Source organism: Protopterus annectens, chromosome 8.part0 (genome assembly GCF_019279795.1).
Source record: "Protopterus annectens isolate FY-2018-M chromosome 8.part0, PAN1.0, whole genome shotgun sequence".
NCBI classification, from domain to species: domain Eukaryota; kingdom Metazoa; phylum Chordata; order Ceratodontiformes; family Protopteridae; genus Protopterus; species Protopterus annectens.
This window is the reverse complement of record NC_056741.1, coordinates 508,696,412-508,817,248: the sequence shown is the minus strand read 5'-3', so window position 1 is coordinate 508,817,248 and position 120,837 is coordinate 508,696,412. Positions and strand designations below refer to the sequence as shown.

General features: G+C 36.8%; 1 protein-coding gene across 1 annotated transcript; it reads right to left on the bottom strand.

The window, feature by feature from the left end:
- Positions 1–706: 706 nt before the first annotated feature.
- On the bottom strand, positions 707–85,758 carry LOC122808297 (melatonin receptor type 1C-like). Its single transcript, XM_044079262.1, has 3 exons — positions 85,484–85,758; positions 76,971–77,080; positions 707–1,479 (listed from the first exon to the last, which is right to left on the bottom strand). Exons 1-3 carry the CDS (start codon positions 85,756–85,758, stop codon positions 707–709), a joined length of 1,158 nt encoding a protein of 385 aa, XP_043935197.1.
- Positions 85,759–120,837: the final 35,079 nt, after the last annotated feature.

Sequence of the window (120,837 nt, the reverse complement as noted above, 5' to 3'; positions counted from 1 at the left end):
ACACACACACACACACACACACACACTTCTTTAATGATGCAATTTTCTTTTTATTAAATTGACATTTATAGCAGGATATGAATTCCGACTCCAGAAGAAAAATAAAGGAATGCATATTAGCAAAGTGGCATAGTGAAACTCAAGAAGTGTCTTTGCTTTAGTTTACATTTTATATGCAATGTACCACAGTGAACATATCTTACACAGCTTACTTTGGCATACTTGCTTCTCATGACACAAGACAAACTAATTACAATGCAGATCTTTTAGGGCTGATATAGACTTTTCAGATATAGCAGGAAAGGAATTTCAGAAATTATATTTTTTCATTATACATAGTACACATTCTGAAAAAAATACAAACATTTCTGAAGTAACACATTTTTCTTCATGCAACCAAGATTTTGATCTCTGCACAATCCAGTTAAGGCAGAGACACAACCACTTAAGTCTGTTTCAGTACTGTTGCTTATATTATTTCTGCACTCTTTTATCTTTTATGATGTATTTGCAGAATTATTTATCTTTGATTTTGTCTGTATTGTATTAAGATAATTTAATTTTATTGGTTTCTAGACCTACACCCAATGTTAGCAAAAAAATGCAGAAATTTGATATTGATTACTTTGCATCATGTAGCTTGTAATGCCTAAAGAAGAAAATACATTTTCCTTAATCCTAAATATTATATCATCAATTTTCTTCATCATGGTAACATAATTGTGCACAACAATAGAATTCGTTTGTACTCTTGTCGGAAATTTTTGTTAAGAACACCATAAACTATGCCATTAAGACAATTATTAAAGGAAGCAGTAAAGTACCCTAAAACATACAACCAAACTGGAAATTCTGATGCCTTTCCCCTGGGATTTAATGCTTCCACTAAAGAAGGAATGCTAAATGGACACCAACAAATTGCAAAAAGAACAAACACAGCAAACATTGTTAAGAAGTTACGAACTTCATTAGACTTTAACTTTTGTCTTTTCCTTTCTCTGACTCTATATTTAACTTGGATAACCAAGATCCATATCCTTGAATAACAAAAGATCACAATGGTTGTAGGTATTAAGAAGTGTATCACTCCCAATGTGCTTGTTAAAGAAGGATTTGCTGCAAATATAAATGCACAGAAATGTACTCTTTCATCATACTGCAAAACATCAAAAAACATAATTGGCAAAAGCAAAATGATGCTGAAAATCCAAATTAAGAGAACGTAGCAGCAGGTATTTTTCATACTGTAGACTCTGTCATATATGAGGCTGTGACAGATACAGCAGTAACGATTGATTGCAATAGCCATGATGTTATAGACAGATACTATGAAACTTAGAGTATGGATAACTCCTGATATTTTGCACTGAAGATCTCCCAAGATCCATTTGTTGCAGAATGTGGCAATGGAAATTAAAGGATATGAATATAGACCTACCATCAGGTCTGCTGATGACAAGCTAATAACAAAGACATTACCTGAAAAGGAATCACGAAGATATTATCTGAAGAAAGAAGGCAACCAGATATAGTTACAAAATGATATGAGTGTACTTTCCATTTAAAATCTGGTTACTTTAACCAGAACAATAGCTAGATCTTCTGGCTTCCTATGCAATTCTACAAACAGGCACGCCTCCCTGCAAGCAAAAAAAAAAAAAAAAAATATTCTCCAAAGAAACTATTACAAGTTGCTTTTTATAGATGTAGCAAGCTAACAAGCAACTTGCTACAGTTGAATTTCCACATACTAGGTGTTTCAGTGCTTCAGTTGTGACTGCAAATGCAATACTGGCATTCATGTACATAGACATGATGACTTTGTGACCTCATAAAGCAATACCGGTGCTGCACTGTCACACTACTGGCACCTGCTGGTCATGTCTCCTAACAAACTTGTGCATGGGGCAACTGCCTCATTTTCCCAATCTTGTTATGCCTCTACTTTTTGCAGTGTCAGGGATCATATACATAAGTGTTATTTTCAAAGCAAAATAATTTTAGTCATTCATTTATTTATGGATTTATATGAACAGGATAAATTAAAACAAAAACAAGACTTTGGTTTAGAATTGTTAGTTACTTACCTACTGTTGTCAACTCACATAAATTTGTAGTTCTATGGAAGTACCTGATTGTTTCAGGTAGCAGTTTCTTTCCATTTCCCTGCCTTCATTTTGAGATAGAAAAAGTCTGAGAACAGAAAACATTGCCCTGCTATATCCCAAGAGGTAAGGGGTTGGTATATCTACCATGGAACAGCTGGGTGCCCATCATATTCTGCAGAGGGCTGGACCAGAGCAGGAAAGGGAGGACCAGATCTCGGGTAGATACAATCTGGGGACAGTTATCATCTCCTCACACCTCTGTTGTAGTTTTTGTACTTGTTTGTCCTGTGACTCACTTTTTATGCTACTCAATGCTCTGGATATGAAGTAGATTTACCAGAGCCATTGGTAATCTTAGTCATTTGCTTGGGTAGATACAATCAGAGACCCAGCATTGTCAAGATTCATTGCAGTTTGTTGAAATGATCAGTCACAGACGTGCCCACTTTGCACACAACCACAAAAACACTCATTTGGCAGGATTTGTCCTACTCAGGGGGAATCATGGACTGTATAGGGAGGTAATGGTTTGAAAGGTGAGATTAATATCTGATACCCTACAAATATAAATAAAAAAAAACAGAGGAGGAGGTAAAGTTTAAAGCATTACTATAAAACTGAAAAATATGATATGGATATTGAGGAGTGGTAGCTGTGGAATACTGAGACAAAAGGAGTTGATCATATTAAATACATTTGTCCTGTAAAATTTGGGGTATACGGTTGAGTCCTGTAGTTAGAAAAAAGATTATAAAAAAATTAAATTAAATCAATAATACAACAGAAATGCTTATGGTTAACAGCTACATAAATATATGGTTATTTGATTAGAGTTATACTTACAAGTGGCTTCAAGTTTCTTATTAAGTGGATCAGAGCAGCTGGATTATTTCTGGGGCAAGATAGGTGGAGATGAGCAACATGGGTCTGACTGTGTTTTAAAATATTTTCATTGCTGACAGAAGGCTTAAAATGGTTCCCCATGACTGTCAGGATGAGCTGTATCGATGCATTTTCATAAATAATTTACAGAATAATAGTAAGTATATATTGAATCTGTAATATATTTACTGAACAGTGTCAGCACCACTACTGTAACTACAGGAGGTACCATCCTGACCTGCTTAGAAGAAAAGAGCAAGGACATCTGAGATGTAAGTACTTGTACTTCTGTGTCTTTTTTTTTCTGATGTTTGTTGTAGCTCAGGAAGCCATCTTGAAGAACAGCCTTCTGTATTAGATGAAACTGGAGAGGTTTTCCATGTAAACTGGTGCTTATGAATTTTTCTTAACATAAATTTGAGTATACTCGGTATATGGCTTTTAGTATGTCTGCACACTGTCACAGTACGTCCATGTACAAGTGTTACTATTTATCTACAAGATTACCTGTTAGATATTTCAAATTCACATAATTCTGCATATTGTCACTTAGATATGCATTTCAATAACATAAAAAGTGACCTGTACAGTGACAATTTCAATAAGACATGCTACATATCACAGCTTAATGAGGTTACATGTGTTAGGATGGAACTACAAAGCATTGCACTAGTATGCAATCTTCTTCAGACACCCACAAGTAGGATACAGGTCATAGCAATTCTGATGGCTGCCTATTTTTCAATTTGATCTGTAACTATCTGCAAAGTTTTGCATAAAAATAGATCAGTAGCCTGACAAAATACAGCTGCATGTAGAAGCTCAATTGTTGGCATAACACAGGGGTGTAGTTATCTTTCTTGGGTTGGGAGAACTTATCTCTGTTGTAACAAAGAGGAGAAAAAGTTGCATGTGTTTATTTGGATGGATATTTCCTGTGGTTTATATGTATATAATCTTATGTATGTAGTGGGCTTACAGGATACTTCATTGTTATGCAGTGGGTCACGTTTATTTGTTTGTTTATGTGTAGTGAGCCCATAGTCATCAACCTTCACATAACAGTTAACCAGAAGCAGCTGCTGTTACCATTTCCCAATATATATGTACAGTTTAGTATTCATACGAGTAATTTTCAGGTACATTGCTACATAATTCTGTTGCACAGGATACTTGCAGGAGGCCACAGATATAGCACTCAACATAGAGTATGCCTTTGCGTACATAACACTGCACATCTGCCAACATGTCTAGCAACACAACTAAGCATACACACCAGGTAATAGTAGTCCTGACCTGCATATTATAGCATAGGGCCATACTGTACTGCATGTAGGTCAATACCTCACAATGTATCATTAGTTTCATATCTATTACTTGTATAAATGTGTATGTTTATATATATATATATATATATATATATATATATATATATATATATATGTGTGTGTGTGTGTGTGTGTGTGTGTGTGTGTGTGTGTGTGTGTGTATATGTGTGTGTATGCATGTGTGAGGGTGTAAATGCAATGCTCTGGTGAGTCATATTGACCTTATTTAAAAGTAATGATTGTTTTTATTTTATCTCTCCCCTCCTTTCTTTCCTTTGTCACAATCCTATTTTAAACCTTTTTTTATTCTTTTCTTTGTTATTTTATTTCTCTCTATTTGTGTTGGGATTTTCTATACCATCTTCAATGACTGTGCCAGGGGCACAGCCCAGGTCACTGGCCTTCCACCAGTACCAATTGTCCCTATTTCCACTGCACGTGGCTACAGACCTGCCTCATCACTGGGTATGGTGGAGGGGGTAGAAAGGATCTCATACAGTCTCTCATTCTAGTTCATAGTAGAAGAGTTCCATTTTCTATCCAGTAACACTAAAGGGGTGCACAATGAATTCCCCACAGGGGTCGGTGGAGATGGTGGGGTTCCTGATTGACCTGTGGCTAAGAACCTGCATCACCCACCTGATGAAGCATTCATGCAGCTTACAAAGTCACATGGCTGCTTGTCTCTACCTTCACCAACTCCTTTGTGGCCATTTGAGGAGGGTGGTCAAGGTGCTGAGTGACTTGTCTCTGGATCTTGCACAATACAGAAGGCTATTCCTACTTTATCCACCATCCTGCTGTTCCCCTTTCTTGTATATCATATCCTTTCCTTTTTTTATTTTCCAGTCCTTTCCATCACTACTGTCCTGCCTTTGTCTGATCTATATTTCTTTTTTTTTTCCATAATAAATCTTTATTGTTATATTATTTTCAAACACAAATAAGAACAAAAATAACATATATTCACAAATCAAGCATTAACTAATATCACTAATAACCACACTCTATATACAATATTTACAAGAATGCTTCCATGTAATACAGTTAAATATAAAAAAGCATAAGAATAAATGCAAGTAATAGACAGTTGATTACTAAATTCTCTCCACACACATAAATAATTATTAATATTTCCAAGTTGAAAATACTATGCTAGTATAATATTAAAAATATGTTCCCAAATTTTTGGATTATTAACATTTTTATTTTGTGGGTTTAATAGTAATTTATATATATGTTTTGTCGCTAGAACTCTAAAGTTCTGCCATGAAGTTTTAGATGGGTCTAACCAATTTGAAGCTATATAAAGCTTCATTAATAGAAAAATATTAATATATATAATAATTTGTGATTTAGGGATTACTCTCGGGGGGATATGCAGAATCATAAATTTCCATGATAACGTTGTACTCTGGTAACCCACCTTCTGAAGTTGGATCTTAAGGGAATTCCAAAGTTTGAAAATGCATTTACAACTCCAGAACATATGAAGAAGATCAGCTGGTTGATTCTTACAGTATGGACAAGTTGGTGAATTCTTGGGATTAAGTTTATGCAGGGTAAGACGTGTATAATATGCATTGTTCCAAATCATCAACTGGGTATATATTAATTTTTGAAGAGAAGTAGATTTGATGGTCAAGTCAATTGCTTTTAACATATTATTTCTATCTGTCAGTAAGATTTTCTCTTCCCAGTAGTTTGATAACAAAATTTTATCATGAAATTGAAACTCTTTAATTAATTGATTTGCTGCCGTGATATATTTAAGATCCTGTTGGGGAGCTTGCCACAACAAAGAGCATCTATTAATAGCCTCTTCTTCCAGTTTAAAACTTTTAAAATAGCTTATAGTGAGTTCTCTAATTTGTCTCAGAATAACCAGATAATTTTTAGGTAAGTTAAGTTCTTGTCTTATTTGGTTGGCCGAACTGCCAAGATGTTTATATATATCAATCAAAGTTAGATTAACTATCAATGGAAACTTGTTGAGATCAATTAGTTGATTATTCAATTTTAAATTAGGATTCTTATGAATGGGTTGAAAAACCATCATATGTTGAACCAAATCTAATAAATGAAATAAATTATGTAAAGAGAGTATGTTCGCTTTGATGTGTTCAATAATCCCATAGAATTTCAATGTATCCTTACCTAAAAAAAGTATTGCTTTAGGATTGATATTTAACTTTAGAATATATTTATAATTCAGAACTACCCAAGGTGGTGTCCACTTAGTATTATTTATATCATAATTGGCAATTCTTAAAATTCTATTAGAATTTACAATTAAATAATACATTTCAAAATTAGGTAATTCCAGTCCTCCTCTATTTTTTGGGGTCATTAATTTATCATAAGATATCCTGGTTTTCTTTGGTTCCCAAATAAATTTAGCCAATTCTTTATGAATCCGTTTAAAAAACGATTTCGAAAGTAATAAATTGGCTGACCTAAAAATATATAGTAATCGTGGTAATATGTTCATTTTGATAATTGAAACTTTTGCTAATATTGGCAGTCGTAAATTTTTCCATCTCCCAAAATCAGAAATTATTTGTTCCCAGATTGTTTTAATATTATTATTATAAAAGTCTTTATTATCAGTAGAGAACTCAATACCTAGATATTTAATATTTTCTTTAAATGATACCTGTCCCACTAAGGGCAATAACAAAAAGGGTTTAGGTGTCTTTAAAGGGAAGATATTGTTTTTTTTCAAGTTAATTTTATAATTAGACACTTTTGAGAACTCATTAACAGCCCTCAATAATTTTTCAGTATCTGATAATGGAGATGCACAATAAATGCTAAGATCGTCAGCAAAAGCTGCCATTAATATTTTAGTTCTATAAATTATTGGGACATTATGATAAACATTTTGTTTAATATATAAAAACAATGGTTCAAGATAGATATTAAATAATAAAGGGGACAAAGGGCAACCCTGGTGTGTTCCAGTCTTAATCTGTATTCTTTTAGAGAAGTTTTTATTAATATACAATGTAGTATAGGGATTACTATATAATATTTGTAACATTTGGACAAACTCATGTGATATATTAAAATACGGTAAAAGATCAAACAAGAAATTTGCATCAACCCTATCAAAGGCTTTCTGGGCATCAATTATAAGGGCATAAATATTTAAATTATTTTGCTTAGCATGCTCTAACATAGTATGTAGTGTGAGTGTATTATCACTGGTTTGTCTACCTGCCATAAAACCAGTCTGTTCTTTAGAAATGATATGAGTCATGATTCTCTTCAGTCTAGATGCTATAATAGAGGTTAGAATTTTCAAGTCTACATTTATTAATGATATTGGTCTATAATTATCCGGATTTTGAGGATCTGAATTGGCTTTATGTACAAAAATAGTTTTTGAGGCGTTAAGGTGTGGATCTTTAATTTTATTCCTAATTATGTAGTTAAACACAACTGAAAGTATCTTACCAAAAATATCTGCAATTTATTTATAAAATTCCACTGTCAAGCCATCAGGACCTGGTGATTTATGTGATTTCATATGCTGAATTACATATACTATTTCTTCTTCAGATATCAGTTTAACCAAGTCATTTTGAATGTCCTCTCCTATTGTTGGAAAGTTAATTGACTGTAGAAATTGTTCATAATTCCTGTTAGGGGTCATATCCTTTTGCCCAGCATAAATATTAGTGTATATTTTCTCAAAGATATTAAGAACCTCCTCAGTTTTAGAATATATTTTATTATTAAATTGTATTTCCAAAATCTGCACAATTGGTTTTGTTTGATTAATGATCCTAGCTAACGCTCTCGATGGTGTTTGAACATGACTGGCATACCTCACTAACGTGTTAATGTTAATCTACTATTCTGAAGTAAAAAGAGATCCTTTTGACATTTAATCAGTTCCTTCTCTGTTTGCTCATTAAAATCCCTAATCAGTTCTTGATCAAGTAATTTAATTTTTATTTCTAAAGTTTGAATATCTTTGTTTAATATCTTTTTATAATAAGATGTTTTTTGCAAAAGTGTCCCTCTTATTTGAGCTTTAACTGTTGCCCATTAAATATCTGGGGCAAATTGTTGTTTCCCTAAACCAATCAATAAGTCTTTCAGGTACTTTGTAACTTCCAGTATTATAGCCTCCTTACTCAATAGATTTGGATTAAGAGACCAATTATAACCTCTTTGTCTCAAAGTATCTTTTACCCCCTTAGTAAAACTCAACAAAATTTTAGAATGGTCTGATATATAACGGGCATGTACCATAACTGTAAGTTCTAGATTGATCAATACTCTTGAAATCAGGAAGAAATCAATTCTGGACCACATTTTATGACATGGGGAATAAAAGGTAAAATTGCTTGTACTATTATCGTTATTCAGTGAAATGGATCATATAATTGAAAGTCTTCTTTAAGATCATTCAGTGCTAATAGAGCATGCTTGTTAAATGCTCTTTGTGGACAAGATCTATCCAACTTCGGATTCTGGTAGGTATTCCAATCACCTCCAACAATTACATAATATCTATCAAATTGTGTTAAAATTGAATATAGTGATGCTATAAATAGTTGTTGGTCATTACAGGGAGCATATATATTTAAAAGTAAAATAGGTTTATCAAATAAGGTAGACAAAAGACTAACATAGCACCACCGTCCATTTTTATCTGTATTAGAATCTAATATCTTTTCCTTGTATTGAGCTTTAATAATTATGGCTACCCCAGCACTACTTGACTTACCTTAAGATACTACTACTTCTCTAATACATTTCTTTTTTTTAACATCACCCCATTGATCATTCATTAAATGCATTTCTTGGAGTAGGATAAACCACGCCTTAGCCTGCAACAATACATGTAACACCAGTTTCCTCTTCTTCAACTTCTGGAGCCCTTTAACGTTCCATGAATCTACTTCCCACATTTCAAAGATTCACTCTAAGATGAAAGTTTTGGAGAGAGAGCATGGAAAAAACAAAAAACAGTAAATTCAAAACCATACATAATCTGGAAGCAATCCTTATATCCCGTCCTCAACCAGTGCATACCCACTCTAACCCCGGACCAGGAGATGAATAGGTCCTGTATAATATAAAATGACAAAGGGTTTAAAAGAAACAACAGATATAAAAACACCACAATGTAAAATTTCACACATGTATCACAATTAAGACCTATAAAACCTAACTTCACTATGACAAAGCCTAAACTAAACATTCCCTAACAAACACTGCCATAAACTACATCTCTTTGGTTAATTACTATTTAAACAAATCAAATTAAAAATGTAACAGTAGTACATTTAAAAAGAATAAAGTAAAAAAAATAATGCATTTTCAGTAGGTTATAATAATGCACTTTCACTATAATAATGCACTTTCAGTTGGATTAGCTATTTATACATAAACCACATGCATTAAAAGAGAGAAGAGAAAGAGAAAAAAAAATACATACTAATATATAACCCTATATTAAAGCAAATAGACAGCAAATTTATTAATATCATTTGTTATACATTCACCTTATACTAGTTTCATAATAAAGCAAGCTTCTAACTAAATAAAATAATGAAAATAACACAAAACATTAAAAACTATGCTGACAGGTTAAATAAACATTGCTAAATCCCCGCACCCTCTCTAAATAATATAACTACAAAATGTTGACTGAAAGGTAATAAATGTAGTTCCTAACAAGTTCCTATGTGCTTAAATTACTATAGAACAGTGTTATTTAATGTTAAATAAGCAAGAGAGTGTTTAAAACAGTTCTCTTCGGTTTTCCAAACCAGGAAGTCCTGTAAAATGCTTGCGACGGGGGACCACTTTTGCAGACGGACTCCCGGAAGTGCCACAACGAAATCTACATCCTCAACAGCATTTTAAGCACTTCCTGTCTTCCTCCTCATCAAAAACAGTTCATAGAAGCCATAAAATGTCAGGAAACAAGTGCAGGAGATCAAGATAAGGAAAAGCAAACAGTTTTATTGCTCAGGAATAGGCATAAGCTTCACAAATGCAAACAAAAGATTACCCAGTCCTCAAAGCACAGTAAACATAGCAGCATACCAGTCCCAGCAAAAGTTCAATTCAAGTCTCTGATGCAGGTAAAGCCTTGAAAGTTTTAAGAAACAGATTTCTTGCCTCATTTTTGGTGGAAACAGAATGTTTAGCCCCATCCACTGTGAATATAAGCATATTAGGATATTTCATTTGAAACTTCATTTGTTTGTCAATAAGAAATTTGCAGTAAGGAGACAGAGACTGTCTAGCCTGTCTGATCTGTATAGGTAAATTTTATGTCAGAGATATTTTATTGTTTTTCCACATAATATAGCCTCCACCTTGTTTTGCAGTAATAAGTATTCTATTTACATCTTGATAATTAAGCAGTTTAACATACACAGGTCTAGGAAAATTAGATGCTTGTACCTCTCTCAAAGCTCTGTGTGCTCTTTCCACGATGATTTGTTTCACAGTATCAGAATCATTTAAAAGCACTGCAAATATTTGTAGTATGGATGGAATCAGTTCATTATACTGAATGGATTCAGGAATCCCTCTGACAATTATATTGTTTCTCCTGGATCTTAAGATTAAATCCTTTATTAAGTACGAAAAAACACCCTTATGGACAAGCGCTTTTGCTCGGTATAATACCGAGCTTTATCAAGTTACATGAATAACTGAATACTCTGAATTATATAGTGATCTTAAAAACACGTGATCAAATAGTTCAATTAAATAATTAATTTGTTAAAAGTAACTTATGTTAATAACTCATCCATGCCTGGTCAAAATGCAGAATAGATGTAAATGTCATAAATAAAACCATAGTTAAAAACAACGTTCTTTAAAAATGTTCATGTGCTAAAAAATCTGTTTGTGTGATATACTAGAACATGTATTATTGAGTAATATAAAAATGAAGAATAAATATTATTACATTCGCGAGGGCAGTAAACAGTATTAAACCATGTATACAAATGTAACTACACCTTTATAATAATGAAATAAATATAAAATAAATAAATGAATAAATGCTCTTAATTAATACAAATAGCCCAATCTAAAATGGATATGTGTAAATTTCAGTCTAAAATAATCACTACAATCAGGCCATCCTAAGCTTGAGCACACTGCTAATATTTATATTGTCATTTAGCCCGGGTGCCATTGAAGATTGTACTATTGTGAAGAATGACTGTTTTACCATTTACAACTACACAGATTTAGAGGTGAATTACTGTACCTTTGGGCTATTTACTCTGGGTTTTCATTTTGTTCCCCTACGCCCATTTAATTTAACCCAAGCCCTTGTTGATTTAAAACTTTTTGCAAGGCAGTTAAATTTAAATATGTACTTTAAAGGGCAGACACAAACTAAAAAGGAACTGGCTCGAAAGAGCACATTTAACCCCCCTACCCATCCATCTATTAAGGTATTTGAGGAGTTAGTTGAGAGAGATTTTAGGGTTCTATACCATCAGAAAGCCCACACTTCTCACAGTAATTTGAAAGAGAATGAAATTTTGCTGATTCACGAACTCAAGAACAAAAATATGAGATTTATGAAACCTGACAAGGGTGGTGGGATAGTCCTTATGTTTAGCACAGACTATGATGCTCATCTTTTTGGAATGCTACAAGATTCTGAACAATACGAAGTGGTCTCAAGAAACAAAGTTAATTTTGCTTCATCTAAAATAAACTTTTTGCTTACGGACCACCTACTGCAGGGAGTGATTAATGAAAAATTATTTAACTACTTGCATGTAGTTAAACCTAGAATTCCGGTGATTTTCAGAATTCCGAAAACCCATAAAGGAGTACACCCCTTAAAGTTTAGGCCTATAGTTTCTGGTGTGGGGAGTGTTACTGAACCACTCGACAAGTTTATTGACTTTATCACAAAGAATTTTCTTTTCTCACTGACAAAGATTTGTAAAGATTCATGGGACTTCCTTAGAGGCATCCAACCTGAATTTTATGAAACTAATCTACTTATGATCACAATAGATATAGTGGACCTATTCCCTAGCATTCCCCACAGTATTGGGGTAGAATGGTTTAATGAGGTGCTAAGTTCTGAGGCTCACCTGGGAAGTAAGGTTATGAATCTAGTAACAGAATTGATGGAAATTGCGCTAGAAAACAACTTTATTTACTTCAACGGTGAGTTCTACAGACAAAAGAAAGGGGTTGCCATGGGTGCCTCATGTGCCTCACTTTATGCCAACCTGGTTTTACATAGATGGGAACAGAATTTTATTTTTGTAACTGAGTGAGTCAAATTTATTACCCACTATAAGAGATACTTGGATGATATTTGTATCTTATGGAACGGTTCGCTTGAGCAGTTCCAGGAGTTTTTTAAATATCTAAATTCTACTACTTCTTTTCTAACTTTTACATACAACATTAGTCTTAGTGAATCGCATTATCTTGATGTGACCTTATACAAAGACACTACTAAAAACAGGTTCCAATCTAAACTTTTTAGAAAACCAAGTTTTTCTAATTCCTATCTTCATTTTGAAAGCGGGTACCCCTTCTTTCAAAAGAGGGGCATTGTCAAAGGTCAGTTCATACGGGCCTCTAGAATGTGTAGTACTGTTACAGACTACATTGATGAAATAAAAATTTTGAAGAAGTTTTTTATAGAAAGAGGTTACCCAGTTTCCTTATTAACTACCCTTGTTGAAGAAGTGACACTTAATAGGGATACTAAATATCCACCGTTACTGGGTAGAGGATTTCCTCAAACTATTGAGCAAGAGAAAGAACCCAACCCAAGTTCAAATAATTGTTTTACACACACTTATTCCTTGGGTTCATCCGAAATTGAGAACGTGATAAGGAAGCATTGGACCCTACTTACTCTGCATGATGAACTGAACAATTATGTTGACCCACATCCAAGCTTTGTAAGAAAAAGAGACGGTAATCTTAAACAATGGTTTGAAAAAAAGACTTTAGTTAAGTTTGGCTTAGATAAGCACAAACCAGGCACTTTCAAATGTGGGGCCTGTAAACAATGTCTGGCCATTCACAATGATTCGACCCTATTTATTCCATCTAGAAAGTACCTATACAAAGCTACCAGCTATTTCAATTGTTCATCTAAGGGTGTTGTCTACCTAGGTTTATGCACAGCATGTTTAAGCTTTTATATAGGAAAGACTGAGAGACCTCTTAGGAGAAGGATTTCTGAACATTTTTATGATGTTTCTAAAGCTAAGGAATCCAATGCATTTTTTAAACACTCTCTGGTTTGTCCCAACATGCAAATCAAATTTATGGTGCTAGAACAGGTAAAACCAGATGCCCAGGGGGGTGACTGGGAGACAACACTGGAATACCGTGAGTTAATGTGGCAATTGAGATTAGATGCTGGTAAGGCACCCGGGCTAAATGACAATATAAATATTAGCAGTGTGCTCAAGCTTAGGATGGCCCGATTGTAGTGATTATTTTAGACCGAAATTTACACATATCCATTTTAGATTGGGCTATTTGTATTATTTGTATTAACTAAGAGCATTTATTCATTTATTTATTTTATATTTATTTCATTATTATAAAGGTGTAGTTACATTTGTATACATGGTTTAATACTGTTTACTGCCCTTGCTATAATACAATTGGTCACTCATCTTTTGGAATTGATGAATGTAATAATATTTATTCTTCATTTTTATATTACTCAATAATACATGTTTTAGTATATCACACAAACAGATTTTTTAGCACACGAACATTTTTAAAGAACGTTGTTTTTAACTATGGTTTTATTTATGACATTTACATCTATTCTGCATTTTGACCAGGCATGGATGAGTTATTAACATAAGTTACTTTTAACAAATTAATTATTTAATTGAACTATTTGATCATGTGTTTTTAAGATCACTATATAATTCAGAGTATTCAGTTATTCATGTAACTTGATAAAGCTCGGTATTATACCGAGCGAAAGCGCTTGTCCATAAGGGTGTTTTTTCGTACTTAATAAAGGATTTAATCTTGAGCTACTGGTTCCGTTGGTGTCACTTCTTGGCTATGCTCCTTGTTGTCAAGTTTTGGTTTGTTCTGCATTTATTCTCCTGGATCTTGCTTCTAGGTCTGTAAGCTTACTTTGTATAGCCTGTATATCCAAATCATGCAGATTAGTTTTTTTTCCAGTAAAACTAATTTGTCCTCAGTATCAGAAATTTGAGCCTCCGTCTTATCCATTCTTTCCAGCAACTGAGTACATGAAATTCCAAATGATTGTATTTGACAAGTCAGTTCTTTTAAAGCTTCTTGTATAGGCAGAAGTGCAGTTTTGATATCCTCCATATTTAAAGCTTGATCAGCTTTAGTTTTAGTCCCTAGTTTCTGTTGTTCCTGTGCTTTAGTAATTTTTTGTCGTTTAGTAGTCACATCTTTTTCTTGTGATTGCAATTCCGATAATTTTGTTTTAGTCGTAGTTATATCCATGCTTTTGTCTTCTTTTGACATCTTATTGGAGCGGTGTGGAGCGGTGCTGGTTTAGGGTATTTATTCCCCTCTCAACTCCAGGAAGAGCTCTGTTTGGACTCCTAAGACTGCAATTTCCCACCCACCTCTACCTGCCTGGGTTTCCGTAATACCTTGGAAAACATTAATCTGGACAACACCCAACTAAAGCTATATTCTGGTTTAGGGTATTTATTCCCCTCTCAACTCCAGGAAGAGCTCTGTTTGGACTCCTAAGACTGCAATTTCCCACCCACCTCTACCTGCCTGGGTTTCCGTAATACCTTGGAAAACATTAATCTGGACAACACCCAACTAAAGCTATAGTCTGGTTTAGGGTATTTATTCCCCTCTCAACTCCAGGAAGAGCTCTGTTTGGACTCCTAAGACTGCAATTTCCCACCCACCTCTACCTGCCTGGGTTTCCGTAATACCTTGGAAAACATTAATCTGGACAACACCCAACTAAAGCTATATTCTGTTTTAGGGTATTTATTCCCCTCTCAACTCCAGGAAGAGCTCTGTTTGGACTCCTAAGACTGCAATTTCCCACCCACCTCTACCTGCCTGGGTTTCCGTAATACCTTGGAAAACATTAATCTGGACAACACCCAACTAAAGCTATATTCTGGTTTAGGGTATTTATTCCCCTCTCAACTCCAGGAAGAGCTCTGTTTGGACTCCTAAGACTGCAATTTCCCACCCACCTCTACCTGCCTGGGTTTCCGTAATACCTTGGAAAACATTAATCTGGACAACACCCAACTAAAGCTATATTGTTTGTTTTTATTATATAATTCTCTCTTACGAGCTGGTTTTGTTATTTTCTGGTTAGCCTTTTCTGATACGTTTACCAGACGTCTACCAGTCTCCGCCAGCAGCCATACCTCCCACCTGCCTGCTACGCTGCCTACCCCCTACTCTGACTCCTCTTTTTTATTGATCACCAGCTGAACTGTATTACCCTTATATTATTTACTACTCTAGTACTTACTTCCATTTCCCCTTCTCCTATCCTACGAACTTTCTCTCTCTCCTGACAATAGCCTAGGTCCCCCTCCTTCCTTACCTGCTGTATGGTTTTTACTTTCTGGCCTAACTGTCTCTTCTACTCTTGTAGTATTGCCTGCCTATAAACATCCCCTGGTGATAGATCACTTTGCCCCAGTCTTCTCTCTTTCCTTTCTCACCCCTCCTTTTAGTTCCAGCCTCCCTTGTAACTAGACTGAAACTGCTTTCTCCAAACTTCTTTTCTCCTTGCTTCTAGTTTAACTAACCAACGTCTTGCTGCCAGCCTTTCCCCCTTGGTATCTCCTTGCTGATTGTTCTCCTCTCCTCTCCTCTGCTCTCACACTAGGTGTTTGTTTGTGGAGCATTTCTGCTCAATTTCTTTTTCCTACTAACTTTTTTCGACTAACCTTCTAGTCGTTTTGTAGCAGCCCATCTATTATCCTCCTGTTTTTTTTTTCCCCTTAGCCATTCCTAGATATCCTGGGTCTCTATATCGTAGGACTCCACCCATCTGCTTTTCGCACAACAGCTGTTAACCCTTATGCGAAAGAACTTTCTGCCCGCCCCCTGACTTACCACTTCCGCCCTAGGAACTGTGTTAAGGCGTAGTTTCCTTAGGGCGCCATCTTGTTTCTCCCCCATTTGTCCGTGGCTGCTGTGTGGAGCGGTGGTGAGTAGGCTGAGTCTGTTGTGCCTCACATATTCCTGGAAATTGTTTTTTTTTACTGTCGTGATATCCACTATGGTACTGCGAGTAAGAGTTTGTTTCTAGATCAGTTTCCTTTGTGATTTACAATAGCGCGACAATGTATTTATGATGCCACAAACTAATGTAAGGGTAGTTTTTGTTTTTAACCCGCTACATTGGTGCATATGCAATGTTGCTCAGATCAAACTGTTTTTAATCTTGGGAATGTGCTTGTGTGTCTATTAGACTAATTTCATCATCCAGTGTTTGCTGATTATTGCCGAACTGTTGATCTTGGATAGCCGTTGTTGTCTAAATTTAGCTTAGACACTTGAATATTTGTTGATCTATTTTACTTGTATCCTTGTTGATGGAGGTTAGTGTCAGAGTTTGGAACTTATTTCTTGAGCCATCTCGGCACCTTATGCTGTTGTTATAGTGTGTAGTATCTTGCCACGAGTATTTAAAGTTAACAAGTATCCTATCGTTGCTGTTACTACTGCTTGGGGACGGGTGTAGCTAGTTTATTATATTCTTACTCATTTTGTTTCAGTTAATCTCTCTGTTAATAATACCCTGAAGGACTTGTTTTAATTGCCTTTCTTCTGTGCTTTCTGGGATTTTTTGGTTGGTTCTTGGCCTGGTACCACGTGCTAGAGGGATCTGCAAACTTAGTATTGTGTAGCCTCAGAATTCCCCGCGCATTTTATGTAAGGCTAATTACTTGGGCTTCCTGGTATCCTATATTTGGTTTTAATATGAGTATTGTTTCCTTTACCTAACTCAGTGGGTAGGGATATAGTTTGTTACTCTTTGCTGCTATTTCTGACATGGCCTTGCTTTTGTTTTTTTTTTTGCGAGTTTAATGTACGCTTGATTTTGTAATATTGGCAACGTCGTTTGTTCCTCTGGACTTTTGTAGACAGAATTTTTCTGGCCCTATTAGACTGTGCTATATTCTTAGTGTATTCTTTACTCTTTGCTTGTTGTTGAAGTATTGGCAACGTCGTTTGTTCCCCTGGACTGTTACAGACAGTATTTTCTGGCCTTATTAGACTTGTGGTATACTTTGAGGGAATACTATACTTGCCAACCATATTCTGACTTGATTTTGATAGTTTTTCTGCCTGGATGATATTGAATATTGCAGTTTTAAGTGTATGTAATATTGTGCTGGGTATCCTGTTTTACCCTCAGAATGACTCCTGTTATGTTGACTTAACGCTTGCTGCTCACTTATGTTTAAAGATAGAGGCTTTAACTTGCTTCTAAACTGCTTATTTGTGCAATTGTAGGTATATTTCTCATTCTGTATTTTTAGTGGCTTTTACTGTGCCTTTTCTCTACCTAGATGTCTTGTCATGCAAGGAAATATTCTGTTTAGATTAGTGTAACTGTGTTATCTGTAACCTATAATTAAATTGTTCTTGTGTCTTTTATTTATCCTTTTTTTAGCTGGTTTAGGGTATTTATTCCCCTCTCAACTCCAGGAAGAGCTCTGTTTGGACTCCTAAGACTGCAATTTCCCACCCACCTCTACCTGCCTGGGTTTCCGTAATACCTTGGAAAACATTAATCTGGACAACACCCAACTAAAGCTATATTGTATGTTTTTATTATATAATTCTCTCTTACGAGCTGGTTTTGTTATTTTCTGGTTAGCCTTTTCTGATACGTTTACCAGACGTCTACCAGTCTCCGCCAGCAGCCATACCTCCCACCTGCCTGCTACGCTGCCTACCCCCTACTCTGACTCCTCTTTTTTATTGATCACCAGCTGAACTGTATTACCCTTATATTATTTACTACTCTAGTACTTACTTCCGTTTCCCCTTCTCCTATCCTACGAACTTTCTCTCTCTCCTGACAATAGCCTAGGTCCCCCTCCTTCCTTACCTGCTGTATGGTTTTTACTTTCTGGCCTAACTGTCTCTTCTACTCTTGTAGTATTGCCTGCCTATAAACATCCCCTGGTGATAGATCACTTTGCCCCAGTCTTCTCTCTTTCCTTTCTCACCCCTCCTTTTAGTTCCAGCCTCCCTTGTAACTAGACTGAAACTGCTTTCTCCAAACTTCTTTTCTCCTTGCTTCTAGTTTAACTAACCAACTTCTTGCTGCCAGCCTTTCCCCCTTGGTATCTCCTTGCTGATTGTTCTCCTCTCCTCTCCTCTGCTCTCACACTAGGTGTTTGTTTGTGCCCCGCTTCGCTCCCCTCCCTACCCCCATATCCCACCCACCCCTAGGGGTCCTTAACTTATACCGCACTAGTCACACCCCTTATCGCTCTGAACCTATCCCATCCTTGAAACTAGACCACTCCCCTATCCTGTACATCTCCACACTTCAGTTTACTCTTTTATCAACTATAGAACTATCACTACTTTCTTATCTGTCTCTTTTCATCTCCTACCTCACTTCCTTATATTGTATTGTCTGTTTAGCCATTCCTTTCATTCTGTTATTAATCCTACTTGTCCTTAATTTCTGAGTCTTGATTCTCTGTTTAACTCATCACAACCATGTCTTCAACTGTCATAGCTTTTCTCACTTATGCCCTTCTCTCTACTACTGCTATAGCTTCTCTATCCTTATCATACCATATCACCTCTCTACAAATTTACACTTTATATGAGGAAAACCCTCATCTAAAGCAAACTTTACCTTCCTCTTTCCTAAGTACCCTTAAACACAGCAACATTACCTATTCTTCTAACTATATACTGCCAAAATATCATAGGGCTTCTCACACAACCTTCCATTTTAACAAAAAAATCCTAATATTTGCCTCAAACTTCTTAAAATACTATCTCAATACCATCTTCAACTCCTCTCACATGGCGACATTCATCCTAATCCTGGACCCTCTACCCTAAGCAACTTAACCCATAATATTAATTCTTCTCCCCCTACTGTACAAGGTACTAGACCAACCAATTCCCTTTTTATAGCTCATATTAACATCAGAAGTATTAATAACAAAATTCACCATCTTCATGCTCTCCTTGACTTGCATTCATTTGATATATTATGTATAACAGAAACATGGCTAAAACCCTCTACTCCTGACCAGGAAATCACCCCTCCTGGCTACAACATACTTAGAAATGACCGAACTAAGAAAAAAGGTGGTGGGATAGCCATTCTCTATAAATCTCACCTACAAATTACTCAGTTCAAGGAACTGCCTGAAACTGGCCCCAAATCTGAAATTTTATCAGTCAAACTACAGATTAATGATAACAAAGCTATCTACCTAATTTGTGTGTATCTCCCCCCTGGTAATAATACCCTAATCCTAGAAAACTTACTTAGTTCTCTTACTAACCTACTACCCCAAGAAACCATTATACTTGGTGATTTTAACATTGATTGGAATACCTGTATAGCCCAAAAACCTACTAACCATATTAATCTCCATGGTTACTCACAATTGATTACAACTACAACTAGAATCCATAAACCTAACATGAAAGAAACAATTCTAGATTGGATTTTAATAAATAATACCCCTAACAACTATACTCCTGGGACACTTCCTGATAGTATTAGTGATCATATTCTTACCTATGTTATCAGACAAAAATTAAACATTCCTAATAAGCATAAACTAAAAACAAGCCGCTCAAAAAGATTTTTCAACCCTGATAACTTCCTTAATGAATTACAAGCTTGTGACTGGTCACCTTTATCAAACCTTGAGCTTAATAAAGCAGTTTCCTATTTTAACACTAAATTTCTACAGATCCTTGACTATCACGCTCCTATTCAAACCACCAGGATAAGAGCCAAAACTGCCCCGTGGCTATCTAAACAAACAAAAGAAAGAATGACCCTGAGAAACAAAATCTGGGCTAAATGGAGAGCTACAAAATCACCAGCTGATCATCTCCTATATAAACAGTTAAGAAATACTACCAAGAAATACACTATTAGTGATAAAAAGGAATTTTATCTTCATCTTCAAAATACTACTCAAAATACCCCACAAAAGTTTTGGTCAGGCATTAATAAACTTCTAAAACCTGGGCATTCTCCTACTCCTGCTCCGACAGGACTAAACCCTAACTCTTCTATACAAATCCCAGATGCCTTTAATAACTACTTTACAGAAGCTATTCTAACTCTAGGCAACTCTCTACCAACACCCATTACCTCCCCACAGAATAATCCACCAGCCTCTACTAATGCCTTTCAAATCCAACCTGTCGCGTCATCAATCATTTATAAGCTTTTACTAAAACTAAAGCCTTGCACTCCATCTGCAGACAAACTCCCATCCAAATTCTTACAAATAGCTGCTAAAGCTATTTATCTCCCAATATCTATACTGATAAACAGAACCATCTCTGAAAGGAAAATCCCTACCATTTGGAAAATTTCTCATATAATTCCCCTTCATAAAGGTGGCCCTTCCTCTGAAATATCCAACTATAAGCCCTATTGCCTTACTCTCCCGTTAGCAAAGATAATGGAAAGGTGCATACACAAACAATTTCTGGACTACCTGCTTCAAAACAAACTGCTAGCTGACTGTCAACATGGCTTCAGGCCCCACCACAGTACTACAACTGCCCTACTTTCCTTTGCTGACTCCATCAATAAAAATCGTAATAATAACCATTTCTCTGCTGCACTATTTATAGACCTATCAAAAGCCTTTGATATGGTTAACCATAACATACTTCTTGAAAAACTTAACAACCTCCCTCTAAGCTCACATTCCTTACAGTGGTTTAGAAGCTATCTCGAAAACAGGCAACAAGCAGTACTTTGGGAAAACAACCTATCATCCTTACTCCATGTAAATATTGGGGTTCCACAAGGCTCTATCCTTGGACCCCTTCTTTTCTCATTATTTATCAATGATCTTTATCTGAATGTGCCACAAGCGACCTGCATCCAATATGCAGATGACTCCACTCTGATCTGCTCAGATACAGACATTCCCTCTCTTCAGTCCATCACCCAAACAACCTTCCATAATGTTGAAATATGATTTATGCAGCACTGCCTCCTCCTTAACCCCAAAAAAACAAAGCTACTGCTCTTTACTCCTACAAATAAATCTCCTACACCTTTCTTTACTATCTCCTCTAATAATGCCACCTGTATAAACCCTGAAAAAACCACTCGACTATTAGGTGTAACCATTGATAACCAACTGAACTTTGAGGAACAAATAAACACTTCTATTAAAGCTGTTAATAAAAAACTTGGGTCACTCTATAGAATTAAAGTCTTCCTGAACCCAGTAGCCAGGAAAACTATTGCACAAACCCACCTTCTCTCCACCCTTTTTTATGCTTCAGCTATATTTACCAAACTTTCTAAAAATAACATTAACAAACTCTCTACCTGTTATAACAGTATAGCTAGATTCATTAATGCTACACCCCTTAGAACTCACCATTGTCACAACCTTAAACAACTAAACTGGCTAGAACTAAATAACCACCTATTGTATCAACAATTACTCATCATTCATAAGGCTCTCTATTTCCCCGAAAATACTCCCAGCCTTGCATACCTCATTTCTCCATATAAGAACCTAACCACACTTCGTTCTGCAAATAAGTTCCTAGTATCCATAACTAAATCATACAATAAAGCTGGGGATGCTTTATTTGCTAATTCCATTGGAAAAATATGGAATCAACTCCCCCAGAATATAACTAGTCTGGGGTCTACCTCTTTATTCAAAAAACAAATCAAAGAACATCTTATTTCACATTGGCTATGTCCCTGTACCAATCCCGACTGAAACATATTCTAAATAAAACTAATTTTTTGTCCTCTCTCTAAGCCCCTACCTGATGCCTTCTGGAGATGAGATATAATCATAAGTAATGCCTTAAATTACTCTATCCTTAGTGTTTTACAGCCTACTATGTTACTAGTGGAACTAGACTTGTACATTTGAAATTTGTTTGTTGTCCCCTCTTGTAATGTAAGAATGATAAGTTACTGAAATGTTATTGCCTTGCCTCTCTTGTACCTTTTAGAAATCTATGTAGAAAAATGTTTGCTTTAGTCATATTTATCACAGTAATTTTTTTTTGCTTTATTCATATTCATCACTGTAATTTTTAACTGTACTGAAGCTTTTCTCCCCGGGCCTCTACTGTAAACGGATATATATCCAGCTAGACTAGCCCGGTCAACAACTGTAAAATAAAATAAATAAATAAAATAAACATAAAAAGTTGCAATATAAAAAGCACACAGTTCCTTTGTGTATTCCTCTCTGCTGAGCTAGCTAATCTGTTGTAATCCAATGAAATATATTCCTTTTTTCTGGTTTTTCTTCTCAATCCAGGATAAATAAGTGTAGTTAGAGTAAGTTTATTGAAGTTTTGATGTTGAAAACTTTGTAGTATCCACTCAGGGTTTTGATTTCCTCAGGTTAAATGGAGAGCTGCAGTTCAGCAGTGTTCACAGAATGGCAGCCATCTTTGAATCCCTGATCTATATTTCTACTGACTCCCTCCCACAAGTTTATCAGTACCTCCTCTGTCAATCTTTGCGTCTCTTCTATATATTTTTTTTTACTTTGCTTCTAAATCTAACTTTCTTCCCATCCCCCATCTTACCATTAAATCTTTCCTCATCTTTTGTTCTTAAAGAAAGGTTGCTTTCATTTCTAAAAAATATATATACCCATCTTCCCTCTTTCCACTTCTTTTCTTGCCTTCCCTGTTTCCATTATGCATATCCCTCTGCTTGCCGCATCCCTCTTTTCCTAATTTCTTGTACACCCATTCTATCCATTTAAATGGTCAAACAACCTCTTTTTTCACATCAGTCCTAATCACTTCTGTCTGTCTTTCTACATGAGTGTTGCTATTTTTGCAGATGAGTTTTCTGTTCAGCAGTGGTATGGGCCATGCAGTTTTACCTAGATAATTGATCAATGCTTTTGGTCTGCATCATGCTATGAACCATACCCTCTGGTGGCTTATAATACCTGTACTTAGCATATTTCTCAACCCTAGTTAGTGTCATAAATATGTAACTAAATCTTTAGTTTATTATTTAATAGTATAAATCTTTATTATTTAATAGTATGAGGGCTATAGGTTAAAAAAAAAAGAATATATATATATATATATATATATATATATATATATATATATATATATATATATATTGTTTTGTTTTTCATCTACAGTTGTTGAGTACTTAAAGGCAAAAGATAATGTACTGATGTTATGATGCTAGTTAGGTGCCTGGAGATGTTCCAAGTTTATTTTTCTTTTTTTCTTAACAGATTGCAGTGGGGATATATGACAATGTAGCCTGTGGAATAGCTCTGTAATCATTCATCTTTGTTTCCATGATTTCATTATTTCCTGTAAAAACTAGGCATGTACGCTTAAGTAGTGGTGGTCATTTTCAGATCATGTATGACATCACTAGGGGTAAGAGGGCAGCAACTATACTATGTGCATGGCTACTGAAGTACGGGCAGCATCATGTTGACACCCAGTGTTTAGGTCAGGTAATTAAATTGCATTAGGTATTTCTGACATGACAATTAGATTAAAGGTCACCATCTGAGGTGTTCACATCGGGGGATATGGTGAGAGGTATATGAAAGCAAAAGGTGTTCAGAGGTTATGGAATTTGAATGAAAAAGCATGAGGGGTTGCACAGCTTAGAAGGTATGTTTTTTTTTTTTTTAATCAGGATAGCATGGTTTAAAAACAGCCGAAGTGTCAAAAAGAAAAACAAAACTATAGCAAAGTAAAAGATGCCTTTATGACCCAGGGAAAAAGACTTCCAATGTAAATGTTTTATGGAAAAGTTAATTATATGTAAAAGGTCTGTAGGTAATGAAAATTCTTTATTCATCATCTCCCAGTGAATCACTGCCATGATGGCCTTTTTGTATTTCTTTGTCATAGTCTAAATAACTTCTGGCTAATGTCTGATCTGATTTAATCTGGCTTCACTGAAGAACATCTTGTTGATATAAAATTTTCAAAGCCATTTCTCTATCTATTAGTTTTTTTCAACTTTGAAGAAACACTGCAAAAATTACATCACTGCATTCATGTATGCCTCAAAGTGGCAATTGTTTACTTGATGAAACACACCAAATTTGTTTTCTCTAATTTTTGGTAAGGATATGACCAGATCTGTATTATTAGTAAAAGAGATCAGCAGACATGAGACATCAGGAGCAAAGTAAATATAATCATGTGAGAGTAAGGCAGAAATTAAGATAGAAAGACAAACACAAACAGAAAGAGAAAAAAAGCAGAGGTAATGCACAAAGTAACCTTCTACAGGATCTTGCTTGCTATTTCATGTCCAACTGTGTCTTTTTACTTAAAGATATTTTTCTCAGGGCAAAAAAGAAATCTTTCCTTTCCATTTTAATAATAAACTAATCATATTCATAGTTTAATCAGTAACCATGTGCTACAACCACCAACTTGAGCTGCATCCATAAAGCAAAACCAAAGTCATTACCACATTCTACATACATGTAATCCTAATACGGTACAACATCCTTTCTCTTAGCTCAGTATATGGGATTTTGTAGCATATGATTCAGCAGGAGTTTTAAGGCATCAAAAAATTAGAATCTTTACTGATTACTTTTCCATGTATGGGGAAATGACAAAGAACTTGATGAGATAATGCAAAGTTTACTGAACAGTTTTGAAAAAAATGGTGTAATATTAGAGAAAGGTTTGACTTCAATAAGAATTTGTTGCAATTGTATAGATTTGTCTTTTTTCAGATAATTAAATAATTGTAGATGTGGTAAAAGTAAAACCAGCTTATTATAGCATCTCAATCATTAATGAGGTACAAAGTCTGTTGAGCATGTCTGGCTATAGTTTCACATACATAAAGAATTTTAGTTTTATCAGAACACCACACTTATGAAGAAACGTGCCTATTGTATAATTATATCACTATCAGAAAAACATTGACCTGTTAAATAATGACCAAAGATTAGATCCTGCTATTGCCTACATTAATATCCAAAAATGAAATATATTAGTAGCAGATAATAGCATGGTAGGCATTAGTGATAGTAACATGCACGAAGTTACAACAATTTGCAGTGCCAATATGTGGCATATGAAAAATACAACAGGCAGTGATGCTGAACTGACAGAAAGTTATTAAAGGTACAAAGAAAAATAATGTTTTCTGCTAATGGGTATATTTGTTAAAATGAACTCAGCTGATTGTACCTGAAGAATCATAGAAAATATGTACTGGGATAAGACATGAATAATGGTTTTGTAAAGTAAAGATATGAAAAAATTGTTTGCACGTAAGCAATTGCACGGCTCAAAGCAGGCATGATACAGAGAACAAAAAGGAAGAGCCAGCAAAACCAAACCCAATAAAAATCATTTAATGCAAATACTAAGGACAGCAAAGAAGTGCACAAACCGGTTTCGGCTGGTATTAACAAACACTGAAGAAGGCTGTGTTTGTTAATACCAGCCGAAACCGGTTTGTGCACTTCTTTGCTGTCCTTAGTATTTGCATTAAATTTTTATTTTATTTTATTTATTTTACATTTGTTAACCGGGCTAGTCCAACTGGATACAAGTCCATTTTCAGTGGAGGCCCGAGGAGAAAAGCTCCACTATCTACATACATGATAACAAAACATTAAATACAAAATACATGATGGTTTTAAGTAAAAAAAAAGTAGATATAAAAAACAAAGTAAAAGACAGTAACAACAATTTAAAGAATTTACAAAAAAGGGGGATAGAGAGACAAGGAAGTAATTTAAGTACAGATATGTAAGAAAATGGGAGAGAAGAATTAAATTCCCAAAACAGTTGTCAGGAGTGTTACAAGAGAAGTAAAGTTATTTATTTAAGGTAGTCATATAACAGGTTGAAAGGGGAAAAAAGAATAAATCGAAGAATTAGATAAGGGAGTAAGTATAAGGGATATGGGAGAAGGATAGGAGGTCAAATAGGAGGTAGTTTAACTGGGATTGATGCAAGAGCAAAGCCAGTGGTTAGAAAGGAAGAGTCTCAGTTTGGTCTTAAATTGTGTAGTGGAAGTCTGATCTGTAAGGTCTGAAGGAAGTTGGTTCCAGATTTTACCAACTGAGTTGGAAAATATAGAGTCTCCTGCTGTATTCTTTGATAGAGATGTTTTAATCATAATTTTATTGGAAGAGCGTAGGACTTTTAAGTTGTTGTATGGTTTTATAAGGGTGGAGAGCATGGGTATGTTTTCAGGGTAGTAAAGGGCTTTGTGGGCAATTGTAAGTTGATAGTACCGAATTAGGTGGGGTAATTCCAGCCATCCTAGGTTGGAGAGGTTCAGACAGTGATGTGTTTTATATGGAGAGGCAGTGGCAAATCTAGCAATGTTGTTGTAGGTTGTTGTGAGCTTATTAATGTTATGCTTAGATAGATTAGTATAAATAGGGGAAGCATACAGTAAAGTAGAGATAAGATGTGTTCTTGCTATGGTAGATCTAGCTTCAGGGGTTAGGAAAGATCTGATTCTATATAGTGAGCCTAGCTTTCTATTAGTTGCTTTAATGCTGGAGTTGATGTGAAAATCAAATTTTAGTAGGTTGTCAATGGTAACACCCAATAGTTTGGTTGTTTGGTCAGGAGATATAAGGGTGCCATTGTTAGATGTAATTGTGAGATTAATAGAGGGAGACAGGTGTGTTGGTAAGAAAAGGAGAAGTTTAGTTTTCTTGGGGTTTAAGAGAAGACAGTGATTGGAGAACCATTGTTCAATAGTAGTAAATGTCTTTTGGGTAAGGTAGTGAAGGTCAGCTTGGTTTGTGGCAGAGCAAATGATGGTGGTGTCGTCAGCATACTGAATACAGGTAGTTAAGGGTGTGGCAAGATGCAAGTCATTGATAAAGACTGAAAATAAAAGAGGACCTAGGATGGAGCCTTGAGGGACCCCTAAAGTGGTGGGGAGGAGTTCAGAGAGATTGTAGTTCCATAGAACAGCTTGTCTCCTGTTTTGAAGATAGGAAGTGAACCAAGTAAGGGCAGGTTTATCAAGAGAAAGCAATTTTAATTGATGTAGAAGGAGTTGGTGATTCACCATATCAAAGGCTTTAGACAGGTCTACAAAGAATGCTGATGATAGAAGATTGTTATTACGGTTATTATTAATGGAGTCAGTAAATGATAATAAGGCTGTAGTGGTACTATGGTAAGGACGAAAGCCGTGTTGACAGTTAGCTAGGAGATTGTTAGAAAGGAGGTGATTTAGTAACTGTTTGTGGATGCATTTCTCCATTATTTTTGCAATTGGAGATAGCAGTGCTATAGGGCGGTAGTTAGAGTATTCAAATGAATCGCCTCCTTTGAAGAGAGGGATGATGTGTGAGATTTTCCAGAGGGAAAGTATAGTACTTTCTGTTATGGTTCTGTTTATTAGTATTGAGATTGGGTAGGCAATTGCTTTGGCACCTAGCTGGAGATATTCAGCTGGGAGTTTGTCAGCTGAGGGGGTGGAAGCTTTAAGTTTTAGAAGTAAATTTAGAATATAGGAGGTTGGTATGGGTTTAAGCTGCATAAGTGGGTGGGTGAAGCTTGGGCTACCTAATAAAGAGGGGTTGGGGGTTTGTTGGTTGGCTAGGTTAAGTATAGTAGATGTAAAGAAGTTATTAAAAGCATTAGCTGTTTGTAAGGGAGAGTCAGGGCAGGAACCAATAGGACTGGGAGTTTCAATTTTTCCAGGGGAAAGAAGAGTGTTAATGGATCTCCAAAATTTGTGGGGATGTTGGTGGGAGGACTGCTGTAGGTGGGTGTAATAGTTCTTTTTGTCTTTTATGATAGCTAATTTTGTCATGTTTCTTTTTTGTTTGTAGCTAAGGTGATCATTTTATTGGGTTTGGTTTTGCTGGCTCTTCCTTTTTGTTCTTTGTAAAGTAAAACCACGGGCATGGAATTTTTTTTTCTCAACAAATGATCAAATTAAGTTTAGAATAGAAGGCAGTTTTATACTGTAAAAGCAATATATATATTATAACTTATCACACCCTTTTAAGTGGTGCTGGTGTTGATGAGTTAAAAGACTAGACAGGGCACAGTCTTTTAAAAAGGTCAGATTGTTTTAGCCAAATGGGCAAGCAAGGCAAGCACACTTCTCAGCTTAACCCAGATCACTGCCCTGCATAAGACATCAAAGGCACCATCACACCAGTTAGTAATGAGACATGTTCATAGGGTTACAGGTTAATAGTTGTGTACTAGGCTAATAGCCCTGGAGCCTTTACAAGCCTAGCCCATAGGATTATCCTGGCATCATGCCACCTGACCTTAGTTCCCAATGCCTCTATTGAATAGAGCCACTGGACTGATCCCCGAGGTGAATTTTCTGTTCCCCATCCACTCCTCAAGGTTTCTCTTGAAGAGGGCCTTTGAGGTGCTCTGTTTGACATGTACGTGAAGTCTATTCCATAGCATGGGCAGTCTCTGGGTTATGAACTTGTCCCTCCAGCATGTTCTGTTGATTGTGTTAATGAGGTTGAGGTTTCTGTAACAAGGGATTGGGATTTCTTTAGATGTAGCATTTCTAACAAAGCTGGGTCTTACATGACTTTGTAAATCAAGCAGAAATTGCCTCTAAGTAGGCAATATGAGACAGGGAGTAGTTGGAGTTTTTTCAGTCTGTTCATATAGGACAAGTGTTTAAGTTCTAGGATCATCTTTGTGAGGTACTTTTATGGCCTCTCCAGTTGTTACAGGTGTCTAGTGAGGTACATGCTAAATGGGACATTGTACTCAATGATTGGCCTAATGAGGGAAGAGTAGAGGGAGACAATGACCTCTTTCTTCCTGGATGCAAAACCCTTTGTAATGAGAAGTGCCACATAGAAGACTTTCTGACCACAGTGGCAATGTGGTGGTCAAAAGAGAGATTACAGTCAACCTGTCTAGCCAGATCTCTTATAATGCCTTCTGTGTTCAGTGGACTACCATCAATGTGGTAATTCATGGGAACTAAGTTTTTCCCAAAGGGAATGATGACACATTTTTTGGCATTGAGCTTAAAGCCATGGTTCTGACACCAGTCGTTGGTCTCAGTGAGGCCTTTCTGCAGGATGTCAACATCACTTGGGGAGTTAATATTAGCTCCTGGCTTGCAATCATCTGCAAATTTTGTCAGCCAGAGTCTCTTCGTGTTGGCCTGGACATCAGAGAAGGAGACACCAAACAGGAGAGGGCCCAGGATCTAACCCTGTGGGACTCCACTCATGACTGGTCAGCAGTCTGACTTGGAGTCAGGCACTTTCACACTGTGGGTTCTATCTGTGAACCAGTTTGCAACCCAGCTAGTGGTACAGGGGTTAATTCCTAGCTTAGTGAGTGTTTCTATGATTCTTGAGTGGAATGGTATCAAAGGCCTTGGCCAGATAAAGGTAGGCTGTATGAACCAGCTTACTTTCATCCACAGCTCTGGGGACTGATTCAAAGAAGTCAACCAGGTTGAGCAGGCATGATCTACCATTCATAAAACCAAACCATGTGGGATCCAGAGTTTGCAGATTCCCTATATCCTTGTTTATTAAGTCCACGATGATGCATTACATAGCTTTGCATTTCAGATTCGTCAGGCTAATGGGGCAATAGTTCCCAGAGTTTGTAATCTCTCCTCCTTTTTGGAGAGGGTTGACTGTAGCAGTGCACCATTCAGTAAGGACAAAGCCTGAGGTGAGGCTGTGATTGAACAGGGCACACAAGTGTGGTACCAGTTCACTCTGTAGTTCATATAGAACACAGCCAGGGATATTGTCAGGTCCCATAGAAGCTGTATTCTTGGCCTTGGACAGTGCTGTTTTAACCTGTGCAGCAGTAATACTGGGTGCTTGGCAATCTACTGGTATTGTGATTGGTCCTTTGGTGGGGACAGTAAAGTTGGCACTGAATCTGTCGGCCAGTATATTGGCAATATAAATTAGCTTGTTATAGGAGGCACCTTTGTGTAGTAGCTCAGAGTATATCTGGGTATTGCCGTGGAGATTCTTTACATAGCCATAGAATGCTTGTGGTTGTCTTGACTATCTGCTGCAATTCTGTTTTCACAGCTAGTTTTGTAAGATTTGATGAGGGAGCTCAACTTTTTATTGAGCCTGATAAGGAAGGTTTTCTAGTCTTGGGACTTCGCCTTATTCCGCATCAGTTTCTTCCTTCTGTTGTAGAGTTTGTTTATGGCAGGGGACCACCAGATTGGCTTCCTTTTTTTTTGAGGACAGCATCTTGGTTCTATTGGGTAGCATTTGTGTACGTGTTTGCACAGTGCATTGGTGTATAATTCGTCAGTCATGCAACATTCTCTATTTGCATGGGTGCCGTGAAGTTAGACACCTCTATTTTTAGGAGCCCAAAGTAGCTTTAGAGAAGTTTTTTATGGTGGTTACCTTTACAGGGGATGGAGTGATGGGAGTGATGTGGATTTACAAGGTGATTAGTTTGTGCTCAGATCTAACTAGGGAGGAGTTGACTATTGGTGTAGAGCAATATTCATCCATGTTAGTAATGATCAGGTCAAGGATGTTGCTACCTCTAATGGGGGTAGTGTATTGGTACATGACTACTTTTCCCAATTAATGGAGGGGTAGTTGAAGTTGCCCAGTATGAGAGTGTTAGGTTGGACCCTAATATTTGCCAGGGTTTAAATTGGCATTGATTTTTTCTGAAACTATTCAGTGAAGAATTGTAGACCATAACTGAAATCCAACTAAATAAATCAGTTGCATCTAGTCATACTAATGGATACTGTTAAGTGCCATAAAGTGTTCAGAAGGCAGTCAAATCCTGCATGTCTCAAATATTAACTGTGCACTAGCAATTTCCTTAGCAGGTCAGTTCTTTTTCAGAACAGGGAAAATGCACTGAACACTTGTTAAATGTACACGTGCTGTAAACATAATTTTAAAATTTCTTAACAAATTGCTGCTGAATGTAATACTGTTTGTACATCAGTAAATTTAACCATAGAAATGCATGTACAAAAAAGAATTACACAGTTCACAGTATAATAGTTAGAAATTAAGGACCTTTTTTTTACTTCACCTCCCCTTTTCCTACTGTCATTCTACTAACCTACATCTCAGATGTTTTTCTAATAACTTATATACTGTAATGAATACTTCTTTTTTCACTTAATATTTTATACTCTTCATTGTCTTCCCTTGCAACTTAGGATATTATAGCTCTGTCATCTCAGATATCACAAAATAATATCATATTGCATAATTGTTTTTTAAACTGTATTATACAGCATTATGTACTTATAAAATAAGTGTTTCATTCTTTCACATTTTCTATTGTTTATCTTTCATGTCTCTGCATTGTTTTACATCTCTTAACAAGGGCAATCATTAATTGTTCATAGGTTCATAGGTTCATACTAGGCTATCTGCCCTGGGGCATTTATAAGCCTAGCCCGATTGTGTTTGGCTTATGCCACCCTTTGATTTGAGTATACTGTGCCCTTTTTAAAGTTTAGTTTACTGTGCCTCTGTCTAATAGTGACACGGAAGTAATCCCCGGGACAAACCTATGATCCCCCATCCACTCATCAAGATTCTTCTTGAAAAGAGTCAGTGAGGTGCTCTGCCTAACATGAATTGGAATTCTATTCCAGAGCGAAGGGAGCGTCTGGGTTATGAATCTGTCCCTCCAGCATGTTCTATTTATTTCTGTGCTGAGGTTCAAGTCCCTCGAGCGCATGGCTCTAAGGGATTTAGATTTACTGAGGTGGAGCATGTACATTAATTCTGGGTTGGACATAGCTTTATATGAAAGGCATATATCACCTCAAAGTAGGCAGTATGCAACTGAGTAGAGCTGGAGTTTTTTTTAACCGAGCAGCATATGGCATCTGTTTGAGTCCCTTGATCCTCCTGGTGAGGTACTTTTGGGGTCTTTCTAATTGCTGCAGGAGGTGTCGGGTAAGGTACATCCCAAAGGGGGCATTGTATTCTATGATGGGCCTGATGAGGGATGAATAAAGGGGCACAATTACCTCTCTTGATCTAGATGTGAATCCTTTCATGATGAGGTGGGCTATGTAGAAGGTCTTTCTAACCACTTTGGCAGTGTGGTTGTCAAAGGAGAGATTGCTATCAACTTGGGTCCCCAGATCCCTAATTACTTTCCCTGTACTTAATGGGTTACCGCCTATGTGGTAATTTGTGGACACATTGTTTTTGCCAAAGGGTATGACTATACACTTTTTGGCATTTAGCTTTAGACCATGGCTCTGGCACCAGTTATCCATCTCTGCGAGACCTTTTTGAAGGATGTTTGTGTCAGCTGGAGAGTCAATTATGGTGCCCAGTTTGCAGTCATCTGCGAACTTGGTGAGCCATAGTCCTCCCACGTTGGCCTGTACCTCAGAAAAGTAAATACCAAACAAGAGAGGTCCCAGGACAGAACCTTGTGGGACGCCACATATTTTTGTACTAAAGTATTTCTCTCTGGCTCTCCCCTGTAAAATGGTCTTTTTAGGCTCAGTTAGACTAACCTGGTAAATAAATGCCAATAAAGAAAGAAAGAAGAGACCCACAAAATTTAAAATGCTAGTCTACAAAAACTGTAATCAGAAAAAAACATGATAATATACTGTATTGAGGCTAAAATTAAAAATAACTTGCTTGCATAAATTAATATACATATAATAGACTCCTACATCTGCATGTAAGTTTCATTGTGTGTGTGTGTGTGTGTGTGTGTGTGTGTGTGTGTGTGTGTGTGTGTGTGTGTGTGTGTGTGTGTGTGTGTGTGTGTGTGTGTGTGCGCGCGCCCTGGATGGGAGAGGTGGGATTAGTCTTTGTGTTGTCTTCTTGGTACCTGGTATACAAAGGAGGTGATAAATGCTTCCTTGTGTAGGTTTTTCCAAATATGAAGAGCAGCAATTCATAATCACTCAAACTCTGGGATAATCAGATATAGACATTTATGGAATTTGAATGACGATAAATTGATCCTTAACACTATATCACAAACCAGCTTAATCCCAAAACAGTTTGTGAGTGCTTCCAGACTCATAACCAAAAATAAAGTTTCCTTTAGGCAAAGGCAGAATATTACTGTTTTTTTTTTTTTTTTAATAGTACCAATGAACTTACTGAATCAACAGGTTATGGTGTGATAGAACGCAGGGAAAACAATTATCCAGTGCTTTATTAGATAAAAATAATACTTCAACACTGATTTTTTTCTACCTTAAGTATTTGTTCTTCAGTATAAGAACCATGACATTAAGAAAATCATCACAATATTAATTAAAGAGCAGTATCAGTAAGTTAACAAATATATACACATACTGTAATCTCTAATAGACAGCTGATGATTAAATGTCTTTTGGTTTGAACATTTTGGAAATGCAAGCTGTATAATATAAGAATAGCAGTGGACAAATATATGTGTGTGTGTGTGTGTGTGTGTGTGTGTGTGTGTGTGTGTGTGTGTGTGTGTGTGTGTGTGCGCGTAAATATATATATATATATATATATATATATATATATATATATATATATATATATATATATATATATAGATATATATATATAAACAATTAGCACTAAGATTCCCACCAAGGACCAAGGTGCTGTGTTGAAGTATGATACAAATGCAGAACAAAGACAACACAGTGGTTATAGCTAGAATAGCAGTGAGGAACCGATGTCTTGTATCCTTCAAGTTAAAAATATTTAATGTTGCTTGGACACTCCATAAAAATATATTTAAGATAAATAAAATCAAGCTCTCAAACTGATAAGTACTTTCAGATCTATTGCTGAGCCTTCTTCAAATCATATATTTGAGCCATATTACACTAAATTATGTAACCCTGTATCCACCAATCACAATCTAGCTCTTGGCCAGCTCCTCCTTTAATCATGATTCCTCATAGACATCTTTTTAGTATCCGCCCCTTAAGGGCTGGTTTCATTGGATAATTCATGTTTAGTCCTGGGGATTTATGCGGTCTTAATTCTGCTATCCAATGTATTTCTTTGATTTCTATGGCATTATCCATATCTCCTCCTCTAGAAGTCTTAAATATTAACCGGAGGGCTCTAAAACTAAATCGATGCCCAGTGTTGTCTTTAACATATCTTGCTAGGGGATTCTTGAGATCTTGCAGCCTGATATCCATTAGGTGTTTAGAGACCCTTTCTTTTAGCTGTCTTGTGGTCTTTCCCACATAAAAATTATTACACAGTTCACATGTAGCTAGATACATTAAGTTCTTGGTGGTGTACTCTGCATAAAAATGAATGTAATATGTCCTTCCAGTTACTGGTTGTTTAAACGTTTCCTCTGTATTAATATGTTTATAACATGGAAATGCCCCTTTCCTTTCTGAATTTGTTCGTTGCCCATTATGTCTGTCTTTACATAAGCTTTGTTTTTGATTTTTCTCATTCTTGAAAGAAAATGTCGGTACTTCTCCTACTATTTTTTTCAAGCCTTCATTTGATGCCAAAATCTTCCAATTATTTCTTATGATGTTACAGATCTCCTTTGTATCTTTTGTGTGCTTTAAAATCACTCTGATGTCTCTCTTTCTATTCATCCTTCTTCTTCCTTCGGCTTTTCCTGGTTAGGGGTCGCCACAGCAGATCACGTGTCCGCTCATGATTGGCAATGGAGTTTTACGGCGTCGAGTTGCCAGCCCGGCACCCAACCTTCCACAGAAGGCACACAGATGCACTCACACCTAGGGCCAATTTAGAGTGTCCAATCTACCTACAGCATGTCTTTGGGATGTGGAAGGAAACTGGAGCACCCGGAGGAAACCCACGCAACCACAGGGAGGACATGCAGACTCCGCACAGAAGACACCCCAGCCAAGGATTGAACCAGGGAACCTCTTGCTGTGAGGTGACAATGCTAACCACTGCACTACCGTGGCTGCCCTTTCTATTCATCCTTCTGTCTTCACAAATATCATCTTTTACTTCTTCCATTATTAGGGTAGTCCTTCTTCTCTTCTTTTATTCTCTATAATACCTTGTATTCTAGATACTTCATTCTCCTTATAGCCTCTTGTTTTATATATATTCAAAAATATCCCAAAAGCTGAAATTTGAAACTTGATCTTATGAACTTTGCTGCTTTTTGCATATTGTATGCTAATAAATCACTGAGACTACCTGAAATAACTCATTCCATAAGTCAGAGCAGAAATGTGAGTGTTATATTGTTGATTCAGTGTAGCCATTCTGATAGAAAGTAAAGTAAAGAGAATGTGGTTTGAATTAACCAGATTGTAACTTTTGAATACAATAAAGACTGCAAAGTTTTTTGACTGCATAAAAATAACAAGCCATTCTCTTTACTTTAGCAATGTATACATTTGTATGATTAACTTAATAAGCTAAAGCATTTTTAAATATTTTGATATTTACCATATTAAAAGTGTTGCTTGGCTTTAAGCTATAGACAACTGCACATTTAAAACTAATTTAATTAGAGCTCTAAAATATGTATATATCTTTTAGCATGACAAATGTATATACAAATTGATTTTTCTTTTGTATACTAGTTTAGTAAGATAAGATTATCTTTACCTGTAAGTTTACAGATATCTTCATCTCTTCCGGTCCCGCTCTGTTCTATTTATTTATTTAGAAATTTAGTTATAATAATATTAAATGAGTAAATAATATAGGATTATTTAATAGATAATTATACTACTATTACAAAAATACAAATATAGTACACTATTTGTCAGATTATTTAATATGTGTGATTAATAGAAGTAGATTATTAAACTTTTATGTAATAATGGGGTAGTTTTAAATGACAAAATGTATTACTAAATTATAGTCTGTTGTTATTTTTAACTTTATATAATAAGATATTAAATATTTGCAAGTCACAGTAGCTTTTGGCTAGTTTTTTATGAAATGTAAGGTACTGGTGGGTAATGAAATAGAATAGTAGTTTGTCTATTCAATTGACAAACTAGGAACTTTGGTATCCATGATAGGTTGCATTTTTACTAGTAATATATATATATGTGTATATATATATATATATATATATATATATATATATATATATATATATATATATATATATATACATAGAGAGAGAGAGTTGCTGTTGTAGACTTGTTTCTATTTTGTCATTTACAGGTTTTAGTAGTTTAGTTTGTAGAAAGGAAGAATTCAAAAAATGTGGAATGTTAAGATAGTGTTAGAAGAATGCATTAAGAATGCATTAGAGTTTTATGTACAGCTACATTAATATGGTGGATAAATGCATCATATATTTCTAGAGAAAATACATCTTTTCAAATATGCAGTATGGATAGTTTTAATCTATTATATATTAATGTTAATAGATTAAATAATAACAAAAGGAAATCATTAATGAGATATCTAAAATTAAATAGAGTTGACATTACATTCTTGCAAGAAACTCACTAGATAGATAAAGATATACAATATTTCAATAGCTTAGGTTATGCAACATTATAATCTGCTTCTTTTTCACAAAAAGACTATAGGAATCACTTATTTTGGAGAAAATCATTTGTAATGCTTAGTGTGTTGGATTCCATTATTACGGGATTCATTAAAACTGCATATTAATGATAGAATGGACAAATGGTCCAGTAATCAAATGAAAAAGTAGGATCAAGACTTGCTTGAAATACAAGATGAAATACATAAAGTGAGATTTGAATAACTAACAAAGAAATTAGAAAATACTGAATTCATTAATAAATAATGACAAAACATCAAACAATTATAATGCATAAATGGAGATAGCTTCAGAAAAAATAAAATTGCACAGTTATGGGATGACTCAAAAATCTTCATAGATTATCTAGAAGAAATAAGATGTTAAGCAAAAAGGTACAAATCAATAATATCCCAAATCCTCACACTAATAAGCGCATTTCAAACATGGAAAAAATGTTTAATATTTTAAACAATTCCATGAGGATCTTAATAAATATAAAAGCAATAATCCTCATATTTACAAAACTGATAAGTATTTAAAGAAAAATTTTACTAATAAACATAATGACCAAAAAATAATTGACAATATAATTTTGCTCCTCCTCTAAAATAGGCTTCATATTCATGTGAAGCAGAGCCCTTCCCTGACCATCCTCAAGTGCAATCAAGACCAATAGATGGGAAATTATAAACTCACTCCTGGAGTGGCAGCCATGTCCTTTATGGACAGAGGCAGTGTTTAAAAATAGTCAAAACCTTGCTTGTTGATCCTAGTTAACTTTTCCGTATGGATAGAAAATTGGGTAAAATGTAGTTAAACTGGCTACACTTGTAAGGGATCTTAAGCCATTAGCTTTGTGATTGCCTATGTACCTATGTTGAATAAGACTATTACTATTATAGAAGTTAAAGAAGCCTTAAAAAAAGAGAAACATGGTAACCTTCAAGAATAGATGGTTTAAGTATGTAATTATATAGTTGACTTCCATTAAATATTTTAGAATTATGAGTGACATTTTCAGGATACTTCAGAATGGCAGAATAATTCCTCCCTCATGTACATTTTCTGTAATATCACCTATACTTAAGCAAGGAAAGGATAAGTTAATGTCCTCATATTGACCTGTTTCATTATTAAATGTAGACTATAAAACATTTACTTCCATCTTTGCTACAAGATTAAGAGAAATATTAGATTAGTTAATAATATAGTCAATAGTATGATAATATGAAAAAGGTAGTAACTATCTTAGATTTAACAAAAGGGATGAATAAAAAATTCCTTCATTAGCTTAAATATTGAGAGAGCTTTTGATTTCATAGTTTGGAACAACTTGTTTAGATACTCCAAAGCATATATTAAAATTGGATCTTACATTTCTCAAGGCTTCACTTTAAACAAATGCACAAAGCAAAGGCATACCTTTCCCCATCTTCTATTTGCCTTAGTTATTGAACCCTTAGCTGATAGCACAAAAATAAATGACAAATCAACAGATTTTCAATTAATAAGGCTTGTCAATCCAAAATGCAGCTTTCTGCAGATAGATTACTAATTATAGGATATCTAAATTATTTAGTCAAATAAGCAGATGAAGAAATAGATGAGGAAATTGGAAATATTCAAGAGCTATAGCTGCTGAAATTTAACAATAATAAGACTGAAACTTTAGTGTTAAATCAATTACCAAATAGTAAATTCAATGATAAATATACATATAATTGGGAAGGAAAAGAACTAAAATGTTTAGGAAATGTACTAAAACATTTAGGAATAAAAACTATAAAGATGTAAATAAGATTATTAATAATAATTTGGAAAAAAAATGAAGTGTTACTTCTTATTAAAAAATTGCTGATTTTTTTTTTTTTTTTTACTTTTGGGGATAGTTTAATACTTATTAAAATAATTATATTACCTAAGATTATATATACATTGTATTCAATAACCTTAATACATGACAAAAAATTAAGAAAATGGAAAGAAATGTTAACTTCATTCTTATAGTACCCCAAAAATCTGGGGATGATTTATTTGTATGGTGGTATTAGCTTCCCAGCTGTAGAAGCATATTCCATGGCTGATAATTTTAACTTTAATTTTAATGGCACAGTGGTGCAGCGGTAGCACTGTTGCCTCATAGCAAGAGGTTGTCCAGTTTGATTTTTGGCTGGTGTGCCTTCTCTGCAGAGTTTGCATGTCCTACCTGAGTTCATATGGATTTCCTCTGGGTGCTCTGGTTTCCTCCCACATTACAAAGACATGCATCTGGAGCATTTCTCCCTGTGCTTCCACTGACAATTGGTTTTGTTCTAAGTCAAACTTTCCTGGTAAACAAATGTTAAATAAATAAATGTTATTATATTCCGGATAGACTCAGCTTATAATAGTCAATGGAAAAACATTCAGGAACAGATTATACTAAATTCCTATAAGTTTATCAAATATGACAAATTAAAAATATGTAACAATCTTTTCATCTGGTTAATAGAATTTACCTTAGAAGACATTTATTTCAATATTTAGACTTTGTATACTTGAAATCAATTTATAAAACAGTTATGAAATATGTTTTAAAACCTTTTAATATCAATATTAAAATCTTTGTGCTTTCCCATTGCACCCACCTGTAGATGTAAGGAAACTTAGAACAATGTTAGTTACAATGAATTTACTAAAAAGGAATGGATTATTATTATGCCTGATTGCTTTGAAAAAGAAAAGCTAAGTCACTAGAATATTTAAAAAAAAAAACATTTTATGTTGGATGAATCTATTAACCAGTTAATATTATCCATCAGTAAGTAATTCAATGACTTTAGAGGTAATACAAGTGAAGAGGAACAGAACATTATTCCCCCATTATATGAATATACAAATGCTATTGTTGAAGGTAAATTGACCTACAAAGGGGGCTTGTCCAATATATATAAGTTATTCATAAATAATAATAATTGTCACGTTCTACTTTAATAAAGAGACCAAAACACCAAAGTCCCTTGATGACCATTATTGCTTAAACACAAGCAAATGTTTCACACTTTATTAAACATAACTTTCTTTCATTGCATATTGACAAACATTAAATGACCATTAATAATGGCTGCATAACACCACTTACAATTGATGAATAAGCAGCTTACTCCATCAGCTCACTTATTCTCATCCTTCAGGCAGCATTCAAACACTCACCTTCATTTTCCATCCAAACCAACTGGTCCACACACTCACTTCCACAACTCCAAACTTCCTTCCTCCAATTATACATCAGAGGGAGAACAGAAGAGGTGCAAGCCTGTCCCTCTTCTCCACCCCTAAACATCCCCACAATGAAATACCCCAACCTTCCAGTACCAACAACTTCCAAATAAAAGAAAAGAAAAGAAAGGGAAGGATGGATGGGACACATAAACATGCCAAAATATGAATCCCAGCAAGCAACTCCCCACTTCAAAGCCCTAAAGACCCTCCCATTTCCATACCTCACTTCCTCCCTTCTCCCACTGGTTAACCCATTGTCACCCACTCTGCCTGTAAAGCCTGCCTTTTCTTACCCATTCTTCTTAACCGTACTATTCCTTACCTACTCATTACCCCTTCCTTCCCCTTAAAGATGTCCTGAGACCAATTAGTCTGTTCCAAACATAAGTTTTCATTATTTCCTGTAAAGACTAGGCATGCATGCTTAAATAGTGGTGGCCACTTTCAGATCATGTAAGACATCACTAGGGGTATGAGGGCAGCAACTATATCATTTGCATGGCAACTGAAGTACAGGCAGCATCATGTTGACACACAGGGTGTCTGTCAACATGACAACCAGTGTCAACCAGTTAATATTATCCATCAGTAAGTAATTAAATGACTTTGTAGGTAATGTGAGTAAAGAGGAGCAGAACATTATTCCCCCATTATAAAGACAGCTTGTCCAGGTTGTATAAGTTAATCATAAATAATAATAATTTTGATGCAAAAGTCTGGAACTTTTTAAATAGTAGTGGGTTAAGTGTCTCAATTTATGTTAAAAATAAAACATCACTACTTAAGTCAGTTAGTCAAACTTCTTCATGTTTATACTGGAAAGTTTTTGTGTGGAAATATATACATAGAATGCTTGTTACTCCATATAAGAACTGTAAGTTTAGTAAAATGACTTTTACAGTTTGTTGGAGATGTAGTAAAAATGTAAAAGCTGATTGGGAACATACGTTTTTAGATTGTGAAAAATTAAATGTATATTGGGAAGAGAAGCATGTTTTTAACGGTATGGTCTGATAATTGTTCTTTGACTAGATCAGTAATACTAATGAATGCTGCACTTCCTTTACCTGGAAAAGCTAAACAACAAAAATTGTTTTATGTCTTCTGGCAGTAGCTAGAAAAGTTAGTACAAAAAATTGGAAATCGAATACAGTTCCTACTTTCAAAGAATTTTTAAATTTGACAACAATGCTATGTAAAACTGAAAAAGAAGTAATAAGATCTATAAATCTTATTAAGACCTTTAGTTTTTGGAATAGCCTTGAAATGCCGCTATTGAAATATTAAGACTCTTAATGTGTTAATTGTATAACATTACCTTGATAATTCAATGTATTCATAACATTGTATAACAGTATGTGATATGGAATTTCTTCCATTTTGTGTGTATATTGTATATACCTTAAATCAATAAAAAGTTTCTTAAAAAATAAAAGAAGATCTTTACAAAAGTTGGTGTGTTCTGACACATGATACTGAATTAGCTGTTATTTTCAGTAATGGACCCAATTTTGAAAACAAAAGGTTCCAGAATCTGAAAAACATTTTACAGATTGGTAACACCTATGTTATCTAGTCTAAAGCTAGAAAGCATGGGGGTTTTGAAAATATTATAAACACATTGAAGTTGGACCTTGACAGAATCTTCGGTACTAAGGGTCATTTAGCTGCAGAGCTACAGCTATAGCTTATGTTGTAAGATGCACCAGCTGTGACAGATTCTGTACAGGAAAGATGGTGTGGAAACTGCCACAGAGTAAGAGTAATAATGGCCTTTTACAAGTAAACAAAAAAACTAACAAAGCCTAAGAGATTTCTTCTTTTTGTTACTGATATTTTAAGATATACTACAGAATTTAGAGACAGGTTTGACTATGAGCGGTAAAGTTGTGGCAAAAAAGCCCTGTTAGCACTGCAATAGACACCAGCAAATCAGAAACCTAGTATCCATAGTAAGGAAAAAATATATTATCAGTTAATTTGCATGTTTCTAAATTGCTTGGTGATTACTACAAGTCCTTTTTTGTTGCTCTAGTAGTCATCGTTAATGATGGTTGATGCATTGTGTTAGCAGAGCTAGTGAAAATAAAGAACACTGTACCACACTAGTGTTTTGCATAGCTATCAGAATGTTACTGCAGTTGCATGTCTAGGAACTGCTGCATATCACCTTGTCCACAGCTCTCAACATTTTTTGCTCAACAAACAGAAGCAAAGCTAAAAATAATAGTTAAAAAACTCATTATTGTTACTCATACCTCTAGAGTGACCTCATTATGAGGAATGTTCCTCATTATGAGTCTTAACAATTCTCTGTTCCTCCCTGTCCCACATTTGAAGGGCATGATATGCATTCTTTGCTAAGAATGTTTCTAATTAATGTCACAGACAGCTGAGAGATATGCTCAGCAATAATGAAAAGCTTTTTACTTGTACTGTATTTAGTGACAGTAACAGTTTCAGGTGAAAATGGACTTTCTGTAACTATGTCACTCAGTAATCTGGATTTGCAAATACGGAAGGTCCAGTGTTCTCCATTACCAGCCACACACACACCCATACACACACACACACACACACACGCATACACACTGCCAAACCTCTTAACAGTCCATGATTTATAAGAATATCCCTAATGTCGCCTCTTATTTTTCTCCCTCCCTCATAAATCTTGAATGATTACAGTCAGTTAATAATGCCTGACATTAGAGTTTCATTTTTCTGAATGTTCGGAACATGCATGAGAATGCAAGACCTGTTGTTCTTTTAACTTTTTATATAAATTAGAGTAATATTTGGAATGATTCCTTGGTTCATGTAGTGTCTCCTCCTGGCTTTGTGCGTAAGTCTCAAAATGACCTTTGTACCTCACAGAGCAATACAACAACTCAATAATGTCATTCACTAGAGTTTCGTATTTCTTAATAAGCACTTCATGTGCCATTTTTGTTGAATTAACTTTGTAAGTGGGTTAGGATTTAACAGTGTTCTTAGTGTCTAGGGTCTCCCTACTGATGCATTTCATGCTGCAAAACCTGTTGTCTCATTAACTGTTTCAGGAATTAGAAATAATAAAACATTTCCCTGTTGTCTGAAGAGATGAGAAGTGTGAGTGCTCCCCCACCCACAAACACATTCAGACATCATCGCAAGCATACAGGTGCACGCGCGCAAACACACACACACACACACACACACACACACACACACACATGCGAGCGCGCGTGCGCACATTCTCTAAACAACACTTCTATCCAATGACAATCATGAATACACTCACCCATTCACCCCTCACACACACACACACACACACACACACACACACACACACACACACACACACACACACACACACACACACACACACACACACACACACACACACACACACACACACACACACACACACACACATGCACCTACCCTACGTACACCTTAACTAACCCACTTACTGCAACCAACTAGGCCGTCAGACTCTCATACACAGCCAAACACATGCTTACACACACACACACACACACACACACACACACACACACACACACATGCACCTACCCTACCTACACTTTAACTAACCCCCTTACTGCAACCACCTAGTCTGTCAGACTCGCACACACAACCACACACACATGCTTACTCTATCTACAGCCTAACTTACCCCCTTACTGCAATGATCTAACCAGACACTCACACACAGCCACACACATATATACATGCGCACATCCAAACACTAATTATCATCTGAACTCACTAGTGCTTACCTCTAATGCAATCTCGTCTATTAAACTTATTTTTTTTACTGAATTAATTACTGCAGCTGGCAGAAAGGATTTATGCAGCCAAGTGGTTTTATGAATCACTTGACAGTATAGAGCATTTCTGCAGGCATTTTCTTGGGGCGAACACATGACTAATCACTATATGCTGCTCCCCCAGCATGCTTCATTAGCATTTCTATTAGGTAAAATAGCCTACCACAGTGTTGCACCTCCTCAAGTTAAGCATCATGGTAGGGCTATCTAAGAATAAGGAATTGTCATTGTCAGTGAAAAAAGGGCTTACTGCTGGTGGTAACCTTTGTGTGTCCCAGCCTTTGTTTGAAAGAGTGAAATTTAGGCACTTTATTACAAAATAAAGAATTGTATTCACAGACTAAAATGCATACTTAAAAACGACTGCTTTTAAAGAAGTTAAAATATAAGTAAAGGGAATTATGTGATTAGTTATTTCAGCTATAATATCATGAATGTTTATCTATATATATATATATATATATATATATATATATATATATATATATATATATATATATATATATATACACACAATCTGGACAGATTTATTTTATGCTGATGAAGTCTCATATATGCTCATGAGACAAAAAACGTGTTTAACTTTTGCAAACATATAGGCATATAGTTTACCTATGGTTTCCTCCATTTTGAGTGTTTGCTGATGCTCTTAGAATTTACTTTTACTGTTATTTCTATGGATTACTCTTGCTTTTTTGGATATGCATGAGGGGAAAAACAGAGCTGACTAACACCTGATCTTCACTCTGTTCCCTACAATCCTGACCTCATCATGGTTAGTAATCAATACTGAAATTTAATTATCTGCTTATACTGAAGTTGAGCTCCAGAGTAGTTGGACTACAGTAATGTGACTTGTAGAAAGACCAAGCTGAGTTAAAGAAATATCGCTATCCAGATAACTTATAAAATCTTGTATAACTTACTGCAAAATAGTTTAGTTACACGGTTCGATTCTACATATGGTGACTGATGAATGGAAGCTTATAACAGTACTTGTCTGAGCATATGTTAAACATGTCATGGTGAAGTGAAATAGACACAATTGATATTTATCCTAAAATCAAAAAATTTTGAACTACTACAAGATACGGTACACAACTAGTTATTAGCATAAATAAGCTTGATTTGGTACCACCAGCATGGCTTTATCCTTATGGGTATTATTATCTGTAAACCACAGATAATAGGATATTGAAACTTCTAGCACAAAACAATGGGATCTTACTGTTAGTTGTAGACAGCAAGTATTGATTTATTTTCTAAGGAACAGCCTTACTGGAACAATATAGATATTAAATGTACACGGTATGTATACCTTGAAAAAGTTACATTTCTAGTATGCTACCAGCAGTACCAGATCCATAAGAAAACCAAAGCTCACATCCTAATTGCATATAGAGATGTGCAGTATCCAAACAACAGATAAGCAAACCAAAACAGAAGTTCTGCCACCACTGTATTAGTGAAAACAGTTGTAGTGATAACTTCATAAGTTTATAGGTACCCATGTTCAGGCTTGAAAGCCAGTGAAGAACGCTGATGTCTGTAAACTTGGACCATAACCCCACTGGCCTGTTTAGGTATTCAGATTATTCATAAACTGATTCTGATTATCAGAAGATCACATATAAGGTTCGTATTAGTTGCGTGCAGCAGGGATAAATTGTTTTATGTAGGCACCTCTTTTCTTTGTTTCATTTAAATTATCTTGGAAAGTAAAATGTTTATGTCTGTATAGTACTAGGTTAGTGCAATACTGTTAATAATTCATCTGTGAAGGCTTTGTATGCCAAAACTAGCTGCCTATATTAACCAGAACAAAGTTTTTTTTTTTTTGGGGGGGGGGTACTTTGGGTAGATTCCAAAGTTAATAAACGTACAATCTTATTTCTACAAAATATGGGGTTATATTCAATAGTGGGTCTGATATATGTTATATGTTATGAGGTCCAAATTTCCTTATGTTTTGTAGTGATCTTTTTTGTAAGTGACCCGGTTGTCTCATGGTCTTACTGTGGGTAGTATTCACACATATTTGCATGTAATAAAAGTACGTAAGTGACAGGAATCTTCTGCTTTCTCAAAGACTGAATCTCATAAACTGATTGATTTGTAAAATGAAGCTATACTGAAAAATAGTAACTTGCATTTGTTGGCACTAAAATGAAGCCTAACATGATTTGCTAAATCTATGATTTTTTTAATATAACTATTGATTACAGCTAAATCATGTTAATTATTTAATGTAAAACTTGTTTTGTAGTTGACAACATATTTGCTGACCAAACATTTATTATTGTTAGGCAAGTGAGCAAAACTTTGGTTAAATAAGACTGAGCCCCAGGGGGACACCAGAAAGTACAGTTGAGATATAATGTTTGGTGCCCTGTATAACAACAGATTGAGTAGTCCTATTAAGCCAACTATCAATTCCTCTGACCAGGTAAGCCTTATTATTGTTAGAAATTAAAACATTAATGACAACACCATATGGAAGTGTATTGAAAGCCTTTGTTAAATCCAAGTATAACATACAAGTAGACAACCTTGAGTCTATAGACACAGTGACAATATCATAAAACTCAATTAGATTAATTAGTGTGGACCTATCTTTAGTAAACCCATGTTATTACAAATCAAAGATAGCTGATGATGATTTTGTTAGACCAATGACACACATTTTATAAGTGTACACCAAACAGTGCCACACTCAATTCTTAATAAGCCTATACATAAAAGGAAAGCAGACACATTTTCTTGCAGGCATATTTATACCAGGGAGTCCCTTCCAGTATGAAATAATCAGCAATTTGGCAGTCAAAATACCACTCAGTCACCACACATATGGCCCTTACCCAATAACTAAGGTTGCATTACTCATCAACACTGATTTGTACAGTTGCTTGTGATAAACATGTTTTTATGAATTTGCTTGTGTTCAAAATTTATCAAAAGTGAGTCCCGCTGGACAGAAAAGAAATATATAAATGTGTTATAGACTGTATTGTTGTAACTGATGGAATGTATATATTTTAACAGAGGATACTGGAAGGGAAAGGGATAAGCTCAGCCCTGATTACCTAAAGAAAAATATCCTGAAATTAAATGACTTGGTTTAAGCCTAAAGATTTTATTTCACAGGTCTGAATGCAACCAAAGATGCAATATCTGTGAAAAGCCTGGGCTGGGATCCTGCTCTGCTGTCCTTAGTGGTGAACAACTGCTAGGCTGGCATATTAGAGAATGGCTTGTTAGTTTCTGCAGGAAGGGCGAAAGTGTTGAAATTGTTTTACAGTTTTCAGATGCTGTAAAAAACCTTAGTTAAAATTCTATGTATGTATTGTGACACATCAGTGCCAGATCCTGGCTCTGTTTCTAGTGAGAGGGTAGTGTCAGAACCATAGATTCAGATGACCAGATCTGAGGTCATTATGTAGCCAGCACTGAAATTGTATTTGAATAGTAGTGAGAGATGTGAGATGTGCACTCTGTTTTAGGACCTGACAAGACACTCATCCACTTTCATCTTGCCTTGCTTTAGTAAGTAACTAGGGAACAGTAATTCTTCAGTCAGTTAGAAATATATAGTGAGATTATCTAAATGTTGTTTTTCTCAGTGTCTGTCTGAGTCTTTCCATCTGTGTTGTTTTTCTATATTTCCTGTGATTGAAACTCTGATGTTTATTGTAAATAGGTATTCAGTTTTCATGTTTTTTTTTTATTTATTATGAAATATATTTAAACCTTTCATTATAGCTGGTCATTTAGAAAATATTTAATCTTTGACAGTACTTTTTTTTATTCAGTGGTACTGTGGCTCCACATTGCTGAAAGCCTTGCTGTTTGGTTAAACACTACCACTGATTTTGCTAAATGTAATTAGGTACCCTGGTAAGAGCCTTAAAGTAGCTGGCTTCAGGTGTTCTGGTGGCACAAAATCTACCTTATAATCTGGATGGAGGTGGCAGAGCAGGTAAGCTGTGCCAGCCTTTCCCAGGTGTGTGTGTGTGTGTGTGTGTGTGTGTGTGTGTGTGTGTGTGTGTGTGTGTGTGCGTGTGCGTGTGTGTGTGTGTGTGTGTGTGTGTGTGTGTGTGTGTGTGTGTGTGTGTGTGTGTGTGTGCACATGCGTGTGTGTGTGTGTGTGTGAAAATCAAATCTCAAAGAGAGTGGGTATGACAGCTACTTTCAACAGGGCCACTGAGAACATTGATTTCACAGAGGGGGTGGTGGAAGACTTGGCTTGGAACATCTGGATAAGGACTCAGCTCTATAGTGGTCAGTGGGGAGTCTAATTTGGGGCCTGTAGAGAAATGCCAGCCCCAGGACTGGAGCATGAATTCCCTGTGTGCTCTTAAGAGAAACTATACTTTGTGCAGAGGTTTGCATCTGAAAATACCATGTGTGTCTATTTTTCTGACAGTGTACATTTAACACCAGTGTTAGTTGTGAGGAGTGAAGTTCCTTGATCACTGGCTTAGAAGACAGACATCACAACTGGCATCATAAACAACAATCCTCAAGCCAGACTGCAAATAATTACTTGACTACAGTTAACATATTAGCTTAAATACTCACTATTTAGTATGCTGGATCATCTGTGTCATCTGCATTTCAATATGCCTGACTAAGAATTTATACCACATTCAGTTCAGTGTCTCCCATTCTGCAGGATGTCTGTCTTCAAGCTGTTATGTTGCCCAATAGTCTCTTATACACTGCAGTACCCTGCATGTTACATGGCATCTTGTCTAAATAACTGATTTTGGTGTGGTTAGACAAAACTGATGAAATGGAGGTTCTCTTATTCATGTAATCTGATTACCTTATCTTACCTCCTAGGCATACTTACCCCCTTTAGTACTGGCTATTTTACAAAGGTTGCAGCCTCATGCTGATTGTTTTAGCTATTTTACTTCCATTTCTAAAGGGTTCTATTTCCAAAATTGTTTACATATTCTTTTAAAACTTTCTGGAAGTTTTTTTTTTTGGACATACTATTAAATGTTCTTAGATTATTCTAAAATTAAAAGCAGTGAAACAGCTATGTGCATCTTGAACTGGAATGATGCAGTTTTCATTTTTATGCCATTTTATCATAAAAAGGCTACATGTGTCAGATTTGTGCATAAATATAAAATATGTTAGTTCTGGTGTTATATCATACTAAGTCTCAGATTGATACATGACTATATAATATATTAGTTCTGGTTTTATACTAATGCTATACATTTATGTCTTAGTAGCTTTTATAGTAGATATCCTTCAAATAACTTCTATATACTTTTTGTTTTAAACTAAATATTTGGGGAAATTCTACAAAGTGCAATATTTTACTGTATATTTTGTCAGCTACAGGGCACAGAGTGAAAAAGCCCTGAATGTGACACTGGGAACCAATAAGGAGAGGGTGGGACTGAGTAGTCAAAACTGGTTCACCCAGTCTTACATTGGCTGCAATGCTGACATCTAAACTGAGGAAAGAAATCCAACATTCAAAATAAAGATGGTGCTAGCAAATGGTTCCTCCAGCAACAAATCCAAGTTAAAAAACAAGTAAAGGAGGCTCCAGACCACGGCTGTACAGCACATAAAACAAATTAATAAAATAACTGTCAGGTACATGGTCTAATGTTGAAGCCCTAGTATGAGCATATAAATCCTTTAAGAACTGTTTTGTATCAACCAATATGTTAGTATTTGTCCTTAATATAAGTTTAAGATGTTGTTCAACCAAAATAGATAGGGGTTCCGTGCTCCAACCCCTGCCTGATACAATAGGTCTCATAGGGAGTAGCACCAAATGCTTATGGATTTTGGGAAGTCCCTGTATGATGGGTATAACCATTTTTTCCACAATAAAATATTTAAACAATTCCAGACTAATAATACGGCACTGCAGGCATTCAAACAAAGCATTGTAAATCAACATACTACGTTTATGTATCTGTTGAAAGTCAACTTTCTGATAAAATGTAGGGTCATTCAACATATTAAACATGACTTCTTTATAAAAAGTATAATCCATTACAACCAGTGACCCTCCCTTATCCACTCGTCTCACAGAATTAAAATGGTCATGACACAAAAAATCTAAAGCTGCCTTTTTTCTTTACTCAAATTCTTAAAACATTTCCTAGAAGTAGCTTCATCATACAAACTATAAATTTATTTTATGCATGCTCTTTCAAACGTTTCAATGGCAGCATTATTCATTGGAATATAACTACTTGGTCTTCTAAAAATAGTTCTATATACATTATTCCCACCTGTATCATTAAACTGTACTCTCAGCATTAAATTGTGTGTAAATGTTTTAAGTTCTAAAATATTTTTTGTTGAGGCTAATAAGGGAGTTTTTCCAGTCTTGGGGCTTCACCTTTTTCTGCAACAGTTTATTCCTTCTGTTGTAGAGTTTATTAATGGCATGGGGCCACCAGATTGGCTTCCTTTTTTGCAGGAGAGTCCCTTGGTTCTGTTGGGTATGGCTAGATCCATACATTTATGTACGTGTTCATACAGTGCATTGGTGTATGATTCAGCAGGCATGCAGCTATTTTCCATTAGCATGGGTGCCGTGAAGTTAGCCACCTCTGTTTTTAGGAGCCCAAAGTCAGCTTTGGAGAAGTTTTTCATGGTGGTTACCTTTGCGGGAGGTGTGGGTGAGATGTGGATTTCCGTGGTGATTAGTTTATGGTCAAATCTGCCCAGGGAGGGATTGACTTCTGGTGTTGAGCAACGGTTGCCCATGTTAGTAAAAACCAGGTCAAGGATTTTGCTTCCTCTAGTGAGGGTCAGAATGAGCTGGACCAGAGCATTGAAACTGATGAATTCAAGGAAGCAATTGGCCAGTGTATTGGTGCTTGAGTAGTCCTCTCAGTTGATGGAGGTGTAGTTGATGCCTCCTAGTATGAGAGTGCTGGGTTGGAACTTGATAGATTCAAGGTGCTTAGGAATGTGGAGTGAGAGTCTAGGGACATGGTTCAGGACCTGTAGCAGGCTATGACCTGGATGGCCATTTTACCCAATGTTAGTTGTACCTGAAATATCTCAAATGCGTTATGCTGGGCTACTAGTCTGCAGGTGTGCATACCCTTTATGAATATGGAGACACCACTGCCTTTGGAGGTATGGTCCATGTTTTGGGGCTGGAAGATGTGGAATGAGTTATAGCCTGGTAATGCAGGGTTGATTTCTGCCGCTTTAAACCAGGTCTCCATTACAGCACAATTGTCAATGTTCTCTATTTTGAGGAGTGCCTTGAGTGAGTGCATCTTGAAATTTAGACTTCTAGCATTGAGCAGCATGACCCTCAGATTGCATTTATTTATGGCTGTTACCAAAGTAATTTGGTCTTTGGAACCCTGCCTAAAAAAGGCACTAGAGGGTGGCAAGATCCTTAGCCAGTATGCAGAACCCCAGGGGTGACAGATGCAGGCCATCTCTGGCAAAGCATCGAGTGCTGTCATTCATGTCGTTCTAAGCAGACAGATACTGGATCCCCTTAGAATGACACTAAAAACTCAGCCAATTGTTGAAGTCAATCATTTTTTGTTTGTACTGCGGTATCATTCTGGGTGACAGTATGATACTGCTCAGGGCTATGGTCATACCTCCCTGGACCACATAATCCGAGAGCTCCACAATGTGTCTTTTCATGTAGTCCAGAGAGATGCATCTCGGGTCATTCACACCCACATGGACAATGACAGAGTCATACTTGTACTTGTTGTGGAGTGACCTGAGTGCATATGCTATGTGTCAGATTCTGGCACCTGATAGACAGCTGACTGTTACCTTCTCCTTATTCAACCTAGTGAGGGGGACATCTGTGTGCCACACTATTGAGTCACCTATGATTAGTGTTTAACAAGGTGTTTAGCCTTAAGGGCTTAGCTTGAGGGACACACTGTGGAGGTAAGCTATGTGTCCTGTGGTTTTGTGCTGTGTTGTGGTGGTCAAGTAAATTTCTGTCTTTGAGGTCTGCTGTTTGGGTAAATTTCTTTTGAGATCCTCCATGAAAGTGGGTGTGTGGTTTGTATTTTTATGTGAGAGAAGTGATGGTGCATGTTCTGGAGGGCTATGTGTTCAATGTGGTGTGGCGCAGGTGTTGTCCTTCTCCTCTTGACCAGCTAGCCCGGTCTTGGCTGGAGAGTGCGTAGCTTCCAGTTTGATGATATAAGTGCATCTCTCACAAGTCTGTGTGTTGGGAGGTAAGAGGAGATGGTTGTCTGTGTATATGAGGCAGTTGCTACACTGTCTCAGAATGCCCAAGTGCACCAGGTTAATAGGAGAACACACAGGTAACTGTCCTTTAATCATGCCAGGAGGGGTAGTCATAACTACTAATTACTGGAGCTATTTCCATGAAGAACAACTAGTGCTGATGGCACTTAGATGTGCTGCAATGCAATAATTGCTACAAAAATCTGTTGCAGTGCAAAGTGATTAAGCTATTTGAAGTGCAAGAGAGAAAAAACTAGCAAGATTCAATGGAGAAACTGAACAGCAGACTTTCACGAACCAGTAATAGTTTACCTCAGCTCGGCACCACTAGGCAGTGCTTAAACAAGCATAAACCCATGCAAATGTGGGCTTTTAAACCAGAAAGTCGAAAGGGATGGAAAAACTGCCCAAATGACAAATAAACTACAAGTTCTGGGCCAGAAACCACTCATCTTGTTGTAGATAGACTACCTAGTGCTTACCACTCGCACTGATAAGCTAGAAGTCTTCCCTCCAACACAGAAAGGCTTGATGCAGCTCAGAAGCTTGCAAACAGTCCTAGAAACAGCAAATCTATATCTGGACTAGACTAGTTATAGGAAAGGTGGGAAACAAGCTTAGATTTTTTTTATTGTTTTTTACAGAAAAGTAGCTAAAACAGCAGTAAAAATAATTTGAATGCAGTGCAAGCTAGCACACTTGAGCGTATAGCAATATTAAAGCAAATACAGTTTAAATAAATGCAATTAAATTAAAAAAAACTATAAACAAGTCCAGAAAGCAGTAAAATAGGAAAATATCAAAATAGAGGCACTTAGAGTATCTCTTTTTCCTTCCTGATGCTCTTGCAGTCTGCAGGATACCAAAACTAGATCCGCAGAGCTTAAACAAGTGCAAGCTCATGCAAATGCAGGCTTTTATACCAGAAAGTTGAATGGGATGGAAAGACTGCCCAAACAGCCAATAAACTACAATATCTGGGCCAGAAACCACTCATCTTGCAGTAGATAGGCTACCTAGTGCTTACCACTTCCACTAATAAGCTAGTATGCTTCCCTCCAAAACAGAAAGGCTTGGGACGGCTCAGAAGCTTACAAACAGTGCTGGATACAGCAAATCTGTATCTGGACTAGACTAGTTACAGGAAAGGTGGGAAACAAGTGCAAATGTGAGCATTTAAACCAGAAAGTTGAAAAGGATGGAAAAACTGCCCAAACGGCTCCATTATAGGTGTCATTTCATATGTATGGACCTTTCTAGAACAGTTTATGGTTGGGCAAGGCATTCTCCTGGGAAAGGTATGGCAACAGTCATGGCTGCAGTTGCAAAAAAAGCTTGCATGAGTCTTCAGACCATGCAACAAATGAGGAGCTGCCAAGCATTCATTGGCATTCATTTTGCTATATCTGACTTGGTAAAATTGTGATGATGAAACACTGCTCTTTCAGTGTGGGGGGCAGTAAAAGTTGAAGTAGCATGTAGTTATACAATATGGTACTTTTTAAGTTCCTCTGTCTTCCACAGCATTTCTTGCCTACAATGTTAAAATGTAACCAGCATCAAAGAACTTCTGAGTAGAGTTTGTTTAGGTGTACTTTTCCATGGACATGCACCATGTCTGAATCATAGATGAATACTTTCCATTCATTAGTCTGAAACCTTGCATTTTTGTACCTTGTTTCATAATGTGTCTTCACTCCAGTACTTTTGCTTAAAACCTGATCCCTATCACATTCCTGTCTCATCCCATTGAAATGGCACACTTCTGTTGCTGCATAATTAGCCTGTTATGATTAATTGCACATCTGCCCATTGCCTTACATATTTAGTTTATTTTCTGCTTTTATAACTTTAATGCATCTGCGAGGCTCTTGGCTCAGTTCCACAGAGCTGTTGATGTCCTGGCCACTGATTCCAAAGTGTTGGCTTGCATCTAGTGCCATCCAAGTAAGGCTAAATATTTTTCTGCACATTACCATTATAAAGTACCATTACGTTTTCACTGTCTTTGCTGTTGTTCTCTGCACTGTAGTTATTTCAGAAGTGTATGTTTCTAGCTAGCTATGTAAATAGTTGCATTAGCATTCATTTTTAAGCAAACTGTAGTGTTGTTTTACATTACCAAGACCTGGGACAGCTTTTCTAGGGCTGCTTTAAATTATTTTGTTTCATTGGACAAAGGACTAAGTAGCCTGTTTAGTAATTTTTTCTTCTTCCATAAATTTGACAACTTTCAGTGACACTGCTTGTCATGCAACAGGTTTTAACAGTGCCCTGTAAAAATGCAGGTAGTTAGATTTAAAATTTTCTTAATAAACTACCCGTGAAATTTCCACAATACTTAGTTGCGCATAGAGTAGTTAGTTTGCATTGTGAGAAGAACCTAACACTTGAGCTTGGTCTTAACCTGTCACTGTGGATAGGAATGTACACTCTTGCATCAATCAGGCTAGCCAGTTGTAAGTGCCTTCAGCACCATTCCATTGTAGAGAAATAAAGATCTGTAGCCATGGAAACGCCCTTCCCTGTACCATGCTTTGTGGAAATGGGTGTCCAGGTGAAATGCAAAAATTGCATCATGTAGGCTGACAACCACCTAATTTTCCAAAAACAGATACTGTATGTGAGAGGTATGGTTATATTATGTGATTGGAGGCAACGCTCTCACATACAAGAGCATTTAATAAGAAACGGGTTATCACTAACACACATGCACAGTACACCCACCTCACATACTACAGACCAGATACATAGACCCACATATGCTGAGGCTCTTAAATGTAATCTATCTAAGCAAACAAAACCTCCTCAAGACTGCACTCAAAAAGTATTCTCAGAAACCTGTACAGCACTCAACAAAAACAGCACCCACCAGGCCACATACTGCCACATTTCACAACTGTTAGGCCTATAGGGCATACCTCCATCATGCCTCTCAACCTCTAAGCCCAAGAAATCTTGACAAAGCTAGAAATAAAGGAGGGGCAAAGGCCCAAAATCAGGAACAAATGAAGGATATGAAATCTGAAATTCAAATAGATGTTATTATTTAGTGGCATCATTCTTCACTAATTTGCCAGATCACATTTTAAGAGGAACAGACCAAAAACTGAGGCAAAAATCTGGTCATTCTTAAAAAATATGCACAGTTGAGAGGTATAACCCCCACACAACCTAATAACTTGCTTATAGGAGACTCCATTGTGAGACACAAAGATGTCCCAATCACCCATCTAAATAAGGAGAATGTCAATGTCATCTGTTTGTCGGGGCCAGGATTCCCCAAATCATGCATGCACTCAGGTCATTGGATCACAAGTACTAGTACAATTCTGCCATAATCCAAGTAAGTATAAATGACCAGAGATGTACTTCCTTGGACTATATGAAAAGAGACATTATAGATCTTTGGGATTATGTGACCCAGACTGATATGAAGCTAGTACTGAGCAGTGATGTGCCTTCTCCAAGGATGATGCCAGAGTATGAACAAAAAATTACTAACTTAGTTGCTTAGTTTTTAGTGTCACTCCCAGTGGGTACAATATTTGTCAGTATGGGAGGATATGGTCAACAGACCATGCTGCTTTGCTAGAGGTGGTCTCCACCTATCCCATATAGGCTTTTGAATACTGGTTGAATCCCCCCCATAGTGCCTTTTTAGGCAATGTCAAACTAACAGACCTTCCAAAGTGGAAAAATAATATCCATAAAATGTCTAAAGGTGTTATTGCTCAATGCCAGGAGTCTAAAGAAGAAATTTCGCTCCCTTCAACCTCTCCTCACCATAGAGAATGTAGGCGTTTGCACTGTTACTGAGACATGGTTCAAAGGTGCAGAGAGAACACCATCAGTGCAGAGTAGCAATGCCTTCCATACACTTAGACCACCTACTGCACAGTCAAGGACTAAGCATGGAGGTGCCTAGATTTACATCAAAAACAATCATACCTCAAGACTGTCAAACAGACTAAAAAGCTTGAGCTTCTCCATGTCCAAATTACCATAGGCAAAGTTCTACACCATATCTTTGCAAGCTATAGGTTCTCCTGTATGATGCAGGAAACCCGCAATATGTACTTACATTTATTGGAGATATTCACCATTCAACCCAGTACCATACTCATTGGTGACTTTACCTACATCACTGTAAATTGGGAATTATACATGACTCCAAATGTGCAGGCCAAGAGATTACTGGACTTTGTCAGCACAAAGCCCATGAATCAGATATGCCAACTAGGAGTGCAAACATGCTGGATATGGTTATCACTTCTCTGTTAAGGTTGAAACATAAACCAATCTCCTTTAAAATAAAAATAAAATCTATGACCCCTGTTAAACCGGGAACATTTACGAAATAGTCTAACCAGAAATTCTGACTATTAAGTGACAACCTGGCAAAATTTCAAGCCCGTCAAATGCTTAGAACACATCTGACTAAGCGGAATTTTTCACAGAGGCCTGTTATAATCATGTTACTAGATATATTGAGATGTCTATGCCCTTAAGGAATAAGCACAAAGCAAACAATAAATTAAAACTGCCCTGGTGGAATCCCAGTATCAATAGGCTGTATAACAAAAAGGAAGAAAGTCATGACAAAAGTTATAAAGTGCAACACCCAGGAAGATAAAAAATATCTTATCAATCTGAATGAAACTCAGATCACAAATCAAATCTAAAGCCAAAATTTGAGGTGAAAATAGCCCCCAGGCCAAGGACAGCATTTCTTTAGCTATGGCCCAACCTCAAAGGCAGCACACAACAATGTACATAACTAATACTAAATGGGACCACTTACACAAAGCCAGAAGATATAGCAAATCTACTGCCTGACAAATTCAGACCCAATTTTATCCCCTCTTCTCCCAGCCACCCCTTGAGAAATACCATTCAGTATAACCCCCCCACCTATCACTAAGAAACAAGTGTTCTTTTCACTTTCCAAGGCCCAGAACATTGCAGTGATGCACTCAGACAATATCCCAGGATGGCCCCTAAATAGCATGAAACATGAAGCAGGACTTATCAGGACCACCACAACCACTATTGAACCCTAGGCTCCAGTCAGACTTCATGGCACATGAATAGACAACTTCACAGGATATTCATCTGCACAAAGGTTAGCCTTCGATGGACCCCAATAACTGCAGACCTATAAGCCTGATTAGTCTCATATTCAAAGCCATAGGAAGAATTATCATTGAAATTATTAGCAATGACTTAGGAAATCTACAGACACTGGAACCAACCCAGTCTGATTTTGTCAAGGGTAGATCATGCCTAATCAACCCAGTGGACCTTTTAGAGAAAGTCTCCAAAGTAATGGATAATGGCATAATGGTATTTACTACCCGCCTTGACCTGACTAAGGCATTTGATGTAGCTCCCAGCCTTTGCATTGCAAACAAACCCATGGAATAAACCCCTATGTCACCCACTGGACAGCAAGGTGACTCTCAGATAGGACCCGGGAAGATAAGATTTGGGAGTCTACTTCTACAAAGAGGCCAGTCACTAGAGGATTCCGTGAGAATTCTGTGCTGCATCTGCTTCTTTTTGGAATCTACTACTCTGATGTTAAAGTCAAACTCAAGGACCTCTCTTGCTGACCAAGTTTGCAGATGATTATAAATTAGGTGCAGTCATAAACTCCCCTCTGGGTGCTAATATCCTCCAAGAAGGGCAGGATCAGACAAACTACTGTTGTCAGAGCCATGGCCTAAAACTCAATGTCAGGAAATGCATAACAGAATTATAGTATTCTATAGGAAAATTGGCTATCCTTGGAAACTAACTCATTGATAACATTGCCCTATAATTAGATCATGTAGCCATTGATCTGGGGATGCATGTAGACAGAAACTTGGACTTTGACTGTTGTGTTTCTATGACAGTAAGGAAATCATTCTATATTGCACAACTTATAAGCAAGGGTATGGCATCTAGGTCCACTGAAGTCATTTTTCCAATGTATTTGCCCCTAACCAGATTGATCATTGAGTACAATTCAATCTTCTGTATGTACCTCTCCAAGCACATGCAACAACTGGAATGTCAACAGAGGTTCCTCACAAAAAGGATACAGGGCGTAAAAAAAAAAAAAAGAAAAGAAATGAAAAAATGGCCTGCGTGAATCACCTTATAGTCCTATCCATATACCTAGCCTCCTACAGGCTTTTGAGGGAAGATATATGCATGGCATGCAAGGCATACTTAGATCCTGCTCTAATGGACCTTTTCCATATCTACAAAACAAATAGTACTAGACTTACGCAATGGAGGGACTTAAACCTTGATTGCAACACAAATAGGTCATGTTGGAGGGATAGGTATGTATCTCAGTGCATAGCATTTCTGTGGAACAGACTTCCCATTCATGTGATATAGAGTTCACCCCAACCCAACTCAAGAATAATTTCGACCAGTGGATAGGAAAATGAAAACTCACCTGTCATCCTTGTCCATAATGGACAGTGGTGGACTGCAATGCTTAACCTAACTCCAGCCTATGTATAACACTTAGAATAATTTTAGGGTCATTAAATTTGCCAGATGTGTTTGAGATGCATGACTAGGCTTAAAAGGCCCCTGCTTATGTTAGCTTAGAATATACTTACCTTCTCCTAAGCAAAGTACTATGCAAGCATGATTCCTCATATGTCATTTGTAACAATGTATACCCTCATTTTATTATTTCATCATTAATCCACAAAGTCTAGTCATATTAGTTTGTATAGCCTCAGAGCAGTCTCTCACACACACACACACACACACACACACACACACACACACACACACACACACACACACACACACACACACATTAATACATATGTACCCCCACACACACACACACACACACACACACACACACACACACACACATTGCACATGACGATTCTGCTTGGATAATTTAACTATTGTCTATTGGAGAACAGCTTTGACATACATATGGATTAGTTGTGCAAGTAACTTTTGACTGAATCACAGTAGGCAAATCCACCCTTGAACCTTCAACCGCCTAAATCTATTTTCCCCCTTGTGAAGCAAATCCCCTCCCATCTCCTCACCTCCATGTAAGGGATTTGCCTCTGCACTTCTTTAGCAACAATGATTGATACAAGGTCATAGAACCTCAGGGTAAGTAAAACAAAATGTCTAAGCTTGCCAATTTATTTTGACAGATTAGACTTCTTTGAAGAAGGAATCAAACAATCAATAGAATACTATTTCTTACACAGACTACACCCCCCCTCCCCAATAAAAAATAACTTCCTGACTGGGGACATTGATCATGATCAGGTGAAAGAAATTCTTCCTATAGTAATACACTTCAGGTTGTTTCAGACACACACTCACACAAACACACGCACAGTCGCACGCACAAACACACGCACATACACACATGCAGACACACACACTTACACTGTTACATTTTGGGGCACCACAACCTTCATTGCAAATGAAAGTATGAGGGCCTCCCAAACATTTGCTCTATATTTTTGTTCATTTGACCAATTGTCTACATGCTAAATCTTGACTCATTTCCTGCTTATGTTGCTTTTGACCTAATTTTCCTTATATGGCTCCATTTGCTTATTATACTCTGCTAGTTGAAAGGTACATCTGAAGGATGTTGAAAATAAGATTATCATTATTTTTGCAGATATCCCCGCCAAAAAAAAAATACACACACACACACACACACACACACACACACACACACACACACACACACACACACACACACACACACACACACACACTAGAGCTATCAGTCAGTGATTTGGGTTCAATGTAGGCAGTATCCTGGCTTTCAACAGATCTTTATCTAAGGTGATTAGGAAATCATTCAATGCTGTCCAAAATATCAACAACTGCATGGCACCTGAGGCCAAGAAAGCCATCTTTCTACTGTATTCAGCCTACTTTAGGCCCCAGCATTTAGTACAACACCTTCTTTGATATGTACTTGACCAGGCATATGCAACAAATGAAATGTCCACAGAGGTTTGTAACAAAAAAAATACAGGGCATAAACAGCATGTCCTATGTTCATAGGTTCATAGGTTCATACTAGGCTATCTGCCCTAGGGCATTTATAAGCCTAGCCCAAAGTTTTGTGGCTTTCACCACCCCTTAAGTTTGACTATGCCCATTATTTTGCCATGCCTCTGTCCAGCAGTGACACTGAGGTGATCCCCGGGTTAAACCTGCGATCTCCCATCCATTGGTCCAGATTTCTCTTGAACAAAGCCAGCGAGGTGCTCTGCCTCACATGTACCGGGATTTTGTTCCACAGCATAGGGAGTCTCTGGGTGATGAATCTGTCCCTCCAGCACGTCCTATTTATAACCGTGTTAAGGTTTAAGTCTCTTGCTGTTGTAGTTCTGATGGATTTAGATTTTTTGAGGTGGAGCATGTTCATTAATTCCAGGTTGGACATGGCCTTGTATGTCAGGCACAGGTCACCTCTGAGCAGACGGTATGCGACTGAATAGAGCTGGAGTTCCTTCAGTCGGGCAGCATAAGACATATTTTTGAGACCCTTTATCCTTTTGGTGAGGAACTTTTGGGGCCTTTCCAATTGCTGCAGGTGTCGGGTAAGATACATTCTGAATGGGGCATTGTACTCAATCATTGGTCTGATGAGTGATGAGTATAGGGGAACAATGACCTCCCTTGATCTAGATGTGAATCCCTTCATGATCAGGTGGGCAATGTAGAAGGTCTTCCTAACTACTTTGGCAATGTGAGTGTCAAACAAAAGGTTACTGTCAACCTGGGTCCCCAGATCCCTGATAACCTCTTCTGTGCTTAGTGGATTGCCACCTATATGGTAGCTTGGGGTAACCTTGTTTTTCCCGAAGGGTATGACTATGCATTTTTTGGCGTTTAACTTTAGGCCATGGCTCTGGCACCAGTTATTCGTTTCTATGAGACCCTTCTGAAGGATATCTGTGTCTGATGTGTTTTCAACTATGGCGCCCAGTTTGCAGTCATCTGCAAACTTTGTCAGCCATAATCCTCCTGTGTTTGCCTGTACTTCTGAAAAGTAGATGCCGAACAAGAGGGGGCCCAGGACTGAGTCCTGTGGGACACCACTTGTGACCGGCTTGGAGTCTGACATGGCGCCAGCAACTCTGACCCTGTGGGTTCTGTCACTTAGCCAGTTTGCAACCCATCTTGTGACGTATGGGTTTACATTTAAGCTGGTGAGTTTTTCAATGATATCCGAGTGGGGTATTGTGTCGAAAGCTTTTGCAAGGTCAAGGTAGGCTGTGTGGACTGCCTTGCCCTCATCAATGGCCTTGGTGACTGTTTCAAAAAAGTCAACCAGGTTTAAGAGGCATGATCTGCCCTTGACAAAGCCAAACTGGGTTGGATCCAATGTCTGTAAGTCCCCTATGTCTTTATTTATGAGTTCCATTATGATCCTCTCCATGGCTTTGCAGACCAGGCTTGTTAAGCTGATGGGGTGGTAATTTCCAGGGTCAGTGGAGGCACCACCTTTGTGAAGTGGGACCACAGTTGCCGTACACCACTCCTTGGGTACGTATCCTGAGGTGAGGCTAAGATTAAACACCTGCCCTAACTGCGGGTTTAATTCCTCATTGAGTTCGTGGAGCACACAACCGGGGACAACATCTGGTCCCATAGATGCTGTGTTTTTCGCCTTGGAGAGAGCAGTTTTCACCTGAGCACTTGAGATGTTTGGGGGGCTACAATCCACTGGTATAGATATCTCTCCTTTTGGGGGGGGGGGAGATTTGCACTGAACCTGTCAGCCAGTATGTTGGCAATGTCTGTTGGTTCAGTGATTTTTACATAATTTTGAACTAATTCTGAGCATATCTGGGAGTTTCCTCCCAGGTTTCTAACATAGCTAAAAAAGGCCTTATGATTGTCTTTTGAATCCTTAGTGATTTTTCTCTCAAAATTTGCCTTGGATGATTTTATGAGTGATCGTAGTTTTTTACTTATAATGATCGAGGGTGTCTTCCCTTTTAAGGATTTTGCTCTATCTTGTAGTAGCTTTCTCCTTTTATTGTAGAGCTTGTTTACGGCTGGGGTCCACCAGACTGGGCGCTTGCCTTTGTTGCAAAGAGTCTTTGTTTTGTTTGGGATTGCCTGATCCATGCAGTCCTGGAAGTGCTGGTAGAAGGCATTTGTAAGTGATTCAGCGGCTTGGCTAATGTTTTCCGCTGGCTCGGGGGCCTTGAAGGAAACCACACCAGTCTTAAGAAGTGTGAAGTCGGCTTTTGAGAAGTTCTTCACTGTGGTCTTTTTTATCTGGGGTGGGGGCGGGATGTGGACTTCCAGTGAGATTAGTTTATGATCTGATCTCTCCAATGAGGGGTATACTTCCGGTGTTGAACATTGTGTCCCCATGTTCATGATGATGAGATCTAGTATGTTTTCTCCTCTTGTGGGGATGGTGACTAGTTGTTCCATGGCATTAGAGTTTATGAACTCTAAGAACCTTTGGGCTAGAGTGTTGGGGCTTGAGTAATGATCCCAGTCTATATTCGGATAGTTGAAATCACCTAATATGATGGTATTTGGAGATACATTTATCCCCTCCAGTGTTTTCAGGAAAGCTGTGTGAGGTTCCTGAGTTTGAGAGGGTGGCCTGTAACATGCTACAAATTGCAGAGCAGTCTTGCCTATGGTTAATTGCACCTGGATGGTCTCCGATGCCTCGTGCGTTGCCACCAACCTGGAGGTGTGGGTATCCTTGATGAATATGGATACCCCCCCTCCTTTCTTGGTGTGGTCCAGATTTTAGGGCCGAAACGCATGATATGAGGTAAAACCTGATAGTGCTGGGGTGCTCTCAGGAGCCTTGAACCAGGTTTCAAGTCACAGCACAGACATCAATGTTCTCCATACTGAGAAGGGCTTCGAGTGCGTGCATCTTGAGGTTGAGACTTCTGGCATTGAGCAGCATTACCCTTAGTTTTTTTTCTTTTTTGTGTTCTAGGGTGGTAGATTTAGAATTTGAGCCTTGACTAAAAAAGGCACTATGGGGGTGGCAAGAGCCTTTGCCAAAATCCGGAAGCCTAGGGGTGACAGGTGCAAGCCGTCCCTTGCGAAGCAGCGTGGCTTGTCCAGCATGTCATCCCAGGCAGACAGACATTGGATCCCCTTTGAATGACACCAGAGATTAAGCCAATTATTAAAGCTGATCATCTTGTCTCTGTATTGTGGCATCATTCTTGGTGAAGGTAGGATACTGCTCAAGGTCAGGGTCATACCTGCCTGGGCTACATAATCAGAGAGCTCCTCTATGTCTCTTTTCATGTAGTCCAGGGAGGTACGTCTCAGGTCATTCACACCAGCATGGACAATGACTGAGTCATACTTGTACTTGCTGTTGAGTGACCTGAGTGCTTGCGTTATGTGGCGGATTCTAGCGCCCAACAGGCAGCTTACTGTGACCTTCTTCTTACTCAGTCTGGTAGTGGGATGTCAGTGTGTCTGACTATGGAGTCACCTATGACGAGTGTGTCTGGCATTGTATTTGGCCTTAAGGGTTGTGACTGTTTGGCACACTGACTTTGTGGTCTATGTGTTGCATGTGTTGTGTCCTGAGGTGGCAGTTGTTTGGGTGTCTGCTTTGGTGGCCTCTGCTGTTTTGGTAGATTTTGATCAGAGCCTCCGAGTATGTCTTTGTGTGTTTATGTGTATGATTTGAAGTTGTTATAGTACTATGTGAGACTGGGTTTGTGGTGTGTGTGGTTACCTTCTCCTCCTGTCTGGTCTTGCCAGTCCTATGTTGAGAGTGCTCAGCCTCCAGTTTGGCTATATAGTTGCATCTCTCGCATGTATTTGTGTTTTGTGGGAGAAGGAGAGGGTTGTCTGTGTACATGAGGCAATTGTAACATTGCCTCAATATTCCCAGATTCACCAGCTGAGCAGGAGAGGACGCTAGCAACTGACCCCTCGACATGCTAGAAGGAAAAAAACAAAAACTTTATGTAACTGAGTTTGAAAAGACTTCGAGGGATGTGGGTGATCGAGAAGGGGGTTTTAGGCTGATGGAGTACTATGTATAATAAAAAAGTGCTATATCAGAGTAAAAAGTACTTTAGGAGCAAGTGCTAAGCTTTCCAGATAGAGAATAGTCTACTTAGGAATCAAGTAGAGCTGAACTTTTCAGATAGAGAATAGGCTGGTTAGATTAGAAGTAGAGTTCAAGAAGAGCTGTTTCTCTATACTCAATTTCCTATAGACTGTTGAGAGGTGATTTAAACCTGGCGTCCTTGTACCCCACTCTGATGGACATTTTGCATATCTGCAAAATGAATAGCATCAGAATTATTTGATTTAAGGATTTAAACTTTACTTGTGACATGAACAGGACAAATTGGAGGGACAGAGACAAGTATCTGTCTCTGAGATCCCCCTTCTGTGGAACAGGCTGCTAGTCAAAGTGAAGCAGATCTCTTCCCTAACCCTTTTAAACAGAAACCTGGATCACTGGATGGGAAATCAGGCATGCATCCAGGGTCTAACATCTGTATCTCTAATGGACAGATGCAGCCTGTAAATCTTTCCACAGCTTACGTATACAACTTAAAAATAACCTTGAAAGCAAATAAACTAGCATGATACAATTGTGATTATTGGGTAGGTTTATAAAGGCTGCAGTGGCCATTAGTCTAGTATGCACTATGAACCAAGGACCCTACAAAACTATGAACCTACACACACACACACACACACACACACACACACACACACACACACACACACACACACACACACACACACACAAAACATACCTGAAATAATCAAAAGTGTTCATGCACATGCACCTGAAATAATCAATATTTCCTTTGAACATTATTGTTTTTATTAATTACAGTCAGAACATAATCATTGACTATTATCCCTTTGGCTTTAGCTTAGTTGCACATATATACATTACAAATACCTCATGGATAGTGATTTCCTGTCTCCCACCCAACACAGCATCTGCCCAGGGCACAGCACTATTACAGCCCTACTCTCATTTGCTGATACTATCAATAAAGCCTTAGATTACTGGTCACCCTACTTCAGTAATCTTACTGGATCTATCTAAGGCTTTTGACACAGTATCACATACTAAACTTCTAATTCAACTAACAAAAATTTGTTGATCCCCCAAATCCCTCAGTTAGCTGGTTTACCTCATACCTAAACAAAAGGCAACAATCAGTAAGATGATATAACGTCCAATGTGATTATCTGGCAAATAGCATAGGAGTCCCACAGGGTTCCATTCTGGGATCACTACTCTTTAATATCTTTATTAATAACCTTCACAAAGCCTCCAAACTGGGTAATATTATCCAATACGCCAACAATTCAACACTAATCAACAACCTCTAACAATTTCTCTGACCTCCTCATAATCACTCAAAATGCATTTACAGAAAAAGAATCGTGGCTAAATAATGCACAACTGCTGCTAAATGCCAAAAAAAAAAAACTTCTACTATTCTCTTCAAAACCACTAGATATAAATCTCAAAATCCTTTCTAAAGACAGAAATAGAAATAGTAAAATCTGCCAAAATAATAGGCATTACAATAGACGACAAACTCACCTTTGAATCACACATTCATGATGCAATAAAGAAAACACACTTTAAATTAGGCAAAGTTTATCATCATAAACTCTACTTAGACAATCACACCAAAACAAAACTGGCAAATACCTTACTCATCCCTTCCCTTCCCTTCTATACGGTAATGCCATCTTCACTAACCTTCACTCATTCCACAGCAACAAGCTTCAATCTTACTAATATAAAATAGCTAAATTTGCCTCAGGAAAGTCTAACCGCTCACACCACTGCCAAGCAATCACTGAACTGAACTGGCTTGAATTTCCTAACTACCTCTGTTATACCCAATTAATGCTAGCCTATAAACTAATTTATAAACCAAATGGTTACCTATTAGAAAATAGAAGTTACGGAACTTCGAATACCATATGGTCGACACCATATGATCGAAGTTCCATAACTTTGAAAATAAAAAAACAAAAAAAAACAAAGACAACATACCCTGATGGGTTAAAGCAGGGGGGCAAGTCCATCTGCATACCCCTCCCCCCACTACTTAAATATACCAACTCTGATATTGCACTTTAATGTGGTCTATATTATAACATCGAAGTCTAAAAACTTTGACTGTTATAATATCAAACCCAGTAGAGTGAATGCTTGAAATAGCAAAGCTGCAGAATACCAAATACTTTCCTAGGGAAAGTATTCAGTGGGCCATTTCTGCAGCTTTGCTATTTCCTCAACTGTGGAATGAAGGTTATGGACCGGGTTAAGGTAAGTGTGCGAATGAAGGTGAGTGTGCGATTGGGCATGGGTTAGGTGAGTTAGGGTTAGGGCACTGGTCAGGTAAGTGTGCGATTGTGTGGACGTGAGAGTTAGGGTTGGGTAGGTGAGTTAGGGTTAGGGAGCGGGTAAGGTGAGTGTGCAATGGTTAGGGACCTTAGGATTAGGGTTGGGTTAAGGTAAGTGGATAGTTAGTGGTGTATGTCTGGTTTAGTGTAGGGTTTTGTGAAGTGTATGTGTGCGGATTATTTATTTTGGTGTGCTTGAGTTGTGTGTATGTTTGTCGGAGCAGCAAATTGTTTTCCCTGGGAAGAAATTCGCTATTCTGACTGTTCAGTTTTGTGGTGTTTCGACTGAATGGGTTCGATATTATAACATTCGAAGTTTTTAGACTTCAATGTTATGATATAGACCCAGTTAATGAACCATGGTGAGGAAAGGGAAGATTTGCCTTTCCTACACTATAGCGTGATCTCAGAGTTGGTATATTTAAGTAGTGGAGGGTGGGGGGTACAGGGGGGCTTGCCCCCCGGCCTACACCCTTTACTTTTTCTTTTTTTTTTTTATGTTCATTTTGAACATTTCAAATTTTCAATTGTTCAATCATTAAAGGTCGACCTTTACTGATTCAAACAATTGAAAATTCGATGTTCCAATAGGAATCCAAACCAAATACCTGCCCAGCACTCTCCTCTATACTCCAAACTTATACTCCTACACGTACACTTAGATCCTCCAACAAATTGCTCTTAACTGTAACCGAACACAATAAAAGAGCTGGACAATGCTTATTCTCCCAGAGCACTGCAAAACAGTGGAACTCCTTACCCTCCCATATTACCCAAACAGACTGTACAAAGACATTTAAATCAGCATTAAAAACATATTTCCTAAATAACGTCTCTTGAAACTGCAAAACAATCAAGCCAGCATAAAGCCTTCCCTAATTAATACTAAGCTACATCCACAGTTCAGATGATTACTACCATGCTGGTAATGCAGCTGAAGTACCACTATGTGTTCTGCAATAACTGCCATGTTTTATGCAATGCCAAAATGTAATAATGAACTCATGAACTTGACTGTATTTCGTTATCTGTGATTATATTATGTACTGATTACTAATTTTTTGTTTGAATTTTATAAGTCTTGTAAGTATTGGAATCAATGTTTATCAATACTGTTAAATTTTATTTTTTCTCTGTATTATTTGTGGAACTTTTCTCCTCAGGCTTCCACTGAAAATGGGTTCCTGACACAGTGGACTTTCCCAGTCAACAAATGTTAATAAATAAATAAAATAAATAATTGAAGTGTTATGTTTTTGTGTATACAACATCTTCATACTTACTTAATCCTGTCCTGGAACAAACCCCTGATAGGTTGTACACTCAAACCATAAGAAGTGTTGCTATGACATAAAAGAATATCTCCCTCATTAAGTGACTCATTCTAACCTGGAAATTCTTCTACTTTGACACATGCACTACTGTCTTCCCACATGGGCTACCATAGCTTTCTGTACATGTTGCTACTAGATTCTGAGATTTATCTCCTAGAGCTTGTGCAAAACTCCATATATGGGCTACTTTACAAATATTCCTAGGTAACATAATTTTACACCAATTATTGATGCATTGCACTGTCTCCCAGTAAGACAATGAATCATCTGAAAAGTTCTAATTTTGATTAAGTTAATATTACATGGCCAAGATCTGCCTTATCTGCAGGATTTAGTGACATGGAATGAGTCAACTGGTCACTATGCTTGGCCTCCCAGGAGTTATTAGTGGTTCTTGTGGCATGGCTTGAATCTTCCAGGAGTCTGGCTTTTGTACATCAAGGGCTGTGACTAAGGAACCTACTATCTAGTTGGCTGAGATGAAACTCAATTTTAAATGGATTTACATGTTTCCTGAAGACAAATTTATCCAGTCTAGTATATGAATGGCTTTCCCTTTTATTGTTATGTCAGTTGTTTTGCTGTTATTCGGTTTTACTACATTTTCCATTTGTTTTGCTGTCTTATATATATTTATGTTTAATTATGTATTTTGTATGTTGTCCTTTTTTATTATTGCTTGTTGTTATCAGTTCACTATATTTTTATGCTGTGATTAGTTTAAAACACTTAAACCTAAAATTGAATATTTTTGCAGTGTGCCATATGAGCCACTTGTCCCAATCCTAACCAGTGTGCAGACCAACAGGGTTATCACTTGTAGAGCACAACATATTCCTGGTTTGTTCTTCCACTTGCAAATTTATTTCTCACTGTCTAACTTGCATATAGTAGCAGAAAAATAAAAAAAAGGCAGAAGTGCAGTTTCACATTTAATAAACTGCTTCAGATTTTGTGCTCTTGGTCAGAGGATGAGAAGATAAATCTGATATCTTAACATATTCACAAGTGTTGCAACCTTTACATTAATTGTCCTTAGGTACCAACCTTGAAGATAGCAAATAGACCATCTTCTGAGCAGACTATTGCCTATTACACCATGACATGCTATTAAGATTACAGCATCCAAAACATTAAGTATACACTGAATCCTCCATGCCCTAGTGATCACTGGGTCACTTTACAAAAGTCTATTTATGCTACTCCATACATTGTTTGCACTTTTACTGTACTAGAAGGATATGGCACAACTCAGAACATTAATTTACTGACCTCTCTCTAACTCTAAAAGCTTAGTAGTTTGACAGTCTAATAATTTATATACTGAAAAGTATTAGCCTCATATATTTTCCTTAATAAATCCATTGTCATGAACAGTGTCTCTAATAACTACAGTCTGTAACATGGTTTCCCCTATCAAACTGAAAATATGACACAGGGTCCAATAAGAAAGAATAATTTACATTAGCAAGATTCAGATACGCATTTAACAAAATTTTTTCCTAAAAATAACTTTGTGAATATTTCCCTCAATATAAATAAATTAAGTGAAATCAAGAGCAAGCCAAGCATAAGAGAGTCCACCAAAGACATTAAGTAGACATTTAGCAGAATTGTCCACACATAACTCATCACTATGCTGCATGACTAACTAATCATCAATTTCTAGGTTCAGCTGATGATTTGCTGTTTAGAAGTGATTTACTAAACAAATAAAAAAAAAAAAAATCTTCTGTCCTACCCGCACTAAATTTACAAGCACTGAAACCTTGCCAGAAGCCATAACCCTCATTCATCCATCCATCCAAGCATCCACAACCCCTTTTCCCAATTTTTTTTTTTTTTTTTGCACATGGGGCTGGGGCGTCACTTGCACAGTGCCAATCAACTAGAGTCAAGGTTTACAGCACTGGGTGTCTAAACCTGCCACTGTAGTTCTTCCACACCACATTCTCACATGCGCACTCACACCTATGGCCATTTTAGAGTGTCCAGTCCACCTACTGCATATCTTTGGAATGTGGGAGGAAACTGAAGCATCTGGAGGAAACCCATACAAACACAGGGAGGCTATGCAGGTTCCACACAGAAGGGCTCCTTAATGCAGAGAAAACATGTCTCTCAAATTCAAATTTGTCATTTGTTAAATTAAATTCATGCACAAACACTGTTGCCAGAACAAAACACTTCACACAGCCCGATAGAAAGTAAAATTTAATAGAAAACTGCTCCTTTTACACCATGAGAACAAGGTTGCAAAAACAAAATCACATGAAGTGCTTTTCATTTGGAAAATGCCCAAACTTCTTCATATACAAAACCCAACACACTGGACTGATTTGAAAAAAAAAACACTCCATGACGTAAATAATTGATTAATTGGTTAAAACCCACTGAAGTTACAGTGATCATTAAAAGTTAAACACAACAACTTTTTCTTTTAACATGCTAAAAAGACATTTGACTTGTAGGAGTCGATCCTTTTAAGGAACTTTCATAAAAATATTGTGATGCTAAGACATGGTAAAAATAAAAATAGAAATAAAAATAAAAGTAATAAATGAAAGATAATTCAAGCACCAACCAAAACATGGTGTAATGGTGTGTGTAAACATAGTATCACACTAAATATCCTAAAAAAAAAATATATATATATATATATATATATATATATATATATATATATATATATATACACATATATGTCACGACAATGTACTTTTTACAATGTACTTGCTTAGATATCATTGAAGTATTATTTTGTGATACACATTTAAATTCATAAATAATTACTATGCCATTTATACTACTAGTGATTGATGAATAATTAGTTGTTCCAACAAGTTTACATAATACATTATCTGAGTATCTGAGTAGACTTTTCAATTTCAGGATGCTTGTCAGAGAATATATTTCATTGATACCTGGGGAAGCACAGGAATTAAGTTGCAGTTGCCATTTTAATTCACTCTCTTCAAGATGCAACTTAGCTATATTGCTATCTAGGTATCTACACTGTCATGTGGGCTTACTTGTGATATAACCCTAAACTTGAATACATGGCCGTGGTTTTCCTTGCAGTGCCTGGCTAAAGCATTATCCATTTTTTGTTTATTAATAGCAGAGCAGTGTTCGTATATCCTGTCACGTAACCTACGGTCGGTCTTACCGACATAAAAGGCTGGACAGGCTTGGCACTGTGCAAGGTACACCACTGATTTAGAATTGCAATTGAACTTGTCCTTAGAATAAAAAGTAATGTTTCTCACCTGAAATTTGTTACCTGTTACAATATAATTACAATACTGGCATGCATCACATCTATACATTCCCATGTTCTTATTAGTCGGTTTAATAGATGACTCCATCAATTTCTTTAAGTTCCGACCCTTCCTGTATGTGACAGTTGGATACTCCCCCAAATTGTCCAATATCTCTTTGTCCACTGAAAATAAGTGCCAGTATTTTCTAACTATTTTGCGGATTTTCCCAGCTTCTGCACTGAATGTAAAAATAAAGGAAAGTGAAAAAATCCTATGTTGGTTAGTTCCACCCTCCTGTCTACTCACTGCACCTGTCAAATGGACACTCAAGTTAACTGGACCATATGGTTCATTTGTAGTGCATTGATTCAAAATGGGCTTATACACACCTTGAGATCTTTTTTAACTGGACCTCATTGATAATCCCGGCCACAAAATTGGGAGGGTATCCTCTATTGAGGAACATGTTCCTGAGTTTGGAACATTCTGATTGGAAGTCTGCCTCACTAGAAACCATCCGGGCTGCCCGGACTAGCTGACCCTTCACAACATATTTTTTCTGTTGTAGAGGGTGGGCACTAGAAAAATGCAAGAAAGAGTTTGAATAGGAACTCTTTCTGTAGATCTTCACCATATATTTCAATTCCTGGATGTTTTTGGAAAGGTCAACATCTTAATAATGAATTGAAGATTCCTGGTAATCCTTGGTGAACTTTAAAAAGCCAACTGGTCCAGTTAACTTGAGTGTCCATTTGACAGGGGCAGTGAGTAGAAAAATAGTTAGAAAATACTGGCACTTATTTTCAGTGGGCAAAGAGATCTTGGGCAAGTAGGGGGAGTATCCAACTATCACATACAGGAAGGGTCGGAACTTAAAGAAATTGATGGAGTCATCTATTAAACCGACTAATAAGAACATGGGAATGTATAGATGTGATGCATGCCAGTATTGTAATTATATTGTAACAGGTAACAAATTTTGGGTGAGAAACATTACTTTTTATTCTAAGGACAAGTTCAACTGCAATTCTAAATCAGTGGTGTACCTTGCACAGTGCCAAGCCTGTCCAACCTTTTATGTTGGTAAGACCGACCGTAGGTTACATGACAGGATATATGAACACTGCTATGCTATTAACAAACAAAAAATGGATAATGCTTTAGCCAGGCAACTGCAACTTAATTCCTTTGCTTCCCCAGGTATCAATGAAATATATTCTCTGACAAGCATCCTGAAACTGAAAAGTCTACTCAGATATTTTATTATGTAAACTTGTTGGAACAACTAATTATTCATCAATCACTAGTAGTATAAATGGCATAGTAATTATTTATGAATTTAAATGTGTGTCACAAAATAATACTTCAATGGTATCTAAGCAAGTACATTGTAAAAAGTACATTGTCGTGACATATATATACACACACTCACATTTTTTAAGATATTTAGCGTGATACTGTGTTTACACACACCATGCTTTGGTTTGTGCTTGAATTATCTTTCATTTATTACTTTTATTTTTATTTTTATTTCTATTTTTATTGTTACCATGTCTTAGCATCACAATATTTTTATGAAAGTTCTTTAAAAGGATCGACTCCTACAAGTCAAATGTCTTTTTAGCATGTTAAATGAAAAGTTATTGTGTTTAACTTTTAATGATCACTGTAACTTCAGTGTGTTTTAACCAATCAATCAATTATTTACGTCATGGAGTGTTTTTCTCAAATCAGTCCAGTGTGCTGGGTTTAATATCTGAAGAAGTTTGGTAATTTTCCAAATGAAAAGCGCTTCATGTGATTTTGTTTTTGCAACCTTGTTCTCGTGGTGTAAAAGGAGCAGTTTTCTATTAAATTTTACTTTCTATCTGGCTGTGTGAAGTGTTGGTTCCTGGCAACAGTGTTTGTGCATCAGTTTATCGTACTTTGGTTCATTTTAAATTAAATTCAGTCATTTGAAGGAAAAAAATCTTCATATCACAATTCATTTTGCATTTCTTTTCCTTTAAAAAGGGGGTGAGAGAGACCATCAGGCTTTAACTACATTTGTAATAGCTGTTGACAAATAGATGCATTGTTGTTTGGTAGTGGGTACTTAGCTTGCTATTTTATTTTTTCTACAAAATATTTTACAGCTGTGCAGTCATTTAATTAAATGCATGCATTCAGTAAATTATATGTCAACTACTTATAGTCACCATAAATATTAATATTTTCATCTAAAGAGTTTTTTGTAACAACGGTCATTCTCCTAGTTAGAAAGCTGACAGGTGTGCTTATGCACTTTTGGCAGTACATATAAACAAGTCAATCATTAATGCTCATATAACAAAAACAAAAAATCCAGTATGGCATTATGAATGTATTCATGATTGACTCAACTCTCTATATGAAAAAACAAGCCCTGGGATCCATTAACAGTTATACTAAGTGTACACTAATTATACACTGTTCTGAGTGAACAGGCAACACAAGCATAACTCGCACCTTCCTTCTCCTAATTATAGTTTTCCTTCTGATCTTCTTGCAGCTTTAAATACTGAGGGGGATTCATAAATGATACCACAAAGTGGAGACAACAAGTACACTTAATATAATCTTTCTGAGTGATTAGAAAGCATAAAAGCTGTGGTAGGGATATTCCTGAATACAGATCATGTACACTTAGTGGGGGGGGGGGGTTATTGAATCTGGCCCAAAAGGTTTAAAAAGTATAAGGTGATATGAGTTAAAATGCATGGCTGTGTACGCATTCACACTCTGAAAAAATTCTTTATCTTGCAGTGACATCATTACTCAAATCAGTTTCCCACTCATGTTTGTCACTTAATTATCTAAATCAGACTCTTTCCTAAGTATGTTAATCCTTGCTGTTTACAAGAAATCAAGCTAAAATAAAATCATTGTGCACTTGCACTGCTAATCCAAAAGTTATTGAAGTAACTTATTTCTCAAAAGTTACAATCACTGCATTTAACATCAGAAGAATAAATGCTGAAGAACATCAACGTTGGATAGGGCTGTCTGATACATTTTAGAGATTGGGAGAACAGTTACCTATGCTGTCCAGTGTATCAAGTTATAAATCTAGTATTATTCATTTCTTCCAATACTTCATCCGCAGCATCAAATGTCTGCTTTAAAGGTTTTGATGTTTGCAGAGACATTTTGATAACAACAAATAAATGAAACATAGTAATTCTGCATAATGTTACAAAAAGAAAAAAGAAGCAAAATATTCAAACAATGTTTTTGTTCAAATACTTAATGTAGTACTTCAAAATATTAATTATGTATGTGGGAATGTTTTGCAACAACATTTTCCCCTGTGCACTATCCTTTTTGAGTTATGTTCTGCTCAGACTGTAGTGAATGATTTCGGCATATTGCCTCCTCTTTATGCTCTCAAGCACCCCAACTTAAGATGATACAGCATGACATGTTTATTTTCTTACTGTGCTCTGACAGTTTATTTTCACTGAGCTCAATATTTAACTCCAGGAACTAGTATTAAGCATCCTGTTTTCAAACTACTAAATTACCAATTTTCAGTGATACACAATTCATTTTGTCTTTTGTCAACAATTATTTCTTGCCTTCTCTACATTGCCATAGTCCATTGGCTATAAATGGCTTTACTTTTTTTTCTTTTCTAATGTGTCTTTGACAATCTTCTAGCCCTGTATGCATATTACTCCCATTGAGACCCTTCTTTATTCATTTACATTTCTCAGTCTCTCCTGTTTGTAATTTACTTCTTTTTCTGAGTCACCCCACCCCTGTCACCACTAGACCATCCACTACTTACCATCTATATCATTCGGAAATGTCATTTAATTTTCTAGCAAACTTTTTTTTTTCTTTTTCCTTTCCTTTTGGCCCATGGGTAATTGCTAGGCTAGCTGCCCTTGAGTGCCATTTTAAGACTAGGCAGTTTGACTTTTTGCACTTGAAATAACCTATCCCATTTGATTATAGTTTGGCCTTATCCATCCCGTGGTCAATCATCATATGTCACCCCTAATGAGAATAACTTGGATCATACCATAGATGCTTTCATGGGACCCATGCATAGGATAAAGCATTTAGTAGGTGCCTCTATCCATTAGTCATATACATAGGTATTCCTGAGGTAAATTTTCTGTTTCAATTCCATAGATTTAAGTTGTGCTTGCATATATATACATACTGCCTCTCCGCTCCTTTTCTCTCCTTTCCTTTATTTCCTTTCCTCAGCTCTCCTTTCCTTTCCTTTGTTTCCTCTCCTTTCCTCTCCTCTCCTCTCCTTCCCTTGCCTTGCCTTTCCTTTCCCCTCCTCTCCTTTCCTTTCCTTGCCTTTCCATTCCTTTCCCTTCCTTTCCTTTTGTCTCCTTTCCTTTCCTCTCCTTCCCTCTCGTCTCTCCTCTCCTTTCCTTTCCTTGCCTTGCTTTTCCTTTCCTTTCCTCTCCTTTCTTCTCCTCTGCGTTCTTTTCCTTTCCTTGCCTTTCCTTTCCTTTCCTTTTCTTTCCTCTCCTTTCCTTTCCTTTCCTTTCCTCTCCTTTCCTTCCCTTCCATTTCCCCTCCTCTCCTTTCCTTTCCTTGCCTTTCCATTCCTTTCCCTTCCTTTCCTTTTGTCTCCTTTCCTTTCCTTTCCTCTCCTTCCCTCTTCTCTCCTTTCCTTTCCTTGCCTTGCTTTTCCTTTCCTTTCCTCTCCTTTCTTCTCCTCTGCGTTCTTTTCCTTTCCTTGCCTTTCCTTTCCTTTCCTTTTCTTTCCTCTCCTTTCCTTTCCTTTCCTTTCCTCTCCTTCCCTTCCCTTCCCTTTCCTCTCCTTTCCTTTCTCTCCTTACCTTCCCTTTACTCTCCTTTCCTTTGGGGTAGACACCCTCTCCATTTCTATTCTTCACTGAGCATAATTGATTCTTTCCTTTTCTTCTCCTTCTATCCACTCATGTATAGACTGTCTTCCATCTTTTCTTGATGGTCAGGACAGGGTGCTGTTATAGCATTTTGCTTTAGTACTCTCTGTTGTGAATTCTGATCTGCCACCACATCTTCCTGCACCATTTACCTTTCAGTGGATCATGTTAAACTATAATTTTATTGCTTGAATTTATATGCTGCACATTCTGTTGATCACACTTCCCTATCAATGACCTTATTCTACACATGTGCCTTTACACCCAGTTGACAATCACATTTTCAGTCATTACAACCAGAGTATTCTATTAGTGCCTTCAAAACATTACTTTTTTTTTAGTTTTTTTGAGCTTTATCTGATTTGTTTATATTAAAATATTGTGTCAGAGTAGGTCAAATAATGTCAGCAGCTCCTGCCATGGAACAAGCACAAAAAAGAAATAATGAGGCTTTTTTAAAAATGTTTATGAAGCTAAAACATCTAAATAATAAAATGCTGCCCAAATATAAAGAATGTAATGCCACATGTAAAAGCAAGCTACCATGATTCATTATTTTTTAAAACATTTAGAAATATTGTTGCCTATTATTATAGAAATGTTAGAGAAATATTACAATAATTTAGCAGTTTCATCTACAGGAAGTCGTATCATTTGTATCTCAGTTGCATACATTGCTATATAAACGGCAATTTATAACTAGGCTGTTTGACTACATATAACATGCACATGTATTTAGTTAGTTAGCTATTGTTATTATGATTATTATTATTATTTGTACTTACCAGCATTTCTCAGTTTCTTGTTCCTTAGGATAGATAAGATAACCAAGGTATTGCCAAAGATGTCCATAATAGTTATAAAAATCATCACAGTAGTCAAAAAAATGGTTAGTCTTTCAGAAGGGTTAATTGAAAAAGTGCTGTAGTTGGAACTTAACCCTAAATTATTAAGAGAGATATTGAGTCTACCTAGTCTAGTCATGGAACTACTTGAAAAACTAAGAAGTAATAACTGGTTAGTTGCAGATTTTATATAAAGAGGGAATCCCCAAAAGATAATTCAAGAGCTCCACTTAAAAAAAACATATATTTTTCAGGAAAATAGCAGTTACTGACTTTTAACCAATGCACTGTGTTTGAAATCTACCTTGTTAATATTTTACACCCTCAGCTTAAAAAATCATACCTAAAGCTAATAGAGACTTGCAAGCTGAATTAACTTTAATTTTTTTCAAGAATATATTGCATACAGACATCAGTATTGCTGTATCATAAATTAAAAAACAGAATCATGCTCTGTTTATTTTCGGAAAATTAAGCAGCTATGAAGCATTTTAATTTAAAGTTTGTTATTCTACTATTAATGGCCACATCCATTTCCTATTTCCATTGCATTCTTTATAAAATCATAAGCTGTTGAATGAAGCATGTTAGGATCTCATTTGTAGACAAAGGCTAATGTTATTCAGTGCCAGGTCTCCACATCTTATAATAAAGTAAGGTGGTCCCAGCAGATATATAGTAATGAAAACTGGTCCCAAAAGAGGTTGCATTAGTTTCTTTAGTCAGAATGGATATATCATATAATTCTTAATTATCCTACAGAAATCATAAGTTGCTGATGGCATGATTAACTGACATCGTCACCTGAATAGAGAGATTTGAGAGCATTTACTTACAGGCTCTTTATTTTATGGAAAATATTAATTGCAGTTCATTCTTTACATATGCTTTTATCAAGGAAACATTAAACCAGCACTTTAAAAGGTTTCCAAGTGACATCACGTTAGACCCAGAACACACTCATTTCCCTTTCTTTCTATGCTTACTTCACAACTTTCATATCTTATGTTGTACTATTATATTTTATTTAAACTAATCCCTACTTCTTTCCTTACTGGGACACCGTACTTATTTTATTGTGCTGCAGCTCTGCCTCCTTAAAAACTAACTGTTCTTACTTTCTTCCATCTTAATAGCCTCATATTGCCATCTGCATACAAATGCAATGTCTCTTACCCATTCAACTTCATTGTTCTTGTCATTTCATCTATTACCTTTAGTGCTTCTACCCTTCCATCATATTGATTGGATTATTTAGTCCATTACAGTCCTCATCTGTGCATCATTTCCCTCCATGTCAATTGACATAATTTTTTTAACCCTATTGCTAAGTGAAAAACTTCCAGAGACAGAACTAACATCAACTTTGAGTCAGACATTTCCTTGACAATTATCTTCCTCATATGCCTATAACATCTTCTACGGCTTTTAGCACTATTGGCACATCCATATCTGTATCAGATGAACACTTCCTTCCATGATTGCCAATGCTGTTCTCTTATAATGCCCCCTTTATTCCTTGATCACATGGGGTAGGGCACGACCTATGGCTGAACTTTATAACTTTATTTGTTATGAGAACACTTCATTTGTATCCATGTTTCTTTTCAGTATCCACATTTCTCTTCACTCTCCTAGACTTAAGTGGCTAAGAAATTCCTAGCTCAACATTTCTCATGGCCTCTTCCACCTCCTTTTAAACTATTGCCTCATAGAGATCTGTGATTGTTTTCTTCATCATAGATTGTTAATTTTTCAGTGACATTCGCAGAACAACTGTCTCCTGGCAGGAAATTACAAAACAACTTTATATTTCTTTCTCCAAAGTAAAAACTGGGAATAATAACTTTGTGCAGCTGTTTGTATAATGTCAGTATGTTCATATAATATTGTCCCTTGCTGGAATTGAACAGCAAGCTATGTAAATTCATCAAGTAACAACAAGTGTATGAATCACATGTATCACAGTGGAAGTCTTAACAAAGCTCTGATGCTCCACCTATATGAAGTAATTACAACATATTATTGTATTACAATCTATTTCTATGAGATAAAAGGGATGGGGGAGTTTTCTCCCACTGTAATTGTATACATTATAGCAATTGTAGATGTCATTCATGGCCAACCTCATTTTGACACACTATGCTTACAGTCAGTCAGTGTTGGTCTTGAACACCTGACTATGTCACACCAGAAGCTACATGATATTGGGAAGAATGAACACACCACAGTGCAAGTATGTTAAAATTGTGAAACATTTGGATCTATGGCATCATGTTATAGCTGCAAAAGATATGTGTACCAGTAATTTCTTTTAAAAGGCTGTTGCTATATGTCTGTTTCTCACACAAGATTGCCTGCTGTTAGGTATACCCAAACATACGTAATGTGTAAAGCAGTTGTTACTGTGATGGGAGAATGGCAATCGTGCACAATCTATGGATTATCATAGATTGCAATGCATGCCTTACTAAGGCAACAGCACACAGAACATTGATGTCCTCACACCACAGGGAAATCCTTAGCAGTTCTGATGGGAAAGCCAAATGTCATCCCATGGCACCATCACTATCCAGTAAAGAAATTTCTGCATGAAAAATGAGCATAAATTCTTGTAATAGGAATCCCACACCATTCATGTACACAGCAGAGAGCTGGCTGACAACATTGTTGCCTGCATGCACATTCTCAGGCATACTGACACAAGTGAGTCTAAGGAGTAACACCTGGATTTGAACAGACTGCCTAAGATCACAAGGTACAAAACATTGCCTGAATGAATGCACCACAGAAGATGTTGTTTTACAATTGTGACAGTGCACATTTGAATGGATGACATCACCATTCTTTAATATGTTGTTCTTCTAAAAAGGATGAAGGTGTTTGACGTGCATAGTAACAACACACAGATACATGCATTACAAGCCTTCTGTACACAGCATGATAGAAAAACACACATGGAGAGTAGTCAATCATGGCTGGATTCAAACCTCCTTCCTCTATTCTCACTCAGACTAGAGAGCCTAGTATCAACAGCTAGCACCAGAGGATAACTCATAGCAAAATGGTGATGTATTTCATTTAATAGCATGATGTAACCATTGTGTTTTTAAACCTGGCTATTATATGGGGGTAATACAAATGTATAGGGTAGCCCTCTATTGGTGAAAATATGTCTGCTGTGTGGAGGTTTATATAAAGAGTGTTGTCATGGACATAATTGTACATGACAGTACACACAGTCACATTAATTAACCAATACTAGAATCAAAGCCCCTACTTATCTATTTACACAATCAATAAAAACCCAACATTAGCAGCAAATACCACAGGAGAAGTATGATTAGTAAGTGTAGAAAGTACACTTTTGACATGATGATCTCATCAGTTTGATTCAGAGAAGATGTTTGTGGTAAAAGTGGGATAAGTTGATTGGGCATCTTCACCCATGTTAAAATCATCCTGACTGAAAGTTGCTACAGCATATCTATTCAGGAAGCTATAGGTGCGTAATAATGTAGCCACACACATACACGTTCACTGCTGTCAGTTTTGAAACTCCTACTTATCTAGATATACAATCTAGATATCACTGTATTAGCTGCAAGTTCCACAGGAGAAGTCTGATTTTATAGTGAGAGACAGCACTTATGTAAGGATGCCCTCATCAATGTGTTGCAAAGAACATGCTTTTGGTAAAAGTGGGATACAAGCATGTGTAAATACTTTCCTAGTTTTATTTTTTTTTTCCATGATTTGAGGTTGATTACAGCACATCTTTTCAGGAAGCCATACATGCCTAATATTGTAGCCACACACATAAATTCTCCAACTGAAAGATTTGAAACTCCTACCTATCAAGTTATACAATCTAGAGGACACACTGTTAGCCACAAGTGTCCCAAGACAAGTTTGACTGTTCAGGGTAGGGAGTGCACTTTTGACATGATAACCTCATCATTGTGTTGCAGATAGGATGTGGCAAAATTGAGATAAAGTGCAGAAAGAGCTGTGTCCAAAGTTAAATTCTTTTAATGCTTGGAACTGGATGCAGCACATCTGTTGTTGAGGTGTCATTACCTGTCAATAGAACCACACACACATATACTTATTCATCAGTGGGAGAGCTGATCCTCCTTCTTGCCTAGTTATAGAATCCAGAGAACCCAGTATGAATCATAAGCACCATAACTGAAGACTGACTTTAATGATGTGAAAATGCACATTTGTAAGTAGTAAAACATCACTGCTTGGAACATCTGCTACTGTTCATCATGGGTTTTGGAACAAATGCATGTGTCTGGGCAGGCCAGCATAACACCACTGTACTTATTCCATATAATGATGTAGTTGCCTGCAAAGATTTATATACCGTTATTCATATATATTGTGTTATTGTGAAGAATATGGACCTGTTTCACAGTATAAGATGCCAATAGCAATCATAATTATAAAGTAATGGATTGACAAGCAAGCATTCATGATAGATCATCCCAGGATGATTGCATGCAAATAGTAACCATTTATTGCGTCACTGTCCGATGTCTTGTCTCATGTTTGCATAATGTCCATTGACAATACAGACACTTACTAAATATGGCAGTTCACTTCTGAAAACAGTGACAGATTATGTGTGGAAGGGTTACACACCACACCTGCAAGTGTAACCACTGGAATGCAGGCATACATTAACAGACTGACTTCACTGATTCAGAATCACTCTGATATCCAGATACCTTGGTTTCAAAATTCCTAAAAGACATACAGAAGTTGTATAACCTACTCAAAGAATTATTTGTTGCAAATATTTTTTTAACCCTCTCTCTCTGAAGTCCACAACTGTCAAGCTAATTTGTGTGGCTGATGACAAAGTATTGGCATATGCATAATCATACCCTGAGGTGTTGAAATTAAAATAGGAATTTGCAGTCATCTATGGTGCTTTATGTTGACTTTCACATAAATAAGCAGTATATACACATATGGCTATATCTGAGACTGATGGAATACAGAAAAGATATAGCTTAGGGTCATGTTTCAAATTTCATGATTTACACACTTGTCATGACAGTTGTAGTTCTTCAATTCTTATATATATATGAGACAGGTGTACTATGAAACACATGCGGGACCATGCATGTTATTGATGATGAAAACATGGAAACCAATTTGAATCAAGGAGGTTTATTTGATGACACAGAAAGGGTGGAAAGAGGAGGACATTTGTTGAAAGGGAAAACACACACATGCTAAGACATTAGTTTATGGTTCATTTCTGCACATATTTGCGTTGTGTTACTCTTTGCTTTTATCATCATAACTATTCAGGCAAGATCCATACAAGACAGTGTTCCCAATAGGGAAACACATTAATGCAGCAGTAGGATAATGCTTTAAGAAAATGTACAGCCAACAGTTACACCCTCAAGAGTCATACTAAACATTCAAAAATGCACTGCCATGCATCTTGATTCGTACCTTGACAATATTCAAAGAAAAAAATCTACACACCACAATATTATCTAACTACACCACATAGGAACTCCTACTTCACACACTTCTAATATGTCAAGAAGTTGAAGTAAAGGAGAATGTATGTATTATTATTCATTGCCCTCATGACAATTAAAACATTGTGCAACGTGTACATTATACCCATTACCCTAATAAATATGAAACAGTAAAAAGTGATGATACAGAAGTGGGAACACATACAGACATGGAGACAGTGGTAGAGTCACACAAAGAATTTTATATTTTTTCTGGGTCATTTTTTTAACATCCTTGGGGGGGTATTGATGTTACTTCTTTCCTGATAAATAATCTGTCATGATATGTACAATCAAGTGTTTCCAATAGGGAGAAAGCATCGGTTGAAAAGTTTAACCACGATTGAGACATAAGCAGGATAAAAATGGGTTACAAAACTATATCGACAACACTCGCACACATAATAATACATAATAATATAATTAAAACATTAAATATGACTTTCACATATTTCTGGATTCAAACTCTTGACATTATGGCAAAAACTATTCCACAGACATGTGAGTTATGCCAACATTCCAAACAGGAAATGTTACGTGACAACCTTAATTTAACTGGTGTGATGGGGCAGTCACAAAACAAACAGGCAAGGGAGAATGTAGCCATCAGGTTTCATCACTGTAATGATAATTTTAATACTGCAGAAGGTGTACATTACAGTCAGCAGCATAACGAAAGATCCATTGCAGAAAAGAAATGTGGTATGTTAATGTGTTACATGTCACGGTTTACACATTTGTCTCATTTGGGCAATATTCCTCCTAACAATCTTTGAAATAGGAACATCATATGTGGTGTACATTTAACTCTTCAGCCTGTTCAAGAGAAGATTTGCCTGACTGTACATAGTACAGCAAGGTAATGCACAGTAGCACAAAGGGCAAAAAAGTAATGAGGCCGAAGGCAAAAACTCACAAGGTTTTGCCATAAGTTGTGTACTTCCATTTAACATAAGTTACAGGTGCTGCTTGGCACCACACATTGTACAAATGCACAGGAGAAAGACTGATGACACAGAAAGGGAAGATACATAGACAGGGGAAGAGGGAAGCAAGGACCAAGTAAATTCTGACTGAAGCAGGTTAATGGTGCTCAACACATTATACACATATATATATATATATATATATATATATATATATATATATATATATATATATTTTTATTTATTTTATTTTACATTTGTTGACCGGGCTAGTCTGGCTGGATTCATGTCCATTTTCAGCAGAGGCCCGAGGAGAAAAGCTCCACTATATACTAATAACTTACAATAAACAAAAAGCACAGGAATATACAAACATATAAGCAAATAAAGAAATAGTCTCATGTAGTATAGTAACAATACAGAAGCACTTTAACAAAAACTAAAAAATAGTAAGGAATCATTATCCCATAATATTTGCAAGAGTAGGACTGTTAAAAAATGAAAAAGAGAGAAAATAGTAATATATATATATATATATATATATATATATATATATATACATATATATATATATATATATATATATATATATGTACATATATATACATATATATATATATATATATATATATATATATATATATATATATATATATATATATATATATACGCAACAGCTGCACATAAAATAGTGCACTGAAAACAGTCAGTAACACTTTGCTAATGCCTGGATTAGACCCCTTATAAGTATGCAAAAATCAGTATAGCGATCTGTGCATTATCTCACCAAACCACCAAAGAAATGCTTCATACAATTTAAACCACACAATTGTGAAAACTTACCGAAGCAGAAGGCATGAATAGAGAGAGAATGAGAATGGTTAGAGAAACAGCAACGGTATTGTTTATGGTACATGTAGGACAACTTTTATTGTGTTAGTCAAACTTGATTCCTCATTATTAATCTGTCATGCTCTGTACAATAAAGTACTTGCTATAAGGAACAAGAAGGGGCAAGAGAGTGAAACAAAATTAAGACATAAGCAGGGTAATGGTAGTTTAATGTCTCTGTGTTGGGGACATAATGTTTTTGCAAATACATTCTTGCTGCAGTATTCAAATGGTATGTTAATGAAATGTTGTAACTGGTGACAAATAACAGACATTTGCAGTTAAACATATGATAGGAATATAATATGTCAGGAAATAATAATTTCACAAACAGCTGTAATCAAACCCATGGCACTATGCAAAAACATCAGTCTGCAAACAAGGAAATTATTTTAACACATAGGAACTTGTGTAGTATATCCAGCAGCCTCAGAACTATTAGAGTAACTGTTTCAAGGTACTGACTTACTCTCTGTTCCTAAGCCACAACAGATTTAGGTATATTTGCATGAACTGAACATTGCTACTGCAGCTGAAATTAAAATCTTCAGTTATTGCTATATGAAGTTAAATACCATTCACTGTCACTCAACATTGGTGCTTAATGCCAACATGCGCACAAATGCTGAGGACAAAAAGTGAAGGTGTTTCAATGGATAATTTCTGCCCCTGCATTTTCTCTGTGATTCTATTCTTGATCAGATTAGGGATGTGAAAAAGGGTTATTAGGACAATGGTGAAAATGAAGATGACAAGCAGAGGGTAGGACACAGGCAAAATAATAATACAGGAATTTGCAGGAGGGTGGTGGGATAACACCATACCTATCCACTTCTTCAGAACATAAATGCAGTAGTGTACTCACAGTTTCATGAATTTTGAAGCAAGTGCAGACATACAGGACATACATGGCAAATTGGGATGGTGATGAACACAAAGCGTTGGGGGACACCAGAAATGGGAATAAGTAAGAACCCGTGGAGGCACATCCATGTCCAGCTTAAGAAAGATGAAAATCTAGCCCACACCCTTAGAACTGTCATCACTATCTCCTGTGTCAATTGCCTGGGTCAATGCCAGAAGTTACATCATTTTGCCAATATGATGCAGCATCTTTTCAACCCTGCCAATTGTTGCCGTCATTCTCCTCTCCCTAATGCCCTCCTCTAGTCCTGTCATTTCCTGATGGATGACAAAACCACCACCTCCACTACTACTGTTCGCAGTCAGCTCCACTGTGCCAGCAGCTGAGACAGAGATACCTGATGCAGGGGGAGCAGGTAGGGCAGAAGTTGTGGATGTAACACTGACACATTGTGACCCAGATATGCTGGCTGTCTCTTCTGCCTCTGGTGGTACCATCACAGCCACTTGTGGAGGTATATCAGATCAGAAGCCAGTGGTCAGTTTTCATACCTGTGCTGATGGTCATTTTGTTTTCAGCATTAATGTATGAAAATATATATTTATATATAAACACACACACACACACACACATACACACACATATATATATATATATATATGAAAAAGATAGGGTGGGGGAGATAAAAAAGAGAGAATTAGATGAGTGACGTCACATATTTCAATACATAATACAATATGAGAAATAAATAAGAAATACATCATAAAATCAATCAACCACAATGGTATGATATGACAAATTATCATTTATTTGACTATGTCATATCAGCTATATGCTTTCAAAGTTAATAGCTGCAATTGCAAATATTGAATTGTTAATGTTATGGAGTATTGCAGTTAATTTCCTATAAATGCTGTTCTGTTAAAACAAAAACTCTGTCTGTTTCTGGATATTGAACCCACACACAATTAATGTGACGTACTCATTAACTAATGCAATGACCAACAGCTGTTGGAGTAGGCATGCAGGCTTGATATCAAAGTTAAAGTATGACTGTTCAAGATAATATATAGTGATGGACTGAAAATACTTCTCTGCCTTTTAGTCAGAACAGGTGAATACTGACCCCTTGCCACTATGAGGTGAATTAGTCTCTCCTGATATGCCTCATGGTTTTCTCCTGTCTTTGCTGCAGCTGTACAGTAGATCATAGAAAGACAGAGATAGATTTAATGAATAACTGCATTGGCTGGCTAATTAATGCCACATCATAAAAAGGGGATGGGTCAGTATACTTTCACAACTGAGGGATGGTTGCAGTCATAAATTCATCCTCCCACTAGCTCAGGGCCAGTTAGTGCTCTGCATGTCATTGCAATGGTGACGACATTGCACCCCTGTGCATGGGATGCCAGTTGCACTACAGACAGCCTTGGACAATCTATTCAAAGCCTCAGTTTTATACCGAGACCTGTTATAATCTCCATTCAGCAACCTTAGCTGCAGCTCTTCATAAGTAATGTTACAGAAATCCTGTACTCCTCAACACCATGCCTTAATGCTTTAAATTCAACACCAACCCTACTGTTGCCAGCCACGTCTCCAGCAATCAAAGTAGCAATGTGTGTCTGAATTGGCTCATAATTCAGATCTTCAAGCTTGTATACAAAGGCACACAGCCTTGCCTGCTGTACTTTCACAATTTATAGCACAGCAATGGCTTGGCAGACACATTGGAACTCAGTACATCAAAAAGCACAGAAGGTGTGAAATATGGCAGTGAGATTTGGCCATGTGTGATGCTCATACTATTGACATTTGGCCATGTGTGATGCTCATACTATTTACATTTGGCCATGTGTGATGCTCATACCATTAGAATGTTTTATGGTGTTTGTTATAATCATACTTGGTTGGAGGGAAAATGGTATGACTTGTGACATATTGCCCTGTTGGGAGTTACAGACTTGCATGATTGTATAGTTCCACCTGGGAATCAAACCTATGAGAAAAACAAGGATAAAACATTTTTAACCTTTGCTTAGTGACAGTGACTGTCAGTGCCACAGGAAAATGCACTTTTTAGTATGTAATTAGAACTATAATAATGAAAACTGACTGGAGATATACTTCTGAGATGTTTGTATGCATGTGTGACTTAATTTGTCATGGCACTGTATTTCTAAGTAAAAGGCAGTATTTGTGTTTGTAAATTCATTTCAGATGCATGCACTTGCATGACCTGAATAATACATGTTGGGATAAATTACAAACATACTTCACAAGACATGCTGTCCTAAACACATCATTCTGATATATAACAACTCAGAATAATTATAACCAAAATATTATACAAATCATAGCTATGCAAGTGCATTCTAAATTAAATACCATCACTGTCATGTTTAACATCATTTACATATATTATATTGGGCTTCTGTAGCAAGCAGTGTAGATGCATTTGTTGCAATAAACATGGGTATGACATATGTATTTACTGCTACATTCCTAATCAAAATGTTGTGATAAATGGCATATTGACCACTCTGTAAAAAGTATATGCAAAATGGATTTAAATGCTGCATTACCTCTCTTACTTTTCTAAATGTGATTGGAATTATTCCACCAAATGCTACCAGCACCAGGCTTGTTAGTGCTACAGAAGGCTATCCAAATTAAATGTTTTCACTTTTTTCCTTAGGAACTGAAATCTATTTGTACACTGTCAAGTGAAGCACAATTATAAAAGGCATTAAAAAAATACGAAAACAGTGAATGAAAATTCCATCAAATGATATATATATAACAATGTCCAGAGCAAGAACTGCATTACAGTGACACATTCACCCTTCTCACTTCTTCATTCCACATCAGAAAGTTAATTCTTGCCATATTTTATCAAGACTGTAGGTAATGCCAAATAATAGGAAAAGGGACAGACAACAGCTCACTTATGGCTAGCAATACTAAGAATAGTTGAGTTTCAGACAACTTAGTGATTAAAAAAAATGCATGTAAATATGTATTCAGACCCCCCCCCTTTAAAATTATCATTTAACTGGATTTGAACACTGCATCACCTATCTTCTTTCTCTAAACTGACCTCACATACAACATGGGCGACAGAGAAAGATAGCTGACTTGCATTTTCTTCACTTAGTACTATCCAGAACTCTGATGACCCTGCACTGGTGCCAGACTACTTTGCACTTCAGAAAGCAGCCCAAACTATTGTCTTTTTCACTTTTTTCCTTAGGAAGTGAACCATGTTTTCACAGTAGCAACCAGAGCATGAATGCCGAAGACATTACTAAAAATATATTTTAAAAAGTAGCTTGTATTGCAAATTAACTCATTTAATGTATATATGCAGCAAGGAACAAAGCTGATATAGCATTATCGTGGCACTGTCATCATTTTCACATCTGCTTGCAACATCACAAGTAGCACTTAGGTTACACATAAACAGAATTTCATTTAATGATGCAATGATAATTGCTCAAAAAAGGAACACACAGACAATGACAGGACATATTACATACAAGTACTCATGACATCAACATTTATAGTATATTGTGTAAGTGTCATTATGATAAATTGTGAAATGCGGATAAATTCTCCAACATATATGACACATATGTCTACACTGCTTATGTTTTTGCTTCTGTATCAAAACACTGCACAAAATGTTTTACACCACAACATCCATAGCACATATTATTAATAACGAGAAGAGGTGAGACTACAAAAACACCTATGTACCATACATTCATATGGACTACAGGTAAGATTTTTATCATATATCACAGACTTCAGTCTGTTTCATATATAGCACTGGGTGTTAATATTTATTCAGAATCCAGTCAGAAAATGTTTTCTTTAAACTGGATTTGAACCCTGTATCACCTGTGTTCTTTCTCTAAACTCACCTCACATACACAGTTTGCCACAGAGATAGTTACCTGACAAGTGGAATTTATACACTTAGTAATATCCAGCGTGCTGACAAAAATGCACTGGTGCCAGGCTACTGTGCACTTTAGAATGCAGCCCCAATCAAAATTTTCACTTTTTTCCTTAAGAAGTGAACCTGCAGTTCACTGGTATGGAGCATTGCCAGCTAAGGGTGCACAATGCCAAACTGAATGCAAATGATGAAGATAAAAGAAAAAAATACTTAAAGATAACATCACGAAATAAGTTGTTAAAATAGACAGTTCTGATTTTTCCTCTAGTTTGATGTTTTGCAAAATAAACAAATGTACCTTAAACATCATTATATTCACAATACAGTATCCTCTATGGACTTAAATCCCAGAGTTACATATATTCAATATGTGACATAATATCTCTTGACATTACAGGTGCAACACAACCAAATGATGAACTTTGTCATGTGTAATTTATAGTTAGATGTGTGGATACCTGTGGTTTTGGCAACAGCTAGCTCATTTTTCCACACACAATATAAAATAAAAAAATGCAACACTGCAGCTATTTTATTCTCTTTATTTTGTGAACCTCATTCCCTTATCTATGCTTCTCCAACAAGATTGCTATGTGTTTTGCCTTGCAGTAGCTATATGTTTCAGTGAGTAATGCAGTTCCCTAAAATTGCAAACACAACCTACTCAGAGGTACACACTCTGTGGTCATAAACAATTCATATAAATGTTAGGAATGTTGCTCTCCTAAGTCAGTCAATGTACTCACAAACTTTCTTTTAAGTTCCTTCTTCCTGACACACTCATGGTAAGTGTACATCAAAGAGGACTGACTATGAAACCCTGACTATTACTGCAGTTAGACTAGATTTTTAGACATGCAAGCCCTTAACAGGTAACACATCTCAATGGTCATCCTTGCACTGTTGAGGTGTATACATGCAAATGTACAGGTCCTAACACCATGTTTACCTGCTTGAAACTTAGTGAATATTGTGGAATTCATGAATACTAAATAGTAAATGCCTTATTTGCATACTCACAGTGCTGAGAGGGCTGAATCTGCACTATATAAAGGTAACTGTGCAGCTAAGGAATTGCATCAAAGTAGGGGTAACTGTTTTCATATTGAGTGCTCGGTACTGCTGCTTTCTGTGAACACTTATTGTTACTTTAACAACTGACTTGCTGCAAAGTTAGATTTTTTTTTTTTTTTTTTACAAATCGATGTATTTCAGCTTTACTTATGAACGCATTTTACAATGCAACTATTGGTTTACTGTCTGCATTATTCTCAGTAGCTGTTGACATGGTACCCAAGATATCTGCACCCCATAAAACACCATACACCGACTCTAAGAATGATGTGATTATTCAGGCACTACATCACCATGATCATTCCTCTTAGAGAGAAGCAGGGGTGACATGTATTCCTGTGTCTGTATCTTAGAGCAGGTGTTCAATGGTGAAAATTCAGTTGGAGGTCATGGACGTACATATTTGAGAATAAGACATTGTGCCAGTGATACGATCACAGCTGCCAGGCATAGGGAAGTTGCAACTGCCCTTGAAAATATGATTATAGAGGGTGGTCCTTCTACTGAACCACTACTGACTGGAACAAAGGAGTTCTTGTCCACTGTCAGAGATCCAGACAGCTCACCACAGTGTTCACACAGAATCCTTGATGTGGAGGTTGATGTGGAAGACAACCCAAGTGTGTCTACTGCATTACTTTCAGGTACACTAGATAATTAAATAATTGTCATCATATATAGAGAAAGAGTACAAGAGAGACAAAGATGCAGGTGGGATAGAAGAGACTTTGAAGAAGTGGGAGAAGGAAGGGGAAGGGGGAGATCAACTGAACAGAAAGATTTTGTATGAGATGTATCTTATTCTGCAGCTGTAAAGGGAACTGTATTATTTTTCTTGTGTCATTTGTTTTGTGATGCTTATCCATGTTTCATCTCCTTTTTTATATCTAGGTACATCAAGTTTTTGCATGACCACCTGCACTTGACAAACGCATCTTCTGTATTCTTATTAATGTATAAAAGGAAGATGTGTGTGTAACTGAATGTTATTTGTTTTCATTCTATTAGCATCTCTTATAGGTTCATGGGTTCATAGGTATTTACTAGGCTAATGATCACAAGGGCCTTTTTAAGACTAGCCATGCATCCCAAATCTCTGATGATAAGTTTTGATATCCATGATAAGTGTAAGCATGGGCCTGGGAGATGAAGCATTTTACAGGTTACCTGTTTGCATTAGAGGCATGGGTGCCAAACCAGGGATGAATTTCTGTTTTCTGATCCAGTTGTCCAAGTTGCACTTGTATTGAGTTAGGGAGGAACTCTGCTTCACATAGATGGGGAGCCGGTTCCATAGATGGGGTAGTCTCTGGGATGCATACCTATCTCTCCAGCATTTCCTATTTATATCAAAGGCAAGGTTTAAGTCTTTATAATGAGTAATTCTGGTACTGCTTGTTTTGTGGATATGCAGGAGTCCCATCAGAGTGGGGTCTGACAATCCCCTCAAAAGCCTGTAGGACACAGAATACAGGGATAGGGCCTTGAGGCGGTCTGCATAGGACAATTTACTTACACCCAGTATTCTTTTAGTGAGGTACATACCAAAGAGGGCATTGTACTCAATGATAGGTCTGATGAATCCCAAATACAGTGGAAAAATGACTTCCTTGGACTTAGATGCCATATCTTTGTTTATACGTTGCACAACATAGAATGATTACCTCACTACTGAAGATGTATCAAATGCTAAGTTACTATATATGTGTGTCCCCAAGTCCCTAACTACTAGGTCAACTCTTACGAGTATGTTGTCAATATGATAGATACCAGGGGTGAATGTCTTCACAGTATAACAGCTTCTATTGTTGCACTTATTCAGATCTTAACATCAGCCATGATATAACAAAACAAACACAATTACCCTCTTATTATGACCCTTTTGTTTTGCTACAGTCACTGTTGGCTTGTCTGATGCAAGGCTCATCTCCAGATGGAATCTGTAATGGTGGCACTGTGTCTCAGTCTATCACTCACTGTATGTTTTGTTTCTTTCAGAGAAGCTTTCCATGACTTCTATATACAGCTAAATTTCACATGGCTCTGGAGATATGCATGTGTCTTCTTTTCTTACATCTTTACATTGTGAAAGTACCATTGATAAGCCATTGTGCCTATTACCATATATGCATGAGCAGGCCTGTTTCCTCAAAGGCTGTAATTAATTAAATTTACTGCTGTTCCCATTCACAATTCACCTGGGGCATCCAGTCTCAGGATATTAAAGGAATAATGTGAATTTACAGAAAATATCATTGCTATCCTTTATGTAAAGTTAAAATAGCTCATGTCAAAGAGAAATGTTGGCAGTCTGGAGTTAGATAGCTTTGATAAAAAAATGTTTCAAATATGCTTGTATATTTCCTTTACTCCTTGCCAGATGACTGTTTTGAAACATGTAGTGTATCACTATGCTATTGAGAAGGTATTTATACCTAGCCCATGACAAAGTCAGTTGAATCTATTGTTATAAAATGGCTACAACTAATGACTTTTTATGTAGCTTTATATTATGTGACCTGTGTGTATCCCAGAAAAGCATATAAAATGGCACTATACTACAGATATACATTTGTAACTGTGCCAGGAACTTGTGAACTGATGCCTTTTGTGATGGCCTCCCTACCCCCGGCCAGTAATCAAGGAGCCTCAATCCTTACCACTGACACCAGTGAGAGATGGTCAATAAGAACAGGAATGGAGTTACACAGTATTTTCAAGCATAATTTCCCCAAGAGCACACATGGAACATGCTCCAGACTCTGGGACTGGACTTTCTGTCTCTCCGGATCCCAGACAAGACTCACTTTTGAACTCTGTGTCCAGTTCCAAGTAACTGACACACCCACACCTGGGTATTTGATTTTCACACACACACACACACTCCTGGGAAAGGCTGGCATAGATGTACTAGCGGTGACCCTTTCTGTCCAGACAATAAGGTAATTACATTGCTACCAGTTAGTTGCTATCAGGCTCTTACAAGGGTATCCAATTATTCTGAGTAAAATCAATGCTAATATAAATGGTAGAGTGTAATCCAAGTAACAAAGCTTTTTTGGACTGGCCAAGGCATATCGAAAATAAGCACAAGTACTCTCAAGATGTTAAAAGTAATCTCTATAAGGTCGGCCACAATGAAAGGTATAAAAATATTTAATAAAAAATAATAAAATAGAAAAATGATCTAAGTGCATTAAACGTCAGAATTTCAATCATGGGAGAAATAAAAACAACACAGTCAGATTCAAGCAGATGCAGAAAAACAATACTTAGCTAATCTCAATATATTTCCTGACTGTCTAAAGAATAACTGTTTTCTAGCTACCTTAATTAATTTAGCAAGGCAAGATGAGATGTTGAGATGCTTACTTCCACTATGCAAGGTGATGAGTTTCCAGTTATTGAACTGAACTGATCTGACTGCGATAACTGTCATAGATTTTTTTTTAAATCAGGTTCCAAACAAAACAAAACAAGCTGCTGTGTTAGTTCTATCCTTTCAGTGACAGAGAATGACATCACATGTGATCACCTGACTACAGGACTTTACACACTCAGCTCTTCTAAGATCTGTTGCATTTTTTGAAAATTATAGAACAAATTCAAAAACTTCTACTCTTCCCTTCCAGAATTCTTTGTTTAATCATAAACATTTAATAAATTATAATAACACTGTTGATACATTTTTAACAGAAGCATATGTAATAGTCAGTGTGATAGTCAAATAACACAAAATTATTTATAAAACTCAAGCTAATTGTGCTGGCATATGTTACACATGCACTGCCTATTCTCCTTGGCACAGGTGACAATACCTCACATCGTCACATCACTCAGACTCAATCTAGTTTTTCAAGTGACCCTGGAAAAATGTTGCTTGAGTGAAATGGGTCTTCTGGGAACACATTAACCTATACCCTGTCTTGAGACTCCATTTGCATTGACATTGCTGTAATCTGGACTGGCTAACAGAAGGGGTCCTCCCAAAGCCCCTTTAAGCTTTTTGAATGCCTGCTCACAGACTGGGTCCACATTACCTTGTCTGGCCTGTTTTTCCTTGTTAGGTCTGTAAAGGAAGCAGCTAATGTACTATAATTGGGAACAATTCTATAGTACCCCACTGTCCCCAGGAATGCTCTCACCTTCCATTTGATAACATAGACAGGCCACACCTGAATAGCTTTAAATTTGGCAGTTTCTGTCTAATCTTACCACTCCCCACTCTATGTCCCAGATAGGAGATCTCTGCCATACCCACCTGACACTTACTGGGCTTAATGGTCAACACTGCCCTTTTCAGTCTGCTAGAACCTTCCTGATATGCTGAGGCTTCATCATCTTAACATAGTGCAATTTGTGCCCTTGCCTCCTGTCTAGCAAGTTTACCATATAAATAACATTAATGACCTTCCTTACCATTTTGAAGGACCCCTCCCAAGTTGCTGCAACTTACTTTGTCTGAAAGAAATGAGCACCATAACCTGCTGTTCCACAACACACTCATGGGCTTGAGCATTCCTGTCATACCACCCTTTTTCTGCTGTTAAGCTCCTGCCAGGTTTTTCTGGACCAAGCCCATGTGCTCCCTAAGCTTTTGCCTGAGGTTTAGCACATATGCCACAACAGACTTCTTGTGGGAATCACACTCACCCTCTCATCATGAATTAAATCTAAAGGACCCCGTACCCTATGCCCATACAGCAACTCAAAGTGTGAAAAACCTGTGGATTCCTGGGGTACCTCTCTGTATGCAAACAGTAGATGGAGCAAATATTTGTCCCACTCTCTCTTAAACTGTTTTGCAAATGTCTGTAGCATAGTCTTTAGTGTATAGTTAACCTCTCCACCAGCCCATAAGTCTGGGAATGATAATGAGTAGTCTTTAGGTGCTTCACCCCACAGCACTTCCACAGACAAGCCAGCAGGTCTGACATGAAATTGCCATCAATGTCAGTATTTCTCTCTGGAAACCTACCCTGCTGAATATCTCTAACAAAGCATTTGCCACCTTCTCTGCCTCAGTGGTGGACAGATCCACCACCTCAGGGTATCTAGTAACACAATCTACTACCACCAGGATATACGTCTTCCTTGTGGAACTTAGGGTACTCAGAGGCCCCACATTATCCATACATGCCCTCTGAGATGGCTCCACAATCATAGGCAAGGACATCAACAGAGCTTTGCCCTTGTCCCAAGCCTTGACTACCTTTAGGCACTGCTCACAGATCCTGCAGTACCTGTTACATCCTTTGCAATCCCAGGCCAATAGAAAATCTGCAGAACATGTTTCTTGGTACACTTTATTCCCATACAACCTATGTAGAACAGACCATGTGTTATAACTTTAAGAAGCATTTCAAAGTGAGGGCATGTGCATATAAATAGAGAGCACTTGGAGGCAGCAGTACCATTTTGAGAGAACAGCCAGAGTGTTAACATGTACGAGTGCAGTAGTCAGTCTGTTTATAAGTTTATTTAAGCTTAAGTTACTAAGCCTCAATCCTGATGTGTTTGTATATAATAAAGTTGCTTGAACCGAACCCACAACTGTTTGTCTGTTTTATCATGAATGGACGAGCGACATGGTGTCCTAACCAGGATAGAGAGTGCAACTTCTTCAAGCCATGAGTTGCAGAGTTAACAGTAAAGATACATTGAGCAGGTTGGGTGATACAGTGCTCAAACAATTAAAAAAAAAGGCCAGAAATGAACTACAGGTAACCAAAACTCACATAACTGATTTAATTTGTAAAGAAAATGATATGAAGCATTCACAAAGCACAAAAAGCATCATTAATCAAATTCATTGAACAAAATGCATTATTAATCATATGAAAGGCAAAAAGTGCATTATTGATTAAACAAAATATTCAAAACCATGATATTTGATAGAATTATCAGAAAGACTTATGTGAGTGTTCAGAGTTACTTCCGATTTGTAGAAGGATGAACACAGGATAGCAGCAGATTTCTTCAGCTCCACCAATTTCATTACACTGACAGGAATTAATTACTTAAAAAATTAATTTTTGAAGTAATTTTCTTTCTAAATACGTTTGTTTTATATAGTTCTTGAACTATATCTAAAAAAGAAAGGAAATCTTAACAATATTCCTGTCAGAAATCACTGTGGAAATTTTCCTGTCAGTTTATCAGTCTGAAATGAGTTCCAGTAAGACAAATTCTCAAGACTCCAGCATCAAGAAAGAACTTCAGTCTCTGATAATTATAATCCAGCAACTTACTGATAAAATGGATAAAATGGATACTAAAATAGACACCTTCATAGAAAAAACTACAAAACAAATAGACCTGTTACATACAGACCTGCAACACCAGAAGAACCAGATGACAGGCATAGAAGAAGCTGTGAATGACATGGAAAATAGAGTCCAAGAAGAGGAAATCAACATTGAGTTTCAGCTGAAACAAAATACACATTTACAAACAAAGCTGGATGACCTGGAAAATAGATCTAGGTGCAATAACATTAGGATTTTTGGACTGCCAGAAAATATTGAAGGTAACAATATTACTTCTTTTTTAACAACTTGGCTCCCTAAAACTTTAGACTTACCAGAAGCATTCTCTTTTGGTATCGAAAGAGCACATAGATCTATAGCTAATACTAACTCTAACAAAAAATATCCTAGATCAGTTATAGTTAGATTTCTATCATCTTTTGATAAAGAGATGGTTCTTAAATCTGCTTGGGCTAAAGCTCCTGTTAAGATTAATGAGACAACTGTGCGTTTTGACAATGACTATTCTTCCATGGTAATAGCTAAAAGAAAAGTTTTTCTGCCACTAATAAGGGAGCTTAAAAAAGCACAGTTTAAAACATACCTTCTGTTTCCTGCCAAGCTTAAAATCTTCCTTCCTGATGGTCCTAAGGTTTTCGAAGATTTAGACTCTGCTTTACTGTTTGTCAAAGAAAAAAGGATTTTGGATAAAATAGAATAAATGGAATGGGCTAGTTCTTCATTAAAGAGATTGGCAACTGAAGCTTCATGGAAGACTTCAGAGAAGAAGAAGAGACTAAAAAACAAATGATTTGTTATATGTTTTTTTCTCTCTCATCATTTTAGTTCATTATTAATCTTTTTGAATATAGTTCCTGCATTTCCAGAAAGCCACAAATATTTTGGAAAAGATTTAATCAAAGTTATTCTCTATGTGCAAAGAAATGTTTTGTTTCATAACCAGTCAAAATACCTGAAGATTTAATGGCAAGCTGTGATTCAATTTGTTTCTCTTTCTGAAAAGAAGTAAGGTTAGTAATTTGATACATTTTTTTTATCTTTACCTTTTTTTCCTTCTCCTTTTATTATTTTCTTTGTTTAAACAATGACATTCTATTTAGATTATGTAGTGGGCAAAGGGTGGGGAGGGCAGGAGAGAACAGTAATGAAAATATAATTAATAGAATAATAACATATTTATTCCTTGTAAAAGTTTTATAAGTACTTCAAATGCTATTTCTAATTATACTTTCTTGATTATACTGCTTATGCCTGTTTGTAAATAATCTGTTATGCTTTAACTAATAATAATCAGAACTAAATAAGAGTAAATAATATGTTTTATTTTTAACTCTATTAATATAAACAGTAAGTAACATTCCATTGTATATACTTCTTACAGCTTTCTCTTACATTTTTTATTTCTGCCTCACTCCCTTTTATTTTCTACTCTCTTTTTCTTTTCTTTATTAATATATAGAAATGCTTTTGATTGTGTGGGCACAGTGAATAATAGGATTTGTATAAAAATTGAGTTGGGAGAAGAATGTTGAGTTTTATTGCTTGTTGGTAATTTTGGGCTTAATTTCACTTACATAGAGGCTGTAATGATCTGTGGAATACATTGTGAAGGTTTTGTCATGTTTAGATGCATTTACACTGCTAAATGAATGTTTGTCACTAGTTTTAATAAGTTTCCCACCAAAATGTTAAGAGAGACAATCTGAGATGTGGGCTGTCTCATGCACAGTGTTCATGAGTTACTTCAGAAGCTTCAGCTCACAGAATTCTCACAGAGAAACTGAAAGCAGTTAGTATAACCTTTGACATAGTTATCACACTGACACACCACAGATTCAGGAAAATACTCTATTCATAAAATATGTCAGTTATAATGTTTTGTTTCATAACCAGTCAAAATATCTGAAGATTTAATGGCAAGCTGTGATTCAATTTGTTTCTCTTTCTGAAAAGAAGTAAGAGGCTGTAATGGTCTGTGGAATACATTGTGAAGGTTTTGTCATGTTTACATGCTTTTACACTACTAAATGAATGTTTGTCACTAGTTTTTAATAAGTTTCCCGCCAAAATGTTAAGAGAGACAATCTGAGATGTGGGCTGTCTCATGCACAGTGTCCATGAACTACTTCAAAAGCTTCAACTCACAGAATTCTCACAGAGAAACTGAAAGCAGTTAGTATAACCTTTGACATAGTTATCACACTGACACACCACAGATTCAGGAAAAATACTCTATTCATAAAATATGCCAGTTATAATGAGTCTAAATGATGTAGTTTCTTGTAGTAAGTAAATGTCTTATTTTAGAAGGCATAGAAAATGAAACATTTATTTAAATGTTTTTGAAAATCTACTTAACAGCAGCGTAATAATCTGTGTTAAAAATTTGTGTTCCAAACATATACTTTACTATAACTCATTTAATTCATCTGATTGACAAGCATAAATAATCGTATAACTCTATTCTGGAAGAAATGTCATGTGATATATTTTAAAGCAGTAGGTTAGCATGATTGTAAAATCTGGTTACTAAAATGTGTTTGCTGTGCATTATTTTGAATAAAGCAGACAGATTTATTCTAGGGACAGCAAGTAGGATAGTGCTCAACAAAGACACAACTCAGTGAGATCAGATATATATATATATATATATATATATATATATATATATATATATATATATATATATATATGTGTGTGTGTGTGTGTGTGTGTGTGTGTGTGTGTGTGTATGTATGTGTATGTGTGTGTGTGTGTGAGTGTGATGGCTTTTTTTATATAATAATGCAAGTGTTTCTGAGAATCTGCATAACTATCCAATATGATTTATAATAATTTCTATGAATACAATATTTTACTCTATTGACAAAATGATTGTTTGCCACAAGTTTTAATAAGTTTCCCAAAATGTTAAGGGAGACAATCTGGGATGTGGGCTGTCTCATGCACAGTGTCCATGAACTACTTCAAAAGCTTCAATTCACAGAATTCTCACAGAGAAACTGAAAGCAGTTAGTATAACCTCTGACCTAGTTATCATACTGACACACCACAGATTCAGGAAAAATACTCTATTCATAAAATGTCAGTTATAATGAGTTTAAATGATGTAGTTTCTTGTAGTAAGTAAATGTCTTATTTTAGAAGGCATAGAAAATGAAACATTTATTTAAATGTTTTTGAAAATCTACTTAACAGCAGCATAATAATCTGTGTTAAAACTTCTGTTCCAAACATATACTTTATTATAATTCATTTAATTCATCTGATTGACAAGCATAAACAATTTTATAATTCTATTCTGGAAGAAATGTCATGTGATATATTTTAAAGCAGTAGGTTAGCATGATTGTAAAATCTGGTTACTAAAATGTGTTTGCTGTGCATTATTTTCTACAAAGCAGACAGATTTATTCTAGGGACAGCAAGTAGGATAGTGCTCAACAAGGACATAACTCAGTGAGATCAGATATATATATATATATATATATATATATATATATATATATATATATATATATATGTGTGTGTGTGTGTGTGTGTGTGTATGTGTATGTGTGTGTGTATGTATGTGTGTGTGTGTCTGTGTGTATGTGTGTAATGGCTTTTTTTATTAATAATGCAAGTGTTTCTGAGAATTTGCATAACTATGCAATATGATTTATAATAATTTTTATGAATACAATATTTTACTCTATTGACAATAATGAGTTTAAGTAAATGCTCATATACAAACAATTCAAGATTTTTTTTTGGAAGCTGTTAATAGTATTCACATGACAGAAAATAGATGCATCTTAATATATGTAATGTCTGAATCATATTAGCCAAAGTTTTTGATTTAAATGAATGTTAGAACCTAATTTTATCTCCTCTTGATTTCTAACATCAAGATTGTTTGAATGCTATTTGAATACAAGTGTTATATATTACATAGATCTATATAGTAGTATGAACAGTTTAAAAAAAAAAGTTTATTTTAGTTTATATGATGCTGTTTTACCAAATGTGTAGTTTTGTCTTGATAGATAATTGAATTGAAAACTGTTAACCTCAGTTAAATATAACTAGTATTAAATTGATAAGGTGGTAGCTGAGGTACTGCTGCTTAGGGTAGGGGGTTAACTTGAGTAGTAAATACTACTCTAAGTTGGAGTTTTCAACTCCAGGCTGGATGCAAGGTTTAATCCTTACATTATTTTCACCTGTTCATTGTTATATGTATATAGTTTTGACATCCACAATATATTTTGTACACTCATTGTCACTACAAACAAAATTGAATCCTATACAAAATCCCATAAGAGATTTAATAAATACAGCTATATTTAAAGGTACACCTAAAAGAGAAGATGTAACATTATTTATCTTGTTATTTGTTATTTCGATCATAAGATTCTTGAGTTTTAAAAATGCCAAATGACATCTTTAAAAGGAATTTCTTTAAACATTAATGGATTGAATAATCCGTGTAAAAGGGCAAGCCTAATAAGATACATTAATTTACACAAGGCCAATCTAGTCTTCCTGCAAGAAACCCATCTCTTGAAAAAGATATTGATAAACTAGCCACTAATAAGTATACAGTATTGGTTAGTTCAGAGCACACTCAGAAAAAAACAGGAGTGGCTATTTTATGGAATAAAAGTATGCCCATTCCTAAAACCATTAAGTCTTATCGGAATGACAAAGGAATGTTTTGTATGGTTACAATACAAATTAATGGGAAGACTTACACTTTAATTAATGTATATTGGATACCTGGAATTGGTATTAATACAGTGAAACATCATATTGATAAGATCATATCATTCTCTATAGGGATATTATTTTAGCTGGTGATTTTAATTGTATACTACATGAAAGTGATACTACCACTATAAGGAAAAGAAGAATTACATCTAATGCAAAACATTTAAATGATTTTGCTAATTCTTATCATTTGAATGATATTAATAATCAGATAGATTCAAAATCATTACCATACACCTTTTTTCTAACAGATACAAAACTTATTCAAAAATAGATAGGGTCTTTATTTCTAACCAGATGGTAACAGATTTAATTAATTCCAAAATCATTTCATGTCCTATATCTGATCATAACTCAATTGTTTTTGAATTCATGATAAAAATACTCATAATGTTCAGATCAAAAGGATACCAGCATACTTAACTCAGCTAAAAGACTATAAAGAATATATACTTTCAGAAGTACAACATTTTCTAGACATAAATAATACTCCTGAAGTCTCCATTGTCTATGTTTGGGATGCCTTAAAATCATACCTATATGGACAAAGTATCAGATGGTATAATAATAAAAGGAAATCTTGGGATAAGGAATTGTTAGATATTCAAAGTAAATTAGACTCTTATAAACATAATAATAAAAAAAATATTATGGACAAGAAAGTTATTGAAGAAATAAACAAACTAAATGAGAAATACAAAGAAATTTTAACTCATAAAGTTAAAATAACTTTAGAGAAATACAAGTTTTGTCTTATTCAATAAGCCCCAAATACTTACATAGACTTAAAAATAAAACAAAAAGATTGAATAAACAAAGCCATATCAAAGAAATCTTTTCTCTAAGGAAAAAGAAGAATGTTTCTAGTATACCAGAAATACTGGATGAATTTAGAAATCACTTTCACAAGATTAACCATAACAACATTAACATGGAACCTAAAGATAAAATAAAGGAGTTTATAACCACAAACATGAATAAAAAGCTTAATAAACAACAGATTAAACTATTGGACAAGAGTATTTCATATACAGAAGTTATTACACAAATAAATAAGCTTAAATCAAACAAAGCACCGGGTAATGATGGTATTATACCAGATATATATAAAATCATTTCTGAAACTACATATTTATTAATACATAAGGTTTTTATTTTGGCCCAAACTGAGTTAATAACCCCCCATCTTGGCAATATACATTTATTTCACCAATTTTAAAACCTAATAAAGATCCAACTAGATGTTCTTCATATCGACCCATCTCATTACTTAATGTTGATTATAAAATGTTTATGAGTATTTTTGCTGATAGATTGAAGACAATCATCCCCGGCATTATAGATATAGATCAGATGGGCTTCATTGTAAATAGAAATACTTTTGATAATATAAGAAGAACTTTAACATTAATTGATTTTGCAAATAGGAAAAAGAAAGATTTAACACTTATTAGTATTGATATAGGTTCAGCATTTGATTCAGTAAGTTGGGACTATCTGTTTACCTTACTGAAATGCACAAACTTCTCTGATGCATTTGTAAATTTAATTGAGCATTTATACAAAGGAACACTGGCTTATATTAAGGTATGAACATATGTTTCACAAAAAATACCCATTCTTAAAGGTACAAAGCAAGGATGTCCACTTTCTCCACTATTATTCACTTTAGTAATGGAGCCTTGGGCTAATTTGATTAGAAACAGTACTGACATAGAGGGTTTTGAAATAGACGAAAATACAACATCAAAAATTCAACTTTTTGCAGATGATGTTCTAATTACATCAGCAGGATCTAATTCTTCTATGCAGTCTTTATTTGATAAAATGATGAATTTTAAAAGTATTTCTGGTTTAATATTCAATAAGAAAAAACTAAAATACTACCTATATATACGAAAAAAAATATTCTCATTAGTGATTTTACTAAATATGTACCCAATTCAGGTCAGATAACTTATTTAGGTATAATACTATCTAAAGATATTAAATCTATTATATATAATAACTATAATACCTGTTTTTTAATATACAAAATCTTTTAATACCTGGAATAATATGTTTTTACTATGGAGGAGAGACTTACAATTATTAAAATGATAATATTCCCCAAGATTTTATACTTAATACAATCAATAATACTTTCACCTACAAAAATAATTATCAAGAAACTGAATACACTAATGTTAAATTTCTTATGGGCATCTAATAGACCTAGGATTGCATTAAAGAAACATACTAATAGCTGGTCTCAAGGGGGTATTTCTTTTCCAGACTTTAATTTATATATTATCTCTTCTATTATAAAAGTTATTACTTTATTAATAGATCAGTCATATATCGCAAAATGGAAAGATTATTGGGAGCTAATTAGTATGCACTTCATGAAAATCTCCTTAACACATAAAAATATGATTGTAAATAACTTCATGTTGTGGTTGCTAAAGGAATTTTGTACTTCACCTATTACACTTAAACATATGGTTTGTTACCCATTAAATATTATTATTAGTTATCATAACTTTATATTCATGCACCCTAAGTATAGGGAATGGAATTTTATTGTATTCCCTATAATGTATACTCAGGGTATGCTTATGTCATCTACTTCTGAAGGAGCTCATTTAGCTATAGATAATGATCTAAAGTACTGGTATCAGCTGATATCTGATAATAAAGTTAAAAATCTAGATTTCTTAAAACAAGAATTTGATCTAAGAGAAACTTGCTGGTTAGAGGTTCAGATCTTTAGACAACATCTCATTGATAGAATAGATCTAATGTCTATAACAGTTAAAGAATCTATTCCAAAACTGATTGATTACTTGATATTAAATTTACAGCATAAAGTTTCTGATAAAGGTAAACTTTCATATATACATAAAATTATCAGACAAGAAACTTTTTACAGTGTAGATTCATACTGGAATTATTTCACCTCTATTAATGGGGACCCACCAACTCAACAAGATAAACAATATATATTGGAATCTGCTTATAGAACTACATCTTCCATTGTCTGGAGACTTTATACATGGAATTTTTTTAGATCTTTTTATACACCTTTGATGATGAATAAAATAAATAATAAAGATAATCTATGTAAGAGATGTAATGTAGAAATTAATGCTGACTGGGCTCATATGTTTTATGACTGTATGAAGTTGAAAGAATACTGGAAGTCAATTAATGAATTTTTGCAGGCTCTTTTTACAGATAATTTCATTATTTCTAAGTCTCTTATATTATTCAACACACCTGTACCTCAATGTGTTAAAAAGATTAAGCTTCCCTTGTTATGGTCTGTCCTAGCAGTGGCCAGGAAAATAATAACTAGAAATTGGATTTCAGATACACCTCCTTCGTTCAATGAATTTAAAAATGTTATGAATATAATGTGCCATATGGAAATAAGCACAATTAGAATGAGAACAACTAGAAAAACATCATATTATATTGTATGGGATAATTTACAAAATTTGTTAAAAAAATTCTAATTTCAATAGCACGGTATTTTAGTTTAATTAATTGATCTGATTGTAGTGGATGTCTTTGTAAATACTTTAGTTGTTTTGTTGAATATTATAATAATACCTATTTTTAATTACTTGTATAAAATTGTTATGATATTTCTCTTATATGTTAAAACAATAAACCTGTTTTGAAAAAAAAAAAAAGAGTTACTTCCGATTTGAATATTGAGCATGTTAAAAGTAAAACGAACACAAGAAAAGTATAACAAGCATGATAAGAAGTCAAATGAGCATAACAAGTACAATAAAAGGGCAAAATAAACATAAAAAAGCATGGCAACTGCATGTTTTTAGTAAACGACCATGTTTTGACATGAGCTACTATTTCACATTGACCAGAGCTATTCAAAGTATAACTACAGTTGTTCAAATAATCTCAGAGTGTGCAATGTGTTTGCAGTGTGTTCTTTTTTACAGTACAATTATTTCAGAGTTTACTGTGTGCAAAGTACAGTTATATAAAACCAAATAACAAATCGAGACCACTGTAAGTATAAGTGCTTTTGTTTGTTTAATACATAACTTCTTCAGAAACAATTCCATTTCACAAATAATTCCACTAGAAACAATTCCATTTCACAAAGTACAGTTATCTTGCAAAGTGCAGCCAGAATACAGTCATTTCAAAATGTCTCTTGTGCTGTGTATGTTTTATTCACAAAATGCAGTCATTTCAAAGTGTTTCTTACACTGTACAGAGTTATTTCACAAAGTACAACCATTTTGAGAAGTTTCTTGCACTGTGTACAGTTCATTTGCAGAGTGCAGTCATTTTGAAGTGTTTCTTACACTGATAAATAGTGGTTTCACAAAGTATACTGGTTTCAAAGTGTTTTTCTGCTATGGAGACTTATTTTTATAAAGTACAATTATTTCCAAGAGTCTGTTTTGCTATTGGGCATAATTACAAGTTATGGCATAAATTTCTGGCATATATGTGTGTATATTCGTACATTATTCCCAGGGCCTTTATTGCAGTGTGTTGGTATGGCAGAGGAATTTTGCAGATGCAATCCATTTGTGTTTGATCATAATATTGCAGAAAATTGGAGACTATATGAGCAGGAATACGATATTTTCAAACAAGCAGCTTTTTCTGATAAAGATGCACATACAAAGGCATTTATTTTGCTTAACTTAGCTGGGTCAGAAGCCATTGAGAATTGAGAAAGCACGTTAATTTGTGTATGTACCAGCAGTATATGCAGGAGAAGGGAAAAACTGGCATACTGTTGTCCAAACTAAATGAAGGGAGGACCCTGAGTTCTTGAAATGTAAATTTAGTGAAATGTTTAACCCCCAGACAAGTGTTACATTGGAGAGGAACATATTTTACACAAGAGACCAATAGCCAGGAGAAAGTTTTGCAACTTATATTACTGACATGCAGGTTTGGTGATTTGAAAGATGAGTTGATAAAAGACAGGCTTGCATGTGGTGTTAATAATGTTGCAGTGAGAAAGATTTTACTTCATGACAGTGATTTAATGTTGAGCAAAGCTATAGAGATCTGTCAGATAATTGACAGACCTTAATGCTTTGCCAGAGATGGCCTGCATTTGTCACTCCTGGGCTTTCAGATACTGGCCAAGGCTCTTGCCACCCCTATAGTGCCTTTTTTCGGCAGTGTTCCTAAGACTAAATTGCCACCATAACAGCTACAAACAAATGCAATCTAAGGGTCATGCTGCTCAATGCTAGAAGTCTAAATCTCAAAATGCATTCACTCAAAGCACTTCTTAAAATAGAGAACATCGACATCTGTGCTGTAACAGAGACCTGGTTCAAGGCAGTAGAAAGCACCCCTGCACTACCACGCTATAACTCATTCCATACCTTTCAGCCCCAGAACTTGGACTGAAGCTCCAAAGGTGGTGGTGTTTCCATATTCATAAAGGATGTGCACACCTCCAGACTGGTAGCCCAACATAGTGCATCAGAGATACTTCAGGTGCAGCAAACATTGGGTAAGACAGCAATTCAGGTCATAGCCTGCTATAGGTCCCAACCATGTCCCATGACACACACTCCAAGTTCCTAAGCACCCTGGAGAATATTAGGGTTCAACCTAACACTCTCTTACTAGGTGACTTCAACTATCCCTCCATTAACTGGAAAAACTATTCATGTACCAATACACTTGTCCTACGTTTGCTGATGTTCATTAATTCCAATGCCCTGGACCAGCTTGTCTTTACCCCCACTAGAGGTAGCAACATTCTTGACCTGGTCCTTACTAACATGGGCAACCCCCCCCCCCCCGCAAAGGTAACCATCATGAAAAACTTCTCCAAAGCTAACGTTGGGCTCCTAAAAACAGAGGTGGCTAACTTTACAGCACCTATGCAAATGGAGAATAGTTGTGTGACCACCGAATCATACACCAATGCACTGTACGAACACGTACAGAAATGCATGGATCTTGCCATACCCAATAGAACCAAGATGCTCTCCTCCAAAAAAAGGAAGACAATCTGGTGGTCACCTGCCATAAACAAACTCTACAACAGAAGGAGGAAACTGATGCTGAATTAGGTGAAGTCCCAAGACTGGAAAAACTCCCTTATCAGCCTCAATAAAAAGTTGAGATCCCTCACCAAATCCTCTAAAGCTAGCTATGAAAACAGAATTGTAGCAGATAGTAAAGACAACCACAAGACCTTCTATAGTTATGTAAAGTATCTCCATGGCAATACCCAGATTTGCTCTGAGCTACTGCACAATGATACCTCCTAAACAAAGCCAACAGATAATGCCAGTTGGCCAACAAATTCAGTGCCAACTTTATCCCTCCACCCCAAAGGACCAATCACAATACCAGTAGATTGCCAGGCACCCAGTATTACTGCTGCCAGGTTAAAACAGAACTGTTCAAGGCCAAGAATACAGCTTCTATGGGCCCTGACAATATCCCTGGCTGTGCTCTATATGAACTACAGAGTGAACTGGCACCTCACCTGTGTGCCCTGTTCAATCACGGCCTCACCTCGGGCTTTGTCTCTACCAAATGGCACACTACTACAGTCATCCCTCTCCACAAAGGAGGAGAGACTACAGACCCTGGGAACTATCGCCCTATTAGCCTGACAAGTCTGATATGCAAAGCTATGGAACACATCATCATGGACCTAATAAACAAGGATAAAGGGAATCTCCAAACTCTGGATCCCACATAGTTTGGTTTTGTGAAGTCTAGATCATGCCTGCTCAACTTGGTCGACTTCTTTGAGTCATTCAGCAGAGCTGTGGATGAAGGCAAAGTGGTTCATACAGCCTACCTTGATCGGGCCAAGGCTTTTGATACCATTCCTCACTCAGGAATCTTAGAAAAACTCACTAAGCTAGGCATCAATCCCTATATCACTATGTGGGCTGCAAACTGGCACACAGATAGACCTGACAGTGTGAAAGTAGCTGATTCCAAGTCAGACTGCCGACTAGTCACAAGTGGAGTCTCACAGGGTTCAGTCCTGGGTCCTCTCCTGTTTGGTATCTACTTCTCTGAAGTCTAGGCCAACACAAAGGGACTCTGGCTGACAAAGTTCACAGACAATTGCAAGTTGGGAACTATTATTAACTCCTGAAGTGATGTTGACATCCTACAGAATGGCCTCACTGAGACCAGCGACTGTTGTCAGAACCATGGCCTTAAACTCGATGCCAAAAAATGTGTTGTCATCCCCTTTGGGCACTGAACGCAGAAAATGTTATAAGAGATCTGAGAACACAGGTTGACAGCAACCTCTGTTTTGACCACCACATTGCCACTGTGGTCAGAAAGTCCTTCTATGTGGCACATCTCATTACTAAGTGTTTTGCATCCAGGAAGAAAGAGGTTGTTGTCTCCCTCTTCTCTTCCCTCATTAGGCCATTCATTAAGTACAATGCCCCATTTGGCATGTATCTCTCTAGACACCTGCAACAACTGGAGAGGCCACAAAAGTACCTCACAAAGAGGATCCTAAGCCTTAAACACTTGCCCTATACGGACAGACTCAAAAAACTCCAACTATTCCCTGTCTCATATCGCCTACTTAGAGGCAATCTCTGCTTGACTTACAAAGCCATGTCTGACCCAGCTCTGTTAGAAATTCTACATCTAAAGAAATCCCAATCTCTCTGCACCACTTGCTCCAGAGACCTCAACCTCATTAACTCAATGGATATTCCTTCATCTCAAGCTTAGTGTTCAAATCTCCCCCCTCGTGCATCCTTATACACTCTATCTATCACCCTAAAAGAGAATTTATGTGCATCTCCATATGTACTAATATGCTTAGCCAGGGAATTAGTGTCAATATTTCTCCTTATTTCTGAATGGTGCTCAGTTATTCTTTCTTTCAATTTTCTGGTAGATTTCCCAACATAAAATGCTTGACATCTGTTGTAAGTAGCCAGGTATATTATATTCATTGTAATACATGTTGCTAAACCAGAACAGCTTAAGTTAGTCAGTTGTGTGAAGCTTGTTTCTTATGGAGGTGAGGAGATTCAAACTGAAGGCTCAGTAGTGCTTTCACGCAATTCAGCTGGAAACAGTTACAGCTTGCAATTTTATGTAGTCAGAAGACGTGTACAGTCATTATTAGGTCTCAGAGAAAGTTTAAGTAAGCACGTGTCCTAGTTCCAGTTTCACCAATGCCATTTTCTCAGAGTATGCTGATATTTTTGAAGACAAGCTAGGCAAACTTCCAGTTGTGCACTCCATGAAATTAGACCCAGAATTGAGTCCAGTGGTCAGACTAGGGAGAAATGTTCCTATAGCTATGCAGGAAAAGTCAAGTTCCAGTTAGATAAAATGGCGCAACAAGGTGTGATTTATCCAGTCACAGAACCAACTGAATGGGTAACTTCCATGGTAGTTGCTCATAAAAAAAGCTCAGATGAAATGAGAATATGTATTGACCCAAGAGACTTAAACAAAGTATTAAAGAAACCCCACCATCCTGTGTACAGTTGAGGAGGTTGCTACCCTCATGCCTAATGCCACTGTTGTTTTCTGTCTTAGATGCAAAGAGTTCATTTTGGCAAGCAATGCTTGATCGCAAATCTTCACTACTGTCTGCATTCAGTACCCCCATTTGGTAGCTACAGAATTCTCAGAATGCCTTTTGGAATACATTTTGCAAGTCTAGTCTTTCAGTGTGCAATGGAGCAAATTTTTTCAGGTTATCTGTGTGCTATAATTGCAGATGATTTACTAGTTTCATAGTTTCATAGTTTTAGTACTAGGCTATCTGCCCTGGGGCATTTGTAAGCCTAGCCATAGTGATGTGGCTTTCGCCACCCCATGAAATGGTACAAAAATGCACAGAATAGATTTAGAATACTGTGCCTCTGTCTAGTAGTGACACAGTGAAGGTCCCCATATATAATAGAATTAGTTTACTGTGCCCCTGTCTAGTAGTGACACAGATGTGACCCCTGGGGTAAACTTACGATCTCCCATCCACTCATCAAGATTTCTCTTGAAGAGAGTTAGTGAGGGGCTCTGCCTAACATGTACTGGGATTTTGTTCCAGAGCATGGGAAGCCTCTGGGTTATGAATCTATCCCTCCAGAATGTCCTATTCATACTTGTGCCAAGGTTTAAGTCTTTAGCTCTTGTGGTTCTGATGGATTTGGATTTTTTGAGGTGGAGCATGTCCATCAGTTCCTGATTGGACATGGCCTTATATGTCAGGCACAGATCACCTCTGAGCAGGCGGTATGCTACTGAATAGAGCTGGAGTTTCTTTAGTCTGGCAGAATAAGACATATGTTGGAGACCCTTGATCCTCTTGGTGAGGTACTTTTGTGGTCTCTCCAGCTGTTGCAAATGCCGGGTGAGGTACATACCAAATGGGGCATTGTACTCAATCATGGGTCTGATGAGGGAGGAGTATAGGGGTACAATGACATCCTTGGATCTGGATGTGAATCCCTTCATGATAAGGTGTGCAAGGTAGAATGTCTTTCTAACCACTTTGGCAATGTGGGTGTCAAATGAGAGGTCGCTGTCGACTTGGGTCCCTAGGTCTCTGATTACTTTTTCCGTACTCAGTGGGTTGCTGTCTATGTGATAATTTGTGGGTAATTTGTTTTTCCCAAAGGGGATGGCTATACATTTTTTGGCATTTAGTTTAAGGTCATGACTCCGGCACCAGTTGTCCATTTCTGTGAGGCCTTTTTGTAGGATGTATGTGTCCACTGGTGTATCGACTATGGCGCCTAGTTTGCAGTCATCTGTGAACTTAGTCAGCCACAACCCTCCCATGTTTGCTTTAACATCAGAGAAATAAATGCCGAACAAGAGGGGTCCCAGGACAGATCCCTGTGGGACACCACTTGTGACTGGCTTTGAGTCTGACATTGCTCCAGCGATTTTAACTTTATGGGTTCTGTCCTTTAGCCAGTTTGCAACCCATAAGGGTTTACATTTAAGCTGTTGAGCTTATCTATGATGCCTGAGTGGGGTATTGTGTCGAAGGCCTTAGCCAAGTCCAGGTAGGCTGTATGGACTGCTTTGCCCTCATCAATGGCTCTAGTGACTGTTTTGAAAAAGTCAACCAGGTTCAAAAGGCAGGATCTGCCCTTTACAAAGCTGAACTGGGTGCGATCAAGTGTCTGTAGGTCCCCAATGTCTCTGTTTATGAGTTCCATAATGATTCTTTCCATAGCTTTGCAGACCAGGCTGGTTAAGCTTATGGGGCGGTAGTTCCCAGGGTCTGTAGAGGTACCCCCTTTGTGGAGTGGGACCACTGTTGCTGTATGCCAGTGTTCAGGTACATATCCTGTAGTAAGCTTAAGGTTAAATAGCATTTTTATGTGCGGGTTTAGCTCCTCTTGGAGTTCACGTAGCACGCAACCCGGGATACCATCAGGTCCCATTGATGCTGTGTTTTTAGCTTTGCTGAGGGCGGCTCTCACCTGGACATCTGAGATGACAGGGAGATTACATTCAGCTGGGATAAGTATTTCTTCTTTTGGGGGTGAAGGAGGGGAGAAATTTGCACTGAACCTGTCAGCCAGAATGTTGGCAATATCTGTGGGTTCAGTGTATTTTTTGTTGTTGTGAACTAACTCTGAGCATATCTGAGGGTTTCCGCCCAGGTTTCTAACATTGCTGAAGAAGGCTTTGTGGTTATCTTTAGTGTCCTTAGCGATTTTTCTCTCAAAGTTGGTCTTGGATGTTTTTATGAGAGAACGTAGTTTTCTGCTAGTGTTGATCAGAGATGTCTTCCCTTTATGGGATTTTGCTCTGTCATGCAGTAGCTTCCTTCTTTTGTTATACAATTTGTTAATGGCTGAGGTCCAACAGACAGGACGCTTGCCTTTGGTGGAGAGGGAATTGGATTTATTTGGGATTGCATGATCCATGCATTCTTAGAGATGTCCATAGAAAGCATTTGTGAAGGATTCAGCATTGTGGGATGTGGTATCCACTGACCCAGTGGGCTTAAAGGATACCATCTCAGTCTTAAGAAGAGTGAAGTCTGCTTTTGAGAAGTTTTTCACTGTGGTCTTTTGTGCTGGGGTGGAGGTGGGATATGTATATCCAGGGTGATTAGTTTGTGGTCATATCTCACTAGTGAGGGGTATACCTCCAGTGTGGAGCATTTTGTCCCCATGTTTGTGATGATCAGGTCTAGTATATTATCTCCCCTAGTGGGAGAGGTGACTAGTTGTTCCAGTGCATTTGAATTTATGAATTCCAGGAACCTTTGGGCTAGGATGTTAGGGCTAGAATAATGTCTCCAATCTATGTTAGGGTAGTTGAAGTCTCTCAGTATGATGGTATTTTGTGATACATTCATATCCTCCAATGTCTTCAGGAAGGCTGAGTGGGGTTCCTGAGATTGGGAGGGTGGCCTGTAACATGCTACCAGTTATATAGCAGTTTTGCCTATGGTTAGTTGCACCTGTATGGTCTCCGATGCTTCATGTGTTGCTACTAACCTGGAGGTGTGGGTGTCCTTGATGAATATGGACACTCCCCCTACCTTTGTGGTTCGGCCCAGGTTTTGGGGCCGAAAAGCATGATAAGAGGTATAGCCTGGTAGCGCTGGGGTGCTCTCAGGAGCCTTGAACCAGGTTTCAGTTACTGCACAGACGTCGATGTTCTCCATACTGAGGAGTGCATCGAGTGCCTGCATCTTGAGATTTAGACTTCTGGCGTTGAGCAGCATTACCCTTAATTTTTTTTCCATTTTTGTTTTCTAAGGAGGTGGGTTTGTCTTTTGAGCCTTGCCTAAAAAAGGCACTATGGGGGTGGCAAGAGCCTTAGCCAATATCCGGAAGCCCAGTGGTGACAGGTGCAAGCCGTCCCTTGCGAAGCAGCATGGCTTGTCCAACATGTCATCCCAAGCAGACAGACATTGGATCCCCTTAGAATGACACCAGTACTTGAGCCAATTATTAAAGCTGATCATCTTGTCTTTGTATTGTGGCATCATTCTTGGTGAGGGCAAGATGCTGCTCAGGGTCAGGGTCATACCAGCCTGGGCTACATAATCAAAGAGCTCCTCTATGTCTTGTTTCATGTAGTCCAGGGAGGTATGTCTCAGGTCATTCATGCCAGCATGGACAATGACGGAGTCATATTTGTACTTGCTTTGGAGTGACCTGAGTGCGTGTGTTATGTGGCGGATCCTAGCTCCCAATAGGCAGCTCACAGTCACCCTCTCCTTGTTCAGCCTGGTAAGCGGGACATCAGTGTGTCTGACTATAGAGTCACCTATTACTAGTGTATCAGGCATGGTGTTTGGCCTTAAGGGCTGTGATTGATTGACACACTGATTTATTGAAGTATGTGTTGCATGTGTTTTGTTTTGAGGTGGTAGATTTTTGGATGTCTGCTTTGGGAGCCTCTGTTGTTTTGGTAAGTTTTTTATTAGATCCTCCGAGTATGTCTTTGTGTTTTTATGTGTTTGGTTTGCAGTTGTGGTAGGTCTATGTGGGACTGGGTTTGTTGTGTGTGTGGTTACCATCTCCTCCTGTCTGGTCATGCCAGCCCTGAGTTTAGAGAGTTCAGCCTCCAGTTTGGCTTATATAGTTGCATCTCTCACATGTATTTGTGTTTGTTGGGAGGAGGAGAGGGTTGTCTGTGTACATGAGACAATTGTAGCATTGTCTCAAGATACCCAGATTAACCAGCTGAACTGGAGAGGATGCCAGTAATCTACCACTCGACATGCTAGAACAGTATAAGGGAGTGCTGTGCCTTTAAGGGAAGTGGATATTCACAGGGGTGGTAGGTGGATGTAGTGCTTACTTAGTATGAGAGTGCTTACTTAGTAGAGAAGTTTTGAGAACAAGTGCTAGGCTTATAATGTAGCGAGTAGTCTGATTATACAAAGAGTAGAGCTTCCTTAAGGGAAAATTTGAAGAGTAGACTTGGCGGAGCCAGAAGGGGTTTAACCTTGTTTAACCGGCGCTGCGCTATGTGCACAATCGCGTAAAGCCGCGCAAATGCGGATTTTAAACAGGGAACTTCAAAAGAGCTAGAAATGGTCCAAAACAACCAATTACTACAGCTCTTGTGCTGAAGTCACTTCCTACAGGGACAGGTAGGCTGCTCAAGGCTCCCCACTCCCACTGGTGAGCAAAGAAACTTCCTTCTATCCAAATAAGGTAATGGACAACACAGGAACTACACCACAGCCCAGAATACAGCAAAGCCTGTAAACTGGTCTAAACTAGTTGAGGAGAGGTGGGAAAACAAGGATTATTTTTTTTTGCAGGTAATGGTGAAGCAGAGCATGAACAAAACCTCAGGAAAGCTCTGGAAAGAGTGTGTGAAGTGAACCTAAAGCTCAGTCCTCTGAAATTTAAATTCAAGCTTCTAGAAGTTACTTATATAGGTCATTTATTTACCAGTGTAGGATTTTGACCAGACCCTTGGAAACAAACAGCCAGTTATGAGATGCCAGCTCCAGGCAATGCCCAAGCCTTACAGCATTTCCTTGGTAAGGTTAACTATTTGGGCAAGTTTAAACTAGACTTCAATGAATTATCAGCACCTTTAAGAGAGATGACATGCAAAAATGTTGCCTGGTCATGGTTAGAACATCACCAGAGAGTATTTGATGACCTTAAACAAAAAAAATCGCCAGTCCACCTACGTTAAGATACTATGATGTCCATAAACCAATAATTCTTTCCTGTGATGCTTCATAGTTCATCCTTGATGGAGTTATTCTTCAAGAGGGTAGACCAGTAGCCTATGCATCTACATTTATTACCCAAACTGAGATGAAGTATGCTCAGATTGAGAAGGAACTTTTGGCAATTGTGTTCACATTTGAAGTTCCATGATTATATTTATGGCCAAACTATCCAGACTGAGACTGATCATCAGCCTCTGGTTACTATTTTAAAGAAGCCTATGCATACAGCTCCAGCAAGACTACAAAGAACGATGATCAGATTACAAAAGTAAAACTTCAAAAGGGTCTATACAAAAGTCAAACTTCTTTATCTGGTTGATATCTTATCCAGATCACCCAGAAATACTACAGAAAAGCTTTATTCAGAAAATTTTGACTTCTATGTCATGGAGGTGCGTAATTTTTCTACCACAAGACCTGATGAGCAATTTGTTTATGCACAGCCTTCTATGTTGGCCAAACCTTCAGACCTTTAAAACTGAGCATTTCAGAACATCTTAGCAGTATCAGAAATAAGTATTCAGATAATGCTTTATATAAGCATACCATTACACATACGACAGCTACCTTTAAATTTATTGTCATTGATAGAATTTTGGAACATAGATCAATGAAAACTGGTTGACATAAATTGTTAAATAAGAAATAAAAGTCTTGGATTGTGAAACTGGGAAGATTGTTTTCACCTGGTCTTAATGAACATTTGTAATAATTGTTTAATTGGGCTTAATTATTCTATTATATTTTTGATATATAAAGTGATGTATGTACTGATTGTGTTTTACATTGAAAAAGGCCATTGGGCCAAAACCAGTCTGTTTCTTGTGTTTTTACACATTAAAAGATGTATGCTCCAGTAGAGTGCTGGCTATTTGTTCTTTCGTATCTGATTTGGGCAACTTTTATATCTGATATGGGACTGTATCAGTACATTGAAGTCTAACTGCAGTGAAAAGTTGTTCATCGAACCAAAATCACTGAACGGCCATTCATTGAACATTCACATCAGCGAACGTTTTTCCCAGAGAAGGAAATGTCTTCGCCAACATACAGAAACTTGCCATTTTCTCCACTGTAGTGCGATCTCGGGGTTGCTATATATAAGTAGGGGTAGGTGTGGAGGCATAGCCCACCAGTTTGGTAGGTTTAATGTACTGTGGTGCGTGTGTTGGTTGTTCTGTTAGCCAAGTCATTTTCTTCCCTGGGAAAAATGTTCATTGATGTGAACATTCAGTGAACAGCCATTAGGTGATTTTGGTTTGAGGAACAGCCATTCGTTATAATTAGACTTCGATGAACTGATATAGACCCATCTGATGCATGGCAGTGAACAGTGCAAGCATATGTCTTTGGGCAATAATTATTTTTTTGTCTTGTCTGTTGGACTGAATCTCCTTTCTTCACATAGGGTTCTATACCAATGCTTGATCATCTACCTATATGGATGATGGAATTATGCTACCCTCTGTGGGTTTGTTTGATATGAGCCTGCTTTGGCTTGATGCTCAGGTTGTTTACATATGTAGGACAAAACATTTTATATGTTTAACAGCGTAAAGTTTTAATTTGGCTAGTTATTTGTTAATTAGCATATTCGACTCCTAACCCTTGTTTTACAGCCAGGGACAGCATGTACTGTTGCTTGGTGAATTGTAAACAGCACACTTGTCTCTCCTTGTTATGCAAACAGGCTTTTATCAATGTGTAGGCATTCATGAATCTCAGCCTAACTGTTTACAAGAAATAATAAAAAAACAGATGCAACATAAAAACCGGCAATTAAACCTCAAATGAAAAATACACTCAATGGAGAGTCTTGATGGTAAAAATCCACTTTAATCGAACACTTTCAACCCTACATACAATGGAGACTTCATCAGGATACACAGTAACAGATACAACTTTTAAATACACCACAAGGATTCCCCATTGGCCCACAGTCCACCAATGAAGATGTCTTTCCAATCACATATTAAATAATTCTCATCAACTAAATATCAGAAATTAAATGGTGTATAATATCTTAAAAATAAATACTTCTAAAAACATGTTTATAAAATATTTTTGCCCACTTTTAAACATGTCATTGAATCATCTCATTGGAAAGTTTTATAAATAAAATGTTGTGTTACTGTGTATTCTGATGTAGTCCCCATTGTATTTAAGGATGAAAGCGCTTAATATTTGGTTGTTTGTTCAATTAAAGTGGATTTTTACCATCAAGACTCTCCATGGAGTGTATTTTTCATTTAAGGTTTTGTTTAGAAGAAATCTGTATGACAACTTGTCTTCACATGTGAAGAAAATGTTTCTTTGGAAGCTAGATCTATGTGGTAGGTGATTTACTGTTTTCTGTGCAAACTATAAGATAAAGTTTATCCTTCATTTTGCTTCACAGTAGTCAATTAAGGCATAAAATGCTAATTTCTATCACGTTAAGAAGAATAGGTTGAAACTCTGAACATATTTGAAAAACCTAATTACTATTATTATTACAGCTCAGCAAAATGACCATAAATTGTATTGATTCTTTTATTTATTGACATGTACTTCAAGATGATGGTTACAGATATAGACACTCCCCGAGATTCATGAAGCTCAGCGGAAGGACGGTGTTAGCCTTGAGCCATCCGTGCGGCATAGAGATGACGCAGCAGCACCATATGCATATTAATTAAGGTGTGCTACCGCAACATCCACGTGCATAGGAAAAGTGAGGGGGCGTGTCTAAGCTCTGCACGGAGGCGTGAACATGTTGGCTGCAGACGCGCAACCTAAAATGCTGACTAGTACAGCCAGCCTCTAATAATAATCACTCCTGTCAGTGTCAGTGGTTACTGAAATGTATGCAAAGCATACAAGACAGTTTCGCAAACACCAAAATAAAACATAAACACAAAGGCACGTAGCCTAATATTGAGTCACCGTCCCTCGAACAAATGACATTTAAAACCCCGTGCCCATATTCCATTGTAGTGTTGATTGTTATACCAAGTGGATGTGAAACGCAGCATGATTGCACACTGCTGCCCTTTGCTAAGCCTAGCCCAGTGGTTAGGGTTACCACCTGTCCCACTTTGTGAGGGACAGTCCCTCTCTGGGCAGTTGTCTCCTTACCAAAAATATTAAAAATGTCAAATGTCCTGCGATTGTAGGACATAATTATGTCCCATATTTTATGTAATAGTTCCATAAAATAGTTATTTCTGTATCTAAAATACCTAAATGTTGCAAGAAACAGAATGAGCAACTAAACTGCTACAAGAATAAGCTTTCATTTAGGCATAAAAGTAGAGTACTATCCTTTGTACTGACCATAGGTATGTGTCAGCCTGTAAACTCTGATGTGTGTCCCGAAAATGTCCCTCTTTGGCCATTTGAAAAGGTGGCAACCCTACCAATAGTCAGAGCATTCGCTCAATATCTGCCCATTCATGGTCCAAGTCATCCTTGTCTGGACGGCCCAAAGATGAATAGGTATTACCCGGGTCTACCTACCATGTCATGAAAGATAAGTATTTCTGTGTACCTATGTGCATGAAGTACAGCATGTGGAAGATCAAATATGCTAGGGTTGTCCTCACAACCATATTGGTACTAGAGATATGTAGGGTATGCAATGTGTTCTGTTGTCTGTGCCATGGGCCATCAACCAGAGAAGGGATGGATGGTGTGTGCGGAATATGAGGGTGGGGGGTGACGGGTAATGTAATAATTCACCAAGGGGAGACTGGGTTGGATGTACAATAGATGAACTGGAGGTGTATGAGGGAACAGTGGGTGAATCAGAAAGGAAACCAAAGAACATACATTCACAACCGCAATACACCCTGACAAGCCATACTGCAGAACACAATCCCACAAACATATGAACATTAAAATGTGCAATACACATGTACATAAACGTTACTGGCTCACACCCACATAATGGTCTGGCCTGAACTGAGCCATCCAACCCCAACACACCTGGATACATAATTAAATACCCATCATCCCCTCCACAGCACCCCCCCTTCCTGAACATCCACCAAAGCCACCCATACTCGGGCTGCTAGCTTGGCGCAGCCATATCTGCACATAGTACCCCCACCCATATCTAGTAGGCAGTCTCACCCTAAGCAGTCTCAAGCTTGAAAACTATGTATTCCTTGCATGTATAATCCTCCCTCATTTCCGTAAAGCCAAAAGAATGGCAGTCATCAGTCTCCAAATTTTTGTCGATCCCTCATGGGATAAGTGTCTGTTCTAAAGATTAGACTTGATGGCACGACACGATGTGCAGCCCCGTAGACATCTGGACACAAGTTGTATGAGGAGTAGTTGTCCACAACCCTGCTCAGCCTCCAGCCAGTCCTGCAGAACCTACGACCCGGGATTAAACACCTGACCATGATGCACATCTCCCCAAGTGCATTATCGGGAATTTATACCTTTCACATGTTCCCATGAAGCTTCCCCATAGCCATCTTCCAAATAGTACATGCCCACAAATTGTATACCCCGTCCAGGTTCCTCGTCGTAATGATGCACACAGCCCCTGTATATAAATGGTACAGGTACCTCCCATATGTGGTTGTTCATATACATGCCATGTATAACTCCAGATATGTAGACATATATCTATAAATGTGCATACTTATATTCGCCTAGCTACACATCATACATACATGCATATAAGTAGTTGTCAAGTATGTGTCCAATTCATAAATATGCATACTTGCAAATGCATATATATGCCTCTCAGAAACATATGAATAGTAACATGTACTATACATATGTACACCACCCGACTGTCACATTTGTTGCCAGTACTGTGGAATGGCTGTAGTAAATCCTAATTACCATCCATAGAGAATGTATTACGGATGGTTTAGTGGTAAAACCAGTGACTATGGTGTTCCTGTTCCCGGGTCCAAGCCATGCAAGGGTTAATTTTATATGATGCCCACAATAATGGCAGTCGGATATAGGGTGATTAAGGTGCTTTAAAGCAGATGTAAGTGGGTATAAGCGACAGTAAGTGGCGGTCATTCAACAGTATGGGAAATGTAAATAAGCATGTAGGTGTATATGCATGTGTATGTACATATATATATATATATATATATATATATATATATATATATATATATATATACATATCCATGAAGAATGAATATGATCACAATAAAGCAGTTATAATGAATGTGAAGGGAAACAGCAACAGAACCCCCCCATAATATTTAGTGCTGTCAAATCAAGCTGCCGAAAAGGGAGCAAACCTCCTGCATCTCCAACCACAAGTAGGATGCTAACAGTTAAACCAACTATGTCCACGAACTAATTCGGACTTCAGGTACAGGACAGTCCCACTCACCATTCAGACAAACCAAAAACAAGAAGACTAATTGAACACCCTGACCATTATATGAACGTATGAACCAGGACTATAAGCTTGGGACATCTGAATATACTTGGAGTGACCCAACATATGGGACATGTCTAGACCAGAAGGGAGTGGAGCATGTGTATTGGTGTGGTTTATTTCTGACCAGAGAATGGATGACTGCCGTGTTAGTGATGTTGTGCTGTGTTTGTTCTGGTAACTATGAACCATGGGTATACATGCAAATGAAGCAGCAAAGCAATAGTGTAGTGGTTAGAGCATCTGCCTATCGAGCAGACGTTGCCTGTTCGACTGCAGCACACACCATTTATGATGCATAAAATGAGCATATCTTGCTAATTTTATGCTGTATAACGATATAATACCATTGAAATGTGAATTGGGGTGACATATCACAGTAAGAATGCAGAAGGTATGGCGGTTAAATGGAAAACTGCTGCTGAAAAG

Coding starts and splice junctions, on each gene's coding strand:
- LOC122808297 (XM_044079262.1), bottom strand. CDS start 85,758: ATGGTACCACCAGAGGCAGAAGAGACAGCCAGCATATCTGGGTCACAA. Junction 77,081..85,483: donor CATCATATTGGCAAAATGAT/GTAACTTCTGGC, acceptor CCCTTCTGAAAG/ACTAACCATTTTTTTGACTA. Junction 1,480..76,970: donor CAAGAAACTGAGAAATGCTG/GTAAGTACAAAT, acceptor ATTCCTTTTCAG/GTAATGTCTTTGTTATTAGC.